The sequence below is a fragment of the Blennius ocellaris genome (genome assembly GCF_963422515.1).
Source record: "Blennius ocellaris genome assembly, chromosome: 8".
Taxonomy (NCBI): domain Eukaryota; kingdom Metazoa; phylum Chordata; class Actinopteri; order Blenniiformes; family Blenniidae; genus Blennius; species Blennius ocellaris.
The window spans coordinates 26,815,898-26,960,076 of record NC_137657.1 but is presented as its reverse complement, the minus strand read 5'-3'; the positions used below and the strand labels follow the sequence as shown (position 1 = coordinate 26,960,076).

The 144,179-nt window shown below is 42.9% G+C and overlaps 7 protein-coding genes across 9 annotated transcripts in view; 2 read left to right on the top strand and 5 right to left on the bottom strand.

Annotated features, from left to right (window-relative positions):
- Positions 1–39,996: 39,996 nt before the first annotated feature.
- kcns2 (potassium voltage-gated channel modifier subfamily S member 2) lies at positions 39,997–41,436 on the bottom strand (the record flags this gene model as incomplete). Its single annotated transcript, XM_080500997.1, has 1 exon — positions 39,997–41,436. One exon carries the CDS (start codon positions 41,434–41,436, stop codon positions 39,997–39,999), a length of 1,440 nt encoding a protein of 479 aa, XP_080357123.1.
- An 11,887-nt stretch (positions 41,437–53,323) lies between these two features.
- nipal2 (NIPA like domain containing 2) lies at positions 53,324–87,914 on the top strand. 2 transcript variants are annotated; one of them, XM_080501292.1, is made up of 11 exons: positions 53,324–53,470; positions 69,351–69,419; positions 70,528–70,696; positions 75,906–75,965; positions 79,227–79,348; positions 82,393–82,489; positions 83,094–83,194; positions 83,473–83,521; positions 87,210–87,273; positions 87,359–87,456; positions 87,623–87,914. In XM_080501292.1, exons 1-11 carry the CDS (start codon positions 53,378–53,380, stop codon positions 87,727–87,729), a joined length of 1,029 nt encoding a protein of 342 aa, XP_080357418.1. In that variant the 5' UTR covers positions 53,324–53,377; the 3' UTR covers positions 87,730–87,914. The 2 variants fall into 2 exon arrangements, with proteins under 2 accessions (XP_080357418.1, XP_080357417.1); XM_080501291.1 differs by having other exon boundaries at positions 83,094–83,229; positions 83,433–83,521.
- Positions 87,915–88,639: 725 nt separating this feature from the next.
- Positions 88,640–99,953, bottom strand: pop1 (POP1 homolog, ribonuclease P/MRP subunit). Its single transcript, XM_080501572.1, has 16 exons — positions 99,830–99,953; positions 99,555–99,684; positions 98,671–98,766; positions 97,116–97,291; positions 96,764–97,024; positions 96,586–96,673; positions 96,305–96,483; positions 95,963–96,225; positions 95,790–95,883; positions 95,617–95,719; positions 95,396–95,515; positions 94,075–94,196; positions 92,983–93,174; positions 91,784–91,938; positions 90,841–91,077; positions 88,640–89,675 (listed from the first exon to the last, which is right to left on the bottom strand). The coding sequence occupies exons 2-16, from the start codon at positions 99,679–99,681 to the stop codon at positions 89,018–89,020; spliced, it is 2,871 nt and encodes a 956-aa protein (XP_080357698.1). The 5' UTR covers positions 99,682–99,684; positions 99,830–99,953; the 3' UTR covers positions 88,640–89,017.
- Positions 99,954–100,222: 269 nt separating this feature from the next.
- LOC308133961 (2-iminobutanoate/2-iminopropanoate deaminase-like) lies at positions 100,223–108,092 on the top strand. 2 transcript variants are annotated; one of them, XR_013936747.1, is made up of 7 exons: positions 100,223–100,372; positions 101,828–101,933; positions 102,908–102,962; positions 103,046–103,114; positions 104,148–104,203; positions 105,181–105,820; positions 107,827–108,092. XR_013936747.1 is itself a non-coding variant. In XM_080501533.1 (6 exons), the coding sequence occupies exons 1-6, from the start codon at positions 100,308–100,310 to the stop codon at positions 105,235–105,237; spliced, it is 408 nt and encodes a 135-aa protein (XP_080357659.1). In that variant the 5' UTR covers positions 100,223–100,307; the 3' UTR covers positions 105,238–106,154. The 2 variants fall into 2 exon arrangements, 1 of the variants encoding a protein (XP_080357659.1); XM_080501533.1 differs by lacking the exon at positions 107,827–108,092 and having other exon boundaries at positions 105,181–106,154.
- A 1,565-nt stretch (positions 108,093–109,657) lies between these two features.
- On the bottom strand, positions 109,658–125,959 carry LOC308133271 (sulfotransferase 2B1-like; the record flags this gene model as incomplete). The annotated part of the gene is given in 13 exon segments (XM_080500574.1): positions 109,658–109,818; positions 110,064–110,244; positions 110,585–110,679; positions 110,772–110,898; positions 110,999–111,139; positions 111,141–111,208; positions 112,464–112,633; positions 121,089–121,242; positions 121,388–121,568; positions 122,703–122,797; positions 122,986–123,112; positions 123,213–123,421; positions 125,791–125,959. Coding segments are annotated over 13 exon segments (1,878 nt in total).
- A 2,552-nt stretch (positions 125,960–128,511) lies between these two features.
- tmem147 (transmembrane protein 147) lies at positions 128,512–134,224 on the bottom strand. The gene is made up of 8 exons (XM_080500958.1): positions 134,140–134,224; positions 132,842–132,939; positions 131,658–131,727; positions 131,508–131,573; positions 131,277–131,413; positions 130,463–130,547; positions 129,672–129,793; positions 128,512–129,160 (listed from the first exon to the last, which is right to left on the bottom strand). Exons 2-8 carry the CDS (start codon positions 132,916–132,918, stop codon positions 129,040–129,042), a joined length of 678 nt encoding a protein of 225 aa, XP_080357084.1. The 5' UTR covers positions 132,919–132,939; positions 134,140–134,224; the 3' UTR covers positions 128,512–129,039.
- A 7,172-nt stretch (positions 134,225–141,396) lies between these two features.
- The window catches only part of gapdhs (glyceraldehyde-3-phosphate dehydrogenase, spermatogenic), a 10,434-nt gene continuing 7,651 nt past the window's right edge, over positions 141,397–144,179 (bottom strand). The window contains exons 4-11 of the mRNA XM_080500411.1: positions 143,667–143,773; positions 143,355–143,445; positions 143,129–143,247; positions 142,949–143,030; positions 142,708–142,859; positions 142,451–142,613; positions 141,985–142,082; positions 141,397–141,872 (exon numbers count right to left, since the gene is read on the bottom strand). Coding sequence (XP_080356537.1) covers positions 141,803–141,872; positions 141,985–142,082; positions 142,451–142,613; positions 142,708–142,859; positions 142,949–143,030; positions 143,129–143,247; positions 143,355–143,445; positions 143,667–143,773 — 882 coding nt within the window. The 3' untranslated portion in view covers positions 141,397–141,802. The remainder of the gene's footprint in view (positions 141,873–141,984; positions 142,083–142,450; positions 142,614–142,707; positions 142,860–142,948; positions 143,031–143,128; positions 143,248–143,354; positions 143,446–143,666; positions 143,774–144,179) is intronic.

The following is a 144,179-nucleotide window of genomic DNA, read 5'->3' as shown; positions in this document are numbered from 1 at the left end:
TTTTTGCTCACAATGGTGAATATGAAAGCTCCAAAATGTATAGGTTGAGAAGTATAGAGCCATAACAAAGCCTTCATGCACTTGGCTTGTGTGAGATGGATTTGAAGAGAACTGAAGTGAACTCTATTGAGCGAGTCGAAGTTAAAAATAGTCCACTGAACTGATTTCGTATATGTATATATATATCCACCATCTCTTATCAGAGTGTGATGTCGACAAAAGTGCCAAATGGGCTTAGGGGCAGGCGGTTTATGAGCAGCTCTCCGGCTCTGATGTAAAAGCCAAGGTCTGTGGCATTCTGGGTAAGGAACGGCTCCTTGGCATGAGAGAAAAGTTGGAAGAGCAGACATTCTGTGTGTAATTATTCATTCAAGCACTTCAAAGTGCGACTCTCTGAAAGCAGGGGGACGTGTCAGAAGAGGTGAATTCTGTTAATTTCAGAACCTTTTTGGCTCCACACTTGTGTTTGAAGGGCATCGAATTGGTTTTGTTTGAATGAAATGCACTTAATCTGGAATTTAATGACCACAACATACAGAAAGTGGGCTGTCGTAACACAGCGGACACTTCTTTTAATGTTGGATATCTCACCTTCGCTCAGGATGCCAGCTGTGTATTAAAAGCTGAGACTTAGCCAGAAGAAACGGTGTCAGAGTGTATTGAGCACGTTCATCAACCACCCGGGCTCAGCACCACACCTGTTTGTTTCTTTTTTCTTTTTTTTTTTACCCCTTTCCATATAAAATATCACAAGCAGTGTGATGAATTCCATCCAACACCACCAGTGTCTCATTATAGAGGCTGAAAAAACCTGTTCATTACCCAGGAGCCGGAGGCAGTTTTCTTTTCTACTTAATTACCACCTGAAAAAAAAACCCAACAAACATTACTGAATTCAGTAACACCTGCAAAACTCTTACACAAATTGGTCTGACTCAGGTTTTGGAAAGACGAGACATTTGGAGGAGCTTAGAATTTATTGTGAATTTAAAAAAAATACATTAAATACCATTTTGATAAAAATAGTAAAGAATGTGATAAAAACAAACAAAAAAAGCAAACGTTATTTTAAGTATTCTGAATGTTCTCCAACTTAACTTTAACTCCAAACTACTAAATCTAAGAAGCTATGAGTAATACAAACTCGTACTCGAGCACAAATACGTAATATGAACTGCACTCAGTTTCATCAAACACATATGTTACCCTTCAGTTTATTTGCAGAGTGTAAAAGTGAATTTGTTGGGTTTTCTCTGTAAAGGTAATCATCATGATGGCAGAAAAAGGATGAAGATCATGTAAGCAATAATCTGCATTGAACAACTTTAAATCAATAAAACCCAAATGTGCCTTTTATAGTCCAATTTTGGGAAACTTGTAGTTCTTTTCCCCGCCACGGCAGACGTCACTAACTTGCGCCGCCGTCACATTATTATGACGTCACTAAGTGAAAGTGCGGTCCGACTGCCACACCTTCAGGAAGCCTCCTAACACCTTTCCTTTACCCAGTGACGTCATCCAGGGGTTTAGGTAAAGTTACATAGATAAGGAGTTAGGAGGGACGTACCCCTGGAAAAAGAACACAACAAATGGCACAAATTCTTTCCTGTTCCTCCAGTGATAATACCACGAGGGTCATTTGTTTGTACCGATGGAGAAATGGAGTACAAAAAAGCACCAAATGAAGAAAGTACGAGAAAATATTGACCTGGAATCATGTCAATCAAAGTATAGGGACATATTGGTACTGTTTGTAAAGCACAGCTTGCACACATACTAATGTTTCCGTCTACATGCAAACGGAAGGACTTTCAGATCGAATTATTTTCAGTGACTTGTAGCTTGGTTTATAAATAAAGCAAAGGAACTATCATCAACTTCACTCGTTTTCTCCAAACAGTTGCATTTTCAGTGAATCTGCGCACCATTAGTATGCGAATGGACACTCGATACGCAAAAAAAAAAAGCTTTCCGTTTTCACTTGAAAACGTTGCGTAAATGGTCTCTTGGATAACCAAAGATGAGAAAACACTGGTTGTGTAGCACTTTGTGAAGTCTCTGCATCTCAATGATCTCATCTTCGCGGCAATTCTTAGAAAGTGTGACATTCAAGTACATTTTGGAATTTCTCACTGATTTTACACCTGACCAGGTTTCAAAAAAAAAAAAGTGCTGTGTGTTTGGGTTTATATAATAAGACTTCCAAGGTGTTTATACTGCTGGGAGCAGTAAAAGTCCCTCAGCCTTCACAGCTACAACAACAAAAACAGGTGATAGAAGATTTTCACCTGACAGCCGAGAACAGACACCTCAATGCCTTGTTTGCGCAGACACACACTCACTGACTTCAGTCTTCACTTCGATCAACAGCGTCACCGAAGGTCTCTGGGGAGGCGTCGCGGCGAGTGAGACTAAAAGTTACCGACGAAACGAAAACAAGAGTCCAGAAAAATCAAGGCGTATAAAGCGAGAGAGTAGCAGCGACTGTGAGGAGAGGTGGAGGGGACAGTGGGCGAGGAGGGATTTAGGTAGAGAACTAGTAGTGGAACGCGTCTTAAAAGGAGACAAATGTGGTGAATAAGAGGGAATAAAGTGTGACGATTTAAGTTTTACAAGCAGGTGAGTCACTGTATCCCTCCTCTTACCTCCTCTGCTGCTGCTTCTGATACAGCGAACAGCTCATATCCCACATGGAAAGAACCTATATGAGGATATATGTGCATATATGAAACATATAAGCAGTGTATATGCACATATATGCTGCATATATGCGTATATATGCCACATATAGGCAAAATGGAGGTGCATATATGTGAATATACAGGCCATATAGGTCTCCTGTACTGCTTCTTTATTTCCATATATATATATATACAGTCTATATCCTATATATCGCACTTTGGCAACTGTCATACATTATCAACTAAGTCATACTAAGAACTAACTAAAAAACAATTATGCAAGAAGAACATATAGGTGCATATATGCACACATATATGCATGCACGTATGTACCTATATAGGTGTCTGTATGCACATGTATGTGTACACACATATGTACATATAATAAAGGAAAACGGCCAATTTTATATATGTCACATATATTAAAAACCTATATCAAAACCTACATTAAAACATATATGTTTATATAGGTTCTTTCCATGTGGGATATTGCACACCAACTTGTTTCATGTAAACAACAACCGGACATTAAAAATCGGTTCACTGTGGGACGGCAGTAGTAGGAGACATGCTGCAATAATGCCTTGAATAAGTGATCTGAAATGTTACCTGCGCTACAGTAAAAGAGTATTTTATAGTCATAGTTTGACTACTTCTTCTGCACATGCCCAGTAGATGGACAACAACAACGCTTGACTCCACAGTGTCATGACTCTCGGGCCTTATTATCCTGGGACTCGGTAGTTTTATAGTTGACAGTCACTGTAATAACAATCCAACTTGGCCGTCTGTCCATATGAATGTCTGTGTATTACCATAGTTAATGTTCATTGCGTTTTGTTCTCTGCACACGTGTGGTTTGACTACAAAAGACGAACACCAACTAGTGGCCCGACCTGAAAACTACAATTGTTTTCTGTTTAAATGGACGTCGGCTTCTGAAATGAAAATGCAAAACAATGTTGTGACACGTGACGGTCACCGACCTCCTCCTCCTCCTCCTGAGCCGTCTTCCTCCTGCTACCGTGAGAGAAAATAGAGATGTATTACCTGATGGGAGTGGAGTTTGCTGCCTCGCCTCTCTCCCCCAGCGCCTCCCCTGGGCCGCCCCTCCAGCTCCCCACCGCTCTGCCACATCCGGCCAGCCACAGATGCATTTTCTCTCGAAATGTTGTCGTGTAACCGGGGCCTTAATCCGCAGCCAATTGGAATGGGATCCTTGGATTGCTTCTGTCCGCAGAGTCTCCGGGCCTCAGGGATCACTGTGAATTGCTCCAGCGGCCCCCTTCAAATTGGTCCTGGCCTCTTCCACCGCTGCCTCCTGCGCCTCGCTGCCGGAGATGCAGCCGATACTCGGCTCGTCTCCTCTCTTGTGCCTCCTCCGGCCGACTCTCACTGAGGACTGTCAGCACCACCTTCCCAGGAGACCCAGACATCAGGACCTTCAGGTTTCTGACACCTTGAGCTGCTTTCCTAAGTTCAATTCAATCCTGTTTTACCCACATGGAAAGAACCTATATAAGCATATATCTTTTGATATAGGTTTTTAATATATGTGACATATATAAAATTGGCCGTTTTCCTAAATTATATGTACATAAATGCACATAAATGCACATATATGTACACATATACGTGCATACAGGCACCTATATAGGTACATATATGCACGTATCTATGTGTGCATATATGTACCTATATGTTCTTCATGTACAATTGTTTTTTAGTTAGTTCTTAGTTATTGCCTTGATAATGTATGACAGCTGCCAAAGTGAGATATGGGTTATATATATATGTGGAAATAAAGAAGCAGTACAGGAGACCTATATGGCCTGAATATTCACATATATGCACCTCAATTTTGCCTATATGTGGCATATATACACATACATGTGCATATAAACTGCTTATAGGTTTCTTATATGCGTATATGTCCTCGTATAGGTTCTTTCCATGTGGGTATTTAAATGGTGCCAGTAGCAACACGGCCATCTCCTGGAAACTTTCACAGGGAAAAACCCAACTTTTCCACACAAGCAAGCACAAGTGTAATAGCGCTGAACAAGGGGGGCTGAAAAAAGTGTAAATAGACTGAGCATGCATAGACGTGACTTTTCCTTAGCGCACCACAGGGATAACTGTATTTTCCAAAATTCAAGCATCATATTACAACAATAAACCACGTTCATTTCACTACATACTTAAACGGAATCGCTGTTAAAGATCGGCACACATCAGCAATAAACTCAATCAACACCAGATACAGTTATCAGTATCGATGAACAATTATTACTATGTACAAATAAAACTGCAAATCATGTCCCATGAATCATTAATCGTCTTTCTAATGCACTCATCAGTGACACACACATAGCATCCGTTGCTAATGAGCCACACCACATGGCAAACATACATTCTCATTGCAAATACTTCCTGTAAATGTCTCAGAATCCAGCGTGGTCGCCGCATGAGGTTAGCACATTTGCTAATAGTAGCGAGCAGAAACGTATCAACAGAAAACTAAGATATGCAGACACTTATTATCACATAATTTCTGACACTCTTCTATGAATCTTACAATCATCACGACTTAACGTAGAACTCCCACGGGGCATTCCGACCTGAAAAAAGTGTGACGATCTCTCGTTGCTATTCGTTATTCTTGTTTCGTAGTTCGGCCAAATACTAACAGACCATTTATTTGTTTATTCATTATTCTCCAATTAACCAAAAACGCTCATTAGCTCTTTGCCCCGAGAACCAGAGTCGTTTTAACAAAGAACACTCACAGATTTGTATAATTCACTCTCTCCCAGAAATTCCTAACGTGACAGCTGTGTAACGCTGAGCAGGGACAATCTATTCATGTGTTTTGCTCGCGTGTTCACCGCTGTGCTTTTCTTCAGCTGTCAGAGTTTGACAAGCCCCACTGTCTGAGTTGTAATTTGCATTTTTAAATGCCCACCTGTGCCGGACCTCCGACGGGGGCCCGCCGCTGACTGAGCGTGTTTGTTTGTTTCGCAGTGTTGCGTCGTGTCGCGTGCGAGAACCGCCAATGTTCAGTCCTGAAACTTAAAACACATCACTCCGTCGGGTTTTCGTGAACTTCGGCAACATGTGGTTTGTTTTTAGAAAAGGTAATCAGAGTGAAACTGAACAGGCCTGTTGTCAGACTTGACCCTCCTGCTCATTTCTCGACAGGACAAGACTTGCTGAGGATTGATTAACACCAACAGCTGCACGGCAGGTGTTCACATCGCGATCGTATGAGACTGCAGATTTCATTTATGTCACACTGGACATATTCACATGATACAGAAACATTTAGTGCTAAGCAATTGCATCGGCGATGGCAGAACCCGAACAATATTACCACAGGGACTGAATCATGTCGTGATACCAGGTGAGAAAATGAGACATCAGAGCCAACATGGAGCACAATCTGTAATTTCATCTTTATGATATTACATCATAACCATATAGTTAACTTTATTTTTGTAGAAATGATAAAAGCCTATTTAAAATCCCAGTCCTTGACGTTGTACCATCCTGTTATTATACTATATTGTGTTTTAATTTTGTCAAGCATTCAAGTGTATTTTGCTGGAGGGTTTGTTTTTACAGATTTTGAAAGAAAGAGAAGTCCGAACTCATGCTAATGCAGAAACTGTAAATGATATGCTGATATGCTCGTGTTTGTCCTTGTCAGTATTTGACAGTTTACACATTTTAAGTTGACACAGCAACATTTCGAAAACGATGTCCCTTCGTGTGGAAATGACAGAAATGCTGAAAATTATGCAGTTTGCATGTATGGCTACTAGTGAGTACTGGTCGCTTTTGTAATGAAACCATACACTTAGACATGCAGACAATATGCTATAAACATTAACAATGGCAAGTCCATGGACATTCATATGGGCAGACGACCAAGGTGGACTGTTATACCACTGACTGTGGACTATGGAACAACCAAGTCCCAGGAGAATATGGAGTCATGACACTCTGGAGGCAAATATTGTTGTTGCTCACCATGCTGTGGTGCGCATGCGCAGTAGCAGCATAGAAATGTCTTTTACCCCTTTTACACGGAGAAGGAGCAACTTCAAAAACTTCCACTTTCAGTGACTCTGAGCATCATTGTTGTGTAAATAGACTCCCAAACGCATCAAAACCTTTCTATTTTCACACAAACAGGCCCTAAGTCACACTTTTGTTTTAATTTGGATTGGTTTTGGAAGATGAACGTATCAATAACTTGACTCACATACACATAATATTAGATATTAGCTCCATGCTTGCAGCCACATGTTTATGATTGAGCTGATGTCAAAGACTTGAATTGCTTTGGTGGTTTGTACATATTTTGCACACAGTTGTGCACCTAACCATGCGTCCTCGTCACATTTTTAAAAAAACTGAATCCTAATGGCCTCCCAGCTGTCTGCTCATCACATCCGCTACCTACTGTTCCAAGCCACTTTCCATTGGGTTTGCACGGTCTGATCACGTGAGGAACTTTCTCAGGCGCACTGAGGAATATTTTGTGTCAAAAATAGCTAAATCAAGATGAAATGTATTTTTTTCTCCTATATTTAGATAATTGAATCAGTTACGTTGAAATCCTGACCCCCTGGATGAAAGCGGTTAAGTGCATCATATTTTACTGAATGTGCATCAATAAATATTCAAGTGGACTGAAACAAGTTGTGTCCACATGAACTATTCATTAGTGTGTCTCACGTTATTCATGTAAAGAATGGTGAGCTGCAGACACGTACCGATTCGTCATCCTTCATATTTCATGTTGAAGCTGCTGTTGAACAAGAATACAACACAGACGATCCATGAAGCGTTCCCATAGTGTTGTGTTTGCAGTTTTTATTAAAGCACATCTCATGTCTGATACTTTAAGCTAAAATCTTACCGCCACGTGACAGATCGAATCTGGGGAACTGGTGTAATAATGTGTCCTGAATATTCTGCATCTCTCTCTGGTGTTGTTTAGTAGTGAGTGGGCGGCGTGCATCAGGGAGTGAGTTTGGGTTTTGGTGGGCAGTAGTTCGGTTGATGCTCCCGTATTCGTAGGCAGAACGGAGGCTTAATAACAATAACAACCTCCAGCATTGCCACTGTTGAGTGTGATTGCCTCTCATTGTGATCTGTTCGTAATAACAGCCTTTTATCTCAGATGGTTACTCTACATTTAAAACATCATTGCACTGCACTGCTGCATATTGATAAAGCATGTGGAAAGGCAAATTCTACTCTCATTTACTAATTTTCTTGGTTATTAATAATGAAACTGTGAGGAATACATTTAGCTTAAGGAATATAAAGTGTGTGCTGTAAATTCAAATGTAGTTTCACTTCTTTGCATTTTGTTCTTGCACCTAGAACAACCGACTTCTCGGTACACAGGATTGATTTAGTAATATATGAATGTCTGTTTTCAGTGTAGGATGCAGCTTGTTAGTATTGTCAGAGGATGAAATGATATTAAAATTAAAGATATGTCTTTATTAGTTACTCAGCTCATTAAAACTTGGGAATATGAGCATTTACAGTCTTTTTCATAAACACACTCTGCTTACGCAGCAATGTTTCAAGTGAAAACGCATCGTATTTGTGTCTTTGTTTCCCAAGAGTTTCACCTTTACACTGCAACATTTTGAAAACGATATCTGTTTACGCGGAAACAGCAGACATATTGTAGTACTCACGTAGGGCCATTAGTGTGCGTGTACTGCTACATGCATGCACACGTAGGCAGATAACAACACACTATAAACGTTAACAATGGGAGAACACAGACATTCATATGCACAGGCGACCAAGTTGGATTGCTGTTACAGTGACTGCGCTGTCTACGCGGAGACGATTTTCAAAAAGTTGTAAAAGGTTCAAAAAGTCCAAAAGTTTTTTTTTTTTAAAACTGCCCTGCGGCTTCCGAGCTGGATTGGCCTCTGTTTTTTATTAAGAGTCAAGAGGTTGTGTTTTTGCTCCATAAATCACAAATACTGGCGTTCATGTGCCAGTAGTCGTCCCAGGATGTCATGAAAATGACAGTGAAATCACTCCAGATGCACGATGCTCTGCCGGCTTGGCTGTGTGACGGATGAGGCCCATCACTGGTGTGTAGATTTCAGCGCTTCATTGTATGTTTTCATTATTTAATGAATAAGACATGATGCGCTGCTCTTTTAGTGTAGTTAGGACGACCCAACCCGATATCTGGTTACACTCCCACATCACGAGGGCCTGTTGTAGGGCCAAGGGTGCACAATGTGTATGGTTAGGTATGGCCAGGGCGATGGTGAGCCATCCCACATGGAAAGAACCTATATAAGCATATTTTTTTTAATATAGGTTATGATATAGGCTTTTAATGTATGTGATATATATAAAATTGGTCGTTTTCCTATATTATATGTACATAAATGCACATATATGTACACATATACGTGCATGCAGGTACCTATATAGGTACATATATGCACCTATATGTTCTTCGTACGTAATTGTTTTTTAGTTAGTTCTTAGTTATTGCCTTGATAATGTATGACAGTTGCCAAAGTGAGATATGGGCTATATATGTGTGGAAATAAAGAAGCAGTACAGGAGACCTATATGGCCTATATATTCACATATATGCACCTCAATTTTGCCTATATGTGGCATATATACGCATATATGCAGCATATATGTGCATATAAACTGCTTATAGGTTTCATATATGCGCATATATCCTCGTATAGGTTCTTTCCATGTGGGATACTTGAGATTGGTAACGTTCAGGAGTCAGAGGAAATATATTCTGTGAATGAGTGGGCCTCATTATTCATACTGTGTGTGAGCGTGTGTTCTTACTGTTGACACCGAGGTGATGGTGAAAACACCTGCTGTATTTTTCCTCGGCATACGTTTGAAGTGGATCAGCCATATGTTGAATAGTCAGCATGAAAATAGAAAATGAGATTACTTGAAAGTCTAATTTTGTCCACAAAGAACATTTCCCGTGCTGTTGATGAGAAACATGACGACTCTCTACGTCAGTCGTTTCCGCGGCTTTATGTGAAGATTTAGCAGAGCAGAGACATCATCTGCAGCAGTGACTCATTAATCACCCACCTGATGCTATTGAAAGGCAGCTATTCTTTGAGATAAACCTCATAAATAGAGAATTGATGCTTTGATCTCCTCAAAGTTTCCCTGGCAACAGTAGAAAAAAAAAAAAAAAGATTCATGCATGTCATGAATTATAGAGAATCTGTGATTAGTAGAATGGTCGAATTGTGTTCAGACACCAAATGGGAACCTAATTAAATATCAATGTCCACTGATTATCTTCAACACATTAGGCAGTTCTGCACCGGTAGAGATGTGGAAGGACAGTGATCTCCACTGTCTCTAACCCGAACCCGACAGCGAGGCGTACCAGAGGGTTATCTCAAATTAATTCTTATCCAGCCACTTAGAACCTGAAACGTACTGAAGCTGCTGAAACAAGAGTTGAGGATCAATATGGATATCTAGACAGCGAAATAGATTTATTTTGACTTCCTCGTTCATTTCCTGGGTGTAAGTACCACCTCATAAAGTGTCAAATAACATATTTCAAGTCTGACTTTTTTCTTCCTTTGAGGATATTCCAATATTTTTGTAATTTAGTAATTGTTGCCACGGAATAGATACAACTGTTTGTGTAAATGTCTTTAACTAATTATTAACTTTAAGTAGACTTCGAAAAAGGCTCCTTTTTTCAGGGGTTGCCACAATAAGTGCAACTTAGACTTTTTACTGGATGAATTTAATGGTCCAGCACTTCACTTCATGTGCCACCAAGATTGAGTCAATTAAATGAAAGGAAACCAATAAGAAACGGGTTGAAACTTAAAACAAACAAACAAGCAAGCAAACAAGCAAACAAAAGCACTCGCGGGCTACATAAAATGACCTTTGACACATGTGCTTTAAGGTCACTTTCAATTTATTTTAGCCCAGTTTTCAGAGACCTGGATGAAATGAGCCAAACAAGAGATTTTGTGACTTTTTAAGATAAGATAAGATAAAATAAGATAAGATAAGATAAGCCTTTATTGATCTCACAATGGAGAAATGTACTTCTTACATTCTGCTCTTAAGGACCCTCATGAGTAGGAAAGACAAGAAATGTGCAAACAGTTAGATAAGAATAGAGGTATCTTATATACAATGACTATCAAGAACTCTAAGGGCCAAAAGTATTTACAGTAGAAAGTAATAATAAGTAAAAAAAAAAAAAAAAATAGGATTAAAATAAAAATAAGCGGCAAAGTGTAGAATAAAAGTACAATAAACATACTATAGTAAAATATAATACCAGTGTTGGCAGTGCAGGTTCAGTACTGGTACAAGTGGTCAATTAAGTGACGTTTTCTCAGTCTGGTCAATAGCGGCTTGATTATTTGGCAAAATAAAAAAAGCAACGCCACGTGCGGCTGCTGCATGTTGACTGTATTAACGCCTGGACTTCTTCAGCCGCTGACAAAAAGGGGCAGCAGGTTTAAAGGAAGCGAGAGAGAAAGTCCTCGTTACTGCGCTCAACGGCAGTGAGTACAGAGGACCGTCACACGGACCTTCTCATCCAGGAACTCTTCATTATCTCCGGCCGGTTCTCGAGCACACGCTCTGGGTCCTCCAGGGCCCACGGAGAGCCTCTTACGCCTCTCACCAGCTAATTACCAGTGTCATCATTTCATCTTCAAGAGAGAGGTGAAGGGGAAACAGTTGAGGGAGAGGATGAGAGCTGTGTTTGAACCTGCGCCGGGAGCACACAGTAGTGGGAGAGACAATGGCTGAGGGATGGCGTGAGGGCAAAGAACGGCAGAGCTCTGCAAGGGCGCAAAACAAAGAAAGGAAACGAGGAGGGGGGGGGGGGGGATGACAGCTGGAAAGACAGCTCTTGAGGAAAGTGACAATTGATGCTGTCACTTGCTTCCTGTGCCACCCACCATCCCACCTTCTTGTGCGTTTCACAATGCAGCTGGCTTGTATAGAACGTCTCGGCTTGAAACTGCAGGAACACGGAGCTGCAAACACACACACGCACACACACACACACACACACACACACACACTCCTAGAGACTTCTTATAAACTTACAGTGTGGGTGGAAGGAGCCACAGCAGCCGTCACTCCTGAGAGCCGGTCATCCATCCTCCAATTACAGCTGCTGAGAGGAACTCCCGCCTCTGATCAGGATGAACGAAAGAAAATGAAAAAAAAAAAAAAAAAAAATCACAGGCATTATCTGCTCATCTTCAAATTGAATGAATCAGGTCTTGCAGGCAGTCGAGGCTCAATTGTGTAACTGAGTCTATACAGACTTGCCGGCGTGGGCGGCAACGAGCAAGCCTTTCACCGAGATTTAACCTCGGTCCAAAATTATAGATCTTCACAGTCTTTCTCCGCGTAACGTTGGATGAAACGCACCCGCAGCCCGGTGGAGTGCATGTGCAGGCACCATCAAGTGCTCCTCTCACGCGCTTCGATTTATACCCGTGAGGCGCGCTTGCACCCTCTCTGTGTGTACCGCCGCTCGCATCGCTCACCTGAGAGCATCTCAACGCCGCCGCGGTCCTTTCCACCGGGCGCCACACGCAGAGCGCACGTTTTCTCCCACAAGTGTGAGATTGAGATGTGGACTGACCCCACAGGTCGCTCTCAGGCGTTATGAAAACAGCTCTGTGGGCGGACAAGTGAGTCCAGGCTGCCCGAGCTCCACCGCAGAGCGGACTTTAAGGCCTGCTGGGGGATTTCACTCACAATCTTGCTCGGCCCTGCAAGGTGTCCCCCGGCTTCCGTTGGAACGACACTTCAAATACAGATGTGCACAGCCCTGGGGAAATTAATTAGGAATCAGCATTTCTCAAGATTCCATATGTGATGAATTTGGAGGAAACCATAGCGTGTGTTAAATATTAAGGTGTTATCACCGTATGGAATAAGATACTTAAGTAGACAGTAGTATAATAGTTGGGCACAAAGTGGGTGAGGACTCAATTTTGCTTCTTTTCCTTTCTTTCTTTTAACTAGAATTGAAACAGCAGCATGGAGTTTGTGTCCAACATGCCAAATAAAAAGTGCTGGAGTCAAAGCTCAAGTGAACATTTGGCAAGATTGGTTATAGTTATAGTTATTGGTTATAGATACATCTACTCTTATGCTGCAAATTTAATCACTGAACTCTGATATTTGTATTTTGTTTTGGTGATTCTTTGTAATGTACAGTTCAAACTAAACTAATGATAAGGTCATTCTTTGAGTAAAATTAGTTTTTTTTCTCTCTATTTCTTTTTTTCTATTTCTTTATATATATATATGTGTGTGTGTATGTATGTATGTATATATATATATATGTGTGTGTGTGTGTGTGTTGGCTGTACAGGGAAGCAAAGGTCTGGAAGTTTGTTTGTGAAACGACACACAGGCGGCACAAGAAAATATATGCAGAAGCAGAGATACACATTTCCACCAATGCAGAATGTTAATTATTTTCTCCATTTCTTCACGGAGATGGACCCTCTGAGAACTGCATGCATCCTAATCAGCCACCAAACAGCCCATAATACATGGACAATAAAAGTCAAAGATCATCTCGACATCCAAAAAACACATTGTCTGAGATTGCATTTGCATTTGAATGATGTCAATACAGATTATTTGCCATCACCTTCAGGTTTTGGGCCTGTTTTGGGTTATCATGGCCAACATTCATTGTGTGTGTGTGAAGGACAGAAAAACAAAACAAAAAAAAACAAGGATTTGCAACACGGAGGGCATCTGGCTCATGGTTCACTGATCAAAAACAAGGCCAGTGTTTGTGCGATGCGGTGAGCAACAAGAGCAGCTCATTAGTCACAGTGAATCGTGATGAAAGTGCAGGGAATGTTGGGACAGATGTGAAATAAAGCCACTGACCACCTCGTCTTGTAGTTCAGCTGATCTGCCGATTATATTTCCTTATGCTGAATAACAATTCTCGCCGATGCAGTTTCACTAGTAGAAGTCGTATTGTCATTGTATAGGTAGGTGTGTTGTTTTTTTGCGATGAAACCACAGAAGAACTATTTACTACGGCTGTGGTGTGCATTGCAGGAGCAGTAATTCAGTGAAATTGCATTACGAAGCCAGGGTCAGAGGATTTTCTAAAAGATCCACCAAGGTGATCCGTTTTTAGAAAGTTATGAAATGGCAGTGAAACTGAAAACGGATTCGTTTTTTTGTTTGTTTTTATGTTGGTCCACTAGTGGGTGTCGTTGGTTGTTTATTGTACTGAAACACAACAATACACCCTAAACATTAACAATGGAAACACACAGACCGATCCTTGGACATCAGGACCAACTGCAGTCCCCAGTTGGGCATGTTTGTTTCATCATCGATTGTTATTGTTTTGTTATACCGACGTGTGTAGTTCAGTTGGTGTCGGTTAGGGTGCCACCTACTGGCAGCGAAACGTCATTACTGTTACCAGCTACTGGGCTGCCATGTGGGTGTTGGAAGAGTGTGGAAGTAAAACTGTTTTTTACACACTGAATATTTGTAGATGTTTTATGTATTATTCTTGTATTTATTTCTTAATGTACTGTTTTTATAGCTTTGTTGTGAAGCACTTTGGATACCACTGGGTTATTGTAAAGGGTTATATACAAATACAATTTGATTTGATTCGATGTTGAAAAAACATCAGAAGCAAAAAAAGATATGTACTCGAATTTCGACAGCTTTTAAAATTCAAAGTCTGATTTCGATGGTAAAAAAAATTCAGAGCTAGAAATTCGAATTCAGAATCTGATGACCCAGTTTTGCTTCCATAGGAAGAGAGTGAAGGTATTGTGTGTTCTGCTGCAATTGTAAGTATTTACAATAGCCATGACAACACTAGCTTATAATGAATTACATTTCTCTTACACGTATAGAGGCGAACGTCACCGACTCACTAGCGGTAGTCTCTCTGGGTCGTCACCGACGTCGACAGACGACCAAGTTGGATTGTAATTACAAGACTCTCAACCCTAAAACTCCCTGGAGAATCTGGATTGGGGGGGTCATGACACTCATGGAGGAAACATTGTTCTTATTGTCCATCTACTCGCATATGTACAGAAAAACTACTCAGCACGGCCGTGGTATTATTTTTTAATGCCTGAGGGCAGAAGAAGCTGCTCTGAATCACAAATACTGAATCACTGCACAATTGAATTTTCAGCAAAACGAGGGAGCAGGATGATCAGTTTTAAAGTTATACAAGAAAACGTGACTCTCACCCTTATAATATGAATACAATGAGCTGTTTTGTCCACAACTTTCTCTCATCCTTCTCTTAAATCTCCACAAATCCTTTCATGTGGCGTCTCTCCAGAGCTTCACTTATCATTTGAGTGTTGAATCATTTAAAATTGGATGTCAACCAGCCAGCGACGTCACAGAAAGGAGATGAACACTCCAAAGAGATGTGATTTAAACCATTTTGGATCTGGTTTCTGTTCTTTTGTAGCATGGGAAAAAAAAAACGCCTTTTTTTTCCCCCCCTCTCAATAATCTTTTTTCATTATCTGCTGTTTCTTTTTTTAGATCTCTTTTCCTTGACATTTCTTTATGCTACAAGACACAAAGCAAACGATGGTGGACAGGATCTACATTTCTTTTATATAAGAAAATGCCGGCTGAAGCTAAAAAAGAAAAATCCAACCAGAAAGGCCCCAGCCAGCAGTGAAGTGGGAAGCTGTTTCCACGGGAACGTGTCAGATTTTAATGACTTTTCTTCTTTCGTTTTGTGGGATGGTTCGATGTGTGTCATGTATGCAGCCGCACTGATGGACCGACCGCGGATGTCTCATGAATGCCAAAGAAGCTCTGACGTTCTATTTCGAATGGAAAAAATGACCAGAGAAATGTACTGTAAATTTCTTTGCGGAGTGAAATGGAGCACCGTCCTCAGATGATGATTGGTGGCGGGCTGAGGAAAAGGCTGGGAGTTGTTTTAGGAACAGATTTGTCCTCGAATACATGACAAATGGGACTTTTTGAGTAAAAGTTCCCATATATTGTATTATTCAGTGGTCTTCAGCAGTCTCACTTCTGTGCATCAGCCAACTTCTGAAAAGACTCTGTTGAAGGCTTTTGAAACACTGTGAAATAAGTAAACCCAGTCAAAGCTGAGGCCCGTTTCATCTCATGGAAACCCGACAGTACAGAGTCCCAGACATGACTTCTGAAATAAAACTTTAAATTATGGCCACTAGTTGTTATTTCGTGGCCTCAAATTATTTTCTAGCCACAAACTACTACATCCTGGCCACAGACTACTATTTTGTGGCTACAAATTACTATTTCATGTAAACAAATGACTTAAATTAGTATTTCATGATGACAAAATACTATTTTATACCTCAAATTTCTATTTTGTGTCCACAAATTACTCTTCTGCTGCCACAAATTGCTATTTTGTCTTCTCCAATCACTATTTCATGGCCACGAATTAAATAAATTAAACTAAATCAGGGTTAGGGTTAGGGTTATTCCACTTTGTTGATGTAGCACCAAACACAATACAGCCATTTCTAGGTGCTTTTAACCGAGACAAACCCAAAAATTGTACATGAGCAAGCCTAAGCAACTGTGGATTTCATAGTCACAAATTAATTAGTCACAAAGTCACATAGTTGATATTTTGTGGCCACACCTTACAAATCAAAGTTTCATTTGAGAAATCAAGTCTGGGGCTCGGTATGACAAAGCTGGCATTTGATTGTGAAAGAAACTGGACAGTTCATTTTCACACAGCTTACTTATTAATATCTCATATCGGGTGTATTAAGCTATTTCCAGATAGAAGAGGTTTTCACAATTTCAATACCACATGGGAGAAAAGAGAAAACAAAAAGGAAACAAACCAACAGCAGCAACAAAGCCAGGAGATTGTATTTGTCCTATAAAGAGAAAAGCACTATTGCTTCTGTCCCCTGAAACACCGGAAACACCTGAAACACCTGAAACACAAACCACACGCTCAGGTTTCCCAAGACACTGTCAGTTCGCAAACACAGTTTGATGGCTCCAAATTTCGATTTGTTTGTTAACATATTTATTTTGGCGTGATTGATTCTGGCTGTTCGGGTTAGAAATTTGTGGAGATGAGTGGTAATGGTCTTTTTTTTTTTTTTTTTTTTTAGTGTTCTCTGGGCAGAGGTGATACCTAGTATCTTTTAACACTTCTTTTTGAAACCACCTGTGTATAAAAAAAAAATTGGAAAAACAAAACTCATCTTCACAAATCCTCCTAAAACACACACACACACACACACACACACACACACACACACACACACACACACACACACACACACACACACACACACACACACACACACACACACACAGCAACAAGTCCCGTTGTCCCGGTCAGTGTTGGGCGAAGGGGCACAGGCCGGCCGAGGCGGGCAGAGGCAGGTTTTAATAGCATATTGATTCCTCAGACCTCATCAAGCTGCTCTCCGCTGATGCTTGCTTTCTCTGTAATTTGTTTGGAAACGAGGGATGAGAGAGAGTGACTAACCCAGACAGGCAACCTTCACCGTCTGGGAGTGGAGAGAGAGAGAGAGAGAGAGAGAGCCAGTCATCCCGCTTTCCATTCATTTCAACAGGTTCGATCTCCATGTGGTATTTCATGGTGCTGAGATCAATATTCAGAGTTGTGAATCACAGTTTTCAGCTGCACAGATAATGTGGCTTCATTTTTTTAAATCAAAAAATGAAGAGGAAATAAGTTGATCAATAATTACTCTTGTGTCTTTGTGCCAGAAAATCGTCCTTTAAGGTTCTTGTTCCCGTTATCTGCATGCTTCCCCGGCCTGCCGGGGAGAGACATTTCGCTACCTGGCCATATTAAATCTTCTCAATTATATGGCTGGGCTGCTTCCAGCTGCCCGTCTTGGAGAGAGCCTATTGTTTTGATGAAAAATGTAATCAAGATACAGCCTCTCACGCTCAGCGGTTGCCTCTTGGCACATCCCTTTGGAGGAACTGTGTGAAAAGAGAGGTGGCTGATTAACCGAGCGTTCAGACGCAGCACACACAGACACATATGAATCTCATATTGATAATCCACACTCATGCTCACATTCAAGCCTCTCCAATTCGACGGGGCTGAGGCTCAATCAAAACAACAACTCCGGCTTTGCTTTTATCGCATTTGTGGAACTTAGAATATAAATCGTCTTACAGCCAATTATGGAACAACGCCCAATCAGACCGTCGTCACTGAAGGAATTAGAATAACATCTTTTGTTAATAATTCAGAGGATTGCTTGTCTTGAACCCTCTTTGATTAGATCACAGCTCGGCAGTTATCGGAGACGCAGCGACTGCAAACAGTGTCAGACGTGCGTCTCAGGCGATAACCTCTGGGGAAACTATTAACGCTTCTTCTTCACAGTGTGCCTACGGCTGGAAATCCATTTCATTGTTGACAGTGACCGGAAATTGATAATACACACAACATTTTTCAATTGCTGTTTTTGAGGCATTTCGTAAATGAGCATTTCGATTCACTTCGGGTAAAAGCAGGTAACACATCTCTGTGAAGCATGGTCAAATATATGTTTTTAACTCTATCAGTGTTTTCAAAAAGTTTGCGTTTTCAGTGGCTCCGAGCAGCATCGTCGTGCACGGACGAACAAAACGTGACAAAAGCTTTGGTTCTTCCCTCGAAAATGTAATTTTGTATAGAGAGCCTCAGATGAAGCAGCGCAGAAGATGGAAATGCCTGATGTGCATTTGTAATAGACAATATCCTCTCATTCCTACTGCTGATTCTCAATACATGCATCAAAATGATGCGTTCATGGTTCATGCATGGTGCTGCAAATGATGTTGATCCGGCCAGATACTTTGTTTGACGCCTAAAGTCTATAAAGAAGTTGCGATGAAGCTCCTGGGTCTTTGAGCAACGAGTCCCAGCACACATCCTGCAGCAGAAAGAAAAATAAACAGGCTGTTTTAAAGTGTCGAGTTCTGACCTTAATACAAATGGGAAAAAAACAAAACATTTTTTTATCCTGGTTGTTTTTCAGTCCCTTTTCACAACCAACTAATTTGCATTTGTTTTTTTTAAGATATGTCGAGTCATATACTTAAAAACCACAGCAATTATTCTGAGAAGGACTAAGACTGCTGCCATTTGATCTCTGCTATGCACCAAAGATTGAAACTGTTTGAAAAGTCTGCTGCTCAACGTTCTCTGCTGCGGTTCCATTGAAGTCCGAGCACAGCTTGAGCCGAAGACCACTCAAAGGACCTGACTTAGGATAGGACTGCTTCAGAAGGACTCATCCTCACCACAGATGTGAACTGATGTGCACAGTGGGAGCACTCCCACTTTTCTGCAGGCCAAAGGAGCACAATAATAATCAGAATCAGAATCTGATGGGTCTTTTTAGGTCATTTGTTAACATTTCACACACATTTCTCAAAGAGTGTACATTTAAGAACAACTAGACCCGGATTTCCTCAGTATTTGTTCCATCTCAGTGTGCAGGATATTATCAGGCTCATATTTATCTAATGTTTTCATTGATTATTGGAAAAATTGTGCTGATCAGTTAAGACTGGAGATCAAAATCATGATTTCAGAAATAGAAATTAGTTTCAGTCATAATTATCAAATGCTCTTTCTGATTTGTTTCGACAAACTCCAATAAATCAAATATTGCATCCTCAAATTTTGCAGTTTCTCAGAGTGATGCTGAGAATTTAATCCACATATTTGTTTCTTCCAGAAGTCATCCGTTGATTCAAAATGATGCAATGAGAGTGCAGACAGGAACCGGCAGGGGGGATCCCATCACTCTATTACTCTATAGCCTCTCTTCACTGGCTTCCTGTTAAATCTCAAGGAGAATCTCACAATCCTTATTTCAACCTATAAAGCTCTAAAAAACTAGACATCATCATATCTTGAAGAACTGTTAGTCCCATATAGTCCCCAGAGGAACATTTTGTTCTAGCGCTGACCTCCTGGCGGTTCCTAGGTTTTCTAACAGTAGAATCAGGATCCTCTCATATGGAACAAGTTCCCAGTTTCAGTGAGGGAGGCTGAAACAGTCTCGACTTTGAAGGCCCGACGAGAAGCTTTAGTCAACAGATAAGTTATATATTGACCAAAGCTTCCAGTTCCGGTTGCTTCAAGACACCCTGGGCCGTCTTCTAGTGAAGCTGCTGTAGGTTTACACTGCTGGGAAAAGTTTACTGAACTTCTTTTCTTTCTTACTCTTCATACAGTGATGTCTCTCTCTCTCTCTCTCGCTCTCTCTGTTAGTGGCTTCCTGGCTTCCTGTTTGTTGTTCTCTTTCTCTTTCCAATCCTTTTCTCTCCTTCTATCCTCTCATGTCCAGCGAGAAAAGCAGAAAGTCTCCACCTTTTAGTCTGGTTGTGCTGGTTTGTGCCGATTAAAAGAGAGCTTTGTTGCTCTCTACTGTCTCTTTTGCTTGCTCGAGTGGAATTGTTGGGTTTTTTTCCGTAAAATTGGAAAATGTATTTGGCACTATATACATACAACTTAATTGAATTTATAAATGGTGATATACAGTGCCGATGGCACTTTGCACATAAAAAAAAAAAAAGAGAATCTATTTTTAACAAGGTAACACAGGGACGTCCACCTTTATGGATGAAGGATCTCTGAGGTCACATCACATCTGAAATAACTGCCAAGACCATTTAGCAAAAATGTTTCTGCGTTTTATGATCGACTTCACACCTATCACCAAGTGGACTAAGCAGGAAAGAAGATTGATGGATGAACCTATTATCAATTCCATAAACAATCAGGAGAGCTTAGCTTTAGCTCAGTGGAGCAGCTGGGGCTTAATCCCCCAGTGAGCTCAGTGGAAAGTTCTCAGTGGCAGAGATGTCCCCGACGTGGCTTTCCTGTGATCACGGTTCATGGGGAGTTTGCAGAAAAGGTGTTGGACAATGATGACTGATCCGATGACTTCCCCTGTGATTCGTACATAAGGTGTGCTCGGATGACCGGGGCAGACAGCTGAAGCCACCAATCAATCTCCAAAGGGGCTTTCCTGTAGATATCGGAGCAGCCTATTAAAGTCCGGGTGCAGACATCCGTCCAGCTGCAGACAGCGTGTCGATATATCCGTGACAGACGGTGCCATTTTTAGGTCGATAATGCTTTAGATCTGCATGGGCTCCCTGTGATCAACCGCTCCACATTTCTCCCTTAATGAGCCTCGGTGTGTGTGCAGGGAGGCGTCTGTCTGTGATGCCTGACCGCTGCCGTGCACGCACTCCCACTGCTTTTCAGGCTGCCGTCGGTTGCGGACGCCCGGCTAATGAATTCGTGTCGACGTGCCGCAGCCTTCAGAGAGCCGATAACATTTTGTGGCCCGTGACCCCATTTTAAAAACTCAGAAATTCTCACTGGGCACGCAGTTAATGAGTTGTCAACTCGTTGTGTATTCCCATACATGATACTTTTCTATGATATTTTCAAAGGCGGGAAACCCTCCATCGAACTGTATATAATGAGTGTAACTGTCGGGTTTCTAAATGCAGCATGACCCCGTCAGCTTATCAGGCAGCCTGAGCAGGATAGTGGACTGTAATACTCTCTTGCCACATTTTCTATCTGAAGCATTGCCTTATGTAAACTGTGCAGTCTTCTCTATCTCAGTAATGATTGAACTTCAAGTTTATTTGATATAAAATATGTTTTGAAGGACGGACCCTGCAAAGGCTTTACTTTAAATTTACATTTACGTGAAAGAAATCCAGTCACCAGTGCTTTATATTTAGTATAAGATCATATGCTGCCCCCGCAGATTTTATCCAAACTATTATATTTTTCCGGTTGTCAATAGGCTTCGTAGTTTAACACTACATGTCGTCTAGTTACTATGAGCTTGACACACTTTGCAACCTGTTGCCATCACTACTAACTCAATGATGGAAAGTGAGAGTTGAGATGGACCGCATCACGCGACGTCGCCCTGCAGCCCGAAACTCATGAAAAAGACATTGTTTAGTGTCCTCAGTCATCCCAGCTGAGTTCACATTTCAAACTGGACCTTAAGCCACATCTCCTCCACAGGGAGAGGAGACTAAGAACCCAAACCTCTGTTTACATGATGGATATATTTTCACTATAATACATAATTACTTCTGAAAATGACTATAACCTCAACATGCAGCCAATGTTAATGACACCTTCTGGTGCAAAATACACGGAAATGTCCAAAGAAAACTTCTCCAATATTGTTGCATTATAGGTGTTTTTACAAACACCCTGATATCACGACTTTGAGGCTAATGCCTATTCGCTCACTATGTCTCAGTGTTGTGTTGTCTCCACTGCTCTTAAGAAATGCATTTAAAAAATGTTCAAAATCAAAGTTTTCTTTGAAATGTCTTAGTTTGGCCGGATTATCTCACCGCAGTACAAAAAGCTCATTGTCCTTTCATTCAATGGGCCTTTAGCGTCTTTTGTTTTTCTCCCAGTAATTACCTCTTGAGAGAATAGTGAGAAAACAAATCTATACTTGTTTGTGGATTAGCCTGCACCAGACGGATTAAGGCATCTTATCAACTTTCACTTTTAATTCCCATTAGAGAGACTTCAGTTGTGTGATGTTTGAGCCCATATACCACATCGCCTTACCGCACATTGTCGCCAATATGACCTGTACAAATATAAGAGTGGCCCTGTTCAACTTTAGTAGCAAGGAGAAGGTTGGGTTTGTTGCCCTCATCATGACAGTAAAACACAAGGTGGCTTCCATATCAGCAGTGCGTTTCCTGGGTGGGGAGACCCCTGCGTCTCAGGCAGACCTGGACCTATTCTTGGCGGTGTAGTTTGTAATTGTCTGTATTGATTATAGAGTCTGGATATTGTTTCTGTCTTGCATGATAGGAATCCAATTATTCTCAATGCCCTTCAGCCATAAATTAACATTGACAGTTTGACTCACTACAACCCCAGTTAATGACTTCGCAGTCTGGAGGCACCGTACAAGCTATTCATTTATTCATCTACTTATTTAATCAGACTGGCATGACTGACTGTACTTTTCTCAATACCTCTCCAATATAAAAAGAGCACAGTTTGAAATCAGTCTCCAACCGGATTTGATGTGCATCATTTTGATTACGACCATGCAACAATGTGAGAGCTTTTCAAGCCCCTTTGACAGCCAGAACAATTGTATTTTTCACCCGTTTATTAATATAATTAGATTTAAGGCTTGAGAAGTGCAAAGCCAGAGGAAAAAGACTTCAAAAATAATCACCTTCAGCATAATTAGCCTCCTCTTCAAAGCCCAGATAATAACGTCTTCTTGATACATAAACACTTACAATAGCAGAATCACAGTGTGAGAGCAATCGGCACGCTCTACAACAAAAAATGTCACATTTAATTTGAAGATGGGCCGTTTAAAAATACTGCGCATAGTTCTAAACTTGCCGGAAGCTCTACTGCTTAATTACAGCTCTGGTACGGAGAGCAATAATTGTCACTAATTACAAATGTATTATTTTAATTACGCAGAGCTCGACTGGTTTCGCACGTACAGTTCTTTGTGGTGGTGTCCAAATTTGCGGCACCTCCGCGACGTGTTGTCATTAAGCTAACAGAGACGTTTGCAGCTCCGGTAGAAGTGCACACCCTGTATTCAGGAGCAATAAAGTGCATTTTTAAAATGAAGGCTTTCATCTGTAGAGTTTGCATGGACGCACTAATTTTCTCGCCAGAATACAAGAAAGATGGACATATTTGTTGACATGAATTGAAGAGAGTGTGGTGACAGAAATGTGAAGGAAAGAACATTGTCAAAGGCCGATATTCTGATGTTCACCAAAGTGAAACATCAGACTGATGTTAACACGACTTTTTGAAAACATTCGGGCTCTGTCTCCATGGAAACAAGGGAAAACACAACATTTTGACAAACCTTTGACTCCATGTCTGACCGGGGGAAATGCAACTTTTGGAAAATGTTCCAAGTATGTTTCCATGCAAACAGGAAAATGCGACCTTTGTGAAATGCTGCTGCAACATATGCTCACTATGGCCATAGTAAACAGTTCTTTTGGACATGAGCAAGTAGATGGGCCATAACAACAATCTGTGTGGTTTCAATATAAAAACAAACAACAGCACCCACTAGTGGCCCAACTCGAAAACTAAATATTATATGGATTTTAGCATTCCTGCCATTTCCATGTAAATGGACTTCACTTTCAAAAAGTTGAATTGTATATATAAAAAACACTAATATGAAAATGGTAAATGGAGTTAGCATTTTTACTTAAAATGTTGTTGAGTAAATGGGGCCTAAGTCCCGACCTTGTGTTGGGAAGGACACCAGGCGTAAAAACTAGATAAACTTAAACTTAAAGCTGACTAGTCTGTGATTCTCTGACAAAATAAATGGATAAATTCATAACTTAACGGGAAGTAACCTTTCTGACTCGGTCGACATCTCTACCTTCACTTTGGGCCACCAATAAGGACTTTCTGATGTGGCTGCACCGGCTTTTTCTGGACAGATAGAAAGATGTATCAATGAATGGATGGATTCATTTTCTGCGTGTTCTGAGTCTATTCTTGTGTGATGTGGAGCAGCTTTGATACCCGATGAATAAAGTCCTATCTCATCTTCATGATTTTCAGATTTAATTTACTATATCTTTGTCATTAAAAGTCAACAAAATCCAATCACATTTTCATTTCTTTGTCACACAATCATGTCATACTGTCTTTAACAATGTTGAACTACGTCTGGCAGTCACTAATATATACACATAACGGTGATTTATGCATTGCCGTATATTTACTTCTTAACAAATGACACAAAAATAGCTTCAATCAACTGGTTTTTTTTTTCTTCGTAAATATGATTTCCTGTTACCACAGGCTCTCTGTCGTTGTAAACACATGAAATGTATTCGTGTTGTGCCAGATAACGAATGTGTAGCGATGGCTGGGTTTCTCCACAGGGACTCCCACTCTGCCTTCGGTTGTTTTCCACACAGAAAACATAAAAGATAAAAAAAAATAAACTTTTGACTGTATGACACAGATAATGAGCTTCATGGTTGAGGCGTGTCTGAAAATCCCTGCTGTTCACTGCTGCTCAGCCTGACGTGACCTGGTTTTAAAAGCCTTCTCTTAAAAGAGAAGAATTGTGTGAGACTTCCCAGAGCGAGCGACGGCACAAGACGAGACAAAAGATGTGATTACAATGCAGCATCATGGACAGCCCGACAACACCTGTGTGATTCTTCTTTTGTCATCAGCATGCGCTGACCAGACGAAATAGAAGATTCAAGATCAATTGAAAATGCTTTGTTTTTGTGTTTCAGTTTAAGAAAAGGTTTCAAGTAGAAGCAGCAATGTTTTGAAACACGGTGATGTGTGATGTCGTTTCATGTTGGGCCACTCGTAGTTCCTGCTGCTGGCTTTTTGTGTGTGACCATTGACTCTTAAAGTATGTTATTACGGTGACTCAACAAGAAATCTACCAAGTCCCAGGAGAATATGAACTGGGAGTCATGACACTCTGTTGTTATTGTCCGTCTACTGTCACATGTGCAGAAGAACTATTTTAATCATGATGTGTATACGCAGTCGCAGCGTTCCAGAAAAGGGGCATTTTCCCTTGTTTTCAGTTAGATGGTTCCAGAGCTTTTTCGAAAAGTTCCATCTTGGGAGCTGTTCTTGAAAATCTGCATTCCGAGTACCACTGTTGTATAAACGGACACCCAAAACGCAATGAACGTTTTGCGTTTCCACTTAGATTTTCATCTCTATCACATTGGTTTACAACGAAAGATCTTTCAAGAAACGTACTACAATTTGGGCTAAAGCAGTTTCAATAAATAAAACGTGAAGGGAATGCAAAAGTATGTTACGCATTTATGTGTGTGGAGAAGACGGGCAGGGGATATTGCTTCACAAAAGACAGCATCGTGACTAAGACGGTGGGGGACATGCCTGATCGTCTTCCTGTCTGTGTTTCTTCCTCTCGGGTCTTTAGGGGGGGGGGATGAGTCCTCGGTGGAGGCTACAGCATATCAGCGGTGACAGAATGTCATTACCTCCACACCCACTCGGATGCCATTCTCTTTCTTGTGTTCCGAGCCCAGTGGCACCACCAGACAGAAGCAAACAGATTCATGCCTGTGGATAAAAGAAAATCTGATTCCTGGCTGACTGATGGAGTAAAGCCCTTCGCTGACATCCAAAACAGAGTAGGCTTTCTGAGGAAATATCAACCATCCATCACCATCCATGCAGCCGTGAGAGGCTAAATTAATGACGACCTTATGAGGGAACGTGTGAAAGGCCTCTCCAGCACAAGGACAAGGCGTGTGCATGTGTGTGTGTTTTGAGTGCTGAAAAGTGTCCATGAAAGAGTAATGAGCTCCTCCCAATGATGCATCTGTCCCCCGGGGGGCTTCCAGAGATACGGGGGAATCCAATCTTTTACGCAAAGAACATAGGTGTGACATTTCAGCGGGAAAGCAATTGCCACCACCTGCTTTCACAGAGGTGTTGTTGCTTCCATTTCTGGTCCCAAGAGGCAAATTATCAAGGCGAGCCCCCCTTCCCCTAAGGGTGGATCACTTTAAGGACCGCAAAGGTCCTGTAGCTTGTGTCTTCAGTCAGCCTGCACACGCCGATGTGACCGGAATACAGACAGGCTGTTATAGAAGACAGCTCTTTCCCAAAGCAGAACACGCATATTCAGATGTGTTCACGTGGACACGTCAGCCTCGAGACACGGCGGAGTCTTGCTTAGGTGTGTTTGCTCCATTGGAGTTGACATGCAGACGAGACTAATAGATTAAAGGTGTCTGGGGTGCGCAAGTCTCAGCCTCTTTCCCTCCAGTGCTCCTTTCTCCTCCTCACCGCCGCTTTCTATTTGATGTGACAGAGCTTGAACGTCGGGTTTTTAAACCCAGACGTGACCCTGGCCTCATTGCCATGCCTTGAAATAATTGGATTACCGCCTCTTTGATTGAGTTACCCATTACCAGTAATACACCGGCTCGTTTTGATTCATGGCACAGGTTTGTCTTAACACTAAGGAGACGTGTTTATGTAGATACGCTTTAACAGCTTTCACAGCTTTCACAGCTTTCACTGCTTTCACAGCTTTCACTGCTACGGACCCCATAAAAGTTATAATAAGTTCAATAAAAAATACACAGCACTCCTCTCTTCTGTGCTCACTTCATCAGCTATTTGGCCCACAGGAAACCATAATGATCCATAATGGGAAGCCTTCCATCTGTATTCTTCAGCTGTTGTCTCAGATTCACACCCCTGGTGCCTCCAGAGGGATAATGATGAAGACGAGGCAGCGTTTCCCAGCTGGTCTCTCTTCCATCCGAGGTGGCTGAGTCGCACACGTCCACTTCAGAAAACGTTCTTGGTGAGTGAATCCCATTACCTGAATTGAGAATACATTTTCCACCCGTGATCACAATTAGCTTAATCGCTTCCTCGCTCTCTATATAACTCTGTTTGTGCCCTTTTCATCCGTCCTCCACTCGTCCTACTTAAGCCAGATTGGCTATTTCCTGTGTTTTCCCTTCAAACAAGACCCTCCATCCCTCGTGTGCAAATATCACCTGCACAGGCTGGGCATTTGGCCATTTGTCTCTGCCTTGAAGAGTGTCAGAACAGAGTCTAGAAGCAGGTATATAGGAGAAACAACTTGTGTGAACCACTAAATATTACAAACATTGCAAATGGTTATTTATAGCTGGTTTACTGAAGGTGAAGTAGTGAAAAATGAGTGGAAAATAATAACATCCAGTGATGCTCTGCAGTATGCATGAAAGCACGGATTCAATTAGCAATACTTTATCGACATCACATTTACTACATTGAATGAATCATGGATAATTGAATATTGATTCTGCCAAGGCAGCAACACATTTTCACAACTACATTTTTACCAGTGACGTGCAGTCAGTGTAGGCAGTCTACCCAAGGCGGAGTTGAAATTAATAAAATATTGATTTTAATGATTTCTTTTAATTATAATATAATTATAATATATTTTTTCAATTTCCAGTAGCTAACAGTACCTATGGGTTTGAAAGTGTCAGCATTTTGTGCTTTTCATTGCCCAAATGACTTGACACCGCCATCTCCTGGTATGGCAGAGAGACTGCACAAGTCATGCAAGTCTGTGCTGTCTTACTGTGAAGACCACACACCGTCCCCTGAAGGCCACACCCCCTCCTGAAGGCCACACCCCATCCTGAATGCCACACCCTCCCCTGAAGGCCACACCCCCTCCTGAAGGCCACGCCCTCCAACGAAGGCTAAACCTCATCCTGAAGGCCACACCCTCCCCTGAAGGCCACACCCACTCCTGAAGGCCACACCCTCTCCTGAAGGCCACACCCCATCCTTAAGGCCACACCACACCCTGAAGGCCACACCACACCCTGAAGGCCACACCACACCCTGAAGGCCACACCCTCCCCTGAAGGCCACACCCTCTCCTGAAGGCCACACCCCATCCTTAAGGCCACACCACACCCTGAAGGCCACACCCTCCCCTGAAGGCCACACCCTCCCCTGAAGGCCACACCCCCTCCTGAAGGCCACACCCTCCCCTGAAGGCCACACCCCCTCCTGAAGGCCACACCCCCTCCTGAAGGCCACACTCCCTCCTTAAGGCCACACTCCCTCCTTAAGGCCACACCCTCCCCTGAAGGCCACACCCTCTCCTGAAGGCCACACCCCCTCCTGAAGGCCACACTCCCTCCTGAAGGCCACACCCTCTCCTGAAAGCACTCTGCTGCTCTGCCTTTGCTGGTCATATCCAGTGTGTGGATGTGTTTGCTCATGTGCAGTCCGTTCCCCAATATGGAAGTCATTTCCATAAAAAGGCAGATCGCTACGCTGCCTTTGGACGTTACCATGCTATGCTAAATGCTATACGTACGTTCACAGTGCATTAGTGAGTTAATACAGCGCTGCTACGCTCTTTAGCTAGTTGGCAGGTTAATGGGCAGGTTGGCGGCGCTAGAGACGATAAAGACATTTTTACTACTTTGTTTTTTGAGGAAAAACAGCAGCTTGTAAAAGACGGGAGACCAAAACCTGAGCTACCAGACTTTCAGCAAAGGAAAGGTCAGAAAATTGTTCCTACTTTCATGTGAATTTGTGGTGGGGAAGAGCTGCAATAGTGGTTTCAGCACCACAGACAGCTCTGCCATCAGAGGCGTTTTCATTTTCTCTGTGTTTTTTCTGTGTTTCCAATATAAAACAACTGATGCGCTGCCGTCATGAGAAATATCTTGTTGGGAGAGTCTGGACACTGCTATTGAATCATTGTTTTAGCTTCTTTAACGGTGTTTTACCACCTTGATTTTGTTGGAGTAACACCTGCCAGCCAAAACATAATGAAGAGTCACAGAGCTGATCACTGCAATGCATTATGGGAGTTTGGTTAGCATTGTTTTAAATGCCTTTATTTGTGGTTGTATTAGGCTTGTTAGTGTTGGTAGTGATTGTGTTGTGTTTTTGTTGCTTAGTTTCTATAGTTCTTTGATCTAGTTTACGACACAGAAATCAGGAGTGAAGAGGGTTTTGTTTGTCAAGTCTCATTTGTTGACCATCACATTTGGGCTACATCAATAAAATGATACCGTATGAACCCGTTAATACCAACAAATCTGAATTTCTATTCTGAAAAAGTGTCTTTATTAGTAGTGGGATGCATTTATTGGATTTTGAAGCAATGTTGTTCAATTGAAATTGATCTAATATCTTAAATAAATCATAAATGAACTCAAATATGTGTACACAACAAAATCATGCTTTTGGTAAACTTAATGCTGACGATGCTTAATGCTGCTTCTGATTTCACCTTTTGCGTGTGAGTGTATGTGGATGAGGAGCATTTGTGAAAACCTTTGAGATTGAAGCAGTAAAAATTTTAACAAAACACTGGGAGTAACTTCAATGTTATATGTCCAGATGTTTTGCATTGAGTTGATACAAAAGACTGTATTACAAATGTAAATGTGAATTACTTCTTCATATTTTGCATACAGCCGTGCTCTTATTCGAGCTGCAATCTCATAGTTTTAAACTAAACTTCCCATCCACTAAAAACACAAAAACGCTGCGTTTTTCCTTGAAACATTGAGTTTGAAGTTTTGTATGCTTTAAATCCCCTCTGATCCAGATTGTCAATCACCTACAGTGAGCAACATGATCGGCACATGCCTGTGTTCTTCCTCGAGCACGTACAACACCTCCACGAGAAGCTAACCTCAGATTAAGTACAAAGAGAAACACAGCTGGTCCACTGAATGCACAAAGCGAATGCTCAGTTTGTTTCTATAATCAGCTTTATGTGGACCGTGTGCTCCTCCCCCCGGAGCGGCAGCAGCACGTTCCACTGCATAACCCACACACCAGGTGGATTTCAAAGGCAATTAACCACACCAGACAAGTTACATCACTGCAATTATAACAAATTCGGCAATTATCACCATTCGCCAGCACTATAGGGAGATGAATGTAGCCCTTAGTATTTAGCGCGCTGATGATGCACGAAGATAAATGGAGCAAAAAGGGGAGTTAAGCGGAGAGGGGGGGGGGGGGGGGGGGGGGTGCAGCTCTGAGGAACAGAAATAGCCTCATTATGCTATTATATTCACATCATGTCTCACAATGTGTGATCACGGCCCTGCTTCATCTTCAGGAAGTCAATTTATGACCAGAGCTTCTCGCATGTTTTGTGTTTTGTGTGTGTCGCCCCTTCAATTGAGGTGATGACACGTTTCACCAACAGCTGAAATTTTCTTTTCACCCAGGACCTCGGTTTTTGTCTTCTTTCCACTTAGGCTCCATTTGAACACAGAAAAACAGACACTTCTCTGTGCCTGTGGCCCTGACTTATGTCCATCACCTCCATTTAATTTTTTTATTTTTTTTACAGAACATGAGGGATCCTGTTATTGCCTCTGTGCAACTTGCTGAGATTTCTCCTCTCACGGTGTCACGAGTGTCAGTTGAAGATATTTCGACTGCCCTCCACCTTCGCTCATATTTTCCTGTGCTGCTGCCGTGGAGCCTTTCATGTAATTTTTTTTTTTGGTTGAAATTCTTAAAAGAACACACCTTGGATGTCAGGGTCTGTGGAGGTTTTATTGACGTCATGCCTCTGGGCTCAGGTGGGCTGCTGCTCTCACAATCACTCCTGTTCATGTTTTACAAATCAAACTGTCCTTGACACATCCTCGAGGAAGATTATTCTGGAGGGAAGAAACACACGCACACGCACACACACGCACACACACACACACGCAGATACACTTTAGTACACAAATACATGCACATATACAGCAATGCATGCCCCCATCGCACACAGAGTTGAACAGGGAACTGATGTGCAGAAGCCTCCTGATCATTTCTTCTCTCACTCTGCAGTCAAGAGAAGGCTGGGCTCTCAACACGCCACCCCAACCCGCCCCGCTGATCGCTCAACTGTAATAAACGGGACCAATCGGAGTCGGTCGGACTCTCCATCACTGTCTTGGAGTTCAATTTACTTGTGTGTGTTGGCGTGCATGTGCCTCCACGACCCTGAAGACAATTTGCGTCTCCAGTAGTTTCTGATAACGACGTTGAACCGGCACCATGACTGTCGATTAAATACTGCAGCCTCATGAAATAATGGATCAAGTGTGTTCGCTGTAAGAACGTTGTGATTTTTTTTTAACAGTAAAATCAAATGTTTGGATCACATCGTGAGTGTCAGGAATTCCCTCCTCAGTAAATTGGATTTAACGAGCTAAAGGTGCCAAGCTTCTTCACTTTAATCACATCTTACGATATATGGTAGCACATATATTAGCCTCCTGAAAGGAAACAGAAATCAACAGGAAGCTTCTTCAGTCAACCTGATTATCTACATTTCCACTGCACTAATGGCGAGGCAATTGGCAGAGTCACAGTGATGCTCTACTCTTAAGTAGTGTTGACTTAATTCAAGCTAATCAAATCTATTGAGAAACTAAGAGTCAGCTGAGCTCAAAATATTTAAATTATTATCGATTGTATTGTGGTTTAGTGAGTCCAAAGCCAACTTACAGCCCACTTTCATCTTAAGTGGGCCGGATCGGTAAAATAGTCCCATAATGATATTTGAAATTAAACTTCAGACGTGTTCGTTGTTTTAGAAGTTTAAAAAAAAGGATGTATTTTCACAAAATCAGACAATCTGTACCAAGAATCACTACAAATTCAAGATAAAGACAAATGTATTGCTACTTTCTGATGTGAAACAGTAAAATGTCACAAAAACAAAACAACTTTTCACTACATTGATTTTCCTCCTATTGTCCAATAAACACGCATTTGAGGTCAAAAGGTGACCTCTCCTGTTCTCCCGTGTTGTCCCATCGTCAGCTGGGATCGGCTGTAGTGTGACATTAAGATCAAGCGGTGTACACCGTGATGGCCTGACTACTTTCCAGCTTTTGGGTGAACAGAGCATTTATTATTGATGCCTCTGCTCCCGAAAGCAAACAACACGAGGCACACGGCCTCTACTTACAAATATTCTCTCCCATATCCCTACAAGAGCTCGGAGGAAGCGTTGAGTCGGTGTGTTGAACATAAGGCTCGTGGGCCAAAAGAGGCTTCGATCCAGCCCGCAAACCAAGAAGATTGTAAAAATGTCAAAGAAAACATTAACTTTTGAAAACATTTCTTATAGTGAACGGTATCAGTGATGCTGCCATAAATGCAGCTGTGGACATTTCACTGTATTTTGCACCAGAAGTTTTCATTAAAATTGACTTTATAATGAAATTTTAGTCATTTTTGTTAGTAATTGTTTGTTTTTTGTAAAAATGTATAAATAAATAAACATTTTCATCAGGTATACTCTCCGCCATAACACAGAAAAACCTCTAAATTTAGATGTAAAAGCTATTCTGGCACTATTTTGCTGCTCCAGCCCACTGGAGATGAAACTGGGCTGAATGTGGCCTCTGAACAAGAAATGAGTTGGACAGCCGAGAATTAGATGATTCAGCACAATATTGTATATTGAATCATCACACTGCTTCAGTGTGGCTGTTCCTGCAGCTGGTCAGACTTCAGGTGGAGATTAAAGGTGATGACATCCGAGAAACAACCAGGTCAGACAGTTAAAGAGGTTTTGTTTTTGTTGCGAAAGTGGATTTTCTCATTGCAGCGTCTCAAACATCATATATTTCTTTTTTTTTTTTTGGTTTCTGCTGCCTATTTCACGCCGTGGTTCTTGAGTCGCCTTTGAGGAAATTATGCAAATTTGAATTCCAGCTAATCTACAAGAAGTGTATTCTCTGTGTTCGGAAGATTTCACTACCAGAGTGAGTATAACTTGTCATATGAATCACCTCAGCTGGACAGAATTCCCAAGCGTTTAGATTAATTAATGTTTTTAACTCCAATCAATAAGGGTACAAAGTAATGACTATTTCCACTTCCCTTCATATAATGTCTAGGGAAGTCACTCAGACCTGAAATATAAAGGTTTGTATAATTAAATTGTTCCTGTCTGTGCCATCCAAACTAAACTTTACTCAATCTACTCCCTGAACTCTGAGAACAAAAAAAACCCTTCCACTGCATTTCAGGCTGTTCAAACACAACCAATATACATGGAGTGATTGATTTCTGTAAAAGTAGTTGTTAAAAGGCAGAATAGCACTTGTTAAGTGTTAAATGTAGCCACTTCATGCTATCCATTAAAATTCGGAGGGATTTCGATCCACAAAAAACGTCTGTCCCTGTGGTTGACTCACTTAGCGGCAGCAGAGCGAGGCCGCATTAAAAAGGTGTGTTAATGGCAGCGTTTTCCGGGAAATATTGTCTCTCAGTCGTTCTCGTCATTGAGTGCCGGTGGAGGTTTTGTGACGGAGGGCCAACACCAGCTGGTGCTGAGGGTTCTTTTCTTTTTTTTCCTTTGAGATATTTGATCTGTTGTGGCACCAGCAGTCATACCCTCCCATGAATCATCTTCTCGTAAAACCAAATGATTCCCAATTTTAGCCACTATACCCCATCGCTCCACCATTGTCTTTACAAGCTGAACCCCATCTCTACACACTCCGGGTGAAAGCCTGTGGAGGCACGTGATTGTTGGCCAGTTTATTTACGTCAGGGATGACAAACACATTTTAGCTTAGAGCCACAGTCTTTGAAGTTTTTCTTTGTTGTGGTGCAGAGCATACGTTCTGACAATGTCTATATCTTCTCAACACCAATGAATGACTATGGAAAATTACTACAATTTCAACATGAAGCCAGTTTCAATAAAGTCTTCTGTCGCAAAATACACTGAAATGTCCAACGAACGTCTCCGATAGCTGTTGCATTATATGCATGTTTGAACAAACTCACCCTGATAGCGTGGCTATGAGGCTAGTTTGTTAACAATGAGGTGCTTTCATGGCAGCATCACTAACATCTCAGATCAGCGCTCAATGTTTTGTTGTACTGTGTCCTCTATACTTATGAAATTTCTTTAAAAAAAAACAAAAAAAAAACCAATGATTTAAACTTGTTGTGCTGGTCACCCTCCCTCCCTTTTAATATGTTTCCCGATCCCAAACAAGCAACATTGTCCAACCACGTGACTTGGTGTCATCTAAGTCAGTGTTTTTTAACCACTGTGCCGCGGCACACTGGTGTTTCCGCGAGATCTCGTCAGGTGAGCCGTGGGAAATTATCCAATTTCACATTTTTGTCGAAAAAACATTTGCTCTCACAGCCGACAGTGTGTTGCAGAGTAATCATGTATAAATACTCTTCACCACTAGATGGCAGCACAGAACTTTGCCGGTGAAATGGAAAGTGACAGACGTCAGTGTGGTTAATCTCCACCTCCTGCTACCATCTTGTATCAAAGTACTGTGTCAGTGACAGTGATGGAGAAGTTTTTGAAAAGGAAGAATGTGAACCAGGATCTCAGCTCTTCATCCATCAGGTCCAGGTTTCACACTGAGGGAGTCACTATTAAAAAAAAAAGAAATTGGGAAATATATTTTTTCTGTATTTATTTGATTCCTGTTGATAAAACTTTGATGAGAACGACTTCATATTGTTAATAGAGGCTACAGAGTTTCACATTTGAACATTTTCGGGTGGTGGTGGTGTGCCTCCAGATTTTTCCAAACAAAAAAGTGTGCCTTGGCTCAAAAAGGTTGAAAAACACTGATCTAAGGTGCTGTGTGGTGCATTGGAATCGGGTGTGTGGTTGGGCAAGGCGGGGTTCCAGCAGAGGGCGGCACCAGAAACCCCTCAATGGTCAAATCTCTTACAATTCCCTGGGTGGTTTTCTCGGCTGGACTGGAGCCTCTTGAGGGCCTGTTTTGGTCCACGGGCCTTATGTTTGACACCCCGGATTTTTAGGCACTAACTGTTTTGTGGTAATGTGGTGAGTGTGATGTGCGAAGACTAATTAAATAAACCATGCATGCACATGGAAAACATGTCAACTCTACCTCAGCTCTTGAATGAGCCCGAGGCTTCTTTCTAACGGTGCTAAGCGCTACTCCACCGTGCCGCCCTATGCAGCGACCACTGCGTCATACAAGTTAATTTACTTGAACTGAGTGACGATCCACGGTGTCTCCCTCACAGATGATGAAGAAAGATAACTCATAAGGTTGACATGTTTCACTACAGAATATCATCTTGGAGGAGATTGGTGACCTTTTGCTGGATCTGCAGTCATTTGGCTGATAACTAAAGACCTTAATCACCTTCCCATCATCCTGATGAATACTTGATGGACCCAGAGGCCTAAATAGGTTGTTAAGGCAGTGTTAATCCAGCAAGTCCATGAAAGGTAAACTTAAATAATTTGTCATAAATTAGGAAAATCGCCCTTCTTAACTTTACATTTTGGGATTTTAGGATAATACAGAGTATTATTCCATCTGTATTATCATTACATTACATTATTCTTATTCTATCTGTATTATCATTACATTACATTATTCTTATTCTATCTGTATTGTCATTATATTACATTATTCTTATTATATCTGTATTATCATTACATTACATTATTCTTATTCTATCTGTATTATCAATACATTACATTATTCTTATTATATCTGTATTATCGTTACATAACCAGTCAATTTTAAATACTTTTATTCAAGGTCACCTGCATGAAGAAAACAAAAGAAATTTAAGCAACAAACGTACTAGCATAAATTGACACGATGCTTTGGCATATTGTGCAACGATTTGGTGGTTCAGACTGTGTGTTGCTGTTTTTGCTAAGACTTCTGCAGAAACTCACTTGTTTAAATGCGCTGGTTCAAAGACATCTGATTCATTTTAGTATGTGTGTACCTCAAACAGGTTTAAAGAAGACCTGGTGTAATTTAATAACACAAAGGCTCTTATTTCTGTTTTAAATATTCCAGTTGCAGACTAGCAAGTCCTTTGGTTTTAAATGATAGAAAGTGTAGTTTCCAGCGTCTGGGCTTCGTTAACAGAATCCAGTTCTGTGCTAAAGAGTTTTAGAGGAAGGTAAAGTGAGAAATAATTCAGATGTAACTTAAGGGGTTAAAATTATTAGAACATTTCTGAATAATCTCTTAATTCACCCAGGTGCTGACTTTTTTACATTTTACAGTCCAAAATATGTAACTCAATATTACTTGTGTAATAAAAATCCATAGTATAATATAAAAATGATTTGATGAATAAATGTTTTCAAAATATGTCACTTAATGTCTTCAAATTTCATAATCATCTTATAGTAACATGCTGTGAAAATATGTGTTCATTAATTCTCATTAACTTATAATTGTTACATTTAAATAAGACATTATGGGGGTTACCATATAAAGTCGTTTGCCCTATAAGGGTTTAAAGATTAGATCCATGTAATACAGGTAAAACTAAAAGAATGTCTGGTATCTGGTTAAAAGTCAAAGATGTCGCTCATATATTGAGTGTATAGGTCGTGCCGGTTGTGCAGAAGGTCGTTTGAGTTCAGAGTTTGTCTTTTGAGAGACCATAAAGGTTAGAATCAATGCCTGGTCTGTAAGCTGAGAGATTTTCTCAGTGGCAGCTCACCTTGTTCCCAATGGGTTAACACACTAAGTTATGAAGGAGGACATGACCATGAACATCATACCTACATACCGCCAGCCTTCCATTCAGCCTGGCTGCGTGACATGCTGCACAATCTAAAGCCTTTTCTATCATAACTGTTTACTTTTTTCCACAAAAATAAATCAATCAAAATGAGCCACATCTTCCCACACAATGGAAAAAATCTGGAATTTAAGAAAGTCTGTGCGAAATCCAAGTATAAAATATAGTAAATACAAATAATACCAGGTGAGACCGATCATTTTCCGCAAATCAGTCATCCAGCGTGACTTAGAATTTAAGATTTCGATTTTCCTCGGCTGGCACGAGGCAATGTGCTCAGCCTCTAATGTTCAGCATTACCTGCAGCGTGTGTTTGCATGAGATCCGTATGTGATAATTAGCTCTGCCTGCATCCATGTAATGAGGGATTATTTTTGGAGATGTTCACAGATCAGGCGTGATGGGAAGATGTAGCGGGGAGAGAAAGAAACAAGTGCGCCTAACGCGTCCAATCTTCCCACACTGTTTAAAGCAAAGGGATAGTAGCAGATGGTAATGTGCAACAACACGGAACGCCTGCTTAGTAACAGAGTTTCATATCACCGACACGCAGCAGACTGGAGATGACGCTCGTGCTGCCAGCTTCAATAAGTTCCCCATTAGCCATGCTGTCTGCCGTGTTAGTGTACAGCGTGTTTACACACACACATGCACACACACACACACACACACACACACACGCACACACACCCTTTAAATCGTGCCCCTTGTTAGAGCTGCATTAATAATAAGCTCAGTATTCCTCTCACACTTCCATCCTCATTCTCTCGTCTTTGTTCACAGGCTGTGTGAAAGACTCAAACGAACCCCTCATGTAGGTTTATAGAAATCCCATTTTACAATTTGAGCACAGATCAAAGGCTTTGATTATAGCGTACAAAGGTGAGACGATCTCTGCGTGACCTTTTATGTGTGAATGATGTCTGAGAACTTTTGATGCGAGTGGTGCAGATGGCTGGATTTTTTTTTGTTTAAGCTCCATTGTGTCTATTGGAGGGAAAAGCAGTTTTTTTTTTGCTGCTGTGATCCTCTAATGACCTAAGTTGTTGTCTGGACTCTGGGCTTTTTGTACGTCATTCACCACAGCCAGAAGGTTGTGATGCAGACGAGTCGGGCCGAAGCAGCTTGGAGGCCAGACGTCCTGCGTCCTGCCCCTCAGGAGTCACTCTCACCGACACACATCCTCATTACACGGCCTCGTTAAAGTCACACTGAACTCATCCACTAATCCTTCCACTGCATCTCAAGTGCTTTGCAATCGTCTCCCACATTCTGCAATATCCCCACTCTCCACAAAGTTGGAAAAAGGGAAACTTGTGTATTTTTTTTAATTTTTTTTTGCCGGCGTGTCTTTGTTGGAACGTTGAAACTGTGAACTCGTTCACTGATTTTTCTTTTTTAGTTTTGCGCCGTTGTCGCATTTTGAATTTTACCCCCAGCGGAAAAGCCTTTAAAGGTTTTGCGAGTAAACAAAAGAAGACTGATCTAATTGGATCCGGCTAGTAAATATCATCTTTAAATGAGCTCCCAAGAAGACTTGGAACAGCACAGATTTCTCATTAGGATTTTTCAAGAGGGCATTACTTTGCTTCTTGAGTGTGCGGAGATTACCTCTGTGCCACTCAGTTATTCCCCCAACAAAACTGTAAACTGACCTCATTTTAGGTGTACATCTGTTGACATTTACAGAGGATTAAGATTTATTTCCAAGCCTTTTTTTTTTTTTAAATTCAAAAAGTCACAATAAAGTTATTTATGGTCACTGGAAGTTGTTTGAAGTGGTTAATCAACGACGATTTCCTATGTTTAGCAGTGACATGTCATGCATTCCTTTGACTGCTTTGTAACTATAGTATAAGGTAAACCTGGACAGTACTGAATGTGCTGCAGTGATATTGTTCCAAGCCACAGCGATATGGACCAGAGGACTGAGCCCCAAATTTGCACAATGATTATTCACAATAGGACCTGCATACAGAATGAAATGCTCTTTGAATCAAACAGTGAGATCAATGCAGCCGGCGATACCGAAGTATGAAACGACAGAAGTATTTACTTCTTTTGTAACTGAAGCCCACTTATATCAATTCGCTCGTCATCCCGTAAAATGAAATCAATGACACTAAGTGAGTTGCTGCATCTGTGACTGCATCCACCGACAGAGCTGTTTATTAGGATTTTGACCAGAAGCTGCAAGGAAACCACAAAAACCTCACGCCAATTTATTTTACAGAGACTTTTCCATGCATCCTCTAAGTTTACAGGCGGTAGACTGTTTGCACGATTGAAGATTTAAATCAAATTTAACATTCATAAAAGAGAAACAAGCTCCGCAACCCTTTGAATTTTCAATTGACAGCCGCAGTAAGTCTTTCACAAGTCCTCAGTTCACCTCTGAGTTTGATTACAGTGGTTGGTTTGAAATAAAACACAGTTACCTAAATCAAATTGTTGCATCCCCCCTCTAAAAACCTAATCCTGCAAGAATACATGTGCTCACTGTGTCAGCTCTGAATGGTTGTTGCTATGCTTGTCAAACTCCTTCAGATACTGTGTCAGTCACTACTATGAATCCCTGTCTTCCCCTCCAGGCTCGCATGTGCTGTCTCAATCCGTGAGACACGCCGAGTCAGACCCTCACTCTGCACATTAAAACGAACAACAAGGTACATCTCGTATTCTTTTTGTTTAATACATCTTGTTTTAACCACACATCTGAAGTATTGTTGCCACAACACGATTACACATCAAGACTCGTCCAAGGAGGGCACGACCGGAGTTACTTCGGACAAACTGGGTCAAGACGGGTACGGCTAGAAGGAGGACTACGTGTGACACTGGCTAAAACTGTAAACGACGACCGTGTCCCCAGCTGCCCTCCGATGTGGTCAGATTGTGGCCACCGTGATGACACAGGGAGATATCAATGCTCAGCCTGGCCTGTACATCTTTGTTTTTGGCTCTTATTGTGACGGACACACACATGAACACGTTATTGCAGTGAGCTACAGAGGAAGGAAGAAGGCTTTCAGCACCCCGGACAGCGCCTCAGTGTATGGACTCGTTCAGACTCTGCTCGCTCGGCGAACTGCGGCTCATGTTGGACAAACTCGCCATGAGGGACTTGACCTTGTGCGCGTAGTAGTTCCTCAGGTTGACGGACGGCACCTCCTTGATCCCCTCGTCGAAATCGCAGCTCCTCATCGCGACCTCCAGCTGTTTCTGCCTCTTGTAGAAGAGCGAGAACTTATTGAATATGAGTGTGATCGGAAGCACGACGACTAGAATGCCCGCCAGGATGCACGCCGAGGCCGTCAGCTTGCCGGCGATGGACACGGGCACCACGTCGCCGTAGCCCACCGTGGTCATGCTGACGGTGGCCCACCACCAGCACGCCGGGATGGTGGACAGGTCCTCGCTGTCCTCCTTCTCCACCGTGTAAGCCATGACGGAGAAGAAGGACACGCCGACGGCCAAGTAGAGCAGCAGCAGGCCCACCTCCTTGTAGCTGTTCCTCAGGGTGGCGCCCAGCGAGCGCAGCCCCGTGGAGTGGCGCGCCAGCTTCAGGATGCGGAAAATGCGCATCAGCCTCAGCACTTGCGCGACGCGCCCCAGGTTGGCCAGCGCCGGCGTGCTCTCCGCCACCAGGTTGAGGAGCAGCGTCAGGTAGAACGGAAGTATGGACACCAGGTCTATCACATTCAGAGGGTGCTCGAAGAAGTGCACGAGGTCCGGGGCCACCACGAAGCGGGCCACCAGCTCCAGGGTGAACCAGCCGATGCCGAAGTGCTCCACGACCTCGAACCGGGGGTCCTCGGTGGGCTGGCCCTCGCCGTCCAGCGCGGCGAACTCGCCCATGCTGTTCATGCACATGGTGGCGATGGAGCCGATCACCACCAGGATGGACAGGATGCTGATGATGCGGCTGGCCACCGAGTAGCCCGGGTTGTCCAGCATCAGCCAGATGCGCCTGCGCGCGCTGCCGAGCAGCTGCTTGTCGAACTTGGTGGCGTCGTTGTAAAACTCCAGCAGCTCGTCGAAGGACGACGTGGTGCTCCCCTCGTCGCTGCGATCCTCCCAGTCCTGTCGGTCCTGGTCCATCTTCCTGCAGTGGTAGGCGCTGCTGCAGCAGGAGTCGATGAAGAACTCGTTGATGCCCCAGTACTCGATCTCCTGGCTGAAGGAGAAGATGCACAGCTCGGCCATGACGTGCAGCCGCCCCGTGTTGTAGAAGTTCAGCACGTAGGGGAACAGCGCCGGGTTCCTGTCGAAGTAGAACTCTTTCTCCGTGTCGTCGTAGTCGTCGCACAGCTCCAGGATGGACTCCTTGGACTGGCAGTGGAGAAGACGCGCCAGCCGCGTCTCGGGGAACCGGGACAGGGTGTCCGACTGGAGGCGCCTCTTGAAGCCGCCCACGTTGATGCGGATGGCGGCGTTGTCGTCCATGTGGGCCCCGCCGCCCGGTTCCCCCAGGAACTGACCTGTCATGTCTAGAGAGGAGGGCGCACACACACACACACACACACACACACACACACACACACACACACACACACACACACACACACACACACACACACACACACACACACACACACACACACACACACACACACACACACACACACACACACACACACACACACACACACACACACACAGGCACAGGCACAGGCACAGGAGCGCACAGAGTCAGAGGGAGGAAGAACCAAGGGAGGGTGTAGAAACATCAAATTCAAACAAAAACGACAAAGAAGTTAACTGAATAAAAAGAGCAGGTTATATCCTTTATATCAGTATTGGTTCTGATTTTAAAGGTGAAAGGAGGCGTCGGTGGAAGCTTTAACACCACGTGCTGCTTCATAATGAATTTGCAGAAGAAGAAGAAGAGCGACGCTCCCCGGGTCGATCGAGACAAAGACGCACGGCAGCAACTTACTTTAACGCGCGGTCAGTTCATCCGACAGCGCAGCGTCTGAACTCCATCGGGGGGAAACTGGCGTCCGTTGGCTGGCAATACTCATTTGTTTGGATTTCCCAGAGCTCCCAGAGAATAAAAGTCTTTACCAAAAGGGAGTCGGGTCGGAGCGGATGAAAAAAAAATATAATCCAGAAAGAAATCAATGTCGGTTCCCTCCTCAAACACACCCGGGGGCTTCCTGCAGTTGGTTGTCCCTACATGGTGCGTCCGTCGCGTCCTCCTCAGCTACAAGTACATGCGAGGATGCGAGGATGCTGGGAGCCATAGGAACTGATACACGCCCTGCCAGCCCCGCTTTTGTTTGTGCGTTTGTGCGTGCGAGGGAATTCCTCTCTCTCTCTCTCTCTCTCCCTCTCTCTCCCTCTCTCTCTCCCTCCCTCTCTATCTGTTGCTGCGCAGCAACACGTAGCTCTCTCCCTCTCCTCCCTTTCCTCCCTCTGCACCGCCCTCCTGAAGTCACCTCAGCTTCATGGCGCAGCTCCGGGAGGAGAGAGAAAGAGAGAGAGAGAGAGAGAGAGGGAGTCACCAACTAAACAAAAAGAAAAAAACAACCCTCCAGACAAGACAGAGGCTTCATCTGAAAATAAACTGTGCTGCTAGTATTGTGTCACTGATGGCTTCCAGCATCCAAACTGCTGTACGCAGTCCCCGCCCGGACGCACAGATGCCATTCAAAATCTAAACTGTTATTATGTTTGGATTGAAAAAAAAAAAAGAACAAGTAATTCTGATTTCTCCCCTATAGTGTGGACCTACTCTAGAAAAAGTCTTCAGTGCAATTACCTACAGACACAGGGATTATACCCGCATGGGGTCAACAACCTCTAATAAAATAAACGCACTTCAAAAACGACCGCCTCAAAATAATGATCTGCGTGGATGTATTAAAAAAAATGGATACTTTAAGCTGAAGTAAACCTGATGAGTGTTGACACATTTCTCAGAGCTGTCTCGTAGCCATACAGGAGATTATACAAGCAACACAGTTTAAAGAGAGGGGGGGGGGGGGGGGGGGGGGGGGAAGGAGGAGTCTGTCATTTAAAAACAAACCTGTTTGATTTGAAACTGTAGGTATTCGGAATGTGTGAATACATTTCATCTCTCTCTCTCTCCCTCCCCCCCTGTCTCTCTCTCTCTCTCTGTGTCTTGAAGTCAGTCACACCTCACTATGTGCTTCGCCCCCACCATCACCCTGTCAGGGATGCGAGGAAATCATTTATATTCACCTGCACCAGAGCTCCAAACATTTCCAGTCGGTATCTGGATTTTCTCTCTTCATCATTTAATACTTTGATTGCACACCCTTGATACACTGAGAGAGCGTTGTTGAACTTTATTCCATCCATCCACCCATCTTCTGTACCGGTTGATCTACTGCAGGGTTACAGGGCGCTGGAGGAAATCCCAGTTTTGGCGGGTCTCCAGTCCATCACAGGACAGACATTGCTGTACCATGATACACTAAACCTAAAGCATAGTTGTTCTCTGCTTTTGACTTGTGCTCTTCTTCACCAGGGGTTCCTAACCTGGGGTCCAGGATTCCTCTGGGGGTGTGGCCTTGGGCTTTTTCCTCTGATGTCATCATTTAAATTTACACAGATCATAGAAAACCATAATAACGTGTTGATGAAATACAGAACAAATGTGATAAACGACCCATTGCTCTTATTGTGAAGGCGCATAGCTTTGTAAACAGAAGTGAGTGAGTGAGTGAGGGAGTGAGAGAGTAAGAGAGAGAGAGAGAGGTGACAAAAATATTAGGGACAAATAATAGAGAATGGAGGAGAGTAAGGAAAGAGGCACAGTGTACAGTAGGTCCCCCAGCAGTCTAAACGTAAAGCGTGAAGGATTAAAAAAAAAAAAAATTCCATTTCATACCATCTGTGCAATAACTTTATGATTCATATGAGCGCAGCTAGATATTGGGCTCATGTTTGAAAAAGGTTCAAAACACATTAACACGATTGGAGACATAACCACAATGTCTCCGTGAGAAGACACACCGAATCGTAAAGAAAGGAGCAGAGTGTTGATGCCAGCAGTTGAAATGAATCAGGTTTTCTGTGTGTCAGTCAGTAAAACTGGATTGAATCTTCAAAAATCAAATGAGATTATTTTAACTTCTTCATTTAGGGAGTCTATGAAATCACACAATGTCAGATTTTTTTTGTGCCATTTGTCTGGAAAATGTCACCCGTATTAGTGTTTGAAAATGGATAGTCCAAAATGTTATTTCTTTTAAAAAGCTCTCTGAAGGTTATGCTTGAAAATGACAAAACAAAGCCTGGTTTCATGTGGCGATCGATGCTTTCATGCAAAGGTTGCTATTGACTGTTGTGTCCCTGCTCATTGATCAAACATTCCTTGCATGCCGCGGGGGATCGATCCGATTGGGATGTTTAACTCATGCCGATGTCGTCTCCCGAGCGGGTGAAGCAAACACATTTGAGGGCCCCGCGATGACCGCCATTGTCTGTTGAATTTCCTTTGCTCGGGTCACTGGAGACGTCATTAAAAAGCTCACAGGTTGAGGCACAGCAGCGTTTTTTTATTGAGAAAAAGCTGGAGGCTTTTGTCTCACGCCTCCCAGGGGGTCTAAATGAAAGTGCTCCAACAAATGTCACTTTACGGAAACTCTGCTGTGAGTTTTTGGTTTGTGTACAAACACAAAGCCTCGTCAGGAGGAAGAGGAGGAGGAGGAGGATGGTAAGTTTTGCTGTCATTTCATGCTAGGACACCGAGTCAATAAACCGGAGGAAAACCTTAAAGTGCAGGTTAAGTGATTGGAAAATACTCCACTGGAGTGTTTCCTGTCCCGGCACAAACTTTCGGGCTGCCGTGATAAAGGTTACAGCACCGCCCCTCCATTTAGTTGAAAGAGAAGAGCCAAAGCGACGGCAATAAAAGCTGGAACTGCTCCCTGGGGCGGTGCCAGCGCCATCGTTCCAGTCTCCCTCCTCACCGGCTTCATTTGCTGGCCATCCTGTTAAACACACCGGGATCGTAGTTTCATTTGAAAATGCATTCAGGATCATTTGAAGCAATTTTCCGCTTGCTGTATTGCATTGTTTGGAAATATATCTACAGGTTCGACAGCAGCAGAGGACGTGTTGACGCCCAAATTAGATTTTTCACTCTCAGAGTTTTACTCCCAGCCAACCGGGGCATTCATATTTCAGCTCTATTTTATTTCTAACAATCACAGTTTAACTTGAGCTTGTAACCCCAGGAGACTCTTTGAACAGATTGGGGTTTTTTTTTACAGTTGAAATCATTCACAGCATCCAAATACTTGTATATTTAAAGGGGTTTTAGTGCGGACTCGTTGCATTCACGCCGATCACCTCAAATCCCTGCGCAGACCCTGAACACCTTCTCATCGAAGCTGAGGAAGATTTCACGAGCTTAACAAGAGCCTTGAAAACACACACCGCCATTCTCAGCACACTACAATGCTGTCAATTTAATGAATTTTCTTTTAAATTCCTCTCTGTTGCCTGATATGTGTGTCAGCAGTGATTATACTCCCATTGAGTCTATCATTATCTTTTTTTCCAGCAGGGTCTTATTGAGTGGCTCTCTCTTCTCTCCTTGATGGCCGTGATCTGTATTATTGCGAGCACGTTTTTTTTTTTTTTCTTCCTGTGTGTGTGTGTGTGTGTCCAACCCATCTTCAATGTAGCATTGTAGAATTTGAAGAGGTTGTCAGATGTCAAGGATAAGGAGACCGTCAGTGTTTATCATTTACCAACCTAGAAACGTTTATTTTACATTCAGCACCTGACTTAGGGGAAAGTAGCACACACACACACACACACACACACACACACACACACACACACACACACGCACGTCTTCAGGTTTCATTAGCGTGGGAGAAGCAGCTTGATGCTCGTTGTTTGTAATTGTTCAGGATTACTAAGGTGGTTTTTTTTTTTTTTTTTAATTATTTGCGCTAACCCACTATCATCCGCTGATGATTCACTTGCTGCTTTTCGGTGAAGCGACCGGCTTTTGATTCATTCGTCTCCCACATGGCTGAGTTTAATGTGCTGCTCTGGAGGAGGAGGAGGAGAAACTATTCCTCACAGGCCTTTCCTCAACAGATCTCCTCAGAGCTTCTCTCTTACAGCGATGGCTGGCTTCAGCAAAGAAAGCCGTCACTTTCACTTTATTATTGCCAGTTTTAATTAGCCTAACCAGTCATGGTGGATGAAGTGGTCCACTGCAATAATGATAACTTGTTCCAGTCCCGAGTTTACATGTCAAAGTTTTTTTGTAATTTTTTTTACATCAACAAAATTCAGTGTGCACTTCAAGAAATAGTAACTGCAGCCTCTGGGGCCTTTACAGCAGCAATGACATTATCTCTGAATGTGAGGAGGAGCTCTGGCAGCGCCTGAAAATTGCTGTTGCGCATGAAAAAGGGTATGCAAGATTACACTGTGCAAGTCCCATGTCCAATGTGTGGGCGTGCGCAACCTTTCTTCACTTATTTCACAATATATTTTGGTGTATTCTGTAGAGTTTGCTGGCAAATGAGTACCAACTACTAAGCAAATAACTCTCCCAACTCTAGTGTTTGGCCATGTGTATTTCCTGTCCTTTTTTGTTGTTGTACTGTCTGTATGTAATCCTGAAATGTTCTTCTTATTCAATCTATGAGGGCTATATACAACGTGGAAACTGCAAAATCTTGCAATAAAGGCACAAAATTGTTCAGAGAGCGTGCGCCACTGACAGCTGGCAAAGCCAAGCCAGAGATATTTTAAAAGAAACACAAGGTACAGTAATCTTGCCAAATGAATGAAAGCAATGTTGCCTAGTAACAAAGCGTTGAATCTTCATGCTCAGAACATGAGTTTTACATGCATTGGGGGGAGAAAAAAAACACATAAAAATTAATCGCCTCTGGTAAAACAACCACTTTGAAAATGCTAACAAACACACCACTGAATGTGTCGTCCATTGACATGAAATGGCTAAAGCCGCACTCTGTAAGTGCTTGTGTCTGGAGTTGACTTTTTTGTGTTTTTTTTTCAGGTGATTCAGTCCAGAGTTTTCAATCTTACTGCTACGCCCATTACAAATCACCAGTTTGGCAGCATGGATGGAGGACCAAAACACAGATCAGTGTCAAACTGAAATAACCTAATTAGAGAACCTCAGGACCAGAGGAAAAGGACACTGAGGAGGAGCTACAATGGAAACCAAGCTTTTATACACACACCACAGACGTGTGACAGAAACCAAACATCAACTGAAACAGATTAATTCACCATGAACTATGAGAATATGGACTGGGAGTCATGACACTCTGGAGGTAAACACACACACACACACACACACACACACACACACACACACACACAAAACATACGACAGCCACGGTGTGCGTGCACAATAGCAACATTTTCAAAAAGTTGCCGTTTCCCCCAGTTTCATGAGACAGAGTCGAAGTGATTTTGAAAAAAGTTCCACTCTGAGGGCCGTGGTCATGTAATCTGACACTCAAAACACAAGAAAATCTTTCTGTTTTCACTTGAAAACATTGTGTGAACAAAACATTACAGATTTGAAAATAACATGAACACAGTAAGATGAAGAACACATTCAACAAAGATATAAAAATGATGACCACTACAATAATATGGTTGGACTTGGGACCATGGAGGAGAATAGACATATGGGAAACACACTGGGCTTACAATAGAAAAAAACAACTATTCATTATAGTTTTGTTCATAGTTTGATACTTTGCTCATGTTTAGAAGTCTGGTGTCGCCATGTTGTTCTCTTCGGCTTTCAGACTCCTCAGATGTGTTCAGTGTCTTTTTGCTTCACTCTCGTGTCCTCCTCTGTCCTCCTCCTCCTCCTCTGACCTAAAGTTGCTCTTTTAGAAGTCAAACGTATGCGCGAATGACACAGAGACCTCCAAAGCCCGATCGCGTATTGAAAGCGTCTCAGGAATAAGCCAAACAGAAGCTATAAATAGCGTCAAACCAAGACTGTGTCAGGTTTGAGCGAAGCACCACCCGGCTCAATGAAATCAAGTGAAGTGAATGAAAGCCACCAGCTTTCCAGGTGGGACGAAGACAAAGACAGAAGTTGAAAGGACACCAGCTTATACAGCTTCCCATGCAGATAAATCCCTCAAAGAGAAGGAAGAAGCTGAGGATTAGTGCCCAAGGAGAGAAGCAGAGGCAGGCCAGCACAATAAATGCTATAACGTGGCTCAGGGCCATCACATAGAGTGGTAAAGGGGAAAAAAAATGAAATATAAACACCCAACTCATCAACGATAGTAGGTTAAATGTACGTAGGTGCTTTCCTTCACTGGAAAAAAAAAGAGAAATACATGATTACGTTGTTGTTTTCTTTTAGAAATCCTTCATAAGGAGGAGAGACTTCCCACCCTGACTGGTCAGAAGCAACAAACGTCTCTGACAAATTGAGGTCAAGAAAATACTTCCTACACTTTCAATTGGCAGATTTGAGATTGTGCACACTGTCAGCAGTCTGTCATTCACGTCTCATGAATTTACTTCAAGCGGAACTCCTCTATAAATCTGATCATAAAAATAACGGACAGCTTTATGATGGTTGTGTCTCGGCTGAATGGTCGAAAAAGGAAATGAAATCTTCTCGGTATTAAAACGGCTTTATCAAATCAATGGAAATAATCTGCTGTATTTGTATTGAGCGTAACAATTCATTCTGACCTATGAGTTGGGTCAAAAACGAATTCATTCCTAACATTTTAAGATAAGCTTCTTGGACCATTTGTAATACTTGAGGTGAAACAGGGACACGGAGATGAGCAGCAACTGCTCTGATGTCTCAAGAGAACAATCACTAACAGAGTTTCTGATCCTGAGAGCCTGTCACAAGCTTTCATTTTCACTTCTAAGGTTCAGAAGAAGTAGCCATTTGGTCGAGTTCATTTCTCTCTAGTCATTTTGTTTTTAAAGACGTTTAATGGGTGGGTTACTGTGAAGGACATGCAGATTGTGCAGAGAAGGCTGAATGGCAGAGGAACAGATGTAGAAGACGAATATGGACGCTGTTATCTCGTTCTCTTCTTCCGATCAAAGCCTGGGGTGCAGGCGCAAGTGAGTGTGTGTAGGAGTTTTTTGTGTTGACTAAATCTGCTACTCCCTATCTTTTGCTTAGCTGTCTTTATCTCTCTCTCTCTCTCTCTCTCTCTCTCTCTCTCTCTCCTCTCTCTCTCTCCTTCCTTTGCTTTCTTTCCGACTCTCTCAGCATATATATCCTTTATTCTCCCCCCCTACATTTCCTGGGCTCACTTCTGCACGGAGGTGAAGGTTCAGCAACGCTTTGACCTCGGCCCTGACTGGAAACATGAGGGCGTCATCCGAAGCCTCCCCCGGGGAGACTCTGGCGGCGGCGGCGGCGGGAGAAATGCCACAGCTCGCCGTCCACGACAAAAGCTGTCATTCAAAGCCTCCCCGAGAGTCCTGCTGAGGAAACCGGCCGGCTCCCCGGAGATTTACGGAAACAGCCAGCAAGAAAGGGTGGGAATCTATTTAGCCGCGTTATGCCGACACGTGAGACAAAGTGCGCTTTCAGTCGTCTTCCCGCTTTCGCCTCACGCCACGGTAATCACATCAATTGGGTCCTGATTACTACGGTCGGCTGCGAGCCGGCTGACGGAGGACAGAGAGCAGACAGCGAGGCATCAGGATGAATACAGACGGAAGCTGGAGACGGCGATGCTGCAACAACCAGCAAGGACATTCTGAGCATGAGAGCAGTAATTATACATCGCTAACAATGTCTTGAGTCTGAGTCCCTCCGGCTGGAGTTCAAGCAAATTTCCATGATGACACAAAGTAGCTGTGATGTCAACACGGCGGTCTGAATCCAGACCGCAGTTCTCGACTGCTAATTGGTACGATAAGATCCAGCACCTGCAATATCCGCTGTAGCTCCTGGCAATCTGTTGGTGTTTCCGGCTTCCTCTGGTTTTGACTCGGGTGAGCAGGTCCTCTGCATCCTTCACAGTCAATCACTGCGCTCCAGAACTGTCCTCTCACTCACTGTCCTCCCTCCGACGACGACGACGACGACGACGACTCCACTCACTGGGAAACACTACTGACCCAGTTTTTACATTGAGTTGTTTCGAAACCAAAATGATAAATCCTCTGCACAGAGGATCCTCTGGATGAATGAAGACGCCCCGATGTCCCCGAGAGTAACGTTAGGGATTAACGATCGGTGAGATTATAATTTATGCATGAAGTGACTGCTTACATTTCTTGTCAAACAATCAAAGAAACAACCAGCAAATGTTGAGCGATGACTACAAAGGGACACAAAACATCCCCGAACCCTCATAAAACCTCACAGAGAATTGTGAGTTGTGTGTTTTACAATGACTCACTATGTAAAGCGCTTTTATTTTCAACGATTTAACTTGAAGGAATGGAATACTGCGTTCACAATTCGGTGAAATAGTGGTACAGCTGGACTGCAACTGGAAACTCCTGAATGGTGACGCCTACTGAGAGGAGGACCAGGACACCACTGCCCTCTGTGCACCATTGTCCTTCATATACTCTTATTTATTTCTCACCACACACTGCTGGCATTGTGTGCAGACAGCAGAGAAATAATTCTATTGTACATGGGACACATTTTTCTGATGTGTACATGACAATAAACCTTGAATGGATTGAATTCAGTTGTTTTGCCTGAGTCAAATACCCTCTTTGGATGAAGAATATATAGACGATTAATGAAGTTTAGATTTAAATTTCCCCAGATGCTATATAGCATACATATACAGTATGCTCAGCACGGTCGAAGACAAGGCCCCAGATAATAACCAATATATGAATCGATACTTGGAGGGAAGCTGAGGATTTTAAAGTTTAACTGTTTAAATGTTGTGCGGAGGTCAATGTGTTTCCATGGGAACAAGGAACGACATGCCGATGCACACAGATGCAGCAGATTCTCCCATACGTCGACTTGTGAAGCTGGAGGTGTGTGTTTGATTCGAGAGAGGCTGGTGGTTCATGTTCCAGAATGGAAGATCCTCCATATATGAAAGTGCCTGTGATTTAAGATCTGGGCCGAACAGATGATCTATAAGCACACATTTTACTCATAGATGCGACTTGGCCTGAAAGCAAAGAGGATTATTTGGAACTCTGGAGGTTGTTTTCGATTGTTGTGCTGTAGAAGTCTTGCTGGACTGTGTAGCATCGTGTTTCCTTCAACATCCGGATCCTCAACATGGTGCAAAGCAGACTGATCAACAGACACGTGAATCTTCTACTTTCTCCAGTGTTGATTTCATAAAAGGGCTGCAGCCAATCAGCGACACCGATGATATCTGTCTGATTGTGTTTGATGGACAACTCGTCACTTTGCTGGTCACTTCATAGTCGTACTATGACAAATCAGCTATGATAAATAAATATCACAATATTTGTAAGGAACTTCATCTCCCAGTGTGTTTATGTATACACGCTGTTCTGTCAAAGGTTTTTTTTTCATAGCTTGAAAGATGGCATTCTCCCCATCTGGATGAGATAATTCTGTTTATGCGGAGAAAACACCACACGGCAGAACAAAACAAGCTCTCCCCGTTCTGCTAATAACAGAACGGAGTCGGAATCAGTGAGATTCCACAAAAGACAACACAACAATGAAATCTGGTTCCTTTGACTGGGACGTATCCACAGCTGGACGGAGTTCACGTCCTGTTCCGGTGATCTGTATCATTGTTTGTTGTGGTTATCTCTGTATCTTCTCTCTTTTCGGTTGCTGATGAGATTCATTTTGCAAATGTGTGCACAGTGACACACCTGTTGCCTGTGGGAGGGAACGGTTCCCGTCCAACAAGTGGAACGTCATGCGGCTCCTTTGAATCAGACACACCGTTTGTTTATCAGTGAGGCTCATAATTCGTTTTTTTTTTTTTTTTTCTGCTGTTGTGAATTTGCCCAGCAGGTGACGCCATGTTTAACGGCACCTGGAGACTCTGTGACCTAAACTGAAGGTTTACAACCCAGGCTCTGGAGCCACATGCAGCCCCTGTGTAGAGGCTCCATGAAGCCTTCACATCATACAGTGCCAATATGAATCTCTGTATTCATTTTAATGCACAGCAGACAATCTTTTGATAGGCTTCCGTTTGAGGTGCCATATGGGAAACTGAGTTATAGTACATATATAGTTCGGTAGATCTTCCCACCATGTCACCTGATTGCTAGCTTTTGTGACCAAACGTATTGCATTTTGAGCTCCTGAAGAATTAATTCACATTAGTTTAGGAGAAAAATCAAAAACTGATTCCATACGGAAAAAAATCTAACTCCATGCTAGTTTACATGTGTGATTGATAAATGGAGATAATTTCATCTACTACAACAGCTAAACACTATGGATAAAATATCTCAACTGTAAAAAAAAAACTATATTTCAATCTTATGTATGTTAATGTGATGAAACATAATGGCTAAAACTGATTTTAATACAAAAAAACCTCTTTAATGTGGTTCTTAAATTTGTGAACTACAACATAAGCCACGTGATCAACACAACAAAACCTTGAAGACTTTGTAAGCTGTGTTTCCTTGATTTGTAAAGTGGAATATTTTTTCGTGGCTGCAGACACATTTTCTCTGCAGAAAAGCTGGTAACTCTATTGAATTTTTTAAAATCTTCCTATGCTGCCATGAGGCCATCTGCTCTGTCTTCAATGTTCAGCATTACCTGCAGCGTGTGTTTGCAGGAGATCTGCGAGTGATAATTAGCTCTGCCTGCATCCATGTAAATGACGGATTATTAGTTTCATCTGACCTTTTGACAACATTTAAAAGTGAATCACACTTCATGGCGCATTCTGATCCTGATGATGTGACTCCAGCATTTCAACAGGCCGCTTTCTATTCAGTTCACGTATTTAACGCATTAAATAAACGTAACATCAAAGTGGAGTTCTGGATCAAAGTTAAGGGTTTGCGCACCTTGCGCCCAGCATGCGCGCATTGTACATTCCCATCAGGTACGTCACCTGTTCCAGTGCTCACTTCAGGGCGCCTCGTGATATTGTATACAACATAATATAAATATATTAAAGACAGTAGTTTTTATTAATAAAAGGAAATTGACTAAAGAAGTCAAGTCATTTTATAGCAAAACTCAATGTTATGAGCGGTTTTAAAATGTGATTTTATCACTTTACTTGAAACAATTTAAAACTTTCCCGATTGCACGTGAAGCCGTCACGAAGTTGCGGATCCGGGTTCAACAACAGACGCGCCTTGAGTTTCCTCCGAGAGTCGCTCAGTGACAGCGGCGCGCGTGGGACGCGCGGACGGGATGAGGCGGCGCGCGGCGGACAGACATGAGAAGCGGGTGGGAGCTGCGATATAATAAGAAGAGTTCTTTGTTTTGCATGCTACGGAGAACATGGCGAACACAAGTTCCACACATGCGGCTCCTCCGGTGACCGCGGCTCAGGCTCAAGCGCACCGCGCAGAGATCCTGGAGAACCCGCTGCAGGTACGTCCGGTTCTCCGGTTCCTCCACAAACAGGGAACAAGTGATCGGGAGGTATTTATTAAAGTATGGCAGAATAAAACAAACCAGTTTAAACAGATCCATCACAAGTTTCCATTTGTTTTATGCGTTATTGCATACTTCCCCAAAGTTAATTTTTTCTTATTTTATTTATTAATCTCATGTCTGTTGCTGGGAGTCTTCCTCCTCGAGCTTCTGGAAGTCATACCGAAGTTGTTGTAGCCGTTTTTGCTGTAGACATAATAGGAAAACTCGACTCTCTATTGAATTTCACCCTCAGTGACTTTAACTCTTCTTGTAGCTGGAATTTGCATTTTTTTCTTATTATTAATTTGTTTCAGACGTAAACCTCCCTATCTATCTATCTATCTATCTATCTATCTATCTATCTATCTATCTATCTATCTATCTATCTATCTATCTATCTATCTATCTATCTATGAAGACGACTTCAATTATGAAGTTGGGCCCCCGATATAAAACAATGAAAGATTTTAAGGTCACGGTCCGTCGGTGTGGATGGTGATGGGGCTGAGATCTATTGATGCTGGCACCTATCACAACTATTTTTCCAGTGTGATCATGATTGAGTCATTGCTCCAGAGGCTTTTCTTTCCTCAGGAATTGAAACTTTTTAAAGAAAGGCTGCAATAATCTGCCCACGAGGCTGAGTATTTAGAGTGTGCACACTTTCCCTTCATCGTTGAGTAAAACTCTCACTGGGTGTGCACTGTGTATTCTGTGTGTGTGTGCCGGTCCTCTGCACTCCCACTCTTCTGCACACACACATTCTCCCCATCACTGTGTCGTCCCCCCCCCCCCCTATGTCTCGGCTGTGTGACATTACCAACAGGGACCACAGAGGAGGACTGAGAGGCGTGAGTAATGAGTAATGGCCCATCGGTGGGCTGCGAGAGAATAGACCTACTGTGAGAGTCCTGAGCAGCTCGCTAATGGTCCCGGCTCCCTCTTCGCCCAACACGCCCCGCCATCCTGCGAACATCCCCACATCCAAGGGGACAAACATCTGTCTGTCTCGCACTTCCACCGCAATCCCGGGCTGAAAATATACCGCTGGGGGAAACTTTGGCGAGTGCGAGTTGGCGGGTTACAAAATGCAAGATGAGAACTCTAAAGCAGCAGTCCTCGTGTCGCAGGAGACAACTGGCTGTGGGACTGCGTGCATACAGTTGGTTTAGCTGTACGCGGTGGTGCTTTTATTTGAAAGCGGGGGTGGGCTGACAGACAAAATAGGAGCGTGAGCAGCTGAAGCTAAATGGTACAGGTTTTCATGGTACTGTGTAATTAAGTGTTTTTCTATAGGACACAGGTTAAATCTGTTAGCTTTGGATTAAAGTAAAAGTGCACCACTTAACACTGAAGTTTAAAACAGAAGGCAGTTCAAAGGGGGCCGATACACAGAGAAACATCTGATATCTACTTGGATTTGGGTGCGATTTTGTTCTTGCTATTGGTGTGTTGCATGCAAATGTCACAATGGCATCTGAGGTGTTTCAAGAGCAGCACTGAAACCCTGAATGAAGGATGTATCACGTCACATAGCAACCAAACAAGGGTTCAAACATAAGTTTTAGCGAGGCAAACCACCCAGCAAATTGTGGAAATTTTCAAAGAAAACATTGATTGTTTTTAACAAATGTCTTAAGAGTTGCAGAGACAACAAAGAAAAACTTGACATTTTAATTGCAAAGGTTATTATGACACTATTTTACCTGTGATGCTGTTTTAGTGCATCAGTCGGCATTTTAATCTTGAAGAACTGGCTTAGTACAATTCTATTATACCTTTGTGTCACTGTTGATTTACATGCTTTTCCACTGACATTAGTTAACCAACATCCCTGAGTAATAAGAGTAATATTGTCCTACTTGTGCTTTGTTCTATCCTTTCAGTTTGATATGACGTGTCCATCATTTTTTTCCCGTATTATGTTTTCTATATATTCGTGAAAACACAAATATATTGGTCGCATGGTGGTGCCGTGGTTAACGCACTCGCCTGAACTGTATATGAGCGGTAAAGAAGATGGATGAATGGGCTTCCCTGTCAAAATCGTTCCTTTTCACCCAGTTTTAATAGATTGAACCGATTGCTAAGACAACAATTAACTTGCATACTCCATATCTCCTGTTTTATTTTAGTCTTGGTGAAATGAAGATTAAAACAAACCTGAACAGACCAGGTTTGGAGCCACGCGTATTGGCGAAAGGTAAAGTGGTGCTGATGCTGCCCTGACGATGGTGACGAGACATTACACTCCACTGCCATTCAGCCAAACTGGTGTTGATAATTGGGACCATCCAGCTAAAAAAAACCCTTACAGATTGAAGTTTTCAAGTTGTGTCTGACGTCGCCGATTCTGCCCCAGGCAGCTGAGATAAACCCTCTTCGTGCTGCTCATGAGAGCTGATGCAGCCACTTTGCAAGTCCCAGTCCAAAACAGCGATGGTCATCACGGGAGCGAGAAATAAAAAGCTTCCCGTGCTGCTCTGGGTCTGTAACATCTGTTTTGGAAAATCTACTGGGAAATGGTGATTCCTTTGCTTTAGACATCCAGACACATGGCGCTATGCGCTGAGCGCACCATGAGACAAATCCTGGAGGGTTCATTTGTTACTGTTCCAGCTGAAAATTTCCAAAATAAACTTGCATTTTTAATTACAGTTTTTAGAGTCTGCAGGTTTGGTCACTCCCTGTCTTGGGAGTTGAGGGTTGAGGGTTCATCTAGTAAAGCTTGAGTGTCAGCAGTAGGTAACCACGTCAATATAATCTCCATGTTTTTGTGTATTTCTGGCCAAACATTGTCTCGAACCTCGACTCCATTCTCAAACCGTCTGGGCAGAAAGTGACGGGCTTCACCCAGAGATCAGCCCATTCTGGGGAGGGACAGTCGAGCATTGTCAGCTGGTACAAAGGGTCACACTGTCTTTACATATGTCTGATTGTTGGTCCGAGTGAGGAGGAGGAGGAGGAGGAGGAGGAGGAAGAGCAGCAGCAGGAGCCCTTCATCAGCCCTCACAGTCGTCCATCCTTCGGTTCAGACTTGCGCTTTCAGGCAGCTAAATGTGGTTTTTAAATGTTGACGTAGTTCCGCTGCCCTGATCCGACCCAGCGATTCTATTTTCCCTTCGTCCAGCTGCGAGCGCCGGCAAAATGACTTGTCACAAGAACATTGACATCATCAGATCTTGGCTGCAGGATTAAGGATGTAAACACAATTTAAATTAGGTTTCAGGTAAAAGGTACAAAAACCAAATGCTCATTTGTGTGTTCACGTTTGTTTGCATTCAGGATCTCTTCCACAGCCTAGTTCAGGGGTGTCAAACTCATTGTATTTCAGCACAATTTCATCTTGACCGATGAAATAGTGCAATAATAACCTTTGCATTTAAATGTGAACGTTTGTGTTTGTTCTGGCGCATTCTTTGTGATGAAAATGTCTATATATTCACAAAACCAATCGATTACTACAGAACATGACTTCAATCTCAACATACTGACAATTTTAATGGAACCTTCTGGTGCAAATTACAATGAAATGCCCCAAAAACACTGACAGCTGTTTTATTATGCATGATATCTTTGTCTTAGTGTTGGGGTTGTGTTCACGAGTCCTCAGAAGCTTGTAAAAAGAAAATTCTATGTTTTCTTTGAAGATGTTGCCTGGTGGTTTGGCCGGATTGGAGCCTCTTGTCGGTTGGTTTTGGCCCACAAGCCTTACGTTTCACCCTCCCTGGTCTAGTCTTATTATTACCTCTGCCAAGGAGGTTATAAAATTTGTCTGTTAACAAGGAAGAACCCATAAAATTTTGGTGGTATCAAATAATTTTTCAATAGAACATTTTCTTTTTGCAATAGATCATCTTATCTTGTGTTCTTTCAAGTGATGAAATAAAGTCACATGATCAAGCTAAACAAATCTGAATATCTATTTATGTATTTATTTGTTCGTTATTTCATGCCATTTCACAATATATATATATATATATATATATATATAATTTGTCATCCATACATGAACAAAAAGGAACAGAGAGAAGATTAATCTTGTGTTATCTGTTCCTATTAGCAACTTTACAACAAAATCAAATATGCATCATTTCCCTGTGTCCATGTCTACCCTTGGCAGAGGTCAGAAATCTCTGATTGCTCTTGTTTTGCTATATATCAGAAGCTGAAATTGACTTTGTCTTTGACATTTACAAAACAAAATTAATCCAATCTAGCGCACACAATTGGATTTCAAAGCTACAGATCTGCGGTTAGTTCTGCACAGGACAGTTTCAAAGGTCTGTAGGGACAAAAGCTGTACACCTGCCTGATAATAGACGAAGTTGTGTTCTTGTTGAAACAGATTTTTGAACTTGCGTCATTGCTAATGATTGCCATAAGTATCTTAATTGTTAAAAGTGACAAAAAAAAAAGGTCATTGTCATTGAGCACGCCTGTCTAGGACCGTCTCATATTTTGGGTTAGAATATAAGCTTCTAGGATTTTCGGTTTTTAATCACATTAACAGAATGTCTCAACCTTTTCGAAATTTGTTTTGCCAGAGGCATCAAAAGTTTCCAGAATGAGTTTGGTGAAATAGGTTCTTGTGAAACAGTAGCTTTTCGATCAAGCTCATCTCGCAAAATCCATTCTCGAATTCACTTAACAGACGACGCGTTAATGCGAGGCGAGTTCAAACGCCGGCCCGTGTTTGTTCACGGGGTGCGTCCTTGTTAATCTGTCAGTTCCTCGGCGTCGTTTGTCCTCCGGCGACATTTTGTGCGGCTAAATCCCTCCTCTGTAACGAACTAATTACACTTTGACAAAGCTAAGGGCAAAGCTGGAGCATTAGCAGCTTCCTCCCGAGGCCGGCCGGAACCAAACGCTGCGAAGCCCAAGCCGCAAATGAACAGTCGTCTATGAAACAGCTGGATTTGTCCAGCTGCAAATAAAGGGATTTGTAGAAATAGATGTTTTCCTGAAAGCTTTCTCATAATTGAATTTTTCAATATTCTAGTTTCTGCTCCTATGTTTGTTGTTGTTTTGTTTTTTTAAAGTATTGTTTTGTGGTTTTAAGTCACAAAAAACATCCATCCATCCATCCATCTATCTTCTACTCCACTTTCTCCTGTCCATGATGGCTTTCTGGGTGCTCTGGTGTTCTTTCACCCTCTGGAAAACACGAGTGTATGTGTGTGTGTGACTGTGTGTCCATGTGCACTCTGCTTTCTCGGCTCCAGCTTTAACCATGAACTGGATAAAATGATACAGAAGCCTGATGGAAGAATAACTGCTAGCATCAATCCAATCAATATCAATCCCAGTGAGTCCGAGCCGGCCTTGAAAGCCTGTTTGGTATGTCAGTTGTGGGTTAGCAGAGAAAATGTAACGCCGTGGGATAATGTAGAAGCGGTGTCGCTCGATAGCTCTGTCTTAGATAAGAACAAAAACTGTTTCAGATGAAGCAGATTGTGTGTTTTCTTCTCTCCCTTTAAAGGTAAGTACAGCTATTTATTATTTAAAGATCACAATGATATTTATTGGTTTAGTGTCTTTTTAGGTGCATTAATAACTAAACACAATTGCAGAGAAAATATTGAATGCCATAGAGATGTGGTGTCATTTCCTAAGGATATAGATTATATAATACACTCAGATTATAAGCAATGTAGTTGAATAAAAGTGACATGAGCAGTATTGAATAGAAAACCTCCAATAGATATACACACAATGTGGACTCATCAATTCATCCAGATTCTGTGATGTTTAACCAATAAAGAAAATAGTAAACGGAAAGATCTACCATGAAGAGACAAAAATACCTCAATCATGTAAAAATAGTCACATAAAACATTCAATTTAACAGGAAAACCATAGTTACAACATTTTATAAGCTATGTCTACATGCAGAAAGATAATAAATGATCCAACACCTGTCGGTAGCTTAATTTTATTACTTTCCATATTTCAGATAATAAAACTCCTACTTTGTCACGCACACATGCACACACACACAGACTCGGAGAACATAGGAGAATATTATTGTGAAGGAGAAGCTTCAGATCTTTTCCTCAAAGGGGGAATGAGATGGAGCTTCTCCAGTGAACCATTAGAGGAGGTCTGGCTGTTGTGAAGTCTCCCGTCTCTTTCACTCTGAAGTGCGTAATGTTTGCCAAGTCAGCCGACAAGCCGACGGCACTCCCAGTGTTACCGGCGTCACTTTGTTTGCTCTTCCTGTGACAGGAAAACTCTTTATCACTCTCTCCATTGCTTCCTCTCTCTCGCTCTCTCTCTCTCTCTCTCTCTGTCTTCATGCTCTCCTGGGCGAGTGGACCGTCGGGCTCCAGCTGTCTGAGCAACGTGCTCGATTCCAGCCTCCCAACTTCAAATGCAGAGAGTTATTGACTTGTATTTGCGCTGCGGTTTCCTCCCTGGCTTCGCTTATCGCCGCCTCTGCTGGGTGAAACCTGTCGTGGAGATGTTGTGTATCTGCCATGCGGTTCTCTCTCATGTGCAGTCCAACATGCCTCCGTGGCCTTTGGCCTCCTCTCAGTATAAGCGGATGGTCTCCTCGTTGGCTCGGTAACAGCGGAGCGGTGGGCCACTTACACTCTGCCCCCGTGAAGCCTGACAAGGTTATCGATCGCGGTTTAGCGAACAGAGCAGCAGCCGGCCTGATGGATGACGCCGCCGTCGGGTCTTCTGTGCGGCGTAGGATGCTTGTAGTCACTGCACACACACACACACACACATAAAGAGTTCTCACCTCGATTTGATATTGGTCCTCTCCTCTCCTGGGAATTATATCGGCGAGACACCACCTCCCCAAATCCTGCCTTATCTCTCACGGGAATGTAGGGAGAAAATAACTCGCACACACACTGAATCCTGCGGCAGCGCTGCGGTGTGGGTTCCTGCCCGCCGAAGGTGCGTTTCAGGTCACTGCACTCGTCAAACTGAGTGTCGGAGTGAGAGTGTGAAGGAGGGTGAGCGGGGAGATAAAGGCTGGAGAGGAAACCAGCCTGCCGGTGGCGGCTCGGAATGTAAATCCTCCCAAATCTGCAGGGGCGAGAACCTGTAATCGTACATTTGTGGCAATGGCGAGCTGTGTCGGGTGAGTTTGCTTTGAGGTGGAGTGTTGGATTGGGTTATATTGTTTGATGAGCAGATACATCGTAAGGATGCAGGTTTTTGGTGAAAACAGCAGCTGAGGCCTTATTTACACGACGACGTTTCCAGTGAAAACGTGTAATTTTTGCGTTTTCATTTCTGGAAAATTTCACATTTACACTGCAACATTTTGAAAGCAATTTGAAATGCTGAAAACAAAATAGTTTTCATGTTGGGCCACCAGTGAGTGCTGTTTTTTTTTTTTTTTTTTGTAACGAAACCACACACACATGCACAGAGAACAATTTGCGGTCAACATTAACAAGGGTGAGTATCGGCACATTTGTAAGTTGAATTGTTATTCCAGGTGACTCTCAGCTCTAAAACTACCAAGTCCCAGGAGAATATAGACTGGGAGCAGTTTTTCAAAAAGTTTCATTTCGGAGCATGTAAACACATGTTTTCTGTTTTCACTTGAAATTGTCGTCGTGGCAACGGGGCTCTCTCCGTGAAGCGTTTTAATCCACTTTCAATCAGTTCTCATTATTTTTGAAGCCCCATCTGCATAAAATTGTCCAAGTGTTATTCTAATGGCACTGCTCATCTTCGTTATGTTGTGATATTCTGCAGATGCATTTGATGTGTTGCTAATTTTTTGGATTGGAGACGAATAAAAGATTGAGAATGTGAGACTGAGCCATTGTCTGTATAATATTAGAAAACTAGGGATCAAATAACAGGATGCATTTAATGATAATGTTTATTTAGACTTTTGATGGTGTTGCACTGGAGACTGGTGACCTGTCCAGGGTGTATCCTGCCCTCACCCATAGTTAGCTGGGATCAGGATGAGTAGTATGGAAGATGGATGTATGGATGGTAGGTACTCCACTGTGATTTCTCATTGCATGCTATAAAACTCTTGAACTGTTGTTATGTTGTAACTAACTAATCTCTCTCTCGCTTTCTCTCTCTGGTGACGTGATTCAAGCAAACGTTCTGTAACATGTACAATTCATTTAAATATAAACTTCTGCATTTGCTTCACACACACTTTGTAATTATTTCCTGAGGGAGCCCTTTACCACTTCTTCTCAGCTCAGTCCTTAAAATCTTCTTTTCCCGCCTCACTGGAGAGAGCTGCATTAGTCTGAGATAGTGAGGAGGGAGGATAAAGAGGCTCTCTAAAAGATGACTTGATTGGTGTATGAATGAGCCAACGCTGTTAGATTCAGGTCTAAATTCTGTGTATTTTATTATTTCTCAGAGCTGTAAAAACATTTACAAATGGATGGTTTCGGTAGCGCTGTAGGTGAGGCTCAAAACTGTGACTTATGTCGTTCAGCATGGACGTCAAATTCAACGGAACAAAAGTTCAGACGATTACAGCATAAACAGGAGTGTGAAAGTGGACCTGCTCCTTTTCCATATGTCCTGTTGGGTACAAACTATTCCACAATTAATGAGTCGTATTGGGGGAAAAAACACGCGCGGAAAGACTTTTGAGCTGTTGTTAAAATGTTCTCCTGGAAATTCACAACCGCGGTGGGTTAAACTACAAACTACAAATGTTTTCTGAAATCTGCAGTAAAGCAAAGCAAAGCTGCAAAGAAGTCACCAGATTAAAGTGTGTTTACATGATGTTTTCAAGTAAAAATGCAAAGTTTTTGTTGCATTTTGTCTGTTCGTTTGCTCTATAATGGTGCTCTAAGCCAATAATAATGCTATATTTTGAAGACGGCACCCAAGGTGGAGCTTTTCTCGAAATAATAGTTAATAATGGTTCTTCTGCACATGCTCAGTCGATGGACAATAACAGCAGTCTTTTCTCCAGAGTGTCATGACTCCCAGTCCATGTTCTCCTGGGACTTGATCGTTTTATATTCGAAAATGAACCAGAATAACATAACTTGGTCGTCTGTGTTGTGTGTATTTTCGAAACTTTGCCATGCAAATGCGAAACTTACTTGAAATCATGTAAATGGGGTCTAAGATCTTCTTCTGGGAATTCATGACTACGGTGTGATTTGATGGTGGGACGACAGGAATATAAACTACTCGTGATCTGAATTTTAACCACAGAGAGGAAAATGTGACTCTGTAACCAAGGCAGATGAAATATTTATTAAATTCACGATGATTACAGAAAATAAATAAAGCAGCAATGGAACTGTTTTATATCAGTGCCCTGCAACAGGTGTCAGAGATAAATATCAAAAAAAGAGAAACGAAGTAAAATAGGTTGTATAAATTAAACCTTTATCGTCATTGTTAGACTGACAATGAGGTTTAAAATGCCACCAGTCGGTGCAAAACTCATATAGTAGAATATAGCTGAGGTGCCAGAAGTTAAACCTTAATTAACAAGCACATGCACACAGCATCCTCTGGTCGTTTTTGCCTTCCTCTATTGCAGTTTTTCCTGTTGCATAAAAGCAGTTTTTAATTCCATTAAGTACAGATGTAGTATTGTAAACAGGTTGTATTATTAACCAGTATTGCTGTCAGTGTTGTGATGGTCTGGGATCTGGTTTGTCTCTACACAAAAACATTCACCACTCTGCCTGCCGTCCACTAAAAAAATCATAATTTGTAGGGTTTCATAGCAGAGCGACATGTTGAAATGGTCCGAGGTTGCAGCTGGACTGCACGTATGACCTGCGGTTGTAGATCTCCATCTCGCCGTCACGCGGGGCACAGCGAGCGGGTTTATCAGGACGCACTGGATCAGGAGTATTATCTCTGTGATCACGATGGTATCGGTGCTGCTGTGACCATTTACGGGAACGTCGTGTTCCGCAGCCGCACCGTGTCGTTCACATTTCCACACCATTTTACTATTAGTCTGGATGAATGATTACGCCACAGGTGACTCGGGAGTTGTAACGGAGTGTGTATTGGAAATCTCTACTCAACACGTTTTTTTCCCCATATATATGACACTACACACACACACACACACACGATTGTCACATGGGTTCTGACTTCGTACATCATCCCCTCGGATGTACATCACATAACATGCATGTTTGCATCTCCTGCAGCGTTCTTAGTCTGCGTCGTGTGCTGTGTGAACACACACTGAACCGAATTCTCCACATATCCTCCAGACGGCTTCTGCAGACGTGGCAGCTCATTAATTAACACGCTCTTGTTGAGTGTGTCGGATTTCTGGAATTAAAATGCACCGAGGAAAGACTCCGAGGAGCATTGTTGTTATACTGTCTGATAAACTTTTGTGAAATAATTAATTGTTCTGAGCCGTTTTGATTTGAACTTGGTGAACTCAGATCTGCCGCAGGCTGAAATTAACACGCAAAAGCAGTGGAAGCAGTTTGACTGAACCACAAAATGCATCTGAAATCATAGACGGGGATCACGTAGAAGAATAACCCCTCCTACATAAATGTAAATAAAGATTAGCGGCATTGATCGGAGGTGTGAAACACATTTTTAGTTCAGCGGCTGATCTCGTCATGAGTGAGTCGGGTCTGATAATATAGAGCCATAATAACCTTTTAATTTAAACTTTTACGTTTTTCTTTTTTGTGGCAGAGAGGATACGTGATGAAGATGTCTATATTTTCACAAATCCAAACAGTTACTACTGAAAATGACTGCAGTCGCAACAAAAAACTAACTTCAATGAAACCTTCTGGTGCAAAATGCAGTGAAATGTTCTTAAAACTTCTCCTGTCGCTGTTGCATTATGGGCATTTTCACAAACTCGCTCTGAGGTTAGTTTGTAATCTTTCATGGAAACCACTGATATCTGAGCTTGGTCTCAGTATTATGCTGCATCTACTTTTAAGAAATTTGTTAAAAAAAACAAAACATAAAAATGTCGATTAAAGTTTCTTGATGTAGGACCAGTGGATAATATTATTTTGTAAGTAATAATAACCTCTATATTAAGATAACAACAACAAAAAAACCTGATTGGCTCATAAATGATCACGTGTGTGTGTGTAAGGTTGCCATGAGTTGCAATTCCATATCTGGAATTTGCAATATAAATAAAGAAGTAACTAATAATTCTTTATTAATCTCCTTTTTTTTTTGCCATGTTGACCCATCTTATTTCTGGGATGTGGTGGGCAGCCACCTTACGGCTGCAGGGAGCTGATGGGGGTCAAGGGTCACGCTCAGGGAGACACACATGTGACTATGTTGTATCTGGTCTCATTGCTGTGATCGGGACCCACTGCGGGTATATTTTACAGTAGAAACTCACCTCTGGTTTTTGATGATATTACTCTCCAGTTGTAAAGCACTTGGTCAACTGAGGCTGAATACTGTTGAATTTGCTGTCCTTTTATTAAATATTTTGTTTGTCATGTGTTGAGCTCATTAATTGTGAACTTTTTAATGAGTCATTAGATGATAATGTCATTATTTGCTGGTCCCGCCCACATGAGATCTAATTGCTCTGTTTGGCCCCTGAAGTAAAATGAGTTTGACACTCCTGTGTTAAAGGATGTGAAGTATCATTCGAAAACAGGTCTGTCCACACATTTTGTGCACACCTTGTGTATAAACTCTGACTCACTGTATAACGGCTGACAGTGCATTTCTCCGTGCTTTAAAATGGTTTTGCATTTCAACAGGTGCTTATTTTTCTCAGAGAATTACATTTTTAAAGCCTCAATTTTTGCATAGTTGTAGAGTGAAATGAAGTTGCAGGGAGTTTGTCCGGGTAAATTCGACAGTCCTTGATTCAACAAGGTGCAGCCGACCTCATAAATGATCCATGTGATGATGTATTCCCGAACACGCAGGCTTGTTTTATCACCGTTCTCGTGAAAATAATGATCGTTGCGTGTGGTTTGCTGAAAGGTAATTATCATCATTGCTCCTCCAGCGAGCGTGTCAGGGAGAGCGGAGTGTCATTAGGGTGTTACTCGTCCCGTGGGCTGGTATTGTTGGTTTTTTCCTCAACGTCTTCAAGAGTAAATAATCCAGACGGCTCCTCCTCTCCGTGCCTCATGTTTTCACTGAGGATTTCACATGATGCGACGTGACAGGGTGACAGACGACCTCCGGATGGCGCCATGGCGATCGTCTGCTCCGCCGGAGAGCCGAGGAATTGATTTGCACTGTATTCATTCTGGGATCCTTTGGCCACATTACCGTTATCTCGTTGTCAACAACATCAGATGGATGTTATTGACAGTCGCCACCAGCCTGCATTATCCTGCAGAACGGCCTCCTCCTCCCTCCTTCTCCTCCTCCCATCCCTTTGTTTTACCTCCCATCACTCTTCCACCCTCCGTCTCTTTCATAATGCTCTTTCAAGGGATAAATGCCTCTGTGTGTGCTTGGCTGCTGTTCCTTCTCTTTCCGGTGATTGAGTTTCTTTCTTTAGGTTTTCGCAGTCCTCCTCCACTGCGTGTCTTTCTTCTCCTATAAACTCTGTCCACCTACAGCTCCCAGTGAGTGTGCGATCTAGAGTTTGACCTCCTTTTGGCAGTAATCTGGGGGAGAGGCAGCTCGGGGGATTCCCGAGACGCTCAGTGTGAGTTTGTCCTGGTTTGTTTTTTTTTCTTTCTACTTCCATCACTCCTTCCACCTGTCTGCGGAGGTCTCCTGACTGGCGCTTTGGATTCACTTCAACCTTTATATAAATAGTGTATACAGTATATTATATAAATAATGCCTCATCACTAAAAAGTGCAACATTTCAGGCTTGTGTGTTTGAGATTTGGAGGCTTCGAAAAAAGGAGGAGAACATGTTTAGTACTGTTTCAGATGCTGTGAAACTGTTCAGATTTTCCCTTTTACGCAGTGAGTTAATGTGATTTGCATCGTACATTCAGCTCATTTGTTTGAGTTAAAAACTGAGCTGATTTTTGACCAAATCCAAATAGAATATCACATCCCAGGTCCCTGTCACTACTCATATATACAGTTAAGAGATATCGTAATGACTCGAACCACAACAAATGACTGCCCTTTAATGACAGCGCCATATCAGTAACCACAGATATATGGACTGAAGACATAAAGAAGCTCCCATCAGACTTTAACCGGCACGTTATGTGGAACAACACTTTCACCATGACCTGCAATGCCAAGACAACAACATGCCCAACGACTGCTCTACTCGGCAATACTTCAATACTTACAGCTCCCTCATCATTTATATGTCCCATATTATGTAAAATTCACTTTCTAATGGTTTACTAACAGTACAATGTGTCTTCGTAGCCTGTGTATGAAGCCCCAGAAGTTAAGAACGTCTTTCATCTCCCTCACTTGCTTGTTTCACTTTTTAGCTAATGCGTGCTAATTCAGGCCAATCGGAGATTTTCCCTTCATGACATCACGTGGGGGAATGAGTGGATACTCATGTTGAACCTCCCACAGGTAGATCAGCTCTGCCCTCTGAAAATACGACCTGGTGAGATTTTCTTCTTCTCGCAAATGCTCATTAGCATTTAAAGGGACAGACACAGAAACAGCCTGTTCTCAGTAGAGCTCAGTAGAGGAACTTTCAGGCTGGGATGAAATTTGGGACCAATTTGGGGAAATACACTTTGAATACAATGTTCTTGGACTTCTGACACCTGTGTGATATTATTGAAAAACTGTATAATATGGAACCTTTAAAACCTTCTGTCCGTGTAGCACTGACCATCATCAAGATATCCTCAACTCAACAGTTAAATCTGTTTATCATCATTTAAAGTTGGGGGAAAAACAATAATCTGCAATCTCGTATAACAACTCTGAATCCCATGACAAAAACCTCATCAGTTATACAACACCTGCAACGCTGAACCTTCTTGACATCCACAGAACTCTGGCAGGTCACCAAGGCAGACCGTGTGCTTCACACTATTGTCGACGCTGTTATAAACCTTTGTCTGCATCGTCATCGTCAACGTTCATCTTGACGAGATGGAAACATGAACCCGAGGTGTCGATAGTAAGAAATCTAAGGTACCGGAATGTCGTTTTGGTTACATCCGAGCTATTTATGGTAAACGATTAAGGGTCTCGGAGGTTGTTCTGCAGTATTACAGCTTTTTGACTTTGTAATGCACTTAAATAAATTGCTTTTCGTACTTGAGGTTTGATGCCAAACCGCATTTCATTATGCAAGTGTTTGCTTTTTCAATAAAGTTGAACCTCGTCTTATCCAGTCTAATCTCAGATTTTTGAAACACAAGAAAACTAAACTTTGCTTTTTCAATTGTACATTTTCCATGGCAAAAAATGGCATGCTCCTCCTGACCGTTTTAAAGAACACGTTTTTGCCTGTAAGTGAATAAAATATGAAGTAAACTGTTTTATAGAAGCCACCAAATGTAGATTGTAGGTTGGTGTAAAAGACTTGAATCATCAGTTTAATTATTTCAAAAAGAAATGATTACTTTGATAAATTTTAAAGCAAATCCACATTGGCATATCTGAAAAATATCCAGTGTCCATGTTCTTTACATCTTAAGATATAGTGGAAAATAAGGCAAATTCAGATCAGTATTATCTTCTACTGGGTGTTTGGTGTGAAGAAATTGACTGAGGAAACCAAAAATTGGAAACGGGAGAATCGGGATTCCAGTTCGAATGAGTGGCAAGAATTTACACCAGAGGCGTCCAAGACAAGTGTCCAAGTTCAGGAGCCACATAAAGTCCAATTTCATCCTGAGTGAGCCGGAGCGGTAAAATAGAGCCGCGATAGTCTTTTAATTTAAACTTTTAACTTTTTTCTTAGTTGTGGCGCAGAGGACACGTGATGACAATGTCTATATTTTATAACTACTACGATGAAAACGACTTACCTTAATGTACGCAATATATATAAAGCCAGTGTTGATGAAAATACTCCCAAGAACCTGTTCAGCTGTTCCATTATGCATGTTTTTACAAACTCACCCAGACAGCATCTTTCACTAAATCTCAGCTCCGATGTCGGTGTTGTGTTGTGTCTGTTACTCTGAAGAAATTTGTTTAATAAAACAAAACAACTGTTTTCAGTGACATTTTTTTGAAATCATTTTCTTGGCGGTTTGGCGGCTGGACTGGAGTCGCTTGTGGGCTGATTTTATGTTTTAACACCTCAGATTTAGCGCGAGGCAACTCGTGAAATGTGATAATAGAGTTGTTTTTTTGTGACACTAAAACTCGTGCGGCGCTCAGACATCTGCTAACATCTGCATCTGGCTCGTCTTCTATCTGCTCTCTCCGAACGCTGCAGTGGCTGGAGTCTGTTCCAGCTGTCGACGCACGACTCCGACTGTTGAGTATCGAAGCATCGGTGTTAGTTTTTCCCAGAAAACTAAAAAAAAAAAAAAAAAAAAAAACACAATCACGCCGTGCGTCAGCGTTTTCACTGTCACTCCTGGAACCGTGTTGCCGCCACGTGTGTCCGAGGTCGTTTACCTTCCCGCATCCCTATTTTTTTTTTTTTTGTGAGCTGTTGAATATCACGGGAGAGTGTCACGAGGAGGGAGTGATGGTTTGTGCGTGTGGTTTCTGGCGGTGTGTGAACGTGTCACACTGAAATCATTGATATTACAACACCTGACACACACACACACACACACACACACACACACACACACACACACACACACACACAGGAACAAACCTCCAGAGGAACAAAGCTCTCTGTTGGTTGTCATGGCGATGACAGAAGTGACAGCCGCAGGGGGAGCCTTGCAGGGAGTATTATGGGGTGTTTGGAGTCGTCGCCTCACTCACCTAATGCCTCCCTGTTTACTGTTTGCTTCCGCAGATCTATCTCCTGGGAATCATCATCTCGATATGTGGGAACGTCCTCATCAGCGTTTCGCTCAACATACAGGTAAGAGACAAGGCGGCACTTCTCACCTGTGTGTTCGTCAGGATTTTGGTGATCGTGGCCCCGAGGCGCCGGCGGAGTGATCTGAGTTTGAATTACTGTTAAAATAAGAGAATGAGAACAATGAATTCTTTGCAATGCCTTCCCTAAATAAACAGTTTTTTTTTTTTGCATTAGCAGCACTAATTATAAAAGTAATAATCTTTGTCGGGAATTGCTGCTCTGTTTTTTTTTTTTTTTGCTTCACATCATTAATAAGCTTCAAGCGCACTACTTCCAGTCTAGGAGATTGGAGCGCATGGTCACACACGTTACTCATTCAGAGTGATTGTTCGTCTGCGGTGTCAACTGTGACGCTCAAACGCTGATGCAGGAGCACAAAGGGAGGAAAAGTGTGTGAGCCACCGTTTATACGTTTCATGTGAAAACGCATGATTTTAAAGTTTTCGTTTCAGAAAAGTCTCAAGTTTAAAAGCCATGTTTTGAAAATGATATGTGTTTCTAAGAAAACAGCATAAACACTGAGGACAATGTCGTTTTCATGTTGGGCCCCTCGTTGGGACGGTTGTGTGTTTGAAAATAAGACACACACACACACACTCACACAACACAAGCAACAATGCAACTCTGTCCGTGTACTTAATATTCATAGTGTATTGTTTTCTGCACACGTGAAAAAAAGAACAGCACCTGCTATTGGCCCGACATAAAAGCTCCACCATTTTCAGTGTATTTGCCATTTCCATGTAAACGGATATCCTTTTCAAAACGTTGCTGTTTAAATGGGAAACTTTTCTGAAAGGAAAACGCAAGATTTCACTTGAGACGTTGTCGTTTAAACGGAGCCTCAGAAGCCATGGCAGCTTCAACAAGATCTGAAAACGTGTTGGAGAAAAGTCTTGACAGCTTTTATTTACCGACTAGAAGTCTGTGAGATTCCAGCGATGGAATTATTGGTGACGATCAATGACGCCCAGTCTTTCCAGTAGTGTGTATTTAGGTGTGTAACTGGTGTTTTTAGTGTGTTTTTTTTTGCACCTCTCCAGTTATAGGATCCATTTAATCTGACAAATGCCCCGGGGGCCCCTGTTCCCTCTTCTCTCTCGCTCAGAAATACGCTCACGTCCGTCAGTCTCAGCGTGGCTCCAAGCCGTACTACGCCTCGGCCGTGTGGTGGTGCGGAGTGGTCCTCATGGGCGTCGGAGAGCTGGGGAACTTTGCCGCCTACGGCTTTGCCCCGGCGTCGCTCATCGCCCCGCTGGGATGTGTGTCCGTCATAGGTGAGCGCGACCTTTTTCTCCCTCATACATTATCCATGCGTTGAAAGGCGCACGAGGAAATGTTGCTCCCCGGGGGAATAGCACATGTGAGCTTTGCTGTTTTTTTTTCTCCTTCTGATTTCTTCACGGATTACTCTCCATTGCAAGAATTTCTTGTTTGCGGGAAAAGGCCTCCAGCTTTTATTTATGGTGTGATATTAAGAAAAACCCTGCACAGCAGATATTTTACATTTCCAGTGAGTGTTTTTTGAATAATGTTTCAATCATCACCCACCTGGACTAAATTACATTGATACTTATATTATATCATATATTTCATATTGCATATACATATATTTATACATGTGCACGTACACTATTACTATTGGTATTATTATTATTATTATTATTATTACTGATAATAACTTGATGTTATTGTTATTTTATTGCTACCATTATTAGTAGTACTATACACGAGTATTATACACTATTTCACACTGTTATTATCTGTATTATTGTTATTATTATTATTATTATATAATGCCTACTTCTAATGGCTCTGCCACTGCACCTTACTATTTATTTATCTTGCTTTTATCTCCTGCTTATTTCTAAGTGTCCATGTTCCGTTCTGCGCTTTACTTTATGTCTTATACCCAGATATTTTTATATTTTTATTTCTTACTTTTATTACTATTCTATTGTATTTTATAATATTCGTATGTACCAGATTGCTGCAACAAGACAATTTCCCTTCAGGGATGAATAAAGTAATTATCTATCTATCTATCTATCTAACAGGAGATTAATAAGCTGCAGCACTCATTTTCTTTTAGCTTCAATATTTGCACCGTTTCTGTACCCAAAACTTCCTAACGCATTTTCCTGCAGTAGGCTGATAAGGTCTTCACCTCACAGGCCCTCGGGAACGTGCTCTACAAACGAGTCAATTTCCCACACCTGAAGACGTGGACCCGAGCTCACGGCCACCGAGGGGCTCAGTGTGCATGGAGGGACCGGGTCCATTCCCACTTTATATCCTGCAGAGGATTTTGGTGATTAATCCGCTTTTTGTGTTTCACTCGGGGAAATCCAATCCCACACCGACAGCCTTTTTTTTTTTTTTTCGTGAATTGCCTTTTAAGCAGCCGGCAGTGTGAACTTAAGGTGTCTTGAACCAAACCTGATTCATTTATCCAGTCAAAACAAAGACCGCCCGGTTGCCTCTGCTGGCAGCCGCTCATTGCAAACACTCTTAACTACAGGTTAAATATTGAACAGGTTCACTTCTTGTCGCCCGCCACCCATCGCTCACCGCGCTGGAGGTGGAGGTGAGTCATAGATATTAATGACGCCCATTACGCCGGCGCTCCCAATGATTTTCCTATATTCAAACAGGTGAACGCTTCGAATCGACCGAAAGCACAAATCCTCTTAAGACGGCCACGTCTCCTTTCACTCTGGCGTTTAGTGGGAACTTACTTCAAAATGCTTTTGGTGATCCATTTCTGCGAAGGCGGCCACCTTTTAAACGCTTCGTCATTATGCAGAAACCTGACCCGGTAAACGACTTCCATTAAAGCCCCAGGTGTTAACACGGACTTTCCGTACTTCCATTTTTAATTTCACCGTTACTCTCATTAAATCCACTAATTGCTAAATGGCGGTGCGGCACTGGAGTGTGCGTGAAGCGTGTCTACCAGGAGCATCCGGGAGAATTAAAGCATCGGAGTTGAGGAGGGTGTGCTGTGACGCACTGCGTGCTCCTCAGCCGAGCGGAGAACCAGGAGGTTGGTACCTCCTGCTGGGCTGCTGGGCTTGTTTTTCTTCCAGAGGCTTGTGTGAAATCTCTGAAGAGTTGGTGGTGGTGGATGAGGGTGTGGGTGTGGGTGTGGGGGGCAAACAGTGGGATGCCTTCAGTGAGTAAACAAGAGGAAGGAGAGTTGTTGTCTGAGGGAAGAGGATGCAGGAGAGAAATCAAAGTGTTTGGGAGGATTAAGTCGGGGGGTGGTGGAAGGCTGCGCAGGAGAAGATGATGCAGCCGTCGTCCTCCTGTCCCTGCATGTCACGCCGCACTGTGGAGCAATTACTTCTGTCCTCGTGCTCCGAGCCCGGCGGTCTCCATTAGGAGTGACTGCATTGTGCCTCTCTGGCTTTTTAAGTAGCGTGTCGTCACATGCAGAAGAGGACGGAGGCAGGTGTTGAGGGGCATCCGGAGAAAACTGTGCACGTGCAGTACGTCAGCACCGCCTCGCAGATTAAAATGAGATTTATCTATGTGTCTCCCTTTAACTGATAGATACTGTGTTGCAGTATCGGACTACTCTACAAAATACAACAAGCACATTCGTACCTGCGAGGTGAATGTATTAACCACCAGCGTGCCATCCTGATTAATAAATCATATCGGCAATTTATGCGCATGAAACAGCAGTCCAGTGCCAACATGAGCAGCGTGTTTTAACAATGAGGGCTGTTGAGTGGTGAAGTGGTGAACATTGTTGCCTCTCAATAATGAGAGTTCCCCATCTGAGTCTGGGAGTCTTTCTCAAGGAGTCTTCATGTTCTTCCTGTGCATGGGAGGGTTTTCTCCAGGTGTGCTTCGGCTCTCTTACCGATCAAAAACATGCATCTGAGGTTAAGTACGGACTCTAATGTGGTGGGACGGACTATTGGCCTGTCCTGTACCACTTATAGTCAACTGGGGTTGAATAAAAAAAAAAAAAAAAACCTCAGGCGTTGCAGATCTTCAATTTAATTTGCTGTCTTATCCACAATTTTCTCCTGAGAGGTAGGACTTTTCTCCAAAGTGAAAAACATGCTGTCACACAACTCGATTCTCTTAGCTGGCAGACACACTTTATTATTCTTGGTTTTTTGGAGCTACATTTGGGCTGTCAAACTCTGTTTATCAAAATGAGTGTGGGATTTTCAGATAAAGCATTCTCACTCCTTTTGACATAAGGAATATAAAATCTCATATCTATCTTCAAAGGTCTACACAACAAGGCATCTTTAGTAACTCCAGGTTTTTGATAGAAGAGCAGGGGAATAAGTGAGGCGCAAAGGGCAATGCTTGCAGAACCCCATCATCATCTGCAGGCTTCATAAAGGTGATGGTCACTACCAGCTTCTTCATCGCTCCGTGCAGCTTCACATTTCAACAGCCTGACGACCAAATAGCTCCGAGTCTCTCAAGGATTTTCATTTCCTTGGTAATACTGGCATTCATGCTTTTTACAGCACAGAGCTCTTAACGTGTTCATAACTGTGTAAGATTTTTTTTTTTTTCTCCCCTCCATGATGACAGTCAGAGACTTTTAGCTTCTTTCATCTGTTTGTGTCAGATTCCTGCGGCGTGCGGCTGCTTGACACCGTATTTTCCCACTGGGAGCTTTTATATTACCACGCAACTGAGAGAGCACGGACTGTGTCCACACACACACACACACACACACACACACACACACACACACACACACACACACACACACACACACACACACACACACACACACACACACACACACACACACACACACACCTGAGCGAGTGACGGAGCTGCACACCTCGGAGGTTCCTGTTGCCACATTTTCTCATTTTATCAAAGCGTGGATCTCTCTTTGTATGGAGTTGCCATGGTTACGTGTTAAATCCAGCCGGTCCCAGGGGTACGAGAAGCTTTCCTAAATGTGTAAGTGAAGGTGCTCGCCGTTTGAAACATTAAACAAGCGGCTGTTGGATATTCTCATATGAAGGAGAGCCTTAATGTACTTTTAATTGCGAGCAGCGCCCTGGTGGTGTTCAGCACAGTCGTGCCGAAGAGGACGGCCGTCAAACTGATCATTATTATTATTATCATGAAAACATGGGGAATATTTTTTTTTTCCCACGTATACCGTGATCCGGATTTTGCTCAGAATAAATCTTTTCCTGGCTTGAGTCTAGTGCTGCTGATTTCATCACTGCACAATTGCTGCCATCATGTCACAACGCCACAGTAATCCTATGAGTGCCATGCGGTGGCATATTGAGCTGTTGATGCTCTGGAGCTAATCTCATGATGGTGGAATCGCACACGGCATGTCTGTCTAGGTTTTATTTTTTTAATTTTTTTTTTTACATTTTCCAGCAGTTTTCCTATTTAATTGGTCTGTCTGTGTGTGTGTGTGGGCCTCCTCTTCCCTCCCTGTCTGTCTGGCTGGCAGGCAGACGCACTCCAGAGTCCAACATCTCCCAGCAAGTGCCACTGCAACACGCCGTCTCTGCGTCTCACCGAAATGTCTGACAGCTCATGAGAAAATGATGTGAAATGAGCTTTGTGACGGTGTTGTTAGCAGTGGAGGACCTGCAGCGTTGTCATCTGAAGCGCCGTCACACGCGTGTCCGTTTCTTCTCACCCGCACGCGGCTTGTTTTGTCTCGCAGCTTTGATCTCCTGTCTCGTGGCGGTTAGCGAGGCCGTGCTCGCTGCCCGCGTCCGTCCGGCCATCCGTCTGCGAGACAGCCAAACGCCGCGCCTTTAATATGTCTCCCTCGGAACCGTTAGCGGGGCTAATCTGAGGCTCAGCTCGCGTGAAGCTGATTGCTTTTCAGCGTCGCAATTTTTGACAATGATATTGATGAATGGGCCGGTGGAGAAAATTGCGGCGGGGAGCGGCGCCGCGTTGTACTCTGACTGCAGTGTTATGAAGCCTAATGACTTCCATTCATCTGAGCGCGCTGACAGATTTTTATCAGACCGATCAATATCAGCATGTCAGGCATGGGGAGAGTTTCATGCGTGAACATGCATTTACACTGTATAATGCCAGACTGTGTGTATGTCTGTTAATGCAATATAATTTATACGTACATTGCCTCATGTGTGAGAAATGATAGGTCCCTTGTTTTCTTTTACGTCGCATACTGTTCTGTTCAATGCAATTACTCTTCATCCACTTACAGTACTTGTCAAAAACCAGGAGAGTACTTGGTCAACAACAGTATTGATGTTTTATCTAACCAATATCCAGTCAAACATGTGACTTTGCTTGTGACTAAACAAAACCTGTCAGGGGTTCACAAAAAGACGAAGGCTTACAATACCAGGAAGCAGCATCACCGTCACGTTATTGTCCTCACAGAGCGCTCGCTACTCGTTGTATTTAAGCTGTAAAATACGATTTGACTTTTCCACAAGCGGAGTTCTGAATGGAGGTTAAGCTAACAGATGTGTTTTCACTTTCCAGCCAGCGCGATTATATCCGTGGTCTTCCTCAAGGAGACGGTGCGCGCGGCCGACATTGTTGGTAAGTAAAACTCGTCTGTGCTCGCTGAACCTGAAGGACTCCTGTGAAATGAAATGTTTGGCTTTTCTGACACGTTTGAAGCCGGAAACTTTGGATCTTCAGACAAGTAAAGGTTGAGTCGGACGGTGGTGCAGTGGAGAGCACTGCAGTGACCTGAGTGCCAGTCCCGACTCGAAGCCTTTTGTGTGTGGAGTTTACATGTTCTCTCACGTGTGTGTGTGTGTGTGTGTGTGTGTGTGCGGGTACTGCAGTTTCCTCGCGCAGTCCAAAAAAACCTGTTTGATGTTTGAGGATTGTCCATAGGTGTGACTGTGAGGTTGTTTGACTGTCTGCCTCCATGTGTTTTCCTCATCATCTGTCAAGTTGTAACTCTGCCATCACCCATAGTTGTTGAGATTGATGAAGCGGTATAGAAGATGTATTATTAATAAATAATATAGATGTGAATTAAACAGGAGTCGACACCTTTGCTAGTTATTTTTGGCTTCACTCACTGGTAGGATTCTCGTGCGTACCATCCATTTAAAATAGCCCTAAACATTACAAATCTTTTTGTGTCGTGCATTTTTTTGAAAGATCTATAGCCATACATTTTTATTTCTGACAACTATGTGGCTTTTCATGGCGTTAAAGCTGTCTTTGATATGCCGTCCTGTTTGGAGCTGATTCACCAGCTGCCAATTCTTCCGTCAGTGTGAAGGTAAAACCTCAAACTACCACCAAGCTTTATAGTGTGTGTGAGATTTGTTTTCTTTATCTGAAAAACTATCAGTGATTCATCTGCTGGAGTATTTTCTTTTTTTTTTTTAACAACACATTTCCATTTTAGTTGTTTATGTAGACTGCAGAAGTGTTTTCCTTATCGTCTCGTATCTATTTTGTAGTTGATAAATATATTCAACACCAACTTGATGTAATCTGATAAATACGGTCTTGCTTATTACGCCTGATCCAATTCTGATCAACTCCTGATCCACTCCTGATCCACTCCTGATATACTCCCGATCCACTCCTGATCCACTCCTGATCCACTCCTGATCCACTCCTGATCCACTCCTGATATACTCCCGATCCACTCCTGATCAACTCCTGATCCACTCCTGATCCACTCCTGATCCACTCCTGATCCACTCCTGATATACTCCCGATCCACTCCTGATCAACTCCTGATCTCCTGTAAAACGATTCTTACTGAAACTTCCAGACATTTAAGCTGCACTTTGCATCATTTTGCATCGAGCGTGTCGGACATTTAACAATGTCACCTTTATCTGTGGCGCTTTCCTGTTTGCCTGTTTAATTCCTTTGAAACCAAACCAGTTGGATCAGATCCTCCTTTATATCCCCATGATCGACTTAGTCTCTGCTTTCAAATGTAGAGTTTGTGTGTGTGTGTGGAACAAAGTCACGGAGTGAGAGTAAAAGACACTATGGATTTTAATGTCGTATTCAGTACGGAAATGCAACTGTCTTGGGTTTAAAATGTAAAAAATAACTTATCTTCTGGGTTATTATGGGCGAGAGCCAGTTAAACCCTGGATCCTTATTGCTTGATTGTCTTTGTGGCAGAGCTTTCCCTTTGCTCCCTTTTGATTTAAGAAACTTGTGATTCCTTCAAAATCTTATCAAAATCAAAACCCCAAGCTTTGCTCTTCATGCACCGGTATCTAAATTAGGAAAGATATGTGTATTGTTTCTAGAATTGGACAAAATCGAAGCGCTCCACTCAAACCTCACCTATTGTGCCGTTTTATGAAAAGCTATTGTTTGTTCAGCCCGCTGTTAAATGGCGTGATTGTGGCGGTCGTCACAATAACAACCATTACAATCGGAAGTTCATATCAGTGCCCCGCAGCTCCGCGTATTGCTTCTGTTCACTATGAATCTGCTGCAATTTTTTTTGTCTCATAATTGCTGAATGGAAACTGTTTTCATATATTTCTATTGGACGGCATGAATGTTTTATCCATGGAGGCAGAAATCAGCCAGAGGAGACTGTATGTGGTCTGAAGTGCAATGTAAAATTAAACAATCAATTGGAATTACATGAATAAATGGTCACACGGTTTGTAATTATGTTTGAATGGGTGTGGTGAATGCCGGGAATACAAAGGGCTTTCTAAAGATTTGTTGCATTTTCACATTGAAAAGCAAACGTGAGCAGCGGCAGCCACGTGTTTGTGTTGGAGACAACTCAGCGACGATTAAAGAAAAGAAAAGTGATGTTGTGTGGTGCTCATGATGAGGATGATGATGATGATGATGAGGATGATGATGTGTTGTCATAAAAAGTGCAAAAGTAGATGATTATTTTAAGATTTGTTCTTTTCTATACCGCTCTTTCTCTTGCCACTTTTACACGACCTGCAACTTAGTTTTTATTTAGTTTAAATCGGTTTTCTCCCATTTTAGGAGCAGTTTCTTGACTTTGTTGGGTCATTTGTCCTTTATTTTTGCATTTCTGACTTTGACATGGCTGCCAAGTATTTAATAACTGTGGCTGCCTATCAAATGCATTTATAAAATCACCCAATTTGTGTAAGTTAATTTAAACACACGTTTTCTTTTCATTTAAGGAGCATTTGTTTTGAATTTGCAGAGAATGAATGAAGGCACAGTGCATGGAAACATAATATATGACATTTCAATCAGTCTATTGTGACTTTGACATTGTGCATCTTGATATTTATGTGAAGTTTCATTATGTTCTCGATGTTTGTTTATGAGGCATTGTTGTTCGGAGCCACTGAATGTGTGACTTCCACGGTCCAACATTTCTCTTTAAACATGGAAAACAACTTTTCATAAACACATGCATTGTTGTCGCAGTCTTTTTGTTTCTGCACATGCACGATTAGATCGACAAAAAAAATTGCAGTTTTAATTCCCAGTGTAATCCTTGTTCCGCTCACTGCTTTTAATTCAACAACGGCGTCATCATCCGACACTGAACGGGCCTACAGGACAAAGAAAGCCTGTTTAAATCAACTTGAATATTTACATTGTTCTGTTCTGTGGGTGTTTTTACATAAAACATCACCAATGAGTTGCTTGGCATGAAATCACAGTGTTTTCAGGTCACAAAATGTTTTTGTAAAACTTAACTTAAATACAAATGATGCTGTTTCCAGTTGATCAGTCTCATGTAAGTGGAGCCTGGATTTCCGGTATGTTGAGCAGGTCTATTGAGTAATATGAAAAGATGTACCTATAGCCTCACCTCAACCTCTCTCTCTCTCTCTCTCTCTCTCTCTCTCACAGGTGGCTCTTTGGCAATAACAGGAACATACGTACTGGTGACCTTTGCACCCCATACTTCCACTCACATCACAGCCCACCTGGTGCAGTACTACTTTGTCAGCTGGTACTTCCTGCTTTACCTGGTGTGTAATAAATACCCTTTTATCCATATAATTCCATTATAAGTTTTATTTATTATTGTAAGTTTTTTCCACAGTATTCCCTTTTCTCAGACGTTTCTCCGATAGTCTGGCGCAGATGCTGAACATCTTTACCTTGGAGCTATTGTTAGCATTGCGAGCAGCTTGATACGATATGATTGGGCTTTTCACCGTCCTCGTTATCTCCACATCAGCCCCCGTTCTGCTTGATTAGTTTATCCCGCACTGCTCTTTACGGTTAATGGAGGTATTCATTTTTTATTCTCCTTCTGTCAAAGAGTTGAAGTGCAGCTGATGGATAACTTGACCTCAGAGGATGTTGTAATTTATCCTTGCACTCATAAAGGATCTCCTCTTTAGACTATTACATGAGCTTTTGTCACAGTTGTAAAATTGCGGCCCAGATTTTTGTATTGTGTTTTGTATGGTTAGGAAGAATAACGCTGCCGCTTCCACCCCCCCCCCCCCCCCCCCCCCCGGCTTGTGTAATGCATTAACACTCACCTCTGTGCTCTCCCGGTCCAATTTGGCCCCCAGGCAGAAACTGCGTAAACACAGCCGTTGCCATGGCGACTGGTCTATTGGAAAACCACAGAGCCAAAACAAAAGTGTGTCTCTTAAAACCTATTCATCACAAAAAAATGTAAATGTTCACGGCACTTGTTTCAACACAGTCTTTAGATGTATTTCTAAAGGAGCACCTCTGCAGCGGGGGGGGGGTCATCTACTCCTCTTTTCTAATGATGCCAGCTCTCACACACGCTGTGTTTTCCACCTCTAAGGTTAAACCTCTCCAGTAAACACGCAGGAGCAGTGCTCTGAGCGATCCACACGGAGAAACATGAAGCACTTTTCTGTGCTAGAAAGTGTGACTCTTGTAATCCCTGAGTAGTGGATGTAATCCCACAACACCAGATTCCACAGAGGTTGGGACGAGGCGTAAAGTGTCAATAAAAAGTGGATATTAAGGATTTTTCAAGCTCCTACACTCACATGAGAACCACAGTTTTTGAGCATGTTGATCAATAATTGAAGATAGTTTTGATGGCAGCGAATCATTTTAAAGAAGTTGGGACTGTGGCAACAACATATTTTATTAAGATAACGCGTAAATAGTCCTGAGGTTTGTCAGGTGACGGAATAAAAGGAGGATTTGAAACTAAAGAAGGGCAGTCTGTGCAAAGCATCTAATTGATACGTCTTTAAGTAGACAGTTCTTCAGTGTGAAATGGGGAATACTCTGTAGATTCCACCTCCATAATATCAGCCTCATCAGAGAGTGAAGAAATCTCACAAGATACAAAACCCTCAAGGGACAATGCATTGGGACAAACAATTCATTTAAATAAATAAATAAAGGAAAACAGATCTGCTTAATTCAAATGGTACTTTTTTGGCAGGAAACCATAATAGATAGTTAAATCTCTGACGTGTGGTGGTGGAGGCTTACACATCCGGTAAGGTAGCATCGATGCTAAATCAGAATCAAACACACTTTATTAATCCCTGGGGGAAATTCCGTCAATGTGTATTTTCTTTATTTAAAATTTGTATTTATCAAAATGTCATTTATTTCAGAAATTTCAGATTTATTATTATTTTCTTGGCTTAAAAATTATCTTGAGAATCTAACATCTTCTCCCATTCAGACAGTATCTGTAACAGCAAAGACAGAGCTCAACTACATAGAGCACAGAGGAAAACTGTGTTTATGAGCAAATCATTGTATCATCTACATATTTACATTTTTATCCCTCGTCTCTTTGGAATTGGGTTCGTACAGGTCGTGAAGATGAAAGAGTCTTTCTGTCCTAATGTGGCATTCTCCCTGTTGTATTCTACGTTTTACTTCCATTAAATACAATATATTCAAAATTTCCCCTAAGCTGAAGGTCCTTCCATGTAAAATCCGTTTAATGACACTTCCTCTGCGTGTTCTTGATAATTCAGTTTTGATGCTGCTGCTTCGCGGGTCGTGATCCGTGGAGCCGAGCGGCTCGTCGGGGCGCCGGCCGCTCGTGTAAGCAGTGACTGCAGCCGTGCCATCATTATTCAGGGCACAACATTTCACTCAACCCAGAGAGAAACATTCCTCTCTGGAATCCGCTCCTACTTTCTGACGCAGTTGCAAACACACACTCGGAGCCAGAGACATCGATTGTACAGAGACGGTGAAGAAATGTTCTCGCAGACGGTGGACAAACGCAGATGGGTGTACCGGGCAGACGGATGTTGTTCAGTGGAGTTGGTCTGGCCGCCTCTGGCCGCAGTGATCGATGGGGGTGTAAGCGGGCGTTGCGGCTTTCCATTTCAGGCGGCGCACTAGTGAATGCTCATCAGCCTTCAGAGGAACAGCCTCCACCGGATTAGCCGTAGTCGGTGATTAATCAGAGGAAATGAAATATCCGTCACCGGCTTCTCATTATTCCCAGAGGTCGAATTATTATCCGGTGGTTTCACATGGAGGCGCCGCTCGCTCGCTGCCGTTCAGTGCGGAGGGTGTCAACTGGTGTGTGTGTGTGTGTGTGTGTGTGTGTCGCAAATGACCCGGGTCTTTGTTAATCGGTTTCCAAAGGGAATAATTACATTTCAAAACGATCCTTTTAAGTTGCTGCCGAGACATCGGGAGGGTTTTGGGAGACATTTAAAGGTCAGCGTACCCTTTTCTCCTCAATTTCACTCCTGTCCACTTTTTTCCTTCCCGCTGCCCATTAGAGCCGCCGGAGCTTCTTCAGGAGCTGAAAGCTATCGGACTAGCAGGGACAGCCCCGGGCCCTCTCCATTAAAGCCCAGTGATTTATTACTTTCCTCAGCTACGGTCGTTTGTTTCAATTAAAGTGCGGCTGCCCGCTGCACTCCTGAATACAGATCAGGCGTGGGGTAAAAAGCTGCACTTCAATTCACATTTTTTTATTTTCTGCGTAAACTTCGAGAAAACACTCGCATTGAGGGATCTGAAGCTGCCGTTAATGTAACGTGCCGCGTCGAGCCTAAGACCATCGTCTGTCCTGCAACTCTCTCAACAGTTCTTGGAGATTGTCATCTTCTGCATCCTGCTGTACGTGTACAAGATCAAGAAAGTGAAGCACATCGTCATCGTGATGCTGCTGGTGGCTCTGCTGGGTACGGACACGCGCTCGCTGCCTGACGGGAGGCCAGAGGTTTAGATCAAACTGTAACTGCTGCCTAGTCGTTCTGCTTGTTCCGCGTAAATGAGCATCGTTTTTAAAACGTCCGATGCATAAACACAACGCTTTTCTGAAAAAAGGCAAAAAACGACACGTTTTCACTCTAAATGTTTTCATATAAACGTGGCCTCCTCCTCAGTCGGCTTGATACTTTCAACTGGAAGCTTTTCTCGAACGTGCATTATGCACATAAAACCAGTGCAAGTGATTTCTTCATTTTGTTGGACGGTTGGTAATATGTCACAAAATCCAATACAATGTGTTAATATTGATTATTTTGATTTGTATTTTCCAACATCAAACTCTTCTCATCACATTAAAATGGTATCTGAGGGTTTTTTTCTTTTCTAAATGTTGACTTTGACAATTGGAAATGCGAGAAAAGACGTTTTCCACGTTTTTTTTTGTTTCTGTAAAGAGTTGAGAGAAGAGAATCACTCAAATCTCCTCAAACGAGAGAGGGTGAGGAAGTTCTTTGTGTCTGCGAGTCCCAAAACTGGAATACCACATTGATTTCTGACTTGTGTTGCTGCTTGCAGCCTCGCTGACCGTCATCTCAGTCAAAGCGGTGTCAGGGATGATCACAGAGTCGATAAAGGGCCAGCTGCAGCTCATCTACCCCATCTTCTACATCATGCTCGTGGTCATGATCGCCTCCTGTGCCTTCCAGATCAAGTGAGTTCACCTTTTCTCCGACTCCCTTTGTTCCTTGACTCTGTCTTTATTGCTTCAGTCCCTCACGCTCGCCACGAGCTCAGCGCTTATTGTGCTTTTCCTGTTCCTGCGCACACAGAAGAAAATCACATACTGAAGCTGCTGCACAGAGCCTCTCTATCTTCATGCCGCCCCTCCAATCTGGCTTTCTTCCGTCTCCACAGATTCCTCAATCAGGCGATGAAAATGTTCGACGCCACGGAGGTGGTGCCCATCAACTTTGTGTTTTTCACCGCGAGTGCCATTCTTGCAGGTGTGTAAAACCTGACTGTCCTCCAATACCGCTAATATATTGAATTTTAAAAGTTCGACTGCAAGAAGTTGGTGTCAGCCCTCCCTTTGAGGGTTAGTTTGTTATCTTGTTGAAAAGTTATATCGTTTATAAGTCTTTTTGATAAATAATTTTCTCCATGGACTCTCCCATCAATGTGTGCAGAAAATGAAACTGATAGATTATTGGCATAATGGCCCAAAAGGTGATCCACCTTTGAGTATAGCTGACTGTAATTTGACACAGGTGAGAAAGCTCGTGTTGACTTTTGTTGCATCAAGAGCATGAGATGAAGCAATGATCTCCACTGCACCACCTTTATATTGAGTCAAGTTCCATTGCAAGGCCATTTCTTCAAGAAGGTCACAATTGTTAGTTTGTACTTTTAGAGAGGTCGTCTAATGCATAATTCACTTCCTAATGGTTTTTCAACAGTGATAATCATCCCCGTACCGGGAACGATGTCCCCAGAAGTGAAGAAAGTCTGTCATCCCTCCCCCTTTGACTCCTCCCACAATCAGGCAGCTCTGCTCTGGCACATGGCGCCACGAGAGGAAGTACTTCCTCCTCTTCCCAATATGGGCATGTGTGGGCGGGGCCCGTCCAGCTCACACAGACACAGCAGATTCTGAATGCAGCTCCTATGATCTGATATTCTAATGGAGGGAAAATCAAGGAGACGCTGGATTTGGAGCAATAAACTTTAAATACAATATTTTTAGACCAATGAGACCAATGTGAAAGTGTTGAAAAGCTTTATAATATAACCCCTTTAAAGTACAACCCTCCAATTGCAGGAGGTCAACCTGTTCTAATTGTACGGGAGTCAAGAAAACATATGACTACCTTCAAGAAGTGCAGGACAAATTCATTCGGTTTTGATACCGATTGGTGATATTTACATTTTCAAAACCACCCATAATAAACCTGACAGAAGGTTTCGGCTCAAAAAGATGTAAATTCTTAGTAAATTGACGTAGAGAACAATTAGGTGTTGACAACGTGACTCTCATCGCAGGAGGCGGTTCTTTCTTCACCAGGAGGCGTGACGCCTCGTCTCCATTTCACTCCACTTCTTCCTTCCCTTGTTAAGCTGCCAGGGTTGTTTTTGGAGCGCTGCCATGCTAAAGATTAAGTTTGGATGCATTTAATTATAAGTTGGCAGTGAGAGCGAAGCTGCAAACTGGTGCGTTCATTCCACTGCTAACTTTACGGGCTCCACCATCAGAGTAGTTCTAACCATCACAGCACCTCACATGAATTGATCATCAGTTCACTGTTTCCCCCCCAAATTATCCTCCAACGTCCTGATATACATATTATCTTCATGTCAACTGTCAGTGTTGTTTGAAGCATGAACAGTGAACACCTTCAGCTCTTTGCAGGATGTCAGCGATGTGATTTCGCTGACTCACGCTGTTTTCTGTTGCTCAGTACATCACCGGCTTCTCTTTCCTTCCCGGGACATTCGATACCGGCTCTGTCTAACGTTTGTGAAGTGCTTCTGATTGATTTCAGCCTCCTTCTCTTCAGTCGACGGCTTTCTAGCTTTTTTTCACAACAAATACGATGTTCACATGTGAAACCTAAAACCCGAGGCTGAGACCAGAAGTAGGAGCACATTCTGCCCGAGCACATCCCATAAAAGAGGAGAGTTAAAATTACATGTCTTCCTCGCCCAGCTGACGTCTTCTGGATGGAAGAGAAACGAGTCTCACTGCGGTTAGAGACTCATTGACAAGTGTTGCTGTTGTCTCAGCCAAAGGAAGCTCCTTGATAAATTAAATGGTTTGGGTCTGTTTAAAGTTTAAAGTTTTAAGTTTAAATTCTATTTCCAGAAGTCCAGGTGTGGTTTCAAAAGGCTGGATCATCATCATGTAGGGTGTCCTGGTCCAGGTTTAAGGAGTCCCGGTCTGTTTTTAAAGGTTCAGTCATGGTTTAAGAAACGGAGGCTTAATTAGAGCCTCTTGACCCGCTGGCCTTATGTTTGACATAAAGTCTTCGTTCATACTCGTGCTATACCTTCATAGATTATCACGATTTGACTCAACAGAAATTCAAAGCTGTGACGGCAAAAGCTGGAATCCCACATGAAACATGTCTTACTAACTGATTGAGTACAAGTCTCATATGTGTTTCAGTAATCACACACAGAAACACATGTACTTCAATCTGTCCCAATCAGTTGTTACATTAAATGTCATAATTCGAGGGCAGAAAATAGAGGAAACACACGGGAGACCCGGGGCTTTATGGTTTGACGTCTTCCTCTGGGCACCAAGTCGCTGATTACAGCAAAGAGACGGACGTGGTTGACAAAAAACGTGTCAGTCATTTTGTCTTTCTGTGGATTTCTTGTTTTCGGGTATCATTCTGGGGATGCAGGCAAAAACACTTAAAACTATCCAGTTGAATGTGATTTTGGAGTCGAACACAAACTGCTCGGTGTCCAGACCCAACAGAGACCTGTAGTCATGAACATTTTTTATTTTATAGATCTTAAGCATAAACACCTATAGGAAGAAAAATTTATACTGTAATTATCTTCATCATTTTAACATATCGATTGCAGGGATGTCAAACACATTTCAATTCAGGGGCCATATATGGTTTAATTTCATCTCGAGTGAGTCAGACCGGTGAAATACTCCCTTTATAACCTTCAAATTTCAACTTTTCTTTGTTGTGGTGCGGATTATATGCGAGGAAAATGTCTATATTTTCACAAAACCAATGGAAATGGGGTGTGTGTCCTTGCATGTGTTAAATATATATCGAGTTTGGTCCAATAAGTGAATTTTCTTAACTTGGCAGAAATATTTTTTGAGAAAAAAAAACAAGAGAAAAAGTACATGACTTTCACTCTGTATGGTGGTGAAACGGTTAACGCCGTCTCCTCCTTCTTCCTGAGGGCCTTTGTGTGTGTTTGCATGTTCCTCCTTTGCATGGATGGCTTTTCGTCTTCCTCTCGCATTCCAAGAAGCGAGCGCTGTTCTTCTCTCAGTTTGACCTTTATTGAACTGCAGACGCCGCACGACCTTTTGTGATTGGCTCTCACCGCCAACCACAGTGGTTCACCGTGAGCCCGGTGGGGGGAAAAAACTAACTAAAAAAAAAAAGTTCCAAGCGGGGAAAAGTAACCACCTTGTTTGAGAAGGAGAGAACAAGAGGCTCTTTGCACCTTTTTTTTTCTGTGACGGCGCTGCAGCGACGGCAGCAAGTGACTGTGTGACAGAGGAGACGGGAGGTGTTTTGGAGGAGCGCTCCCCCTTCTCTCTCGGTATTACTACCGCTCTGCCCACCTACACAAATAACCCACAATTGACTGCACAGCACAACAAATTGCCGATGTATTAAATCTGGCGCGGTGAGAACATGCGTGGGTGGAGTTCTTCTCCCTTTAAGATTACTTTAGTTCCAACGTCGGGAGAAAATGATTGTTTTGGTTCCCGGTCTGCGATGGTCACGGCGGGCAGGCGGCGGCGACGCGAGCTACGACGTTTTCACGCGGTCGCGATGGGGAACAGTTTATAAGACTGATCTTCTGCCATTATCCCCACTGTTGTGCGTGCTCGGGCTTTTCAGGGGTTTCTCACCGACAAACAAAGCAGGACGATCTCCACTGTCTGTTACTGCGACCTGCATTTTAATGGGCTGTCTCATTTTGCAGGGATAGTGTTTTATCAGGAATTCGAAGGCCTGGCGTTGCTCAACATTTTTATGTTCTTGTTTGGGTAAGTATCCAGTAAACTTGCAGTTAATAAAGAATATTACTTTGTGTGAGCGAAGTGTCAACCCGGCCCGCCTCTCCCTTTCCAGCTGTTTGCTGTCTTTCCTCGGAGTTTTCCTAATAACCCTAAACAGGCCAAAGATAAAGCAGCAAGATCGCAATTTTATCGCAATGAATCAGATTCCTGGTGAGTCCCTCCTTCTTTGTTTTTCTACACTCTCTCTCCCTCTGTCTTCACATTGCCTGGTGGCCCGTTTGCATTGATTAGCAGGTAGTGACCCTGGAGTCACGTGACCGCCGCCGTCTGCCCAGCCGGCTCCCATCTAATGAGTTGTGCCGACTTGTGTTCACAGGGACGACGCACACAGACAAAGTGCAGCCCGAGGCAAAGACTCCGACATACGGATCACTGGCAGCCAAGTTCATGTGCAACAGAGCTGACCAAACGGATGATTCATAAGACCGGCTCCATCTGTCGGGACTGTCTTTTTGGTGAATGTGTGTGTGTGTATATGCCTTTTCAACGGTTCTTCATCTTTATTTATACAAACAAAAAAAACTGTACTTACGACCGCATTGATGTCTGATTTCATATATGAAACACCCCTTGAACATCAATCTGTATGTTTGCCTCCACAAACGAGATTAAACGCCTTAAAATGCAGAAGGTGCAACAGCGGATGATCTAAAAAGCTTCAGCTGAATTGAAAACTGTGATAAAAAAAAAAAAAAACACACCCAGGAGGCCACTGTGATGAATATTTGTTTTAGAAAATAATAGGAGACTGATGGTAATCAACTGAATACACTTGTGTTTGTGTCCAGATGTCATTTTAAAAAAAATAAGAGGGGGGGGCATATATGTCATACAGTGCACTACTGCCCTCTAATGGCGGCTTTGGCTCAGTCGTTCATCTCTGTACACCTCGAGTTGACCTGGAGGGATTTACCTTCACTTTCGCTGATAGAATTCAGTTCTACAGTCTTCGCCCCCCATCGGTCGCCGTGCCGACACGAGCGCAATCCCACAGCCTCGTAATTATAACTCGTCTGCAACGTACGACCCGAACCGCCCATCTTCGCCTCGGATAAACCTTCCAACAACTGCTACCAAAACTTTAGTGTTGCCGTGGAAACCAAAACTCTCATCTGCCACCTACACATTATGGGATGTGTGGGAAAGCCACTGCCGCTGCAGGAGGACCTATAAAAAGAAGAAGTGTTGCAGTGTCCTTTCGCCACATTGACTCTAAGAGTTTAGGTTAAACTGAAGAGTTCGTTTGGTCACAGAGTGTGGAACGGGGATTTTATTATCGTCTTCAAACTAAAACACCTCAATAACTCTTGAACTCATATCTGCAGCCCAGAACTTCTAACACGACTCGTTAGTGAAAAGCAAAAAAGCCAAGAACACACAATCTCAGCAAAGTCGTAAAAAATAGATCATAAATTAGTTTCTTTTGGAAAACGAGTTTACAAAATGTCTTCAAACAAAACCAAGGTTTTCATTCTTCTGACAAAGGCATTGCCATGAAAACAAATCATAACGCAGAAACAATGAGGCCGTCCGTCATGTACTTTACTCAAACTTCTCTCTTGAATGCAACCAGGTTATGTAGTCTGTGGTTTTTTTTTGTTTGTTTTAATTTAACAACGGCACACAGTTACTGCCCAGCATAACGAAGCATCGAGACACTTTATTGCTTGGATCGGCGCGCCTCTGAGGGTTTCACATGCTGGGGTGCTTTTCACACTTCCACGTTGACCTTTGCGAAGCGGTAGTGCAGCGAGGCGGGGTTGCGCAGCAGCAGCGTCCCCCTGCGGTCGGCCGGCTGGCTCAGGAGAGTATCCACCAGGCCGGCCGCGCTGACGAAGCCCAGCGCCTCGCCGCAGCCCGCCGACAGGGAGAAATCCCCCTGGGTGACCCAGCCCAGGCTGACCCGGGCGCAGTGCGAGGCCACGCTGGGCAGGGGGTCCGGCCACAGCCCAAAGACCGGCGCGGACGACGACTTGGATGATTCGTCTGGAACGTTCGACTCTGCAGATGAGGATTTTGCGGGGGTTTCCTCCTCCTCCTCCTTCTTCTTCTTCTTCTTCTTCTTGCCTCGGATTCTGTGTTTGAAGCGGTCTCTGTGCGCCGGCTCCTGTGGGCCGCTGCCCACTCGCCCTTTGCCCAGCAGCTTCAAGTCCTCGGCGGTCGGCACACACACCATGGCGTGGAGCTCCGGTTTGCCCTTCGACGGCAGCGCGAGGCGCACCCACACCAGACTCGTCGGGTGCGCGCCGAGAAACGCCGCGGCGGCCGGGCGCAGCAGAGGAGGCGCCTCCCCGACGCGGCGTAACCTCTGACCTTTGGATGTGGTGGGCCCGCACCAAGCGGAGAGCAGCCTCAGAGCCTTCCTGTTCCTGGAGACGAGGAAAAAAAAAAAAAAACCTCACCCGATTGGACCAGCTGGGAAACACTGGAAGGAGAAGTTGCACTTTCTTTGGCCCCCATTAAATTGTCCTGAGAGACATTAAACGTCTTTGAGAACGTTTTTAATTCCTAATGCTGAAAAGAAAGAGGCAGCCAATGGTCGGTGAAGCAATCCAATTTTTTTTCCCCCCCATAAAGTCATCCATTACTCAAAGCTTATGCGATGGCTCTAAGCTGATAGATGCTCCTCTGCCCTGCCACTAATCTCCGTGATGAATTGCAGCAATTTGAGGCTGGATGTACTTTGGGTATTCTCATCAGGGGCATTATGATGAAAGGGAAGCCTGGGAAAGCGTCAAGCCTGTCAGAAGCTCTGCTGGCGTCTCAATAACCAACCAGGTAAGTGGTGATCAGAGGGTGGAAGTGTAGACGCTGCTCAAGGGCCCCTTCGAAGCGACGGGTAGAAAGATTATTTGGATTGAGAGGACTTTGGGGCAAACTTTTTTCTTTTAATAATCGCGAAAGTTTACTTTCACGGAAAAGTCAGCATGAGGAGAAAATGGGAGGGAAAATCCTCTAATTTAAATCAAAGGAGGCAAATAAACCTTCTCAGGTAGATTTTTTGCAGGCAATAGGATTAAAAGTAAATTTTTTTTTACCTTTCTTCCCAACATTTGAATATCTGGACCATCTCCTTCAACTCCGCAAACTGGCTGGTTTTAACTTTTCAGGACAAATTAGTCACAGTGAACAGACTAAAGCAGACGATCCAGGCTGAAGCTGCAGAATGCCACGACTCCTTGACAAATACCTTTTAATTCGAATTCATATAATTGAAACTACCTGCCAGGTATTACTTTATTAACATTACTGTATCGGTTGCTACAGACATCCTGTTCTCAGAATTAGGAGACATTTATATGTCCTATTAAGTGTAAAATGTGCATTTCCTTTATATTGTCGAATGAGATTCTGTATTGTTAGGGTTAGGGCCTTCGTATTGTCTATTTTCTATTACAACAGTTTTCTAATACCGATCCCACTTTCATTACTTATAAACCACAATGTGGGGATTTTAACTAAACCATTTCATGCATTACAAACACGTATGAGAAACATCCACGGTAATGTTTTTCCTCCAACACTGAACTTTACCTCAGCACGGTGAAGCGGCTCGGAGGCTTCGGCACGTCCAGCTGTGACGTCTTCTCCACCTCCGTCGTGGCTTCAGAGTGTGCCGCCTGGCCGTCTCCTACCCGGTCCTCTCCTCCACCTCCTCCTCCTCCTCCTCTGGCGATGAGCTCCCACTCCTCTGCCAGCTGTTGCCACGGGCAACGGAAAGGAGCCAGACAGCCATGTTTGATATAATTGGTCCTCTTGGCGGGCGGATGCCTACAGGGGAGGTGGGAAGGTCACGCCGTTGTCAGACCGCGGGGCTAAACTCGGCCAGTTCGTGGAAGACGTGACTGAACGAGGGACTATCAGCATCACTAACATCTCGTCTGCAGGGGGGGGGCGCGTCATGAAAATTCATGTGAAGAGTTTCGAGGGCTTCTTTCCATCAGAGCCTCTAATTTACGGGCAGCTTGAGATCAGTCAACATTATCTTTACAGAGAATTAAACAATAACAAAGCATTTCTAGCTCCAGTATTGCGTCACGTCACCTTACACTGCGCTTATCCAACAGAAAACCATCAGGATTGTTAATAATAAATGTCTATTTGGTTGCTCCCTTCTACTCCCGATACAAACCCTGGAGTGTGGGAGACCGGGGTGGAAACCGCAGCCCAATTCACCACCGGGGGCGAATTCAGGATTGGGAACAGTTGATTAAAATTTATTAGGAAAAACAAAAAGAGGAGAGATGTTGGACTCCGGGGTAGCGTCTTAAGATTTCTATCAGCGAACCTCTCATACTCGCTCGACGTTCTTACATAGTGGCCGTCGCAGATAAAAGCCAAAATTGTAATTGCGAGATAGAAGTCCTGGCAGAACAGAGTGTTCCCGATGAGAATGCGTCCTCTCTCGTTTCAGAGTACTAATCGCAAACATGAATACGGGGTAACGGTTAGTCAAACCCCCCTCCCTTCAGCTGACCTTGTAAACTTGTCCAGGAGCTCGGCCTCCTGCTCCTCCTGGAAGCGGGCGCCCGCGGGGCAGTCGGGGAAATCGTGGGGGAAGTGGGGGGCGGCTTTGTTCTGAGAGTGTTTCAGGCTCATGTTCAGCCCCCCAACGCGAACCCCTCTGTACACCTGCAGGGCGAATTTAAAAGAGTTTAAGACACAAACTTGAAGGCATACAGCTCGAATTTCAATTTCAAGGTACATTTAACATTTTCACAGCACTGATCTGAACTAGCTTGTAGCAAAAATGTGGATGCGGCAAAGCGAATAGTGAAAAATATCTTCCAGACAAACAAAAAAAAGGAAAACCCACAAAAGTATTTCTACATTACAAATTACAAAAAAAACAGCACTTCTGAAACACTTAATGTTCAGAAGGTATCATGTGTCATACAATGATCTCCTTATCGAGCAGTCAGAGAATATAACAAATAAACTATTCCACATATAGTGTTGCAAGGCTCCAACATTGTTTAACTCTACGGTGTGTGGTGAGGGTCGCCTGAGTTTACAAAGGTTCAAAATTGGAGTCCCTTAACAAAAAAGGTTGGAAACCACTGACTCAGGGTTGAATGTAATCAGGAGATTTTTTTTTTTTTTTTTTAATTCCTCCTGAAACATGTGCCGTCAAACAGATCAGTGCTCGTCCACAATGTGCATACTTCCCAGGACTTTGACATTATGGCCACAAACTTGCTTCTTTAACCTCCAAGCCACGACATTGATACATAAAATGTTTTGCTTTTGAATTTAGAAAAAAAAATTTTTAACTTTTGAGCAATTATTAAGTAACCACGGGTCTAATGTGATTAAAATGGACAATTACTATCACGCATTACTGCTTTTTGTTTCTGAACGCACACCAACCACGGGACACGAGGGGTGGGATGTTGACTAGTATCGATTAGGGAGGTGTCGCGCAACATCTAATATGGAACTGGCTTGTAATCCCACAGTTCACTCTGTGCCCGAGGGGACTTGTTCTGCTTTAACAAAATAAAATAACGTTTATCCCATTTTTGAAGGGAAACTAAACAGTACTTCAATACAGATTCTTCTTATATTAGAATGGACAAAGAAATTAAGCTGCTTGGTCTTTCTAATCATTTTTCACCCAAACGCAACAAATTACAAAAGCAAAAAACAAGACATGAGCTTCCAGCTGGTACGTACCAGAGGGATCCAGAAGGCCATGCCCCAGCCTTTAGGAAGCAGCAGGTCCCACCCAGCCCCCCAGCAGCTCATGTCGTGGCCCACCTGCTTGCCGGGCTGGTGGACCAGGAGGACGGGGACCCGGCCCTGCAGGGGAGTGGGGCTCAGCCTGGAGCCGGGCACAAGCACCTCACTTCTCAAACGGTTCAACTCCTGCAGGCACAAGTTTATCAATGCATGATTTTAGTAGCCGTACTGCGGTACAAACATTTAAAGACCAGGGCTCGACATTTAGGCTTTTCCGAACATCTGGGGCGTGTAAAAGATTTTCTGCAAAAATCATTGGGTATCGCCAACAGACCACGCCGTCGCCAGGCACGGCCATTTCTCACCCCGAGAGCACGATCACGTGATTCTCGCGTGAACGCCGACGATAGTATGTGAAGACCGCGGTCGATCGCAGCCGCTATTTTCTTCCCGATTCCTGATCCGCATTCCGATTGGATAGCGTCGCGTAATTCCTCGGGAATCTTGTCAATTTGCGTCGTCGGGGAAACTCCGCGCTGTCCGCCATTTTGAATTTTTCACTTCCGTCAACAGTCAGATCGTCACGGGAACGTATAAAAAAATTTAAAAACTCACTCGAATTCAACTATTAACAATGGTTAATGTACAGAATGGTTTTAAATGCGAAACTTAAAACCTCATAGTGCCCAGAGTTGTGGCGCTACGCCACTGGCCGACCTCCTTCGTCTCTCAGTGGCGCCGTATTGCAGAAATAAAAACAAGTAGGAGTTTCATTTTATTATATTTTGTTTATTTGATATTAAGAACTATGCAGCAGTATTCCTGTTACACTTGTATATATTGTTCTGTTTGGTAACCAAAGAGAACAATAAACCAAAGTTTGGTTTCAGAAAATAGTCTTTGAATTAATTGAGTAGTTTTTTTTTCCCATTAAAAAAAAAAAAAAAAAACGCAACTTTTGTACTGAGGCACGTACTGGACCGTGATTTTTGTGTACCGTTACACCCCAAGCCAAAACCTTCACCACCAGCCCAATGAAACCACCGTTGTGCAACACGTGTGTCGACAACAAAGACAAAAGTTTACCTGCTCAGACATTTTGTTCTCGGTGACGTTGTCTCGGACCGATCGTTCCCACAAGGAGCTCTGGCAGCAGCGCTCCGGGACGCCTCGCACCACCAGCTCCGCCCTCCTCTCGTTGTCCACATCTGGAGAGGAAACAGAGACACAACGCGCTCCTGTATGAGCAGCATTAAGTTCTCCACCGCTGGATCATAACCCCCACCGAATGAGCAGACACGTCGTAGTGCCGATGTCTTCAATACTTGTTATTGAGGTGAGATGTAGAAATTAATGTTTTCAAATAGTCGGTGTCCATTTTCTGTATTAACTGTTGTGTAGATACATGTTTAGGATTAATAAACCAGATTAGGTTTTCCCATCAAGGAAGGTAAGAAGGATAAAATCCGCTTTAAATATGACTCGTGAAATGTGAAGAAGACTACATGTTAGCTTGCTACTACAAAAACAAAGGTCACAAGCTTACTACACAAAACCATCAGATAACTTTGGCACGGACACATTTTATCCTCACTTTCACATGTTGGCCGGATTGAAAATCATATTAAAGATGGACTTTGATCGTTCTAAACTTTACCTAGCGGGCATCATGGTAAGGTAAATAATTAAGCTGGTGAAGCTCACCGCCTTACCTCCAATAGTGAAGCAGTAAAGTCAGAGAATCTAATGGAAATAATATCAATACAAACTCAGACCATCACTGAAATATGCAGAAATGTAGATATTGGCCATTTCAACATATGTTGAATTGCCCGTTTCATTGATGTTTAAGAGCTTTGCAGCTTTTCCTATCAAAACCTGCCGATAGTGAGCCTTACTGACCTGACGCTAGGACATCGTTTTGTTTTTTGGATTGTGTCGTTTATAAAAGCCTGTGATCAAGGACTGTATTGAATTCTTTGGTTTCGGAGGTTGGAAAATAGCCAGAACAATTTTTTTTGGACTGCTTAACAGCAAAGAATCAAATATTTAACATTTGTTCATACCCTATTTGAAAAGATGCTACTTTATTTTAATCTATTTGAATAGTACTTTCACATAAAAATCACACAATCCCTATACGATTGATGATTTTCACCGATGGAATAATAAACAGGTCTGGTAAACTGCTCTTCACATCAGTGGCTGTCGCGGGTCACCGGGTGTGTTTGGAGTGCAGGGTCCTGCCAGGATTCGAACCTGGAACATCTGCATGGCCAGGCAGAGGCCCCCCCGGAGCACAGGACCAGATGTACACTCACTCAAACAACCCCGTGGCCACAGACAACAGTCCTATTCTGCCCTGTTCCACTTTTTTTGTTTGGTCACGTGGCAGGTCGGAGTTTACCTTGCGTCTGCTGTACACAGGGCAAAGCTTTAACCTTCTTTCTGGGTAAAGTCAGCCTGGGGTCCTCCACGGTGAGGCCCAGCACCGTGCCGGCAGGGAGCTCAGTGGTGGAGTGGACGCCTGAGCGGCAAAGACAACACACGGTTACACAAACATTAAAACCAAAACTTTACAAACTACGTCACAGAGGAGAAAAAAAAAAAACAAGCCAGGGAACAAACCTTTGAGGAGGTGAAAGACTTCAGTTTGTCGTCGATGCAGGTTCATTTTGCCTTCATCCATGCAGAGCCGAGGCCACCACAGAGGAGATCCCTGACATTTATTCTGAAAGACATCACTACATTCAGCTCGTCCCGCGAGGACTGAAATCACGCGCAAACAATGCGATCCTCACATCACAGCCAGGAGCTGCTTCCAAGGTCTCCGCCAGCACAGCGTGGGACTGCGGACCAATCAGACGGTACCGTACGATCTCCATCGAGAGGTCGCTGCAGCAGAGACAAGAACATTAATCATTTTGCTAAAACTGTGTCAGAATCAAAGTGGGAGGGGGCAAATAAAACTGACTTTATAACGATTCCAGTTGAGCTGGACTTCCAGGTAACGGGTGTGGAAGGTGATCTTGTTCCGTCTCCCAGGATCTTCTTGGCAGGAGGCTCGCTGGCGTCCTCACCGCTTTGCTTTCTCTTGGTCCCGGCTTCTGGAGCAGTTTCAGGTTTCAGCTCCGGTTCTACGGCGGGCTGGACCTCCGCGGGTGTGGCCACCGGTACGACCGGAGGCACCACAGCCTCAAAGCACTGACACACAACCTGCAACTCGGGGAGCAGGTCCTGTACGGAGGAGAACAGACTTTTAGAAGTCCCCTTTAAATCCTCCGCCGCAAAACTATGCGGAAACGCGTTACGACACCTGCTTGAGGGTGGGATGGGCCCAGATCCAGAGCTGCCTGTGGGCCGAGCCTGGTGTGCGGGGCCTCCAGAGGAAGGTGACGGAGCCTAGTGGCTGTGAAGGGTACTGCCCCGCCCTGTACACCGTCACGCTGCCTTGTCTGCAGCCTGACAGGCACGCGGCCGCGGCAAACGTAGGACCTACCAGAACAAACAAGATAAGATCACAAACTGCCCTCAACACTCGTGTTCTGATTAAAACACAAACCGTTGGCGGGGACAAACAGACTCGTTCGGCCTCACCGGCTTCCTTGCTGCTCAGCTGTGACAGAGCGGCCAGCAGTTTGTCCTCCTCCCCCTGGAGCTCGACGCAGCAGTAATAAGAGAGATCCTGAGTGAACAGAGCCACAGAGGTTATGTGGGGGGCCGATTTTCCGGCCTATAAAGCACCGACCGTCCTCGTGGCCCCGCGCGCGCTCACCTGCAGGAGGCAGTGGCTGCTCATGGCTCGGTAGCACGGCCGGTAGCATTTGTATGTGGGTCTGTCGCCGAGGCAGTAGCCCCACTTCTTCACCATGTGGAAGCGCTTGGCGTGCCAAATGTGCGTCTCCAGCCAAATGTTCTTCCGCTGGCGGCGGTTGAACTCCAGCAGCAGGTTGCCGTGGCGCCGCCGGGCCTTGCGGCTTTTCCTCCGGGCCTGTTCCTTCTTCTTCTTCGCGCCGGCCTGGAGGCTCTTCTCCCGCTGGAGGGGGGGGGGGGGGGGGGGGGGCGGAGGGAGTGTCAGGGAACACACCAGAGACGTGTCACAGAGGACAAAACGAACTACGCGTTACCATTCTGTTGGCCACGTCTCTCAGCCTGCGCGGAAGCCGCTTGGTGTTGTGGCTCATCGCCCGCCTCCTCATGTGTTTGGGGAGCGCTCCGAAAACGTGGCTGCTGCCCGTTGTCTTGGTGACGGCCTTCAGCATGGCGCTCACCTCGGCCGCCCTGGCTCTGGCGAAACCTCCGGCTGGGCAGGGAGAGACGTGGAGGGTTAGCCAGAGTGAAATTCACACCTCGTCAAGCTGAACGTGAAGGCCTTAACGTGCAGAAAGCAGTTAAGTATAAAAGACTCGAAGGGCATTCAAAGCCATCTATACTACCAGTAATATAAAAGGTGAATTTGGTTTGCATTCAAGTTCCAGTGGAGAGAGCAAGTTAAATGTTAATTCCTCCTCCGCTGCGGCAGCGCCGGGAGTTTTGCAGCAAAATAACTGTTTTCGGTCTGTTGCCATAGTGACTCATGGTATCGGGGCCCCATTGATGATGGCATTTTGCTGTGGTTGTTCACTCACTTATAACTCAAGGTTCACATACTGAGAGTTGATTGAACTAATTCAGATCAACTGCTCTGGAACCTGAAACTCAAAACGAAAAAAAAAAACAAAAACAGTTATTTGCCTCTCTATGTTTAAAAAGAAAAAAAATCTTAATTTACACTGACCCACATATACAGCTGGTTCAGAGCTGCTATGAGCATGCCAAACCTGCAGAGGGCAGTGTCGCAAGAAGCCCTGATAGCCAATCAGAATCCTGGAAAAAAAATTTTTGGATGCATACAACTACTCTCCACTGTGGCTGGAGTTTTCAGGAATCATTGTTTGTGGTGAGTCGTAGCTGTGTTTGTGTAAATGTGCGGCACAAATGCAGAGAAATATCACCGTTTATTTTTCTGACGCCCAGGTACGTGTAAACGTGGTCTAAGAGTCAGTTCATTCAGAGTTCAGGAAGAAACTCTGAGAGAAAAGACTGATATGTATATACATATATATAAATAAGATTTTTGTATATGCAGAATAACAGAGGTACAGGGTTGAACACTTGTCTTGGACGTTTTAAGGCAATCTTAGCAGTTTGAATCACATCAAGAACTTCAATTATGAAATGTGTACTTCACTGAAGCAACATTATCTCTGACATAAACAATTTACAGATACAGTCTTCAAGGAAATAAAGCTGAAAGAGAATAGAGCCGTGGCTCTGAGAATTTAATTGATGTGGTGGAAACACTTAAAAAGTGTGGAAGTGGAGAATTAAACATTTAACTTCTTTACAGAATCTAAAGCGGAGGTCACTTGGATGGTCATTTTCTGTTGCATTTCTATTGGTTGCAAACATCACACAGTGATGACAAGCCGCCTGACGTGGTCAGAAAAAAGAGAATCTCAAGTTGTCCAAGTACCCCTCAATATACGCCTTGGGATGACTTGTTTGTCTCCTTGTGGCAGACTGGGGACAAGGCAGGGGAAGACCTGCGTTCCCTCTTTTCCATACAAACTGCTTCAGTTGATGAACAGACAAATGTTGGAAGAAGTAAAGTGTGCGGTTGAGATAGGGAGACGTCTTTACCGGTGATGTGCTTGGGCATCTCCTTGGAGTAGCCTCCGCCGTCTCTACGATGACCACGCACCCACCCGCTGTGGTGGGGCGGTTTGTTTGGGTTTCCTGCAGAGGGGTGCACAAGAGATGAAGCTTTAATGGAAAAATAGCCATTTCAGGACCACACAGAGAAACAAACATACTCAAAACTCCTTTGCAACACTGGAATGCACCTGCAGCAAAAGCAGAGGAAGTGTCTGTTGAGTTTTACAGTAGGTCACTAAACTGAACCCAACAATTCCTCAAAAATGGCTGTTTTTTTTGTTCAGTTATTTTATTTGTGTTTACAAAGAAAGGTTTCAAGAGTAAGAGCAATAAGTGTGAAAGCTAGATGAGAAGTGAAGTATACAAATACTGATATTGTAAATAAGTGGTTTACTGGGTTGCCTGTGTTATAGGGTATATGTACATCTTTCAACTTGCCATTCACTTTATAAGTCATAAGTGGCTACCGAATGCCATAATAATTCCGCTCACTTTTCAATCCAATTCCATTTTGAATCGAATATGTTTGTCTTTTAACTGAGAACAACCATCCATCTGTTTACCTGTTTACAAAGCAAAGTACCACAGGGACCTCTGAAGTTTACAATCTTCACTTTTCGGCTCCGAGTTCAACTCTTTGTTGACGTTAGAAGGATTTTTAACTTTTATGAATTAATGCTCTCTCTCTCTCTCTCACACTCACACTCTCACACACACACACACACACACACACACACACACACACACACACACACACACACACACACACACACACACACACACACACACACACACACACACACACACACACACACACACACACACACACACACACACACACACACACACAACCAGTCGAGTCATCGTACCGCTTCTCGGCGTGTCTCCTCCGTTGTGGGAGCTGCTCTCGGCGGTCACAGGGGCAGGTGGATACTGCACACTGGTCGGCTGGTTTCTCAGCTTCTTCTCCCGCATTTTCACTTTAGCCGCAGACATTTTCTGTGGAAACAGGACGACACGCCTGAGACTTTCCTCACAGCTAACATGAGCCCGAGGAGGGAGGGGGGGGAAAAAAAGAGTTCCCTGCCAAATAAAAGACACATAAACATGACTTAAACACGATATTTAATGATTGAATTCTCACCTCAGTATTCACCAATGACAGCGCGCGTCAGAAACCTCTGTTTAAACGCGTCCGCCCTCTACTTTTGCCGTTAGCTCCCCGTTTAGCCACCATGTGAGGCTTCCTCACGCTTCCTCATGCTCGTGCTGCCAGATACTTGTTTGCTTCCGGGTGGTCACGACACATGTAGTGTAAACGCGCAACAACAAAATACAGTGATGATCTAAACCGTTTCTCTTCATTTTGTCAGTTTTCTTCAGATTTCTTTCGACAGTAATTATCATATATTTATATCATTCCAAAGCCATGTATCTTTATGGGTCGTGACAATGGAAATAAAATATCCTGTTGCGTATCTTTACTCATATTTACGGTAAAAGTCGTCTTTCACCTTCTCCCAGCAGCGGACTGCGCAGGAACTCACTTCTCTCTTTCCAATGTGTTAGATCGCCGTGCTATAGGTCATTTCGTTCTCTCTGTTTGTTAGATAATCAGAGAAATGTCTGCAATCGTCAGGAAGATCGTCAGCACGGCCAAGGCCCCTGCTGCCATCGGGCCGTACAGGTGAGCAGATTTCAGGAGTTGAAGCATCAGATTGAATCTAAAGTTTCCACTGTTTCAACAGCTGACACAAGTCTGAATAACACTGAGACCACATGGCTACAGCCTGTCCATGTTCTGTGAAGAATGGAAATAAAGAATTGCATTGGCCGTGTTTTCTGTGTCCATACAGATACATTGAGTTTCCACTGGCTCTGGTTTGTGGAGCAAAGTGCATTCATGTTGGATTTTGCCCCGAAACTCTGCAAACTATTGAAGGGTTGAATAAACATGCAAACATTAAACCATGAAAACAGTTTTCTATTTAAGTGATCTCTCAGGATCTTAAAATTTTAGATTCTATTTGTCATTCAGACCAGTATTTCTATACTTTAACTTTTTTTTGATTTAACACCATTTCCACCTTTAAAGAGCCCACTATTCAAGTTTTATTATTTCCATTTAGTCTTTTTTTTAATCTGTCCACTGCATGATTAGATTTTCATGCAGAGAAATAGTTGTCGAATTCATCTGCCTTTTTGTTTCGTTGTGTTCACTAGGGGAGCACAATATTAGTAACTAGTATAAGTAAGTATGATGATACTTAAGTAAATTAGATTTTTTAGAGATTTGACTTCATCGACTCAAATCTAACCATATGAAACTGTTTGGTTTTCACACTGAAAATTATCACATCTATAATCATTATTTTGTGCTTTTCTGCTCCTGACTTCTGGCTTGTTGCCACCAGGTATGGTCGTAATGTTGAAATACGTGGAAAGAAAGATATTGACATTCTTGTGTGAATGTCGAGCTTATGCTGACAGTCAAATTGATTGGTTTGCAGATTGGCAAACATCGTTTTATCTGAGAGATTCTATGGGTTTTTACTGTTTTTTTTTAATGAGAGAGCCCATTTCTGTCTTTGAAGCTGATCTCTATTTATTCCTGGGCTTGGTGGCTATATTCACCTGCTTCGTTTCACAGCAGTTTGCCATTTATCCCATGAGAGTGAAAACCTTAGGATACAAAGACACAGGGATACGTATATACAGAGTATACACTTATACAGAGAACCAAACAGTATATACATTTTTTATAAAACCCTACAAGAGCCTATTATGTATAACAATGAAAAAACTTCTCCCATTTCATTTCCATTGATGCTAAAAAAAAAATAAAGCAAAATATATCCTCGGATGCAGTCAAATAAACACTGCAGCACCCCTGTGTAGAAGCAATCTTCCTTTTCTTATTAACGTTCTTTCACATTTCAGTTACGCACATTCTCTCAACCTTTTTTGAAATCACATTAGAATTGCAGAATACTTGACCCCAAATCAAAAGCTGTGACTATAAATAATTCAAATTCAGGAACAGTCAAAATCAAACACAGGTATGAAACAAACAATGTGCACTTGTTATTTTTAGCCTGTTGTTTTTTTTTTGTTTACCTGTTGATGTGTGTGCGTCCTTCAGCCAGGCGGTGGTGGCTGACCGCACCATGTACATATCGGGACAGCTCGGGATGGATCCTGTCAGCGGGCAGCTGGTGGAAGGTGGCGTTCAGGCTCAGACCAGACAGGTGAAACCCCAGAAACCACAGATCCGTCGATTCGATTCAAGTTTGTTCCCGTAGCGCCAAATACAACACAAATCCCCATCGATGTACTTTTACTGACAACGATCTCACGTGAGCGAGCAGAGCAGGTAGTTTCCTTTTAAAAGGAAGAAACCTGTAACTTTGTTCGCTTTTTTGCTACTCCTAAAATGACAACACATTTTACACCAACGGGCTCTACGTGTTGGAGAAGTTGTGGGAATGATATTTTTGGAACTGCCCAAAAATTCAAATATTCAGGAAGTTCTCCAACATATTTTTGGGCAGAATATACCATTAAAATGCACGACACTTTATCTGTGTGATTTACAGGAAGGAATGGCAGGACATGATAGATACCTGCTGAAAATACTGATTGCTTCAGCAAAGAAAGCAATAACTCGTAAATGGTGACAGAAGGATGCACCTACAGTAGATAATTGGGTGGAAGTTATCAGGGAGATTCCTGAGATGGAAAGATTGACCTTCTTACCACGCCTACAAAAGGAGTCGTACATTGCAAAATGGACAAAACTACAGCTATACTTTCAGATATAAGATCCTCCTCACACACCACACACACTACCTGTGCAGTGTAATAAAACAAACTTAACATGCTGTACCAAATGTTGTAAGAATGTAAATTGCCTGGAATTGTAATAGAAAAATGATGGTCAATTCAGATGTACTGTGACACTGTTTACGGTTTATGTTGCTGTATGGTTTATATGTTTCTCTGTTCTTCTGAAAAAAACTAATAGACTTTAAGTATTAAAAAAAAAAAGGAAGAAACCTGTAAAGCCAGGCTCAGGGAAGGAATCTTTCTGCTGTTCCAGTTGATTAATTGATCCGTCAATTAGACTTTATTTCTGAAGTGTTTTTCATTCGAAAGGCTGCAACACAAAGTGCTTTACACAGTAAAAGTATTCCTCACAGTACTCACTGTACTTTGACTTCAGGCTCTTGTGAATATGGGTGAAATCCTTAAAGCCGCTGACTGCGCCTATGAAAATGGTGAGGAAATCTTGGAATTATGCATGTTGAATACTGTCACCCCTCATTGTGGACCGAAATAATGTCTGCGTCATTTCTCTCAGTTGTCAAAACCACGGTGCTCTTGGCCGACATGAACGACTTTACCAGCGTCAACGACGTGTACAAGCAGTGTGAGTAGCACTCGCTCACTCAATCACTCACTGAAGCTTTCTGTCGCAATACAAAGTTAGCTTGCATTCTGCCAGAAAGTGAAAAAAAGAAAAGAAAAATCATACGTCACACGTTTTCTTTCAACCTTCTGGAAAACATAAACACATTGAATGAATGATTCTGCCTTTGTAGAAATCCTCTTTTTTAAATGATGTGACAAATTAAAAAGACTGAATCCAGCCATAGAACATGTTCTGATGCATTAGCATGTGAATTTTTAACCTAAATAATTCTATCAGGCACAACAGTTGCAAAACATTTCCTACAAACTGCCTAAAACAGCATTTCCCCACACAGTAACGTTACAGAATGCCGATAGTTTAACTGGCTTCATATAAAGTTTCACCGGTAGCTGCATGACGCATGCTAACACCTGTTCAGGTAAACACAATCACATCGGGAGGTAATTCTACTGTTGTATTTGCCATTTTTAGAAGTGAAGTTGTTATATTATAATGGGGACAAATTCCTATTGTACAATAATCCTCAATGTAAAACCCAAAAGTCTCATGAAAGTGGCAAACTACAAAAATGAAAATTATTATTTTTCCTGAATTACACTCTAGGGAAGAGTGTTGCCCCCCTTTTTTTAAATAGTAGAAATTTCTATAAAACCCTGTGATTGTATTCAGAAAGAAACTGACAGTTTACTCTACTCTGTACTGAGGTGTACGTGGTTTGAGGCTATTTCCCATTAGTAGAGTAATGAAATATTGAGCCATAATTTAAAACACTATTTAAGACAATGTATTAACTTAGTAATTTAACCAATTATTTCCATTATTGTTCTCTGGGTTTATGTAACGTGCTTTCATATTTTAGTTACCGAACTTGAGCGGCAACAGTTTACCCCCGAGGAAATGTTTAACGTGTCAGTAAAAGTGGAAAACGGTCCCGGGGGCTCTGTGGATGTTTGTCCTGTGGTGTGTTCTCGCTCACCGTCAACACCAACACGGATCTGCCTGATGCATGTCATGTTTGTGTCGTTTGCAGTTTTCAGCACCAACTACCCAGCCAGAGCCGCCTATCAGGTCGCTGCTCTTCCCAGAGTGAGTTCTCCTCAAAGACGTTTGCTCTTTTCAATGATTCAGTGGGGGGGGTTCAGGCCGGAGTGCCGCCTTTTAATAAACACAAAAAACGTAGATATTTCTTACAACTGTGAGGGAAACGGATAAAACGGCCACAAATAGAGTGTAAAATTACACATTTTATTAAAACACAACACTCTGTATGTCAAGATTCTTGAATATATTGAATATCATACACATATTTGGTGAGTTTAAAATCGGTTTTGTGGCTTTCAGTCTCAACGTGCGAAAGGTTGAAGCTCTGCTTTAGTTGCATTTTAAAGGTTTCATATTATGCAAAATTGACTTTCTAATGGTTTTTCCCACAGTGATATGTGTCTCCCCGGCCTGAGTGTGAGGCTCCAGAAGTGGAGAGAGTCTGTCACGTCCCTCACTTGATCCACTTTTTAGCAAATTCTCTGATCTTCCATTCGTGATGTCCTGCAGTGAAAAATGCTCCCTTCCATCCTCCCACTGATAGATAAAAAGGTCCAAAGATTACTGATATAATTTGTTAAATTGTAAGTCATCGTCACAGTTAGCAGGATCGAGCGCGAGCTACTTGGTCGTAACCACATAAGCACATTCGAACAGCCCAAGCATCGTATTCAGACACACAATATTTTTTAACTAACTAACTGAAATTTCCTGCTGCAGCCGCAGAGACCGAATTTCTGCAGGAGCCCCTTCTGGGAAATCCACCGTGAACATTAGCGTATGGTACTGGAAAGCAATCGAGCAACACTGATCTACACTGAAATACACTTTAAATACAATGTTGTTGGACCTCTGACACCCAACTTGAAATTGTTGAGATAACGTGTAATATGGGACATTTAAAATGCATTTATTTGATGTGTTTTATCTGGTTTGACGGTGTTGAAATGGCTTTAATCTGTAAACAGGGGACAGATGCTATCCTTATCTATTATCAACTGGTGGTCTTTCCTTCTTTTCAGGGTGGACTGGTCGAGATTGAAGCAGTTGCTGTTTTGGGCCCTCTGACCAACGCTTGAAAAATACAGCTGTCACACTAATACAATCATTGTCCTGTTTTGTTGATCACCCTAGAACAATGTTTCGTTTAATATTTCGAGGACCAGTCGATGATTCATACTCGTTTAAACATGTGCTTTCTCCTCTATGAAGACGACACGGTGTTTTCAGTTCCCTCTGCTCACAATCGTCTCACGGCAGCTGTAAGGCAGGAATGTCCAGATTTTTTCCACAAAGGCTCAAACACAGAAAAATGGGTAGAGCCACACAGTTGAGGGGAATTTTCTGCCCTCGCTTGTTTTGGTTTCGTCATTTTTGGTCACCATCAGGAACTTTGAGTTTTAAACCAGCCTCGTTTTATTGCAGAGCTGTTATTTTGAGGACCGTGTTAAATCCCAGATTACAATACTGTCAAGTTTTGTGTGATATTTAGAGTTTCCTGCGGGCCAATTCGAGACGGACCGCGGCCCAAAGTTCACCTGTGGGCCATAGTTTGGACACCTCTGCAGCAAAGCGACTGAAACTTCTGTTCACCAGCTGTGCCCACATCAGTGAATGTCTTTATGGAAGGATGATCCATGTTAACCTTCAATAAACCATCAGGTAGTTTGCACACTATAATTGTTTTTCTTTCACAAGAGTGCATGAGATTAGCAGTAACGGGGAAGGAGGAATGTGTTTTAAGTTTGAAATCCATGCGAGAAATCATCATCAGATATTCAATTTGGTTTTATTGCAGAGCTCAAAATACAATACGGTAAAGTGATGTGTGATATTAGAGTTTCCTTGGGGTCGATTCAGGACAGACCAACACCACTGCCACAAAGTGTTTGAAACTCTGTGTTGTTCAAAAGCTGTATCTACATCAGTGAATGTCTTTATGGCAGTACGATCCATGTGACACAGTCAGAATTCATCAATTGTTTTTCTTTCATAAACACATTAGCATGAGCTCTTGTTGGTCATTACTGTCTAGTTACACACACACGCCTCTTTGACTTCCCTTTACCCCATATACCAGAGTTGCATTAACAATTAAAGCTGCAAGCAGCCTTGAATGGGTCCTCGCTCTGGAGAATGTCGGTCGGCACATGTATCTGTCATCTCATGCAGGGGTTCTCAACTGGTCTCACCCTGGGACACACATTTCCCCATGGTCATTACAGTTTGTTTTTCCAAATTGTTAACACACTAAAATGACATGCATAGCACATATATTTAAACTGAGCAGTTTAAATATATGTGTAGGCAGAATAAATACTTTTACGATGCGACCTTTACGGGAAAAAAAATCAGGGCTTCACAACTCTCCATCAGCTGCAGCGACATAATTAAGTGGCTGCTATTACCAAAGCTTCTGGGGGTCGAGGAGGGAGACGTACGTTAGCCTTTTGTGGTCTTGAAAATAATATAATCCTGAATCCTGCCATGGAAGTTGTAGTGAGCACAACTTAATTGGACCTCCTTGCCCTTGGAGCTCTGCGGTGTGTTCAATGACCTCTTGGAAAAGTCTCTCTTGAAAATGGTTTTGACAATAAATCCGCAACCAAATCTCTTTATCTTCGGCCATTGTGGGTTGACAAAACTGCTATAACTGTTCGTGCAGCTCGCTACAGGCCCGTTTACATGACAACGTTTCACGTGACAACACCTAATCAATTACAAAGAAAGAGACTGACAATGATGTAGTTAGTATGTCAGGCCACTGAAGGGCACTGTTGCTTTTACAATGAACCCACACAGACGTGTGCAGAGAACAATAAACTATAAATGTGAAGAAAATGGAGAGCACCCGACATCTCTATAGACTGATGATGCATCAGATGCTTTCAGGGGTTAATCTCAACTTTAAAACTACTGATATTCACTATAAAACCAGAATACGGACAGCAAGTCATACCACTCCATGTTTGTTTACAAGTGGATGAGCAGATGAAAGGGGGGGGAGGGGAAGAGATACGGATTCATAGTAAGAGCGCGCCATAGCCTCCATCAGTCTCTGCCGGAGGGATTAGCGACGGGTGAAAGAATCTTTCCACCTTGGGGATACCGTTGGGATAAAAACTTTACGGATGAAGTGGATCCACACACTGGTGTCGTGTAAACGGACCCCCAAAAGCGAAGAAAGTTGTGCAGATACACTCATGTCCGTTGTTGTGTAAACGGGGCCACAGGTGCGTTGGAGAGTGAACTCTCTCTGACCATGCAATCAGAGGGCTTGAATATGCTGACATCACGCTAGGCCTTCTACAAGGCCCTGAGTGGCCAAAATCTGATTGGTTTTAGCAGCAGCGTGCCCGACACTCGTTTTACGCTCCAAGACGCCTGCAGAAGTGAATGTGACGGCCTCAGGCAGATTTCTTTACCCTGGCGATAGGTGATAGCTAAAATGTGATTGGTTAACAGCTTTAGTGTGGAAGTGTACGTCCGGAAGCAGCGCAGCCAGGAGAGAAGCGGACAGGCCATTTAGAACGATTTAATTAATAAGTATTTATGGACAATATATAATCAACACCAGTCTGTGATTCTGATATCTTAGGCCTGCAGAGAAGGCCTTGCAGGCCCTGACGGTCTGCCACTGACTTGTCATACATGTGTTGTTGTGCCAGGTCAGTCTGGAGACTGGAAGGAACACTTCAGCTCAGAGCAGCTGGCCCGATTCACATCTGTGATTCACAAAGAGCTGGGGGCGGAGAGCTGCTCTCTGCCGTGGAGCCTGGACACAATGGAGGGAGCCGATATTGAACATGGAGACCTGGAGTCGTCTTAGAAGCACAAATTGTTGCCGATTGGTCCAATCATTGGTCATCACGATATATATATATATATATATATATACCCCTGCCTGGACTTGGACTCGCCAGATGTAAACCAGTTTGCCCTGACTGTTCAATAAAACCTGCAAATGCCAATTTGTTGTTGGAGTCTGCTTCATTCACCTTTTGTGAAAATCCAGTTGTGTCCAGTCATGAGCCAAATGTTAAGGATATCATTGTCAACATCTACATGAATATTAAAGTCACCCACTATGATGACTTTATCTGAGCTCAGTACTAAAGTAGAGAGAAAGTCTGAGAATTCAGACAGAAATTCAGAGTATGGTCCAGGAGGACGGTACACTGTGGCAAGAAGAACAGGCTGCTGTGTTTTCTGGTCCGATTGCACAAGATTTAAAGTGAGATTTTCCAAGGGTTTCTGGTTAGTTTTAGGTCTGGGATCGATAAGAAGACTAGAGCTATAAATAGATGCTACTCCTCCTCCTCGTCCAGTTTCTCGAGGAATATGTTGATTAACATGAGTGGCGGGAGTTGCTTCATTGAGCCTGAAATATTCATCTCATTGTAACCAGGTTTCAGTGAGGGTCAATAAATCAAATGTATCTGTTATTAAATCACTTATAAGTAAAGATTTAGATGATAGTGAACAAATATTTAACAGTCCACATTTGATTGTTGTGGGATTTTGCTTACTGATAGGACCAGTTTTGATTTTTATCAGATTTTGTTTAACTCCTGTGGGATTCATCTTGTCTTTGGAAAAATGGTCATGGAGACAGCAGGAAGACAGTTTAGTTTTGAGAGCAGACGGTGAGGGTGTAATTGACAGAGGAGAACAGTAGGGAGTGCTGGTGCTGCCAACATGTGTCTGTGGGATGTAAACTTCCTCCACTGTAGAAGTACCTCTCTGATTCACATAATGCTCCAGTTTCTTGATTAAAATCTCATGACTGAATGTGTTGGATGCTTTTTTTCAGGTCTATGAACACTCCGACTGCCCTTTTCTGACTTCTTCTACTGATTTGAATAATGTTACTAAAGTGAATCGTTGTGCTCTCAATCATATCAGCTTCCAGAAAGCAGTTTGTGGATACATTTGTTCAATCTGTGAGTAAAAAAAAAGATTTTTGAAGAATTGTGGCAATAGAAGAACGGGCCTGTAGTTATTGAATTGGTGTCCGTCTCCAGTTTTGCATAGTGGGATGACTTTCGCAGTTTTTACTTCTTTTGGGAATTTACCGGTATTGAAAGACCGATTGCAGATGTATGCAAGAGAATGAGCTATTGCTTAAATTATCTTTATGACTATTGTCATATCTATACCATCACAGTCAATTGTTGTCTTGCTTTTATATTAGATATATATATATATATATATATATAACCGTAGTAGTGCTGAAGCAGGTGTTTCAAGTTGGTTTTTTTAAATGATCAGGTGTAAATTATGATTCCTTTGGTAAAAATAGAAGGGAAAATATACATTTTTGTAAAGACCCAGGTAAACTTGTCCACTGCAGGGGGATTGAAATAACTACGAACAATTTGTACTTGTTCTCCACCTGGATGCTCATGAGACTAAATGATGACAAACATCAACAGATGCTAAAACAAGTTTTATAAAATATATAGCAAATCACTAAAAGCTTCAGACCAATCAGTGCTTCTAAGACGACTCCAGGTCTCCATGTTCAATATCGGCTCCCTCCATTGTGTCCAGGCTCCACGGCAGGGAGCAGCTCTCAGCCCCCAACTCTTTGTGAATCACAGATGTGAATCTGGCCAGCTGCTCTGAGCTGAAGTGTTTCTTCCAGTCTCCAGACTGACCTGGCACAACAACATGTGAACGCAAAAAATCCGTCAGGTTATGTTACGATAGCCCCAGTGGCACAGTGGAGAGGCGGTTTGCATTGTTGTCTCATTGGGCAGATGGATAGATTCCCACCAGCCTTCATATCCGACTTGAGGTCTGCCCTCAATGATTATACATTATACCAAGCAGATCTAAAAAAGAAAAAAAAAAATCAGATTGGACTATGACAGTCCAATCTGAATGTCAGAGACTCAGATACCTTTCCGATGAAATGGAGATTTGTCATTATCCATTTGGTGCTTGGGAACGAGGCTGAAGTTGGACATTTTGTTTTCCTTCATGGTCTGGAAAGAGCAATGCTGTGCGACCTTCTGAATGGTTTCATCGTCCAGATTACGGCCCAGGAACTCTGACATGCGCCTGAGAGCTGCAGGCAGGTCCTGGAAGAGGAGTATTGGAACACGTCTTTCATTTCGTTACATCATTTATGTTTGTCATCAATAACAAATCCTCCTTCTAATCACTGTAGCTATAAAACTCCCCGTGACATGTATTGAAGAGACTGGTGATTTGAATCAGTTGGAGTTTTGCATGTTTAAGATTTACTGGCAGTTGAATATATTTATAAAATCCTTGATGAATAATGTTGGTTTGACACATAGAACTACTCAGAGTCTTTCTCTCATATATAACTAGTGTTTCTTGTCGGAGCATTTATCATCAGAAAGACTAAAGACATATTGTTACTGTTTAATTCTTAACTTCCAGGACTTTCTTCACCTGAACCATTTCTTCATAAGTGATGTGCATTATTCTGTCTCCCAGCTCTGTGTGCATCCAGCTCTTCACATGGTCCGTCCACTTTCCAAACACGACTGTACAAAAGAAAGATAGAATCAACCAATCAACATCTGTCACTCCAGAACGTTCATGGAAAGTTTAACAAGGTCATTTTAACTGTTCTGACCTTTGCCCTCCAGGAATGTTCCCATGAATTCATCAAACGTTCCTGGATCTTTAAGAAACTGGGCCATTTGGTGGAAGTAGTACGAAGACACCAAAACGTCCCGGGGGTCCCTCATGACATAGATTGCCTACGGGACACAAACACAGGAGACAAGGTGCAAAACAGAATGGGTGTGATGTGTCTTCAATGAACAAATATACAAACAAATGTTACACAAAGTCTTTCACCTTGGCCTTCGAGGTGTGGAAAGAAGGAGGCATGAGATTGTAGGGAAAATGAGAGACCAAGGCTCGTGGAGACGTCAGCTGATCCACCACCACTTGCAGTCTCGTCGCATGCAACCAAGGGACCCGGTCCCAGTTGGGGATATGTCTGGATCGGGGTCAGATCCCCCCCATTCAGCAGCAGTGGGAGGATCTCCTGCATCCAGACTGTACCTGCAGGGATGAAGAGCACAGCTCATGTTTCAACCAGGAATTAGTGGGTTGACCTCATACAATCACTCCAGGAGCATACAAATACATTTGTGTGTACACCAGCAGTGTTGCCACAGTAAATTTGAAAAATGTATTGCTTGTTTTTAAAAGTAACGAAGTTAGATTACAAGTGACTTTTTAGTTACTTTCAGAAGCTGTCGACAACCACCCCCCCCCCCACTGTCAACATGAAACAACTGGTATTACCAAATCCTCTGTGCTGATCACTGCATACGTATTTTAACCTGTGGCCTACTTTCATTGTATTTATATCTGAATCACGGTTTCATTATAAGGTATTATTTTTATTAGTATTATTTATACTATATTGATACTAGTTATTTAATTATTTGCACTGCCTGCTCTGTGCAACATTTTAATTGCCCCAAGGGACAAAAAAAGACTGATTCATTGATTGATTGAGTGCCTTTTTTTTTCTTCTTTATTTTATTTGATCAGCTATCTCAACATTTTTACGAGATCGCCTATATGGTTGTTATAATGTAGTGGCTGAGCACCCACTGTGAGAATTCAGTGCTGTCACTAGACCCAAGATAAAATCTTGCCCCACCAAGTGTTTACATCGAGAAACGCCACTGTGGTTGGATCATGTGAGTGTCAGATCTATACGTGTTTATACAGCCATATATTGTGGTTAGTCATAGTTCATCTGTTCCAGTTATATGTTATGTTATACAGCCATTTCACAATATATGTTCATCTGTTCCAGCAGCCTTCAGAAGTCACTTAATTAGTCAACAGAGTCCACCTTCTTTCAATCTAACAGACAGGGAACCTACTCAGAGCTGATGGGAACATAGATGGAGACATTCACAGGTCAATCATCGAGGAAAACCTGTTAGAGCCTGCAAATCATCCAGCAGGACAACGACCCAAAACATACAGCTGGAGTTTCAACGAAAAGTTTAGATCAAACAATAATTATTCGTTAGAATTGACAAGTCAAAGTGCAAACCTTCCTCCAAATGTAAACCACTGGCTTCAAAGGTTTGAACGCTCATGTATCATTTTCTTTCCGTGTCACCCCTGTATCATTCTGTTGTGTTTTGCTTTCCACTTCACAATTCTGTGGCAAGTTGTGTTGGTCCATCAAACACTACAAAACTCATCTGAGAAGAATGAAACCAAAGTTTTGAATAAAAGCCAATAAACCTGAGCGATTAAGTGCAAACAGATGTAGTAATAGTAACTCTACCTGACTTGGGATAAGTCACAGCAAACACATCAGTGTCTTCAACAGAGAAGTTCTCAGCAAACTCCAAGCCTTCCTTGCTGTGGGCCGCCGAGGAAAGCGCCAGGCCGTGGTAGTAGATGTAGTCAGAGGAGCATTTAGAGTTGGAAGGATTAGCCTCTTCGGTGGCCATGCTGCTCTCAGTGACAGTTATTTCTTCTTACAAACAGTCCATCTCTCATATAGCTGGTCTTTATCAGCTGGTGAAGCTGAGGGGCGGAGCTTCTTTTCTGTTTAATTTTTTTTGTTTTATTATGCCAGCTCTGAGCTGCACGTCATTGAGGGGTTGCATCTGAAGGCTGTTTTATGTTTGACACGCGGGCATGACGTGCGGAACTTCAGCCTGAGAGAAACCGTGTGCCATTTATGCTACACTATAAAAAGAAATAGACGCTGCATCGACCGCTATAACCATAGACATTATAAAGGATTGGCGCCTCATTCCATGCTGGAGAGTGATGCAGCGTCACCGCCATATTGGATAAGGCATCTCACTCCCTGGTAGCACCAGAGTCGGCCAGAGTTAACGCAGAACGAGCAGCTTTGTCTGGGTTTTGTTCACAAAAACTTAAAGGAAAGCTGAACGAGCCGATCCAGGGACCTTCCCCAGCCTTTCTCTGAAAGTGTACTTGAACCCAATGATGTATTTATATTTTATGTGTCCCATACAGCTGTGAGCATTATGAGTCTGCTCAGATTAAAATCTCTCTCGTTTCTCTCTTTATTCCAACACAACTGAGTAAAGAAAATGTGTGATGTGTGTGTGTATGCGCCTGAAATAGTTACATTGAATTGTATATACTCATAGCCCACAAAGACATAAATATGATGACATGCTTGTGCTATTAGTGTGTACATTTGGGACGCATCTCCTGCTCTGTTTCTAAATGTAAACAGTTATTAATAGGCCATATCATATGTCAGTCTTGGTAAAAAAGCATAATACAAAGTATCTCAGCATTAATGATCATATTTGTTATGAGAATTCAGGGACTGATGATTATTACAGGTGGAAGAGGCCTTCCTCAGTAGAAATATATGCACTGGAGGCACAGGGTGCCTCATCCAAGATGGCGTTGCGCTGTGACGTCAGCTCCATTAGGCAGCGCCAGTCAATGAGGCATCTCCATATATTGGGTGCTTCTGAATAGTCCCTCCTATCCTATTTTCCTTAACCCTGTGGATGACATCACAGGGTTAAGGAAAGGTGTTAGGGGGCTTCCTAAAGGAGTTAGTAAAAGGCGATCATGTTGCTGTGCCAGTTGGACCGCATTTCCACAAGGTGACATAATAATAATAATCTGACGGTGGCGCGGCTTAGTCTGTCTCAGAGTTTGCTGAATATAGCACACAATTGCTGTTTTAACTTATTTATTGAATCGTCTGTTGTCGATCGGTCCGGCCACCTGTGGAGACAACACAACAATGAATTGAGCAATGTGCAATATTTGTATTTAAGAATACCTTATTCTTTTAGTTGTTGATGTGTGTGCTGGGAATGTTTGAAGATGTGGTGTGTGAGGAGTTTCCACTTACCATGTCTTGTGTTCAGGCTGGTGTCCGAGTAAAAGATTCCCCCTGGGACGGACACGTTGAAGAAGGTTCCGGGCCGAACCAAGAGGAGGAGCAAGTGGGGGTGTTGCACATAGTTTTAGTAGGGTTTAGGATTTAATTTACTATTTAGGTGTTTGGTTTTACATGTATTGGTTAATAAGAGTTTTGTTTCATTAAGTTATAGTTAGGGTTTTGGTTTGGACGATTTTAACTTAGTTTTTAGACACTAATGTTAACTTTTATTACCTGTGGAGATTTTAATGGTTTTACCCAGTTGAGGGAAGTGTATTTAAGGCGCCTTTTTACATCATTCACTGTTCTGCTGCTGGAGAAGCCACACTCCTCAATCCTCCAATGAATTTTTAGCACTTTGCAAGTTTTTGTTTTGGGCACTTGTGAAAATAAAAGAAAGAAAAATAGATGTGGACCACTCACAAAGCTGACTCCTCACTGATTTTACTCACTGCTCAAACCGCTCGTCAGCCACTCTGAGGCCATATCGGAGATCCGAGGCCTAACAAGGTTATAAAGGAAACATCAGTGTTTCCTTGGCTAAAGGAAATTATAAAGTAAGCATTGAGCCTCCTTTCCTTAGCTTATTGGGAATTCCCTCATTCCTTATCATGTGCTGCCACTTAAACACTTTTGGGGTTAAGGAAAAGTAGATAGGAAAGGAGACAGGAGAGACTGTTTGCATGTACCCATTATGTCTATGAACGTTCTCTATTGGCACTGGCAAGCGGGGGGCGCCGCCATCTTGGTCAGTGTGATCCACAGAAGATCCAGCATCATCTTGTTCAGACTTGTTCTCCACTGAACTCAGTCTCCTGTACAAATACTGACAAGTACATATTGAACATGTTCACAGTCTCCTGTACAAACACTGACGAGTGGATATATAAGATATTTGCAACAGTCATTTCCATTACAGTTTTGTAATGTATGTGGATGAGGGAGTGGAACATTTGGAGTCTCCGGGGTATTTGTGCGCCTTTATATCATGTCGCGGTGTCTTCTTCTCTTGTTCTCTGACTTTCCACTCTTGCTAAAGCTTCATGGAGTTAATGAGGCCTGAAGAGCAGGAGGAGAAGCGGCAAGGCAGAGCTGGTGGAGGTTTGGTCCACATTCTTTCTTTCTTTCACACACACACACACACACACACACACACACACACACACACACACACACACACACACACACACACACACACACACACACACACACACACACACACACACATTACCATGTAATTGGCCTCCATACCACGTTTAGGTAATGGAGGCCAACCTGATTCACAGTGACTTGGACAAGTAAATTAAATCTGATTACTGGTTTGGAAATAGTAATCTGTTAGATTACTCGTTACTAAAATATGAGAGTAATGCGTTACTAATTAACGCCTTACTGGCATCACTGCTGCTGAAATGACGAGATTCAGCCGCACGGAGCCATGCTGAGCTCACAGACGAGTGACACATAACACGGAAGAAATAAAAACAACGAACAAGAGAACATCAGTCTGTAAAAGCCGAGCGATAAAAAGGAGTTTTAATTTGAGACTTCAGGGATCGCGAAATGCCACATTTTTTTAACGGACACTGGTCCAGTAATCATGCATTTTTTTACTGGATCAAAGTAAAGTTTGATGAAAACATTTTTTTAATATTTATTTGGCTGTAACAAACTCATCTCAACAGGAAAGTATGAAACGTATGAATGTATGACTGTATTCTCTCAAAATTCTCAAAATTCTCTCAAAATTCTAAATTCAACTTGAGGTTACAGTACAAACTATTTGAGTTCCCTGTGGACAATGTGGGGCGGGGGGGGGGGGGGGGGGGGGGGGGGTCTGTGTGATGTCACGGGCCGGTCCGAAATTAAACTGCTAAATGAAAAGGCTGCTGTGAAATGCGTGGCTGGAAAGCTACGGTTGTCGGTGGAATTTGAAGCTGCATAGTACGCCCGAGGCACAGAAGGAAAACGTGCATGAGCAAGTGGTTGGCACTTGTCCAACATGATTATATGACTCAAGGCCCCGTGGCACTGAGCACTGAGGATTTAACGAAGGAGGAAAGGGATAACCAGCAGAGATGATGGTGAACCTTGTGCTCGGTCCCCCTCTGCTCTCAGCTATTCTTTGGGTTAGTAGTTCAACTGTTTTAGTTTGATATGTTTTGATATAGTCGCTGTTGTTGTGGATTTTCCGTTGCTTCCCGGTGATGATCAGCTTCAGAAGGATGAATGACGGAGGGACATAGGATCTGATGCGAGGGAGTTTATTACAGGGAACCGTCAGAGATCTCGCAGCATAATCAGACACGCATACGGACTCACGGATGACCCCCTCCAAGCCTCCGCCCCAGACGAGACACAAAGTTAGACTGCCACCCGTCATCCTCACCACAGTTCTTATCACCCTTTTCCAATGAGAGTCTCCGCCACCTCGGCTCCACCGAGTCTGAGAATAGTTTGTTTTACCAAACTGACGGACACCCAGACGTACAGTAATCTAAACAATATGAAGTGAAGCCTTGGCCCTCACAGAACGGCATGCGCAGTTACAGTTGAGGCCTTTAAAAGATGTCTCATAAGGTCAACACGACTGGTACATTAACGTTTGACGCGAGTGTCCGGCTCATCCCTACTGTCAATCATTTCCAAACCAGCTAAATGTACATGAATCCTTATAGAACAGATACAGATCCAGCACAAATTGAGTTCAGTTTTACTTAAGTCTGTTGTGAGGATGAGGGATAGACTCACGTAAAGCAAAAAAATGATCAGCTCTTCCAGGCCGATGACAATAATGAGAACCTTGGACAGGAGGTTGTCCTAACATTCAAAACAAGGGATTTTAAAGAATTGTACGTCAAGGACAAGAAACACAAAAGGTCATTGGGGGAAAAAAAAAAAAAAAAACTTGCTGGAAAAGCAGCATTAGACTTCCATGTTGGAATATACACGTCCACAATGTGAATATGTTTTCCCTATGTTGATAGAAATTCAAAATATTAACATCCAAACCACTTGCGACTGCTAAGAAGCAGGATTTAGAAGAATTTCAGAAATGAAAAAATAACATTGTATACTTTTATATAAAAAATTCACATGACCTTGGGTAGCTTCTTGTACAGGTTTGAAACATACGTTCCCAATCTGCAACAAAGAAAGAGAAGTAAGTAACTTATTCATTCTTTAAAAACCAGATACAATTGACATTAAAGCTCTAAAATACGTACATTGCATGCCATACACTGAGGAAGGCCCAATGTCCAAAAGTCCTTCCTTCTCAGGCAGACATTCCCATCCTTGACAATAATCTCTGCACCAGGTCTTTTGGAGTTCAGTACGTAGAGGAGTGATGAAGAACACGTAACAAAACACGCTTAAAACCAATAGAAAACATGCAAATTAAACTGTGAGGTCAAAATAATGCACAGGGAGGTTTGTGTAATAAGTCATCATATTTTGATTTACAAGCATGTCTTGAGTTGGATAAATCTCCATTAAATAATTTGCCCCAGAACAGTACATGTAGAGGCTTGAATATATGTTAAAATATGGAATGGAAATAGACTCCCCATCCATAAAACGTATTTTAATTTTATTTGTTTGTACTCATTTGTACAAACAAATGAGTCCCTGTCCCTGTTTGGTCGCCAAACAGGGACAAGTGTTTGTTGTTTATGTCACAGTATCATCAGCCAATCAGATTTTGATGTGTTATTGACGGACCGCCTCAGGGCCAACAGAGTTTCTTGTGCTGGTCTTGGTGTCGACATTGAAATGAGCTTGACTGACTGGCCCATGGGCAAGTGGTGACGACGCTCTGTTATTATCTGCTCCTCTGGAGTGATGGCGGCTAATTTAACAACAAGATGTGATGATACGATAGCAGATCTGCATCAGGACCTTTTTCAAGGCGCCTGTTTCTAAATCTAAAACTCACCTTTTAAGTGGTGGTGAGTGCGAGTTTTTCTTTTGTTTTGTTTTTTTACATTCTCTGGATTAGATTGGCCCTGCTATTGTCATTTGGTGGTGTTTTTTCATTGTTAAGTGGTGTTTCCCATACAATCGTGCACACAGACAGACAAGCACGCATGCATGACAGTAGTGCGGGAGATTCGCACTACTGTCACTACTTGTTAATGGATTTAAAAAAATAAGCGACTAATACTTTTTTCAGAATTGTCACTGAAGACATCTGGCTCTTTGCTCTCCGACGAGAAAGAGGGAACATTAGCAACTATAATAATCCCATCTAACCCCGGAAGTATTTAAGTGACGGCCATGATAAGGAACACTGGAATTCTCAATACACTAAGGAAAGGAGGCTCAATGCTTCATTTTTGACCTCCTTTAGCCTAGGAAACACTGATGCATCCTTTACCAAAGGAGACCAGATCATGCTGCCCCACAATTCTTCAAAGTATTTCTACAGGAAGGACTATTCGGATGTACCCCATGTCTCGGTTAGCATTGGTTGATTATCGTGGCTTCACGCTTCTCGTTGCACTGCCCCCTTCAGGTTTGGCTGCTCATTGTAGCTCTGAACATCAGGTGTTTAAGCGGTCGGTGTAAATTAAGATTTTCTTTTAGTAGTGGGGGAAATACCTGTTTTTTGTGAGATCCAGGGTACACGTACACGGGGCCTTCGACGCAACCCCTCAATGACGTGCAGCTCAGACCTGACATGAAAGAAAGAAAAACACATAAACCAAAAAGCTCCGCCCCTCTACTCCAACAGCTGATAAAGAGGAGCTCAACCAGAGGTGGACTGCTTGTAAGAAGAAATAACTGTCACTGAGAGCAGCATGGCCACTGAAGAGGCTAATCCTTCCAACTCTAAATGCTCCTCTGACTACATCTACTACCACGGCCTGGCTCTTCCCTCGGCGGCCCACAGCAAGGAAGGCTTGGAGTTTGCTGAGAACTTCTCTGTTGAAGACACTGATGTGTTTGCTGTGACTTATCCCAAGTCAGGTAGAGTTATTATTACTACATCTGTTGTGTCATTTCAGATGGCACTTAATCACTCAGGTTTATTGGCACATATTCAAAACTTTGGTTTCATTCTTCTCAGATGAGTTGTGTAGTGTTTGATGGACCAACACAACTTGCCAAAGAATTGTGAAGTGGAAAGCAAAACACAAGAGAATGATACAGGGGTGACATGGAAGGCAAATGATACATGAGCGTTCAAACCTTTCTTTACAAATGCTGATAAGTGTGGAAAAGTCTTCATCCCCCAAAGTTAATGCTTTGTAGAACCCCTTTTAACTGCAGCTGCAAGTCTTTTGGGGTTTGTCTCAACCAGCCTTGCACATTTAGAGACTGACATTTTTGCCTGTTCGTCTTTGTAAAACAGCTCAAGCTCAGTCAGTTTGGACGGAGAGCGTCTTGCAAGTGAAGCCAGTGGTTTACATTTGGAGGAAGGTTTGCACTTTGACTTGTCAATTCCAACATAATTATTGTTTGATCTAAACTTTTCTTTGTAGCTCTGGCTGTATGTTTTGGGTCGTTGTCTTGCTGGATAATGTATTTTGCAGACTCCAGCAAGTTTTCCTCAATGATTGACCTGTAAATATCTCCATCCATGTTCCCATCAGCTCTGAGCAGCTTCTCTGTCTGTTAGATTGAACAAAGGAGGACTCTGTTGACTAATTAACCCTCCTGCTATGTTAATTTGTCAGGAATGCCAGTGATGTTCCCAGGTCAGTTTGACCCGTTGCATGTTTAACTATCCAAAACGTGTCCAAAACCAACAAAATCCAAAAAAGCATTGTTTATATTGTTGGGCCCCGTGTATCCAGAGGTCACTCATCCTCAGGAAGAATGGGCGTGTGGTGAACCATGTTTCTTTGAAGACAAAGAGTTTTAGTCATCAAAATGAGGTGATTATACAGACATAAACAAATTCGCAATCTTGAATAGAAGCTGTAGAGGTTTTGCTTTGATCATTTGACGCTGGAAAGCTGGAAAACGAACAGCCGCTCCTGACGCCAAGACTCATAATCTGGATTAGGAAAGCAGGCGTGTGCAGTGTTTCCAGTAAAAATCTGAAGGTTTTCTATTTCACCTTCTGATGTGGACAGCAGGCGCACATGAAGACGAGCTGATGTTTGTCGCAATAGTGAGCAAAAGCAGTTTGCCTTCAGTCTGTGTCTCAGAGGCTCGACTCCACATCCTCTGCAGGACTTGCTGACGAAACATGGACCAGGGAACCAAATTGAATATCTGATGATGACTTCTCGCATGGATTTCAAACTTAAAATGTATTACTCATTCCCCGTTACTGCTAATCTCATGCACTCTTGTGAAAGAAAAACAATTATAGTGTGCAAACTACCTGATGGTTTATTGAAGGTTAACAGGGATCATCCTTCCATAAAGACATTCACTGATGTGGGCACAGCTGGTGAACAGCAGTTTGTCGCTTTGCTGCAGAGGTGTCCAAACTATGGCCCACAGGTGAACTTTGGGCCGCGGTCCGTCTCGAATTGGCCCGCAGGAAACTCTAAATATCACACAAAACTTGACAGTATTGTGATCTGAGATTTAACACGGTCCTCAAAATAACAGCTCTGCAATAAAACGAGGCTGGTTTAAAACTCAATGTTCCTGATGGTGACCAAAAATGACGACACCAAAACAAGCGAGGGCAGAAAATTCCCCTCAACTGTGTGGAAATGGTCTGGACATTCCTGCTTTACAGCTGCCGTGAGACGATCGTGAGCAGAGGGAACTGAAAACATCGTGTTGTCTTCACAGAGGAGAAAGTAGATGTTTAAACGAGTATGAATCATCGACTGGTTCCCGAAGTAATTAGTTATAAAGTTCCAGTTTGATTAAACCAGGTGAATGATTATAATAGTGCGAAAGCTGAATTGGTTAAACATCAGTCACTTGTTCTCCACCTGGATGCTCGTGAGACTAAATGATGATAAACAACAGCTGCCCAAACACTTTTTATTAGATATATAGGAAATCACCAAAAGCTTCAGACCAATCGGCAACAATTTGTGCTTCTAAGACGACTCCAGGTCTCCATGTTCAATATCGGCTCCCTCCATTGTGTCCAGGCTCCACGGCAGAGAGCAGCTCTCAGCCCCCAGCTCTTTGTGAATCACAGATGTGAATCGGGCCAGCTGCTCTGAGCTGAAGTGTTTCTTCCAGTCTCCAGACTGACCTGGCACAACAACATGAGAACGCAAGAAATCACGGTCAACAACACACGTGTATGACAAGTAGAGTCAGATATTGTTATGATGACACCAGTGGAGAGGCGGTTTGCCTCCACGTCAGTCCAGTTTGAACGTCAGAGGCTCAAGTACCTTTTCGGAGAAATGGAGATTTGTCATTATCCATGAAAACCTTGGGAACGAGGCTGAAGTTGGACATTTTGTTTTCCTTCATGGCCTGGAAAGAGCAATGCTGTGCGATCTTCTGAATGGTTTCATCGTCCAGATTACGGCCCAGGAACTCTGACATGCGCCTGAGAGCTGCAGGCAGGTCCTGGAAGAGGAGTATTGGAGCACGTCTTTCATTTGGTTACATCGTTTATGTTTGAAATGTCCCGACAGTGGAATATATTTGAATACACAGTTGGGGAAAAATAATCATTTGATCCCCTCCTGAATTTGTAAGTTGGCCCACTTACATAGAAATGTTAACATCTAGACCAGGGGTGTCCAACCTCGGTCCTCCGGAGCCCCTGTCCTGCAGGGTTTAGATCGCTCCCAGGTGCAACACACCTGATTGCAATGAGAGGCTCCTTTTGGGGCTTTTTAAGAACCTTGGTGATGACATCATCATCCTTGTCTCCTTGAGGAAGCCTCCTAACACCTTTCACTAACTCCTTTAGGAAGCCTCCTAGCACCTTTCCTTAATTCCTTTAGGAAGCCTCCAAACACCTTTCACTAACTCCTTTAGGAAGCCTCCTAACACATTTCACTAACTCCTTTAGGAAGCCTCCTAACACATTTCACTAACTCCTTTAGGAAGCCTCCTAACACATTTCACTAACTCCTCTAGGAAGCCTCCTAGCACCTTTCCTTAATTCCTTTAAGAAGCCTCCTAACACCTTTGCTTAATTCATTTAGGAAGCCTCCTAACACACCTTTCACTAACTCCTTTAGGAAGCCTCCTAACACCTTTCCTTAACTCCTTTAGGAAGCCTCCTAACACCTTTCCTTAATTCCTTGAGGAAGCCTCCTAACACCTTTCACTAACTCCTTTAGGAAGCCTCCTAACACCTTTCCTTAACCCCATGACGTCATCGAGGGGTTAAGGTAAAGTCCATAGGTAAGGAGAGAGGAGGGACAATTCGGACGTACCCACAGCGATGTTTCCGTCTGACAGGCCAGTTAGCATCAATATGAGCGGACGCCCAACATGCCAGCAATGCTACCTCGGACGAACAAATCGAATACCTTCTTCACGCAATAATATAAATAAAATAATGAAGAAAGAAACATTTGATAGCTTTTATATTGTGTGTTTTTCCTGCATTTTCGACTGATATTCTGTCTATTCTATCCATAGTCAGTAAACGACCATAAAAACTAGAGTCCGTCTGTCTTCAGACCGACAGATAGATTGTTTTTCCTTGACAAATAATGTTGGTTTGACAATTAAAAGTTTTTTCACCTCAACCATTTCTTCATAAGTGATGTGCATTATTCTGTCTCCCAGCTCTGTGTGCATCCAGCTCTTCACATGGTCCGTCCACTTTCCAAACAGTACTGCACAAACGAAAAGATATAGAAACACAACGAACATCTTTCACTTCAGAAGGTTTTACCCCCCCCCCCCCCCCCCCAATATCTATAGACTCTTTACATTAACTGCTGAAATGTGTTGGCTCTGTATTGCTGAATAAACTATCCTACATGGAAAGTTTGTTTAACAAGGTCATTTTAACTGTTCTGACCTTTGCCCTCCAGGAATGTTCCCATGAATTCATCAAACGCTCCCGGTTCCTCAAGAAACTGGGCCATTTGGTGGAAGTAGTACGAAGACACCAAAACGTCCCGGGGGTCCCTCATGACATAGATTGCCTACGGGACACAAACACAGGAGACAAGGTGCAGAACAGAATGGGTGTGATGTGTCTTGAATGAACAAATATACAAACAAATGTTACACAAAGTCTTTCACCTTGGCCTTCGAGGTGTGGAAAGAAGGAGGCATGAGATTGTAGGGGAAATGAGTGACCAAGGCTCGTGGAGACGTCAGCTGATCCACAACCACTTCCAGTCTTTTCTCTTCCAGCCAAGGGACCCGGTCCCAGTTGGGGATGGTCTGGATCGGGGTCAGATCCCCCCCATTCAGCAGCAGTGGGAGGATCTCCTGCATCCAGATTGTACCTGCAGGAATGAAGAGCACATCTCGAATTAGTGGGTTGACCTCATACAAGCACTCCAGGAGCACCCTCAGCTCAGTTCAGTCACTTATTATGTTGTTAGTGTCGCTGCAGTGTTAAAGAGCATGGGAAAGCTGCAACGAATATGTTTTAAAAACCACTCAAAGAATTTCATGATGAATACCATATAATATATAGCATTGTGTTTGTGAACGTTATTGACTCAGCAAACAACAGACACATATGCCTTTCAGGTCAATGATCTTATTGATTTCCTGTCATCTGACCCTCAACTCAGTCAGAAATACTTCTCACCCTACCTGAACCCTCCAAACATAGAAACATTTTTTTTTTTTTTTGCAGCTACACAATAATCAAAGTCTCATTGTAAGTGAACAGACTCAACAAAATACATTATTTTGATATTTGCCACGATCATAAAACTGGAGCAGAATCCCAAAACAATGTGTGACTAATTGTAGGAACATTGAAACATTTTTTAACCTCAACAGACATAATTTAATGCATTAAAGTTAAAATGTTAGATTTTCAGCCCCTCAAAAACCACCAGTTCACACAATTCCTAATTGCACGAATTTTACAATTCAATTTTTTTATATTTCTACATTTGGTGTAATTTATTGTCGGTTCGAGAAATGTGGGTAAACTCTAGACATTTGATCAAGACACATTCAATCAAATGTGAGATTTCAATACAGAAGATGAAGGACTTTGTACATCTACCTGGTTAGTTTCACTTGGACATTTTAATTGAATTGTACTAGATTACTAGTACTGTTCCAACTCTTAAATATCTCACAAAAATCTGATATTTTTGGCCGTTTCGTTTTCTTCTCGTCCACTTGAAATCAAAGTGTCTCCACTTGGGTCCGGATGAGTTCCTCTCAGTTTGTTTGTTTTTTTAAAACCACAATCAAGACTTAAGCCTCGGTTGTTGTTGTTGGATCTGTAAGCAACGCCTCGACCACCGACCTGACTTTGGGTACGTGACAGCAACGACATCGTCGTCTTTAAACGCGAATCCCTGAGAAAACTCCAGGCTCTGCGCGCTGTGCGTCTCGATTGGACACATGAGGCCGTGGTACAGCAGATAAAGACCTCGGGGGGACGACATGCTGCGGACTGACAGCTCCGGGGAGCGAAACAGACTGAAAAGACGGTGAAGACGCGTTCAGGTACCCATGGGGAAAAAGAAAACAACCGTCAAAACGAGTCACAACGTGTGGACAATAAAGATTAACATCCTCACCCTTCCCGAGTCACTGTACCCTTTTCCCGAAATCTACATGACATTTACTTTCGTGACATGTGTATGGTTCGTTAGCTTCAAGCACACTCTAACTGATTGTTTTCAAAAGTTTGATTATCACCGTGTTTCCGACGGCACCTGAACGCAACATAGTAGGTGTGTCGTTTGCTTGAGGGCAGAAGAGTTTCTGGTCTGTTGCCCCGCCTTTTGCATAATTAATACAACAAAAATGTGGCAACGATAGTCTTTCAGTGTGAAAATGTGTGCACTTCACTAGGAAAACAATCAATTAGAAACAAAGGGAATAAATCAAATGTTTGGGGTGTGGCTGTCTGCAAAACATGGAAGTGAGGTGAGTGAGTGAGTGAATGCATCACCTAAAGCCTTTAACTGTGTGGACCCACCCCAAATTTTCAATAGCAGAATTAATAACTGTTTTCGATCATTATTAATGATCATCGGTAGCCAAACTGCCAAACGCAACATAGATGGTACCCCGTGGGTGGACTGACAACACAAGTGGTACCTAGTGATCTTTATGAGGTAAGAAATCCCTACATCTGTAGCAACGTTCAGAGCGAGTGAGAGGAAAAGCGTATGTACTGGTATTATTGAGGGAAGAAAAAGAAAACTTAAAGATATAAATCCCTGAAAAATCTTCTCACCAAGTAGATATGTTGTTATTTCCACTACATCACGTCAACCTAAATGAGCTTGATATCCTTGCATCCACTGCAGAATTACTTCAATCTACAAAAGCAGCACTGAGGTTCCTGAAGAATACAACTATTCAGTCTACTTTCTTTTTAGTTCACTTCCCCCCCAACACACAAATATTTATGGATCCTCTCAGGATTTAAATAGTATTTTATGGTATTAAAAGATTCAGAGCGCTTTGCAAGTATTAAGAAGTCTAACTAGCAGTGTGGAGTGTTTAACTGCACATAACATGGTCCAAGAAGATCTGATTGAAGGAAACTCGTGTAAAAAACCCCAACCCAAAACACATCTGAGAAGTGTGACGCCACACTTTGAAATGAAAGTCAATAAACCTCAGAGATCGATATGAAAAGACACAACAGATGTAGTCGTAATAACTCTACCTGACTTGGGATAAGTCACAGCAAACACATCAGTGTCTTCAACAGAGAAGTTCTCGGCAAACTCCAGGCTCTCCTTGCTGTGGGCCGCCAAGGGAAGAGGCAGGCCGTGGTAGTAGATGTTGTCAGAGGAGCATTTGGAGATGGATGGTTTTTCCCGGTTGTCCGTCATTCTGCACTCAGTCGAACGTTGAATTTGTTCCTGTTACAAGAAGTCCTCCTGTCACCGAGCTCCTCTTTAGCACAGGAGCAATATGGTATTCTGAATAGCAGCACTGTGCTGCAAATCATCAACTGCACTCTCATAGAGGGGTTGGAACCGAGACTCAATGTGGGAGTGTATGTGTCCTTTTCCTTTCTACGTCTGTTATTACATGGGAGAGAGTTTCAGTTTGTGGAGAAGAAATGAAGCATGTATGATACAGCAGTGTATGACAGTATTTATTAAGGACCACCAGGAAATATGACATCTCATAATAGGCTAAAGACAATTATCGACTAAACAAGAAAACCAAGTACCACTCTTTCACACTGGTTGACGTTGGTTCACGTTGGGTTGGTACCAACATCATCAAGCCATAATCTGATTCTTGCTGGAATCTACAATGTCAGGAACAAGTTTAATGTGATTATGTGACTGTGGCTGTGCAGCAAACAAGCAAGATGCATTTCAGCAGACACACACTAACAGCGTGTGTGAGTGTGTGTGTGTGTGTGTGTGTGTGTGTGTGTGTGTGTGTGTGTGTGTGTGTGTGTGTGTGTGTGTGTGTGTGTGTGTTCAGATTAAGTAACAGCAATGTCCATTGTGTTATTGGAATAATAGTGGCTTTGTTGGACTCCCAGCTGAGAGAGCGAGAGAGAGAGAGAGAGAGAGGGGAGAAGTAAACCAGCAGAAAACACTGGGGCAAGGAATGAGTTGAAGAAGTTTGCATTTCCTTAAGAAAATTAAAGTTTGAATGCTGGAGCTGAAAAAAACCCCAGCTAAACTGTGATGCTAAAGAATCTTAAGATGAAGCTGAAGAAGAAGATGAAGGAATACAAATTTAAAGTTAAAGTACTGGCAGTTTAAGAAAAAGCACCTGTAATAGTTAAAAAGTATCAACAAAGTAGCAGTAATAGTTAAAGGGTATCAATAATGTACCATTAATAGGTAAAAAGTATCAATAAAGTAGCAGTTTTAGTTCAAAAGTATCAATAATGTACCAATAATAGTTAAGAAGCACCAATAAAGTAGCAATTATAGTTTCAAGTATCAATGAAGTAGCAGTAGTAGTTCAAAATTATCCATAAAGAAGCTGTAACAGATCAAAAGTATCAATAACGTACCAATAATAGCAAAAACAGTATCATTAAAGTAGCAGTAAAGTTCTGAAGTTTCAATAGTGTCAGGAGAATGTCCAATTAAAAACCTCAGAAGACAAAATACACGGGAATCCAACTGGAAGCAATTGAAAAGAGTATTCTTGCGAGAAGAGCCAAAGGTGGCGGCACAACGTCAGCAGGATTGTTCAGGAGTTTCCAACAGATCAGGCTTTTATAAGCTGAACTGCTCTTCACCAAAGATTCACCATAGAGTCTGTGGACAAGACCACAAAGTTGGATTGTTGTTCCGGCAACTGTCAACTGTAAAGCTCCCAAGTCCAGGAGAATAAGGACTGGGAGTCGTGACCCTGGAGGGAAAACATTGTTATTCTCCATCTCCCCCCGGCCAGTAACTCAGTAAGACGCCCCCCGTAACTTGATGTGGGGCGTTGGATCTCGTGTCGATACAGCTTGGAGTTTGGAAAATGTGCATTAAAAATGATGACACGGCCAAAAAATACTCACTCGCCAGCCTAATAATTGTGCACACAGTCTGAGTGGTTTACAGCAGGGGGGGGGGGGCGTGGCACCCCGCTGAAGCTCAGCTCCACTCTGTAGTGCTGAATAGAGAAACTCTCTTCTCACCCTTCTCCTGTTACACTGGACTGGGAGACACTGGGAGCCCTGGAGACGCGAGCCGTGCACGGAAAGAACAAACTGGACAAACTTGAATGGACTGGTCTGCTGGGAGGAGGAGAGCGAGCGCTGCCAAAGGAGGTGTTTAAGAGCAGAGTGACAATGAGTAGAATTGGGTTTTTGAAAACAACCTTTTGTACAACAAACAACAGTTTTCGTGAAGCGCTTGTGGACGGAGGTAGAAGGTAGAAGGTCAAACCATAAAATGGGAAACATTAAGCAACTCCTCATGGAAATATAATTCAATGTGAAAGTCGGAAATATTGTAGTGGCCGCTGTGGAGTGAAGGGGGGCGCAAAGGATCATGGGAAATGCTCCATGGAACTTTGTTTATGCATTGCCTTTAATTGCGTGTTTTAGTTTTACTGTAACAGTCAGTTATAGTTTGTGTATCTTGTGTCTTTGCCTTACATGGGACCTGTATGCATTTTGTGTGTGTGTGACACACACACACAAAATTTGTTGCATTTGTTGTTTTTGAACACCCCACATGGAAATAACCCATATAAACATATATGGTTTAATATAGGTTTTGATATAGGTTTTTAATATATGTGACATATATAAAATTGGCCATTTTCCTATATTATATGTATATAAATGCACATATATGTACACATTTTAATCTGATTTTACTTGCATTGACCGAAGAGTCTCAACTCTTTTGTACGTGACGCTTCATGTCTGATCTTTCACGACCAAATAAATGGAGACAAGCAGAGTGAGAAAAGACAAATAGACATTTATTTTGTCAAAATTCATACAAACTCAACGCAATCAGCTCATTTGAATGTTTGAGTGAAAAATCAGAAAATTCCTCCTTGATTGCAGTTTTAACAACTTATATTATTTATTTTAGTATAAATAAATTGATAAATGTGTGGCCCACGCTTTAAACTATCAAGAGTTACTGTTATTCTGCTACTTTCAAACATTTGCTGCTGTCCATTAGAGAATATAAAATACAATTAATTCCTTATTTTTGTGATCGATGTGATAAAAAAAAAAGGAAATTCACATTTTCAAGATATGAACAAATGTGAGGTGAGCCAATCACGTTACAGCTGCCTCCTGGCGTCGCCACACACTCTCCACCCGTTTCCCATAAAAACTTGACAAACGCGGATCCAGAGGACCGAGCGTCTTCCCCGCTGAGACCGGCGTGGCGTCAGGTTTCAGCTGCAGCGGCGGCGGCGGCGGCGTCCCTGCTGGAGCCGCTGCTGGAGGCTCATCCGGGACATGCGGAGGTTTTGTTTAGTTGCTGTGAACCAGGGTGACGAAGAGGAAGAGCGAGCAGAGCGAGATGGCGCCGGTCAGCACGGCTTTCACCAGCAACACCGTCCAGCTGCCCAGCAGGAAGACGTGGACGAACAACCTGGAGAAACGAAAACACAGACAATTAGGATGAAGACGACATTTTTAACAGATCAGAACAGAATCCAGTGAAGTGCTGGACCTCCTCACTCTAGGCTGACTCACTGTCTGTCATCAGTCCTATGATGATGATGTCATCAGCAAACTTTTTTTTTGTCAAAAGTACACAGAGACATTTAATTCTCTGCTTTGAACCCCCAGTCACAGTTCTTTTTTTTTTTTTTTTATTAAAAAAAGAAATCTTTAAATACATTACAGTCATTCCAATGTGCTTTTATAGAGAAAACAGAAAAGCCCAACATATCCACATGAGCAAGCAGGTGTATTTGCAACTGTGGAAAGGAAAAACTCGCCCCCAACAGGGAGAAACCGGTTTCAAAGAGTTTCACTAAATAGAATAAAACTGTTTTTCTTGGCCGCTTTAAAAGCAGGCAGAGATGGAGAGTATCGCCACTTCTCCAGGGATCAATACACCAACAATCAACAATGCGAGTTTTAAACACTTGACTTACTCCATCAGGAAGGCCTTGTAGACACAGAGAGCCAGCAGGACGGTGACAGGCAGCCTGAAGCTTTTAGGGAGGTCGTATCTGGTAAACATCCACACCACTGCTGCCATGGCGATGTAATGGATCTACACAAACACACACACACAAAATTACTTACACCAGGGGCCAGAACCGGCCCGCCAGAGGATCTAATCCGGCCGCCATGTGATTTTTTTTTATAGTATAAAAATGAAAACTGACAGAGGCTGATCTAAAAACACTAGATTGGCAAAAATGACATTCAAAACCACCCTTGGTCAGAATCTGACCCCCGACATTAATGCATCTGTGGAGGTCGCATAATGCAAACACCTTTCACAATAAAACAATGAGTCCAATTTATGTGAAGTGATACTTTAGACACGTAAACTCCATAAAATTTCCAGATGATGACAAATTGTTTTAATCCTGAATAAAAATATGACATCCAGATACAGGTGACTGACGGGTTTTTTTTGTGTGTGTTTTTTTTGCAACTATAATAATAATATCTGATTTCCTTTAATATGTGTATATTTCAGAATAGACTGGCAAATTCTTGCAAAAGGATCAAAAGAAGGAAAGACTTTGCATTTGTCCGTATCTGCAGTTTAACATGTGATGTTTGACTCGTTCGGCCCTCCAGAGGTCACATTAGGGTGGATGTGGCCCCTCAACTAAAATCAGTTTGACACCCCTGACTTACACCATCATCTGGACACAGGAACAGTTGGAGGAGTGGGTGGAGCCACACACAGTGGAGGGCTGCGACTCACCAGGCTGATGTTTGAGTCGAAACTCATCTGGATGTATTTCCAGTCGAACTCGATGCCCCGGGCGCCGACCCACAGAGGAAGACACCTGGCGAGACGCAAACACACAAAAGCTGTCACCTGGAAACGTTTCCGTGCACCGAGTCCCGATTTTCAAAAAAATGACAGTGTGGTAAATATAGTAGGATGGCTGATGTCCCAACTTGTCCACTGTGTGGCGCCGTAGCCACTGGGAGGATTCACTGGAGGGTCTTCATCTGTTCATTGTTCCCAAAACAACAACGATACCGACCGTCCATCACTGGCGGCTCCCAAATTCTATAAAATAACTTGTTTTAAAATGAAACTGTAAAATCCTTTGTTTCTATATTCTAATGTGAACCAACTATGTCTCTTTCAGACACTTAGAATGTGTATAACGATCATTTGAGCCATTCTGATGGTAACGAAGCCAATCATGTAAAACAATAGTAAAATATTTGTTTACAACCACGACGGAGCATTGTAGAGGACGTCTCCTCAATCGATCAATATCTAATCCATTAGAAACATTTTTCACGATGCAACGGCACAAAACCTTTAATTTTCAAAGAAATATTGTTTTATACATGTAATACTGGCTGCAGGTTTGTTTTAATATTACTTCAATCGAGTTGTGACATCACTTCATCATCATTGCTTCATCAAGTTGAAAGAATAGTTTGTTCCCAAGCGAGTGTGAAAAATCCCAGTAGGAATCTTTACTCCGATGGGGCTTTTGTTTCTCCACAGAGCTGCGCCGAGAGAGAAAAGACATCCCGGGGTTGCGTTTGCTGACCTGGACATGACCAGCTCCGCCGTGGCCCAGCCCATGGCGGCCACCATGATCTTGTACTCCCCCTTGCCGGCGTTGCGAGACATGACGAGGTGGAGGCCCAGCAGGTCGGCCAGGTCCACGGTGGCCTTCATAAACTCCTGGACGGACGGACGGACGGGAACAACGACAAGATTCTCTTAATCTGGACGGAACCAAAACGTCTCTGCCGCCGAAGACGCTTCCAACACTCACCCCGACAAAGTCGTACACCCCGGCTCCGCCTTCCCACGTCGGGAAAAACGTGGCGAGGAACAACATCTGCAACGCAACGAAAGACAGACGTGAGGAGAAGTTGGAAGTGAAGCGGACGGTTGAAGCTGCAGGGGGGGGGGGGCTGCTCACCTTACACAGCTGCACGAACAGGTAGGTGGCACCGGCCTGCACACATCTCCAGAAGGCGTTGTACTCTGACCTGAACCAGACACGCAGGGATGATCAATTTATGTCTGCGTCACTGGACATAGTAATAGTTTATTCAGGCCACCAAATATAAAATGCAGCAATAAAAAGAAAGGAAAAGCAAACTGATGTTTAAGTTATATCGCCTAACCCTGTACATAATAAGCACGATTTTTCAGTTGGTGTGACAGGAAAGAAAAACAACAACAGAAATTATCTTTGCCATTCCAAAATTCCCAAACAAAACAAAAAACTGCCCTCTGAGGAACACAGTTGCTTTTAACTTTGTCTATTCTGAGCTCCATATTTTTCCAAGAGTGGTAATCGCCTTTTAAACAGTTTGACGGTATCTGATTTTCTTAAGTTGTCCTCCATGTTGTTCCAGCGGTTCGCCCCTCTTATGGAAACACATCTACTTTTTTTTTTTTATTTGTTCTGACCACATCTTATTCTTTAACAAAAACAACTTTATTATATGTATCCTATATTACATATTAATTATTTTAACGATAATAATTTATTGCTACCTTTTTTATCAGATAATTATTTTGATTACACTCATTCTTACATGTACAGTGATGGCTCTACCAGCAGGGGGCGCTTGTAGACGTTTAACAACGTCGATGCTGCCCGGTTGAGATTCACGCCGAAGCCGATCAAAAACGCGAAATTCCTTCAAATTTACTACTGCTGAGTGCAAATGTTTCTGCACATTGTTCGTATTTCTTCCCTTTGAATAAATTTGTACTTTGCTGGGATGTTTTTGCCACTTGTTTGACGGAGTCGTCTGCAAAATTGGCAAATGATTCCAAGCACTTGTAAACACTGAGAACCAGTTTTCGACAAGATTCGGGTTTGTGTTTTCACGGGGCCTAAATGTCTTTTTTAGAACTGGTGCATTAATACGTCTATATCGTGGAGTTAATGAACATCCTGCACAACACACAGTGCTAAGAGGATTACACAGACCCTCCCAAACCTCCTGACTAAGCAGATTATCAACTTCAGGGTCTCTGGACATGCTGCTGCTCCGACATATGAAATGGTTTAGGTGAAATAATAAAACCATTTCCTCCACATTACATCAATATTTTCACCCCACCTCCCCAGTTTAAGCAGACACTTACAGGCCGCTGCATTTGTATGTTATGAAGTAAGGGAAATACGCCAGAGCGAAGCAGTTTCCAAAGTGGAACAGAGTCATGATGCGTCTTCACGAGTCTCCCTGCAGAGAGAAAACAAAAACATCACAACACAATATATATATACGATATCCTGATAATGAACATGAGCCAGTTTGACAGTTTGATCTCCTGCGATGTCGCATGAAGACCACAGCAACCATGGATGCAAATATCTCCTTGCAGCTGCTTCAAAATCAGCTATGTTATCAACACGAAGCTGCATTTATAGAAGCAGTTATAATCAATACTCTGTCCACGCCTGTCCTGTTTGTACAGATCAGAGCATCCGAGACCAGATTGAACTTCACTTCGCAAACAAAACAATTTCATGTGTAGGATCAATAACGCACTAATCTATAGCCGTTATAGTATAAATTTAAGTAAAGCAGAGATGTGGAATAAAAATACAATGGGGATGCAGCATTAGTCCACATTATGACACGAGACTAAAAAAATCACAGGCTAACTTGAACACACTGGAATTGAAATGTTGGCCTGGAAAGCAGTCAGGAGGACTCATCTGTCCTGAAAGTTTTCTTCAGGCGATATATGTCTAAACATAATTTCAGAGTATTTAGTCATGTCAAAATTGTCTTTGAGGGGGAAAAAACCTTGAGAACCCCCAAAACATGTATTTATTTTTACGTATATGAGGCAATACCTCTCACTCCCCTGTGTGAGCCACACATATAAGGAAGTCAGTTTTAAAACATGCAATTGTTTTAATGATAGATGATGAAGATGGATCTTCTTCTAGTTGTGATTGAGTGATGTACACATTGATTTGATCAGTTTTTTCTTAATCAAATCTTCTTAATCTTAATTCACAGCTTCACAGGGAGAGATAACAATCGATAAAAAATAGTTTAGAAGTGTGTCTCTATTAAATGTAAATCTTGTGCGGCTGTATTATTAGCAATAATGCACAAACAGTGACTCCTGTGGTGGAGCACACAGGTGTAGATATAATTTCCTTCTGTAAGACAATATATCCAGCCTGTCTTTGCAGATATGAACGTTTTAGTTGTAAGTGAACGCATTGGCTACACCGCTGGTTATTGTGATCAACAGCAAATTAATCATCATTATGAGCTGAAGTCAACCACGCTGCTACCGGAAGCTAACGAGGACATTTTCCTCCACATCTACGATACATATAAAACTGATTCGCGATAACAGAGTTAAAGTTAAAAACACCTGAAAGCGGGTGGGAAACAGAAATATTCAGAACCACAACTTACAGGCTTTTAAATGTTGAAGGAAAAAAATCACGAAAAGGCGATCCGTCTCCTTCAATGACGACCGGAAGTAGGGAACGTGTCCGACGAGAAACAACACGCCGCTGGGGGGGAACAAAGGTTTTGTTCCGCTCCCATTCACCAGCTCAAGGTAACCCTTCCTGCTTAAACTGTATTTTTATATATCGAGTTTAATACAAAGTTAAAGGAAGAGGGTTATTAATTCTGCCCAGAGTCAGAAGACACAAGGTGACGCAGCTTTTTCTTCTTACGCTCCTCAACCGTGGAACAAACTTACCGACACACAGGTTTATTTAAAATTAGGATTAAAACACTATTTGGTGTCAAACATAAGGTCTGTGGGCCGCAATAGGCTGTAATCCAGATAAAACCAGCAAATAAATTGTAAAAGAAATCACTTAATTTTTAACACTTTTGATCTTAGTGAATTCTGTCATCACAAATCAAACACAAGAGGATTCTATTGATTGAATTCAACCTTTTAATTCAAGAACCACCACTCGAAAGAATAATAATAATAACAACAGTATAACAGTAGAGCATAGAAAAATAAAGCACAAGTAATTACAAAAATCTGCAAGCAAACATTTGGCATATAGAGTGTCCAGGTCTGTAGAAAACAATGAAGCTTACAGCCATTAGTAATAATTGGGAGATGCTGAAAGGGACAGAAATACGACCGGACATGCAAATATTTCTCGAATTGCGTTCACCATGGGATCAGTTTTCCGCAAGAACCTACTTTGAATGTGTAACTTGATTATGTGAGTCGATCCAGAAACAAATGCTCCAATACTTCCTGAAACGTTTCCATGTTTATAGGCTGTTTTTTTTTTTTTTTTACTCACTTGCGGGTTTATAAGTTAGCGTAAGCCGACTGACTAAATTAAATGTCCAACATTAGCCACAAGACATTCATTCAAAACACTACAAACATATTACAAGTTGCTGACAGGTTGAGATCTCATGTTAAGGATGAGAATTTACTTATGATATGAAATCAGCATAAATAGCTTTACGAATCATGTCTTCAAACAACCAAGTGGTTCAGTATAACAGCAGTGTGATGAACATCTCACCTGACCCTGGTGTCAGGTGAGATGAAGGAGTAAAGATGGACGGTCAATCTGCACAATGAACGTTTCTTCTCTAACCGATCAGGGCACAGATGAAGCTCTTCCTCACCGAGCAGTCCCCGATGACCCACGTCTTCTTCTTGTCCCTGGACAGCATCCCGCAGCGTTGCCGCGGCGACGGGCAGCCTGGCAGCAGCTTCTGAGCCTCCACATCCACCTCAGCTCCATCCAGCCACAACCACCCTGCTTCCAGGAAGCGCAGGCCGACCCAGACCTACGCAGGAGAAGAGACGTCTTTCTAAAGACGGGGGTGTCAAACATGCGGCCCGGGGGCCAGAACCGGCCCGCCAGAGGATCTAATCCGGCCGCCATGTCATTTTTTAAAAAAAGTATAAAAATGAAAACTGACAGAGGCTGATCTAAAAACACTAGATTGGCAAAAATGACATTCAAAACCACCCTTGGTCAGAATTTGACCCCCGACATTAATGCATCTGTGGAGGTCACATAACGCAATGCCTTTCACAATAAAACAATGAGTCCAATTTATGTGAAGTGATACTTTAGATACATAAACTCAAAAAAAATTCCAGATGATGGCCAATTGTTTTAATCCTGAATAAAAAATATGATATCCAGATACAGGTGACTGAGGGGGTTTTTGTGTGTTGTTGTTTTTTTTGAAACTATAATAATAATATCTGATTTCCTTTAATATGTATATTTCAGAATAGAATGGCAAATTCTTGCAAAATAATGAAAAGAAGGAAAGACTTTGCATTTGTCCGTATCTGCAGTTTAATATGTTACGTTTGACTTGTTCGGCCTCCAGAGGTCAGATGAGGTTGATGTGGCCCCTCAACTAAAATCAGTTTGACGCCCCTGGTCTAAACAGACGGTTTCATATCGATCATCCTGCTGATTTATAAGTATATGATTAAAGACTTCTGGATAATCCTGAACGCTGGTCTCATTCCTAACCCTCCACTGCTTCAGAGATGACATAATCTTCATCCGGCTCTTCTTCATATCTTTACAGTCCAGGGGGTCTGCAAGCTTCATGAGCAAAAAGAGCCGTTGTCACCATTTTTTAACAAAATGACATTTTTCTGAAGCTGCAAAACACATGAATTACCTGAAACGAAGGAAAAGCAAATAAAGCAAAAAAAAAAAATGCGACACCAACCAAAATTTCGGTTGCATTCATAAAGTGTCATTGGGGCAATACATTTTTTTTAATCACATTCTTAGCTGTTGTAGCCATTTTTAGAGTTGTCCTACTTTAGCTATTGAACTATTTATCGATGGTGAGCAGTTTTAGCTATACCAGCAAAATTTAACTTTTTCCTCTTTCCTCAATTTTTAATATTATTATCCTTTAATTACTCTTTGTTATTTTATCATTTCATTTAATTTGTTTTGTTTTTTTGCAATTCTGGCTGTTTTATTATATTTTGCTGTTTTTAGCCCAGAATAGATCGCTGTTGAAGATCAGTGTTTAAAGCAAATGAAAGAAAAATAACGCAAAATCTTCTAACAATTTCCTGAAAATGTCAGGGAGCCAAAATGTCTTGTTATCGCCTAAACTGAACTATGACTTTTCAATAATCTGAATAAAAAAAAAAAAAACAACCACAAAATACTCAAAATACACACACATCTGTACACACACCCCCCACCCTCACCCACCCCCACACCTCGTCAGTGGCGGCATGGACGATCTTGGCTTTGGCGTAGTCGGAGCCGTACGAGCGCGAGAGGCTCACGAGGTCGTAGCGTCGCCCGCACGCCCCGGCGCCGGCGCCGCACTTCACCCCCTGCATGTCCCTGCAGTGTCTCACGGCCTCCTCCCACGTCTTCCTCTGGTTCACCAGCAGCAGGTTGTCTCCAGAGCAGAGGCCCGTCTTACGGGTCGCGCACTCCTCACTGTGGAACCGTCCAGTGGCGGGATCCAAGCTGCCGCAGTCGAAGGCGGCGGGCCGCCCCGACCCCCCCCCCCAGTTTGTGTTGCTCGAGGACACGTTCTGCTCCCAGCTCCACTTGTCGCCGCCGACCCGGTAGAGTCCAAACCAACCTGCGACCGGGAAGCTCTGACCGCTCCACTCGGTAGTGACTAAGTAGCCGCTGGCGTTCCGACAGGCGGCGGAGGCTCCGTCCCAGGTGAGAGTCCTGGGATCATAGTAGATTGCCTTGCGTCTCCAGCAGTAAAACGGCCTCCGGCTCGAACACCTCCCACTGTACCAGTAGGAATCGCGTGAGATTACTGCGCAGAGACGGCTCGACTGCCCGACGGCCCAGCTGTCGTCCGAGGACACGTCTTCTCCGTCCGTCCTGAGACAAACACAGCCGTGTCGTCAACAAATGATCAAATCATCCACAGTTCAAGGCTCCGAACGAAAACGCTCACCCTTGATCGATCCACTTCCAGACTGAATCCTGCTCTTGGTCCCTCCGCAGGCCAATCCAGACGTCCGTCTTCATGAAAGCATAACTCTTGAGCGCGCTCAGCACGTGCCAAGTTGCCAAGTCCGAAGACGCCGCCTGGCAGTGCTGCCTGGCCTCTGCCCACGTCGCTTTACTAGTGAGGTGAGGGTTGAACAGCAAAGTGGCCTCTGAGCAGAGCGCGGCGGCGAGGAGAAACACGGTGACGCTCTGTCCTCCCATAGCTTCACTCCGGAGTCAGAGCTGCAGAGCTGCACTGAGTCTCCGCTGTCCAAGCAGAGACTCGGAGACAGAGACACACCTCGGCACCTCACAGCCGACCAATGACGTGACTCCACACCTGCCGTGACGAAACTCACAATTCCGTCAGATCCAGGTTTCTTATAGTCCAAGTTTCTATAGGTTTGGATCACTTACAGACGTTACTGGATACATGAATGAAACTACATGAACAATAACGACTCGAACATTCAGACATTGAACTCTAAAGAGGTGCACTCATGCAAAGAGATGCAAATGGGGGGTGTATTACAAGCAAGAGGCATTAAAACACAAGCCAAAACACTACAATTCTAAAGGAGATAGTGTTGTAACATCAAGCAGAAATGTGCAGCCAACAATCAGAATGGACGTTACACAGAAAGTGTGAAGTTCCTAGTTGATGTTGACGATCTATTTTGTGTGTGTGTGTGTATTTTCCTTAATATATAGATAATGAGGTTTTCCGTCGAGGAAAAGAGACGCAGAGGACGGATCTGCCAGGCAGGAGGAGAAGATGAACGTCCATCAGGAGGCTCATGGAGGAAGGGAGGGAGGACAGAGGAGGAAGGAGGATCTAACACACAAATAAAATAAAATGCCATCAAATACTCCTTATGAACCTCCCGGGAATAGGAAGCAATAAAAGTGTTGCTTGGCTCAAGCTCCGAATTAAAATAAAACGTACGCTGATGTATTCAAGGCTGTAAAAATCTTCAAGGCTCAAAGTGCTCATCTGCTTTTTTCCCTGCACTAAAAAAAACAAAAAAAACAAACAGAGTCAAAGTGAATGCAGTCGTGTGTCACACATTAACAGCTGCGAGAGCGTGTCAAATCTCCATTCAAATCCTCCACATTCAAAAGTGTTCAGTCGCCGAGCCGGCCGGCGTCTCCACGCTCAGCTTTGGCTGTAGGGAAACGACTCCATTTGAATTTTATTTAAAATGCGTTTTTTTTTGTTTGTTTGTTTTTGGGGGTTTTTTTTTTGGGGGGGGGGGGGGGGGGGGGGGTAACAGGTGAAAAACTGATTGACTGAAGAAATGAGTAGTCTCTGCGTCTCAGCCGTTGCCTCAAGGCCTTGAACTGTGCACCTCCCTGTCTCAAGGCCTTGAACTGTGCAACCTCCCTGTCTCAAGGCCTTGAACTATGCCCCTCCCTGCCTCAAGGCCTTGAACTGTGCACCTCCCTGCAGCCACATGCAAAGACGTCCCTCTGGGCCCAAATCCTCAATTCAAGTTTATTTCCATATCATCACGACACGAGACGCTTCAGAGTTTTACAAGAAAATAAAAGAAATATATTAAGAATCTTAAGCTTCAGAAATACATCGAATCAAAGCAAGTTTCTACGAATCTTGTTCGGTCAGGAATCCTTCAATTGATGCAATATGAACACTGCATTTGAATACTGCATGCTGAAGATGTTTCACAGGAATTCTGTCAGATCTTGTTATAATAATCCAGGTTGTTGTTTGTTTTTTTTTACTTACTCTGTCTACCTATGTTAAAATTATTGTATTACTTTTATTACTGTTATGTATTATTATTATTAATATTAATATGGTTAAGTGGAGTATATTTCTTCTTGTTTAAATGTATAACTTGCTGTCTGGTGGATGGGGGGGGGCTTTATGTCTGTGTGTTGTATTTTATGTTGTGCATAAAAACAATAAAATGTGTTTTTCAAACAAAACAAAACAGGATGAATGAGAAGCTTTGCACTGTTGAACTAGATCATTAGGAGAGCTGCTGCTTATGTAGTTTGTGTTGAGCTGGAGCAGATGTAATGAGTGAAAACAAACAGCAGGTGGCACTGCAGGGAACGACAGCAAAGAATAAGAACTAGTGGTTTATTAATTAACCAGATAAACGACACATAAAAAAAAAAAAAAAAAAAAAAAAAAAAAAAATATATATATATATATATATATATATATATATATATATGTAGTATACATATATAAATAACCCACCCTCTGTCAATATTACTGATCTGTGGAAAAATGCCAATGGCCCTGCACGGTGTTGGGCTGTAAGAACAGCTCCCCCTGCTGGACGTAGGCCCTCATGGCACCCTGGTGAAGTGTGTTTCTGACATTTTGAGCAGAAACATCCCATAAGTGGCCTGCTGGAGGTCATTCTGCAGCTCTGGCACCTCCTCCTGCTCCTTCTTTGCCCAAAGGAGGAGGTCGTGCTCCTTCTGCTGGCTGGTTGTTGTTGTAAAGAAACGTTATGAAAGTCTTCTTAATGGTAATGACCGAAACATTACATATTATATAACATAAACATAATTCTTAGGTATACTAAAATGTACACCTGGGCACCAAAAAGTTAAATAAATGGCATTTAAAAGTTAAGTATCGAAGTTGTGGTTAAATTTTTGTTTGGGGGTAATTTGTTTTCCAAAAGGATTTTATCCACCTCTAAGGCTCTTTGTAGTGCAGCTTGTATAATCGGCGTTGAGTGCCAGCAATTATACAACCCTCATCTGCAGGGGACTGACTTTAAGTCTCTCAAATTGTATTTCAGAAAACAAAGAGTCCACCGAGGAGAAAAGAAGCCGGAGACTGATAAAAAGAGAAAACTTTACCTCTTCTGTTCCCATTCAGTTATGTCTACCTCAATGTTTTACACCTAAACTATATTCTAGCCTGTATATTTTACCGTGCATTTTTTTTTTTTAAATGTGTGGGAGGGAAATGCTATTTGGGTTCTCTTTGTTGAAATAAAATAAAACAACTTTGAATTCCTCACTCCAATCTTTTTTTTTTTTATAGTACTGTTCTTAGTGTGTGTACATGTAAAGGAGGATTTTTAAGAATTAGTGCAATACACTATTGAAAGTAAACATATGCTGTACATTACGACTCTTAAAAAGCTTCTTGTAATACCGCTTTGCACCACAAGATGGTGCAGCGTGTCACAAAACATTGGACTGTTAAACCCACTGACCTGCAGATTCTCATGTAAAAAAAAAAAAAAAAAAAAAAAAAAACCTGTTCACAAAGAGGAATAGTGACCGACCACTGCCACCCAGTTCACTAAAGGGTCGGGAGAAATCTTAACGAGTTGTACCTTAAGTAACTAAGTAGTTTGAGGGTTACCGTTTGGCAACTTTAAATTTGTAAGTTGGAACCACTCGTATCTAAAGAATTGACTACGGACTTTCAGCCTTTTGCTTCATTTATCCTATTTTAATGTGTTGATTGCATCAGTCCAGAAAAAAAATACCATGCAGTGAGCTAGTTTGTTTGCTGCAGTCGATTATTCCGACCATCAGTCGTGAGTCTGCGTGTTGCTGCAGTGCGACGACTGCAGGCTGGATCCTGAGTGAGGAGTTTGCACGTTCCTGCAGGAGTGAGTCTCTTATTGTTCACCTGGGATCAGCTCCGTCCTCCCGACACCACTAGACTGCAGTTTTCTTTTAGGCGGTGCGCGTCAATAAACATCGGAAACGGGCAAGGTGAGGTTTTTCAAGTTTTATTTCTTTGTCTCAAAGCTCTTAAGCAGAGTTACAGTAGGTCTGCCTCTCAGCTTCCTCCTTCCACTGATGATTTAGCCTTTAAAACACACCAACAGGGAGATGGATACAGTAGTTACCATAGTACTGAGCCATAACGACACATCTAAAGTGGCAGTGGGAGGTGGAGAGGAGGGGGTGGGGGCACACGGACACAAATACTTTCACCGGCCGCTTCGCCTTCGACGGTTAAGGAAAGAAAGGGAAAGAACTCAGAACGGGCCAACACACGGCTGCTGCTGTCTACGAACACGTGTGATGCTATGACTTGACTATGAGTGGGGGGGGGGGGATGTGTGTAAAAGAGGGGGTGGTCCCTTTGCAGACTGCCGTTCCTGGACGGGAAGCTCCTACTCCTTGGAGTGCATGTACAGCAGCAGGTCGGCCACGCGGTTGCTGTAGCCGTACTCGTTGTCATACCTGCAGAGGGAACAAGGACACGTCGTTGGGTTTTTTTTTTTCAGCCACTTTAAAGTCACGACTCTGCAGTTTTTTTTTTTTTTTTAATCTGCGGGGACCCGAGAAAACTCACCAGGAAATGAGTTTGACAAAGTTGTCGTTGAGGGAGATGCCGGCGCCGGCGTCGAAGATGGAGGAGTGGGTGTCGCCGATGAAGTCGGAGGACACCACCTGCACAACACCAAAACACACCTCCAGTCAGGAAACGCACAGGCGACGGCGGCGGCGGAGAGACTAAACGCTCCGTTGTTTAGAAACAGGCATTTAAGACGACCCTCGAGGGGGGGGGGGGGGGGGATCTGTTCAGAGTATTTGCTCGTCGTCTCAGAACTCTGGTTTAATTGATCAGCGAGAAGTATTTGCCTCATCTGATTGGCTCGTCAGGAAAACAAAGCCGGTAAACAATCAACTGTGTAAACGCAGCGAGTACGTGCTTCAGGGGAGATCTGGAGGTGTGTGTGTGTGTGTGTGTGTAGACGTCATAAACCCAAATCACATCAGCGAAATCCAAGCGGCTCATCCAAGCGCCGGTTCAATACCTGGTCCTCGGTGTAACCCAGGACTCCCTTCATGGGCCCATTGGCGGCCTTCTTGACCACCATCTTGATGTCGGCGTAAGACGCAGGCTTGGACAGGCGGCACGTCAGGTCGACCACGGACACGTCGGCCACGGGCACCCTGAAGGCCATGCCGGTCAGCTTCCTGGAGGGACGCGCACAGGTGAGACCGTCAACACCCTCCCCCTCCGCAGTTCTATTAAAAACCGGTTCACAGGCGAACGCCGGGGCGAGTTTACCCGTTGAGCTCGGGGATGACCTTGCCCACGGCCTTGGCGGCGCCGGTGGAGGCGGGGATGATGTTCTGGGCGGCGGTGCGGCCGTCGCGCCAGGCCTTGGCGCTGGGCCCGTCCACCGTCTTCTGGGTGGCTGTGTAGGCGTGAACTGTAGTCTGGGAGGAGAAACTCGGGGTCAGCGCTGGGGCTTCCAACGGTACGGCGCCACGGTGAGGCCGGCCGACCCTCGGCGTCGACGTCTTACCATGAGAGCCTCCTCAATCCCAAAGTTGTCGTGGATGACTTTGGCCAGAGGAGCCAGGCAGTTGGTGGTACAGGAGGCATTGCTGGAAACACAAAGTAGACGTTTGTTTTTTTGTTAGTTTTTTTACATTTAGGGTCATTTGATACTTTGCGTGGTTTTAACCGCACGTATGAAGGTTACCTGACGATGGTCATTGTGCTGGGGTCGTATTTGTCCTCGTTGACTCCCATCACGAACATGGGGGCGTCGGGGGAGGGGGCGGACACCACCACACGCGACGCACCGCCCTGAATGTGACCCTGCCATTGGAGGAGACGAAACTCAGTTTAGAGGCGAATCTGCTTGCGTCTCTGTGTGTGTGTGTGTGTGTGTGTGTGTGTGTGTGTGTGTGTGTGTACACACATACGTTGGCCTTCTCCAAACTCAGGAACACTCCAGTGGACTCGACGATGTATTTGGCTCCGGCGGAACCCCAGGGGATTTCAGCTGGATTTTTGCTGTGAGGCGATAGAAAACAGAAATGAGCGGGATCCTGAACGTGAGAAAAAAACCACCGAGAGCAAAGTCCCGCAAAGGGAGAAATAATATAATAATAAAATATAAATAATATATTGAAAACCATATAATGCAGTTTATCCATCATTTATCCATCGTTTGCCCATCGACCAGCCTGCGTGCAGCTCAATGACAGAGAGCGAGGAACATCTGCGCCACTTACGACTGGAAGACGGCGATCTCGTTGCCGTCGACGATGAGCTTGTTGTCCGAATGGCTGACTTCGCCATGGTAACGGCCATGAGTGGAGTCGTATTTGAACATATAGACCTGGAAGCACAGTGATGGAGAGTTTTTTTTTTTAGTGGGGCTGGAAAACGTCGACATGAAAATGTTAAAACTTTTCTGAAACGAAAACGCAAAAAACGATGCGTTTTCACGTGAAACGTCACGAAAGAGGGGTTTAAGACGTGGATAACCTACATCAAGAAATGTCCTTAAATGTATAGATGATGCTCTCAACGCAACTTCTGCTGAACGTGCTGCTCAGACGCCATCGATGGCAGAAAAAACAAAAACCTCTCAAAGTACAGGGAAAACTCTTTATATACATTTTGAGTTCGGTCATTTTGTGATATTCGCTCCTCCAGGAGAGTGTGGAATGCCGTCAGATGCAATTATTTAAAGGCTTTATAATAAACACACCTCAAAAAGAATACATCTGCAAAGTTAATTT

Excerpts from the sequence above, each read along its gene's own strand:
- nipal2 (XM_080501291.1), top strand. The coding sequence starts at position 53,378 with ATGGCGAACACAAGTTCCACACATGCGGCTCCTCCGGTGACCGCGGCT. Across the intron at positions 69,420-70,527 it reads GCGTTTCGCTCAACATACAG|AAATACGCTCACGTCCGTCA; the intron begins GTAAGAGACAAG and ends TCTCTCGCTCAG. Across the intron at positions 79,349-82,392 it reads GGTACTTCCTGCTTTACCTG|TTCTTGGAGATTGTCATCTT; the intron begins GTGTGTAATAAA and ends CTCTCTCAACAG.
- pop1 (XM_080501572.1), bottom strand. The coding sequence starts at position 99,681 with ATGTCTGCGGCTAAAGTGAAAATGCGGGAGAAGAAGCTGAGAAACCAG. Across the intron at positions 97,025-97,115 it reads GAGACGTGGCCAACAGAATG|CGGGAGAAGAGCCTCCAGGC; the intron begins GTAACGCGTAGT and ends CCCCCCCTCCAG. Across the intron at positions 95,516-95,616 it reads AGTCTTTCACCTCCTCAAAG|GCGTCCACTCCACCACTGAG; the intron begins GTTTGTTCCCTG and ends TTTGCCGCTCAG.
- LOC308133961 (XM_080501533.1), top strand. The coding sequence starts at position 100,308 with ATGTCTGCAATCGTCAGGAAGATCGTCAGCACGGCCAAGGCCCCTGCT. Across the intron at positions 101,934-102,907 it reads TTCAGGCTCAGACCAGACAG|GCTCTTGTGAATATGGGTGA; the intron begins GTGAAACCCCAG and ends CTTTGACTTCAG. Across the intron at positions 104,204-105,180 it reads AGGTCGCTGCTCTTCCCAGA|GGTGGACTGGTCGAGATTGA; the intron begins GTGAGTTCTCCT and ends CCTTCTTTTCAG.
- tmem147 (XM_080500958.1), bottom strand. The coding sequence starts at position 132,918 with ATGACTCTGTTCCACTTTGGAAACTGCTTCGCTCTGGCGTATTTCCCT. Across the intron at positions 129,794-130,462 it reads TCGACTCAAACATCAGCCTG|ATCCATTACATCGCCATGGC; the intron begins GTGAGTCGCAGC and ends GTGTTTGTGTAG. Across the intron at positions 129,161-129,671 it reads TACAAGGCCTTCCTGATGGA|GTTGTTCGTCCACGTCTTCC; the intron begins GTAAGTCAAGTG and ends TCGTTTCTCCAG.